At 36.6% G+C, this 118,583-nt stretch overlaps 10 protein-coding genes and 1 pseudogene across 15 annotated transcripts; 2 read left to right on the top strand and 9 right to left on the bottom strand.

The window, feature by feature from the left end:
• Positions 1-8,334: 8,334 nt before the first annotated feature.
• Positions 8,335-9,009, top strand: LOC121247826. The gene has a single exon (XM_041146276.1). It carries the CDS (start codon positions 8,471-8,473, stop codon positions 8,822-8,824), a length of 354 nt encoding a protein of 117 aa, XP_041002210.1. The 5' UTR covers positions 8,335-8,470; the 3' UTR covers positions 8,825-9,009.
• Positions 9,010-10,756: 1,747 nt separating this feature from the next.
• On the bottom strand, positions 10,757-19,461 carry LOC121247824 (casein kinase 1-like protein 1). 2 transcript variants are annotated; one of them, XM_041146274.1, is made up of 14 exons: positions 19,060-19,461; positions 18,934-18,974; positions 18,535-18,604; positions 18,277-18,425; positions 18,085-18,180; positions 17,923-17,993; positions 17,688-17,749; positions 17,485-17,548; positions 17,318-17,402; positions 17,095-17,221; positions 16,886-16,968; positions 16,732-16,795; positions 15,772-15,875; positions 10,757-11,389 (listed from the first exon to the last, which is right to left on the bottom strand). In XM_041146274.1, the coding sequence occupies exons 1-14, from the start codon at positions 19,133-19,135 to the stop codon at positions 11,096-11,098; spliced, it is 1,386 nt and encodes a 461-aa protein (XP_041002208.1). In that variant the 5' UTR covers positions 19,136-19,461; the 3' UTR covers positions 10,757-11,095. The 2 variants fall into 2 exon arrangements, with proteins under 2 accessions (XP_041002208.1, XP_041002209.1); XM_041146275.1 differs by lacking the exon at positions 10,757-11,389 and having other exon boundaries at positions 15,788-15,910.
• A 708-nt stretch (positions 19,462-20,169) lies between these two features.
• LOC121246180 (probable phospholipid-transporting ATPase 4) lies at positions 20,170-26,824 on the bottom strand. 2 transcript variants are annotated; one of them, XM_041144230.1, is made up of 12 exons: positions 26,536-26,824; positions 26,129-26,215; positions 24,122-26,035; positions 23,925-24,035; positions 23,302-23,578; positions 23,123-23,211; positions 22,904-22,991; positions 22,608-22,817; positions 22,390-22,515; positions 21,520-21,618; positions 21,199-21,390; positions 20,170-21,108 (listed from the first exon to the last, which is right to left on the bottom strand). In XM_041144230.1, the coding sequence occupies exons 3-12, from the start codon at positions 25,924-25,926 to the stop codon at positions 20,455-20,457; spliced, it is 3,651 nt and encodes a 1,216-aa protein (XP_041000164.1). In that variant the 5' UTR covers positions 25,927-26,035; positions 26,129-26,215; positions 26,536-26,824; the 3' UTR covers positions 20,170-20,454. The 2 variants fall into 2 exon arrangements, with proteins under 2 accessions (XP_041000164.1, XP_041000163.1); XM_041144229.1 differs by lacking the exon at positions 26,129-26,215 and having other exon boundaries at positions 26,536-26,823.
• A 5,452-nt stretch (positions 26,825-32,276) lies between these two features.
• On the bottom strand, positions 32,277-37,590 carry LOC121247684 (coatomer subunit zeta-3-like). Of its 2 annotated transcripts, none has more exons than XM_041146090.1 (6): positions 37,462-37,590; positions 36,089-36,248; positions 33,608-33,755; positions 33,431-33,508; positions 32,951-33,035; positions 32,277-32,589 (listed from the first exon to the last, which is right to left on the bottom strand). In XM_041146090.1, the coding sequence occupies exons 1-6, from the start codon at positions 37,468-37,470 to the stop codon at positions 32,530-32,532; spliced, it is 540 nt and encodes a 179-aa protein (XP_041002024.1). In that variant the 5' UTR covers positions 37,471-37,590; the 3' UTR covers positions 32,277-32,529. The 2 variants fall into 2 exon arrangements, with proteins under 2 accessions (XP_041002024.1, XP_041002025.1); XM_041146091.1 differs by lacking the exon at positions 37,462-37,590 and adding an exon at positions 36,545-36,859 and having other exon boundaries at positions 32,427-32,589.
• A 7,765-nt stretch (positions 37,591-45,355) lies between these two features.
• On the bottom strand, positions 45,356-55,377 carry LOC121246022 (annotated as a pseudogene).
• Positions 55,378-55,519: 142 nt separating this feature from the next.
• Positions 55,520-57,617, bottom strand: LOC121246021 (threonine synthase, chloroplastic-like). The gene has a single exon (XM_041143987.1). It carries the CDS (start codon positions 57,501-57,503, stop codon positions 55,914-55,916), a length of 1,590 nt encoding a protein of 529 aa, XP_040999921.1. The 5' UTR covers positions 57,504-57,617; the 3' UTR covers positions 55,520-55,913.
• Positions 57,618-61,812: 4,195 nt separating this feature from the next.
• LOC121246695 (solute carrier family 25 member 44) lies at positions 61,813-63,755 on the top strand. The gene has a single exon (XM_041144928.1). The coding sequence runs from the start codon at positions 62,362-62,364 to the stop codon at positions 63,430-63,432; it is 1,071 nt and encodes a 356-aa protein (XP_041000862.1). The 5' UTR covers positions 61,813-62,361; the 3' UTR covers positions 63,433-63,755.
• Positions 63,756-65,484: 1,729 nt separating this feature from the next.
• LOC121247450 (PHD finger protein ALFIN-LIKE 4-like) lies at positions 65,485-68,911 on the bottom strand. The gene is made up of 6 exons (XM_041145795.1): positions 68,848-68,911; positions 68,286-68,408; positions 67,587-67,619; positions 67,070-67,298; positions 66,734-66,869; positions 65,485-65,977 (listed from the first exon to the last, which is right to left on the bottom strand). The coding sequence occupies exons 1-6, from the start codon at positions 68,909-68,911 to the stop codon at positions 65,717-65,719; spliced, it is 846 nt and encodes a 281-aa protein (XP_041001729.1). The 3' UTR covers positions 65,485-65,716.
• Positions 68,912-70,306: 1,395 nt separating this feature from the next.
• Positions 70,307-84,308, bottom strand: LOC121247838 (nuclear transcription factor Y subunit A-3-like). 2 transcript variants are annotated; one of them, XM_041146298.1, is made up of 7 exons: positions 84,298-84,308; positions 74,771-74,972; positions 73,078-73,393; positions 72,512-72,624; positions 72,350-72,436; positions 70,980-71,150; positions 70,307-70,851 (listed from the first exon to the last, which is right to left on the bottom strand). In XM_041146298.1, exons 3-7 carry the CDS (start codon positions 73,379-73,381, stop codon positions 70,645-70,647), a joined length of 882 nt encoding a protein of 293 aa, XP_041002232.1. In that variant the 5' UTR covers positions 73,382-73,393; positions 74,771-74,972; positions 84,298-84,308; the 3' UTR covers positions 70,307-70,644. The 2 variants fall into 2 exon arrangements, with proteins under 2 accessions (XP_041002232.1, XP_041002233.1); XM_041146299.1 differs by having other exon boundaries at positions 72,362-72,436.
• A 3,253-nt stretch (positions 84,309-87,561) lies between these two features.
• On the bottom strand, positions 87,562-104,695 carry LOC121247837 (polyadenylate-binding protein-interacting protein 3-like). Its single transcript, XM_041146297.1, is given in 16 exon segments — positions 87,562-87,893; positions 88,120-88,182; positions 88,297-88,395; positions 88,607-88,753; positions 88,950-89,275; positions 90,179-90,212; positions 90,327-90,399; positions 96,058-96,185; positions 100,202-100,242; positions 100,245-100,434; positions 100,531-100,708; positions 102,412-102,602; positions 102,845-102,981; positions 103,117-103,278; positions 103,347-103,505; positions 104,362-104,695. Coding segments are annotated over 15 exon segments (1,938 nt in total). The 5' UTR covers positions 103,486-103,505; positions 104,362-104,695; the 3' UTR covers positions 87,562-87,863.
• Positions 104,696-105,493: 798 nt separating this feature from the next.
• LOC121246292 (phospholipid:diacylglycerol acyltransferase 1-like) lies at positions 105,494-111,715 on the bottom strand. 2 transcript variants are annotated; one of them, XM_041144398.1, is made up of 6 exons: positions 110,889-111,715; positions 109,541-109,763; positions 109,128-109,411; positions 108,499-108,826; positions 106,862-107,121; positions 105,494-106,086 (listed from the first exon to the last, which is right to left on the bottom strand). In XM_041144398.1, the coding sequence occupies exons 1-6, from the start codon at positions 111,368-111,370 to the stop codon at positions 105,600-105,602; spliced, it is 2,064 nt and encodes a 687-aa protein (XP_041000332.1). In that variant the 5' UTR covers positions 111,371-111,715; the 3' UTR covers positions 105,494-105,599. The 2 variants fall into 2 exon arrangements, with proteins under 2 accessions (XP_041000332.1, XP_041000330.1); XM_041144396.1 differs by having other exon boundaries at positions 106,862-107,139; positions 110,889-111,647.
• Between the last annotated feature and the right edge of the window lie 6,868 nt (positions 111,716-118,583).

The raw sequence follows: 118,583 nt of genomic DNA, 5'->3' as shown, positions 1-118,583 counted from the left end.
GAGTTGAGTGTTTGAATGTTAGACTCAGCTTAAAATTAGACTGAACTGAATTCAGTTCAACTTCCAAACGGGACCGTTAAATAAGTATTTTTTAATAAATTTATGAAATATTTTTAAATGTTTAAAATATTTAAGAAAATGTTTGAAAAAAAAATTATAAAAAAAATTACAACATTCGGTGAAAATCGGTGAGTATAAGTTATAATAGCTCCCTTCTGTTAATATTTGATAATAACATGTTAAAATGACATGTCAGCACCCAAGGTTGATACGTTGAAAAAGAAAACATTGTTTTGGTTAGAAAAAATCTATTCAACTACCGACCTATTATCACACACCACAGACATCCGCGTGGCGAACCGGTCTATAGCCTCAAGTCATGGTTCTTCCCTCTCACCCAACACTCTACCAAGCTTCCCTCAGGCATCCTCTTCTCCTTTAAACTCAGCCTTCTTTGTTCCTCAATCCTCACCCACGTTCCCCTTCCCAACTGCTGGAGTCCAGACCCATTTCTCACAAAACTCTCTCTTAAGGCCCCATCTTCCAGATCTCTCTCTTTTTCTCTCTATTTTTCTCTTTGTTACTGAACGAGGCTACCTCCTCTCTTTTCGCGTCGCTGTCTCGCCAAGCTTCCATGAAGAACAACCACGACGCTCTTCCTCTACCGGTCTAAACCTCTGTTTCGTCAAGTTTAGACGACAACCAACCGCAATCGTCCAGAAAACTCAAGACACACTGAAAACAGCTACCGTCGCATTTGTTTCTAACCATTTTTGGGATATGCTAAGTGTTTCTTTATAGAGTGTAAGCATTTGTGAGATCTGTTGAGTGTTTATCTACTGATTGTGTTTGGATCTTCTTTTTTTCTAATTTCTTATCTTTTCAATTTTACAGATTGTATTTTCAGTTTTACAGATTATTTTTAATTTTATACAGATCACAATCTATTATTTGTTTATAGATTCTATTTTCAATAAGAGATACTGGGGTTATATATATATATATATATATATATATATATATTTGTATGAAATTGTTCAAATCGGATCTCATTTGTCAACCTCCACGGCTTAGGCAGCTTTAGCTTTTGACGAGGCTATCAATTTGGTCTTCACTTTTCTCTTTCCCACTTGAAACCCACTTCCACTTTTTTTATCTTGTCGCCACTATGGACTTTCATCTTATTCTTCTTTGCTTTAAGCTTCTTCATCATCGTTTCCTTATCTTTTTTCTTCCCTTTGGAGATAGAATTCATGCTGCCTTTTTTGACAGGCAAGATTATTCTTCTTTGACAATAATCTCTCTCGCACAACTTATCAACCCACAACATCGTTGAATGGGGCGGGAGGAGAAGGATGCAGCAACGTACGCCTGGAGGGGGAGGCAGGACAACATATGCTGGAAGGGGGGAGGGAATGACACAAGGAGGAAAAATAAAATCAAATGGGTCCTTATATCAAAATGCATGTTTTTTAGGTTTAAAAAAAATAAAAAATAAAAAAGAGAAGAAGAAGCCAGTAGGCGATGTGTGAAAGTTGTGTGAATAATAGGAACCTGTATAGCTTTACTCTTATTGGTTATTAGTTTTTTGGATATTTTCTCTTACTGAAACACAAGGCTTTGAAGCCCATTTATATTTTCTCTTGATGAAACACAGAGGCTTTGAAACCCATTTATCAAAAATGGTAGTATTAGTCCGTCGTCCAGTAGTATAAATTTTATTTTTTTATTTTTTTTACTTTACATTTTTATAACATATTTAAATATTTTTAAAAAATAAAAAATATATACAAGTACACTAATAATTACTTCTTTAATTAGTAAGTAAAGGAAAAAAATTAAAAAAAAAAAAGTAAATTTATGAACAAAATGCGGAAGCAAAATAAGGCTGATTACTCTTATCAAAATATCTGCGCCGAGTCCAAAATACTTTCCATAAACAATCTTTTAATTTTTGATTGAATTTTATTGGGTGGCAGAGATGGATGTTGTTATGACTTTTGAGTTGCATTGGGAATTGTTCAGTACGATGATGACGTGCCCACCATGATCTGGCATACGGACGAATCTGAATATGAATGTATATGTTCTGCTACTTCTATTTACTTTTGGATTCTTTATACAATTGAAGATTATACAATTGAGCAAAATAATTATTTTATATTAAAAAAAAAAAAAGTAAAAAAGTGATGTAACTAATTATATTAGTAAAGTGTGTAAAAAATATGTAAAAATAACTGCATATAAAATTTATATATATATATAAGATAATGATAAACTTAACACTTCCTATCACTCATTTACTATTATATAGTGTATTTGAAATTTTTATTTTTTTATTAGTTTTAGATATTTTTTTAACATCTTAATTATTAAAAAAAATTAACAATATACAACTTCACTAATAATCATTTCCTTAACGTAAACGTAAAACTTTCCTGTGAAAGCAAATAATAATAGAAAAGAAAAACAAAGCAATTAGAACTGCATATCTTGGAAATTGGGAATATAACAAGTTGTCTCCTACAACAATAATAGATAGGAGTTTTGCTACTCATTATCCTCACATACCACACATTATACATTATTTTATTTTATTTTTTTTAGTTTTATTCTTCTTAAACTAATCGAATTTTTTTACTCATCATCCATATATTACACATTTGACAAGAAAAAAAATAATAATAAAAAAGAATGATGTGTGTGGTGTGTATGGATGATAAATAAAATTTTTCAATAGATTGTGGCACCCAAAGACATGGAACGTGGTCGAAAGCCTGACATACAACCTTCACTACTAAATCAACATCTTCTTTGTCTCCTTCTGCAATATTCACAATCACCTCTTCTATTCTTAGATCAATTTTCTCAAACATTTTTCCTATTTCAATGGTGACAAAGTTAAAAAAGTGACTATCTAACATTGCCTCGACCACTGTAAAACGAGAAAATAGTAAATTGTCAAGTATTAATTGTAAAAAGAAACAAAAATTACTGCACATGGAAATAATATATATGACTTGGCTTTTTCGTAATCTATGTATCTCCACTATAGTACAATGTATTTTACTAAGACTTTTGAATTGCTCTGTTTTGCTGAGCACAAAATATATGCTTTATTGGATGTTTTGTTTCTTCTTATGAGGTAATTAAGATTAGATAAATTACCCAAAAAAATGAAAGGAGAGGGAGAAATGATATCTGGAAACATAATAAAACATGTAGTACTAGTACTAAGCTAATGAGACATTACAAACAGTTGAAATTATACCTAAAATGGAATCAACAAATTCTCCATTGATGAACTTAAACGTCGAGTTCTTCACCAAAAAGCTGGCCGAGCTATCATCGGAATTATAAATTCAAAATTGATTCCATGAGGATAAATAGAGAATATAAACAAACCAGTTCAAGTATATCCCAATCCAAGTCGAGGGAGGAAATTATCAAAAAAACATATCTCATAAATCAATCGCGTAAAATTATGATTCCCAAAAAGAGTTTGTACAAGGTATCAGAACATGCAGGTTATTCCTCATTGATGAAGATGGAGAGTAATCAAGTCCAAGACCACTATAAATTGCTGCATTATTCTATCCAAAGTTATCAGAATCCACTTTTATTCGAACTTTAAGTATTTTTTGATCGATTGGATTGCATGGTCCATTGAATGCATCATCTTTTGAGGGACTCTTCTCGGCAACTCAACTTTGTTTGATGGAGACATCTGAAGAAGGACCCTTGAATTATGTAATTGATGGGCACTATGGGAAGCAGTCCCAAGCCTAAAATATGGGGCTATATTTTAGGGAGCTTTCAAATTCTGAAAGACTTTGTAAGGTAACATAACCCACATTGCTCAAGTAAAATAGAATTTTCCTAGCTAGCTAGATGTCAGCCATATACATCTCTTTCCTACCAAATGATTCAAAAGTTAAAAGTAAAAAATCGATATACCTTGATGGGTAGATCGTTGATCAAAATTTATCAAATTTGTAAAAGTTAAAAAGTATAAATTTTGTCCCTATCAAATTTATCAAAATTTCCATATTATTATTTTCAAATGCACAAAGAATGCACTTCTCTCTATGAGATACAACTCTTATAACAGGTCACTTACCCAAATTCTCAACGGAAACCCCACCTTCAAAATTTTTTAGAAAATGCCCGAGAACATGTTGAATCTTCTCATCCTTTATGAAAAAGAACTAAACTCTTACAAATGTCATTTATACATAAACTAAGATATATAAGTTTATCTATAACATGTCTAGAATGATAAAAAAGGCCAAGTTGTTGGCATTTGAGGTAAACTTTGTCAATGTCACAATATCAGCATACAATTCCATATATTAATTATACAAAGTAGTTTTGTCTTAAAGTTGCCCACACTTTAACAAACATTTTCATCGCTATTCAATATTGAGTTTCCAAAATACTTTCACACCTTTAAAGGAAGGAAGAATGTAAAAAAATTTCTATTACTCATCCTTCCAACACAAGAGATCATCTAATCAACTAAAGTAAGTCTTGAAACCTTATTGCGGGATTTATGTTTTTTATAAAAAAAGGTCAAAGTTCTCTCAAATGTCTCTCCAAATAAGAATGGATTAACAATCTGGAGAAGGATTTGCCTTGTTCAAACAAAATTCTTAGAATAAAACCTAATATCAAGAGCTTCTCCACAGTTGCATAACAATTTACTGCATACTCAAATACGTATTGGGCATAAATATGCAATCTTTATATCTATGAAAAAAGAACCTACAAAGTTTCTATAGCTGGAAGAATCAAATTTAAATGGTTATAGGCAGTTTCCAGTTCCATTTTACTCCACGAGGTCAATGAGGAAATGTACCATGTGACAATCCCTCTTTTTTTGTACCACTTCGAGCAAAGGCTAAAGATTCAAATATTCAACCTCTTCAGCATACAATTTCCCGTGGACCAAACAAATTGTTACTTTCCATTATACTATTCAACACACAAACGTACAAAAAAACTTGAACCTCGAACCAACAGATAAATAAAAGAAGTAGAATTTCTTCAAAACCAAGATTAACTACTCCAAAGGAAAATAATTAAGTGATTATCCAATGGAACATAGAAGAAGCCGTTACAATGTAAGAGAGAGCGATGCAAATCACCTGAGTCATGTGAAATTCGATGTTTTGCCTAACCAGTCTCAAATTAAGCTAAGTTTACATATTTTTAACACTTGTTGAAAATACTAAACTCCAAGACCTGAACTTCTCCTTATTGGCTTCACTACCCGTAACTGCTACCTTACATTTTTCGTTATGTTGCAGTCTAGGCCAATCTCCCTCCTGAGAAGGGTCGTTGACTCCAACTCAAGAAGCCAAAACTTTGTTACTCACCTTTGAACATAACATGCTCCACCATTCCAATCCCTTGAGTTCACATAATTGGGGGGGGGGGGAGGAGAGAGAGAGAGAGAGAGAGAGAAATAATTACCAACAAAAGGCTTGTCGGGGCAAGTGCAAATCGTCGAAGATCATAAACGGGGTGTAGTAAGGGATCTAAGACCACGCTTTTTTTGGGATTCTATCCTCAACCCAGAAATTGCTCTTGAAACGAATGACTGGCTCCACTATCCCTCGAAAAGGTCGAGAATCTCCAAATCCAGAGCACGCTGAACAGAAAACAAAGACTTGCTTTCTAAACGGATGGCCAATCTCAAATCTGCAGAAAAATACTATGGTGGCGAAAGAAAGTTGCATCGAGGGACAAAACCGTAAAATGAGAAACATAGAGGGTAAGATTAGAAAGCAAAATGTTAGACCAAAAAATACTGTGTGTGTGACTGTAGAAATGGCTGAATAGAGTGATCTCTGGGACTGTGAGGGCAGGCAGCAAGAACATGGAGTGTAGAGCAAAGGGGTAGCAACACATGTGGTTCTTCACTATTTTCAATGCCAAATGATTTCCACTCCAAACTCACTCTCAATATGCGATTCTTCATCAACATGAAGTACTCGTAATTTTCTACTTGTTGATTTTACATCTAAGCTTTTAGACTCAATTTTTTTCTTATTTTCATCAATACAACAATTGATTGGATGCATGGCTCGTTACCGGGTTGTTATATTTTTATTTGAGTGAATAAGATCTTCTCTATTTCACTTGAGATACTGCGGGATTCTGTCTAATATAACTAACTGATATATAAAACAGATGATATGGATCTTTACTCAGTCTTTATAGCAAAAGAAGCCACCCATTTTATGGATCCTTATCCTAATTTTATCATTGATATTCTCAAAGGATAGAAAGATTTAGGAGTCGTTTGGGTTGAGAAAAACTATTAATTCATCTTATCTCATTATTATATATTTTTTTAAATTCTCAAACAAAATATAATAAATAATTCAAAATTTTCAAATCTCAAAATAATTATAATATTAAAAAATAATATTTTAATAATATTTTATTCACTTTTAATTTTTATTTAAAATCATCTCATCTTATCGTCCAAACAGCTCCAATCTTAGTTTGAATTATAAACAAAAAAAAAAAAATAGATGAAATTCTGATTGAAAAAAGATAATAAACTTCATGCAAGGAACTTAAATCCTGTCTTGCGTTTACCAAATGGATGCCTAGGGAGGGGTGGAGGCTAGGAGCGTTGCCCTTCATCTCTGTGTTCTAACTTATGCTTAAAACACGCTACTTCATTTATGATTACACCTTAATAAATATTTATAGCCCCTAAAATCTCAACTACCATTGTATCTTTGGGAGCTTCAACTACCACTTATTAAATCAACAAAAATGCTATTTCACACCATCGTCTATATGAAGGAATCTTATAATAAACATCCCAATAATAGAGAAAAACAAATATTTTAGCTATTAAAAATTTTATAAAAAAATAAATTTATAAACTGATGTAAATTAGTACGATATGTTAAATTAGAAATGATTGATTTTATTAGATCCAAAACTTGAAGATACAATCTATACAATGATCTAGAGATGAGATAATGATAGAGAGTACCTGCATTTCACTTTCTAATAGTATTGACATTGGCTTCATCAAAGTCATCTCTAAAATTTGATAAAAAGTATATATTTTCCATAAATTCAAAACCTCTTTAACCATAACCCCATATTAGATTAGTCATTAGATTAGTCAAAATAATAATATAATATTAATTTTTTAATAATAGTATTTTTAATTTTTTTTTCATATTTTACAATTACACTAACTATATGTTAATTTATAATTTAATTTAATACTTAAATTATTGTTTCTCAACTAATTTTTTCCTCAATCTAACTAATTCTGATTAATACTTAAACCGTGGTGTTATTAATTAAAAAGTTAGAGGAAGTGATTTTGTAATAAAATAATGAGAACATGAACAGTATGTCTTCAAATATGAAGATGAAAGTAAATACACTATAGCTCAAAGTTGGAGTTTTGATTATTTACCAAATCTAATGCAACGTTTTTAATCACAAACCATTCCAATTTGAAAGATTCATCCATTTTAAAGAGAACGATGTGAGTGCTAATGGGGAACTAAATAATACCTGATTTCATTTTCAAGTCCCATCTGATTTTGGGATTCCTTTGATGTCGACAATGTGCCAACCTTTCGTTAATCTACCTTTAACTAACGATTACTTACGCTTTTTCTTTCTATTAACACATCCATTATAATTTAATTTGAACATTTTTTTTATTATTTGTTCTGAAACAAAAGAGGCCCAACGACTCCATCTATCCAATTATTTTCATTAATTAGGAGTGAATCATATTCCTTATCAAGATTAAAGATTTAGCACCGTCACACTCTACTCACTATTTTTTTTTTTAAAAAAATATTTTATTCACAAAATAATTTTATAAAATTAAATTAAAAGTTAAATATTATATATTAAATTATAAAATTATTTTTACTATAAAATATATTTAACATATCATATGAAATTATATTAATTTATATATTTATTTTTATAAAATATAGATAGTATTTATTTTTTCATTCGTTTTGAATAGTCAAAGTTATCCATTTCACTCGTGTAAGCCTGCCCAATCAGTCAAACTTTGCTAGCAGCAGCCGCATGCAATTACCCCACCGTGTGAAGCCAAAACCAAAAAGTCCATTCAAGAAAAAGTAGAAAGCTACGTCAGATAATTTAACGTTGATCATTTTATAATTTTTTATAACTAAAATTAAATTAATTTTATATTAAAATGTTTATAATAAAATGACGTAATTATAATTGTAACAGTGTATCATTAAAAACGAATCTTAAACTATTCCGAGTTACTAAATAGAAAATAAATAAAGAATTAAATAATAATTATTAAAACACCGCAAAGAAAACCAAATCCTCCAAGGAGTTTCTCTTTGTTATTCTCTCCTCTCCTCCTCCTCCATTGTCTATCAAGTCTCAGTATTGCTCCTTGAACCTTTCAACATCTGTTTGCCTGTTCCCTATGGAGGACTTCAGATCCAAGTCATGCAGGGATGGGAGGATGCAGCTGGAGAGCTACTACGGTGGCCGGGCTGCCCCAACTAGCATGCAAGATCTAAGGTCTTTCAGTGTTAGTTATGCTGGTTCATCTGCACAGCCGAACGAGATAGCAAAGGAAGTGAAGATCAAGAAAGAGAAAAGCAGTCTTGGGTCTATTTCTAAAAGCTGGAGCTTCGGTGACCCCGAATTGCAGAGGAAGAAGAGGGTTGCTGGATACAAGGTCTATTCTGTGGAGGGCAAGATGAAAGGGTCTCTGAGGAAGAGCTTTAGGTGGATCAAGAAATCATACACCCAAGTGGTGGATGGATGGTGGTGACAGATGGGTATATGTTTCTTCATTATTTTTTTTTTTGGGAAATTTTAAGGTTTTATTTTGGTTTGTGGTCAACAAATTCTGTTACGGATTTGAAGTTGTATTATGTGTCTGAAAAATCTTAAATCTCATAGGACTATAGTCCTCTATAACTATTTATAGCAGTACCATAAAACTACATGTGTGTGTGAGTCTTGTCTTGTTTTTCTTTGGGTTCTAAGAGGCTAACTCTAAAAATTCTTTGCTTTTCTTGAAATTCTCAAGTCAATATCATAAAGACGAACAAAAAGATTTGATTTTTAGGCATCACAGTTTCCATACTATGATCTGACTTCAATCTGGATGTGGGCAATCGTCGATTGTTACTTTCGAACTGAACTCTGTTTGGCCATGGATTTCTGCATAATTTATCTGGGGAAACCTGTAAATTCTTCTTCAATCGGTTCTGGGCTGCATGTTTTGGTAACTTGAGCACTGGGCACTGAATTGGATTGAATTTTGCTCTACGTATAAGATAATCAACCCTTTTGTTGTACTTCATCAAAGATCAAAAGAATTGAGAAGATTTTCTTTCTGGATCCTTTTAGGATGTTCTCTCTCCCTGTTTATTGAACTGCTACAAATGTCAACATCTTCCCCAGACTGATTCTGATTCACAAAATTGGATTGGTATTGAAGCCAAGTACTTCAAAATTTGATTATCTTTCATTATGAATGAAGTAAAATCAGGAGGTACTTCACTATGGTTTTCCCCGCTGGATCATTTATGATATATAGCAATAACAAAAGGTTCAGATAAAGGTTCGTACGAACTCTGCAACTTCATTCAGAAGCACAACGACCAACATCTCTTATAAAAAAGCTCATGATTTCTAGATTCGAGGAAGGATACAGAGGGAAGAAAGGGAAATGGTTTAGAAATCTTTGAAAGATGAAGGATAAAAAAAGACAGGAGACGGCGGAACAAAGGAATTTTTCTTGGAGGTTCCACTGCTTCTTTTGACTAAACGTTTTCAGTTGTCAGGATCGAATTTGACATCATGGGAATGTTTTCCCACTGGGGAAAAAGAAATCGGGTGTTAAAAGCTGTTTATCGGTACTATTCCAACATAAGACATAAGGTTCTGTCAAAGTTCAACGTGAAATGATCATTAACGTTAATGGAGCCTCAATAAACAACAACAATTTAAAAAAAAAAATTGATGCGAAGAAAACCTCTCCTACTTCCTTTGATAGCATCACAATCACAACACTCGCGTAACGTTATCGATACGATAAATATTGCTATATCTATCATATTAACCATAAAAAAAAAAGAGTTATGTTACATACAGTTATTTTTGTATATTTTTTGTACACTTCACTGATGTGATTGACAAAAACAATTATTTTATATTAAAAAAAAAGTGATGCAACTAATCACATTAGTGAAATGTGTAAAGAATATACAAAAATGACTGCAGATAAAAAAATTATCTTGATTGTTGCAACATTATAAATACTGACAGACGACGAAAAATGGTATCATCCCTTATAAATTATTAACATATTCCCTACTTCAACTTGATTGAAAAACAAAAAACATATCATGTGACCTCAAAGCATCAGGTCGGAACTACCAACTACTTTAAAATTCGAGGTCGGGTGTTCTCAGATTCAGATGCGCGTGTGACTGTGTATAGTTTTGTGTATGCATATGATGCTCAAGAAACTCAAAATAGCTTGGTTTTATTGGTATGCAATGCTGCATAGAGTTGGATGCTGCATACTTAATGTTCCTGAAAAGTGAAAATTGATTTGAAGTGGCATTATATCTCGGAGCAGCAGAGGCAATATTCGGAACTTCTTATCATGATGGCAAGTTTTGTGTTTCCATTTTAATACGTCCATTTTTCAGGTGAAATGGGCACTAAATCTGGAAGATGCTACAAAAGATGGAACAACACCAAAGCGTTGCCTGTGATTCATAATCTTAAACGTTACTGTCTACAATTATTTACACACAAAAAGACATCAGCTTTTTTGCATTTAGAGGTTCGTATTTGGCTTGAGGAGAACTACAGCCAAATAAAAGAAAAAACGATGGAAAACCAAAAAAAAAAAAAAAAAAAAAAAAACAGAGACAACAACAGAAAGTTAAGAAAGAATAATGCAGAAAGTTCTCTTTTGTCTCCCTTTTTTTTTCCCTCCCTCGCATGAGAGCAAGGGTGATCGTCCGAGACCGTCCCCTCAACCTGGTTCATTCTATGGGAAAGGAATTGAGAACTGGCACTGCTAAAACTGGGCCCTCTCGTCATTGTTAAAATGCAGGCTCTCGATACCCCTGAGAGTGGTCTCGAGGTTCTTTATGGTTGAGGCATTTCTAACAGAAGGTGTACGGTGCTCTGATGATACAACAGGAGAACTTCTTTGCCCACTAGAAATTTTACGAAGAGCTCCTGGGCTTACATTTTTGGTGTTGGGGTGAGAAAGATCAGCTTCACTGCTAATAATTGCTGCATCGCGATTGCTAGAGGCAGCAGCTCGCCGTGACGATCCACTTGACCGTAAAAAATTAGAACTTGGTAACTGCATGAACCCAAGTACCAAGTGCAAGGACAAAAGTAAAAAAGCAGAACCAAACTGCAACTTAATTAATGCAAAAGAAAACACAATTCATTATGATGATCCAAAGAGGCTTGCAGTCATTAGTACTAATGGTATGCCATGACACAGTAAACATATTAAGCATACTCAAGGGTTCAAAAAAATCAATTATTCTTGATGAACTGCAGACTGAAACGTCCTAGGTTCAATTCTACATTAGGACACTTCAAACATCCTAATACACGGTTCTGGCAGTTCTGAAGGGCCTTGTCTTTGTGAGGTTCCAAATCATCAAAAACAAATTCTTGATGAACGAGAGAGGATACACATTTACAAGCGTGAAGGGTGAAAACTTCATAAAGTATTCCATTAGACACCAATTTTAAAAGATTGATTTTTTTTTTTTTACTGGTTTAGATCGCAACTGAGTGAAATACGAAAACACAAACTCTCACCAAATGTTGGTCCCACCAAAGTAGGAACCAGAAAAGCAAATCTTGTAGTGGTGCCAACCTTGAGCATTTTTGCAGGAAATGACTGCTCTCAAGATACATACTCTTGGCACATGATTACTCGAGAAAATGAACCTTTCATCAGATGTTTTAATAAAACATATAGAAGCTTACGTTAGAATACCTCCCCTTAATCCTTCCCAAAAATTTTAAAAATAATTGGTTGCAGATCTCATCTTCCAGTAGCTTACTTGATGTGAAGGTTAAAAAATCTCATTATTTGAGGTTTAGTGGGTTGTTCGTAATCAGTCCTCAAGACTCTTCTCAAATTTCATGGAGTTTGGCAGGAGGGGCAACTCTGCAGCCAATAAACAGAGATTGTTTGTGTTGGTAGTGGTGCACTTTGTTGGAATGCAATAGCCAAAACAAAGAAGAGGGTGAAGTATTATGGTGCCTGAAGGAACTTTTTTGATAAGTAGGTTCCTGAAGGAACTTTTTTGATAAGTAGGTGCCTGAAGGAACTTTTCAGCAAGCTTTGTTCAAATGGTAGGTAGAGCCGTAGAGGCAGGGTGGAAACTACTTTTTCTTATACTTCTTTAAGATGTCGTCCTCTTTGATTTTCTATAACTGTTGATTGAAGTCTTTTGCATCCCTCAGATGTACTTGGTAGCAGCCACCAACCACTGTCTATAATTTTCTTTTAGAAGGAGTCTACTCCGCATTAAAAGAATCAATTTATCACAAAAAAAGTTTACCCACTTAACCAGCCTAAATAACCTTTGTCTTAAACATCATCGTTTATCCTAGATAATCAGTCACAAAATTACACCAGTCAAAATCCTAGAAAAACCCATCCATCTCACGGGCTAGAGGCATCTGAAATGGTTTTGTAACACCCCGACCCCAAAAGTGTGATTTTATTATTATTATTGTTATTATTATTATTATTATTATTATTATTATCTTTATTGTTATTATTTTATTAGATATGGTGGGGATAGTAATTTGTTTTGAATAGAATTTCTCTACTATACGCCTCTTTTATCTTTCTGTTTGGTCTGGGAGTTTCCTGATTTGAAATTATCCCTAACTCAAACACTTCAAAACTCTAATATCCTCTCAAGTGTTCCTTTACTTGTGGGAGTAGTTTTCCAAAGTTTAGTCAAACTCAAACCCCTCCTCGATCACTCACGATAGCTTCCTACCCCTCATCTATAAAACCCACGAGACCCTTAGCAAAAACCATGAAAATTTCACACACTAGCCACCATAGCAGCCTCGGCAGACAGAGAAAACCACTTCCCAACAGCCACCCTAGCACTACTCTTCATACCAAGTCAGCCACCTCGCCGGAAACTACCACAGAGCACGCCGACGGTAAGCTCTCCTTCCTCCACGACGTGCGTAACCCATAAGCCCTCTTGGTCTTTTTTTTCTCCCCACCAAGAATAAAAAACAGCCCCTGCATTTGTTCCCAGCCACCGTCAACCAACAGCCACCTTGTCGGACCACCTCCCACACCACCACAGAAATCGCCGACCAGCCCAACCCCATCGAGCCCACTCCCTTCCGATAAGCCCATTGCCGTCGGCTACCATTTTCCTCCCTAGTGCCTATCGGCTGGACAGAACCTCTCTCTAACTCTCTCACCCCTTTTTTTCTCTTGTGTCGCACCGCTGCCTAGAGACACCAGCCGCGTCGCCGGTCACTCCCAGCCACCCAGAGCCATCGTCGCAGCTGATCCTTCTCTCAGTGAGTCCCTTGCTATCGCACGGCCATCCCGTGTGCTTTGTTTTCTGAAGAATCCTTTGATTCATTACGGGCCCTTGGGCCTAAGCCCATACGGCCAGTGTATTCCTAAGACAAATAGAGTGCTGAGACTTACTTTAATTGGTCTTGTATTTAAATTGGGCTTAATCTTATTATACTGCTTTAGTGATTTTATTGGGCTGATTATATTTTCATAAAAACATTACTTTTACATGGGCTTTATCTACTTGAATAATTATGAACCCAAAGATACAATTTTTATAAAAGTATTAAGGGGTTTTAAAGTATATTCTTAAAGTATACTATGGTGCCTATTATTTTAGTTAAATTCTATTATACGTAGAGTATTACGATACACTTTTCTAGGAAACTAGTAACATCTAGTACCTCATATAGGTAACGCGCTACAAGTTGGAAATCAGGAAGAAACGCTAAGAGGTAAATAGTATGATCATATAAATGCATGCATACTGTGAATATTATTATTATGTATGAAAATATGATGTGCTTATAATGGTTAACTATGCTACGCTAAGAGGCAAGTCAATGTTAGATTTCTTTCACGATCTTTGATGAAATATGAGATTATGCTTGAATGAATGAATTTGTTATTCGATTGATTGAATGTTACTAAAATCATATGAAAGCCATGAGATGCTCATGTGGTAATTCAAGTCAAGTATGCCATGTAATGGAATAGCCATGTTCATGTAATACTTAGATTATGAATGCCATGTTCATGTAGTACTTAGATCATGTATGTCATGTTCATGTAGTACTTAGATCATGAATGCCATGTTCATGTAAGTTTTGATTGATTGAATGTTACTAGAATTATATGAAAGCCATGAGATGTTCATGTAGTAATCCAAGTCAAATATGCCATGAAATAGAATAGCTAGATTATGCAAGCCATGTTCATGTAATACTTAGATTATATATGCGATGTTCATGTAATACTTAGATTATGAATGCCATGTTCATGTAGTACTTAGATCATGTATGTCATGTTCATGTAGTACTTAGATCATGAATGCCATGTTCATGTAGTACTTAGATCATGTATGCTATGGAATGTCATATAATGTTCAGATCATGTTATGCTATGTCATGTACAAGAAAATGCCATGTTATGCTATGCCATGTTAAGAAAGTTCATGAAGCCTAATGAATTCTCATGCATTAAGAAAGATAAGAAGTTTTAATACAGTGCCACGGGCTCAAGCGTGATTAACCACAAATTAAGTGAAACACGGACCCAAGCGTGTTTCACTCCATGATTCAGTTAAGTGAAACACAGACCCAAGCGTGTTTCACTCCATGTTATTTTCAGTTAAGTGAAACACAGACCCAAGCGTGTTTCACTCCATGTTAAAACAAGATAAACAAGTTATTATGCATTCACGTTATATATTTGTCATGATTATGTATGTTTCCGTTCATGTTAATGATGAAAATATATATATATATATATATATAACATGCGAATTTGTGACGATATGTGTATATATGCAAAGTTTTCAGAAAGTTATGTTACTTGTATGATTGTGAATTTGTGATGCTGTAAATATGTTGTTGTAAAGAGTCTTCAGAACTTAAGTCCATGCTAGGCCAAATTATATTTCACGGTATGATGTGCTACTTACTGAGTATTCGACTCATTTTTGTTTGTCTTCTTGTTTTCTTCCATGTTCAATTCTCACAGATGGTGTCTATGATGACGCAGAGCTAGATGGCCAGGAATAAATCTAGTATAAAGACTTAGGAAGGAATAAGTGATATTCACACAAGAATTAGATTTCTTTTATGTCATTCATAGGATTAGTTTAAGTATGTTCTTTTACATTACGTTCAGTGTTCGAAACAATCATGTTCAATTCAGTTTTAATAGTTTTGATTCATTTCAATAAATGAGGTATTTTAGGATATGAATCTCTTTACCGGGCATTATGTTATGAATGTTAGTAACATCTCTATCCTACGGGAACAGGATGTTACAGGTTTACAAGGCCTTAATGAGTAATGGGATGAAATGTAAGTTTCTGCAATAGTGAACCTAAACCCTCATACCGGCCAACTGTAAGCACATGCACGGAGGCAGAAAAACTCCTCCAAATCTAGCTTCAGTCAGAGAGTACATACCAGAGCATCTTTAGCTGCAGTTGGATCATTTGCAATTGGACTTTTCTGTTTAGAGAGGCTTCCGGCATTTACAACTGGTCCAGAGTGTCTCCTACGGGTGGGATCTACAGAAGACCAACCAGTCAGCCTACCTTCTTCCCTACTTACAACAGCGTTAATTTAGCATATGAAATATCTCAACTCAAGTAGATAGCATGAAAAGATACTTAAAATACAGAAATAAAATTTGAAGGTATATATAGGCCACCAAAAAAGGTTCACTTAAGAAAAATTTAAGTGCATCTGTTTGAACTCACTCAAAGGACTGAAGTGATGTAGAACAAGCTGCACAAGCTTTTATGGACTAGTTTAAGAGAAACAAGGCTCAGATTGGGGCCTGTAAGAGGACCAATTGAGCGGTATTTGATCTGATCAGTTGTAAAATAGAATGCATCAAGGGAAACACCGTTAGGACAATAGACAGCCAGATTGTGCCACTGGAAGCACTGTTTGAATGCCAATTCAAACACAGTTGTAGATTTATGGAAGCTAAGGTTCTTTTGCTTATTTTTGAACATTTAGTTACCTTTCAAGGGTTCTTTGTAATCTTACCTTACTACTATTGGGGTTTTCAGTGCTTAACTAAATAAATAAAAACATGTTATGCACTCATAAGATCATTCAGCCATCTTGAATGATATTTCTCGAGGAGTTTTTTTACCATTATTCCTCACATTCCTTGAGGATTCATGAGAGAGGGGGGGGGGGGGGGGGGGGGGGGGGGGGGGGGGGGGGGGAGATTGAAGAAATAATTGTTTCAATGAATAACCAATGTGAGAAGCTATAATATCCATGGAATAGCCAGTATATTGCAACTAAAGGAAGCATATGCGAAACCAATAAGATTGAGAAATACAGTGGATTGCTAAATGAGCACAATCCATCAGAAAGGGAGGTGGGAGGAAGAAACACAAGATTTACCTGATTGTTTATCAGTAATTGTGGCAGTAGGTGGCATGCCAGAGCTGGGTCCAGCACCAGGACCCTGTGAGATGACAAATGAAAAAGAGATAAAAACATACTACTTCTTTGTGTATGTGCAAAAAACCAAAGGCCATTGAGGAGGGTCACTCACAAGAGCACGGGTAGGTGGAGTGGCCATTTGCGATTGTTGATATTTCAAAATAGTCCAATCAAACACATAATCAAACTGGAAGCCTTCAGCCATAGAAAAATTTTATTTGAGACAATTTGTAGAGTCAACAGCAAAATTGGGAGTATTATTGTCATATAATTTGAACAGGTGAAATATCTAAGACACCATAGAAGACAGAAAGTCCAAACCTTCACGTATGAAAAGGTCACGGAATAGTCTTTTGAGATAAGCATAATCTGGCTTATCATCAAACCGTAGGGACCGGCAGTAATGGAAGTATGAAGCAAATTCTGTGGGATAACTGCGACACAAGGCCTAAAAAAGAAACAACAACCTTTCCAGTCAATTACACATAAATTACATACACAAAAACATCATAAATTCTAAAAATATCCTATGGCGTGACTATACCTCAGTAGAAGTAGATACTTTCTTCTCGCTGATCTTCTCATACTTTTGCTTCTTAGTTCCTGCTTTCAGTCCCTGCCAAGGAAGACTATAAAGAAGACGGTCATAACAAAACAGCCAACAAAATGAAACAAGAATATAAGATAACATTGGCACTCAGAAATCTTTACCTTCCCCTTAAGAAGTATATAAGAACATATCCAAGTGATTCTAAATCATCCCTGCGGCTCTGTTCTATGAAACACAAAAGCAAACAGAGTCAATGGTCAGAACCATAAGGCTCAGAAAAAGCAGGGGGGTAGAAGCTAGCTATAAAGATCAACACATATTTATCAGGAACAAAACTGCAAGAAAATGCAATTAAAATGTATACCGATGCCAAGGTGAGTATTCATGCTTGCATATCTTGCAGTTCCTGTCAAATTCTTATTTTCTCTGCAGAGTTTATGAGCACGTCAATTGATATAAAGATGGTGAATATACTACAAGGCATTTTTGGATGAGAGTTGGAAATCATACAAAAGAAACGCAGAAAAAGGACAACCGGAAAAATAAAATAAACAACATTACAGGTGAAGCAACTAAGGTCGTAGTGCAAACCAACTAACCTATAAGGGATATGTTGATGAGTTGAAGTGTCTCTGTACTTCTTAGCAAGACCAAAGTCAATGATGTAGACCTATATGATAGTAGATATCAGGTAATGCATCATTATTTAACATGAAAGCATAAATTGATAATTGAAGAAAGGAGAGGGCTCAGCAGTAAACCTGATTTGCGCGCCTCCCTAAACCCATAAGAAAGTTGTCAGGCTTAATATCCCGATGCAGAAATGATTTGGAATGAACAAACTCCACTCGATTTATCTGACAGGAATATCAAGATTAGGTTGCCATGGATAACCAAAACTGTAATGCAGGTGAAATTCTAGAAGAACATGCATGCGATAGGAAAAACTCTACCATCTGATCTGCTAGCATAAGAACACTCTTAAGGGACAATTTCCTACTGCAAAAGTTGAATAAATCTTCAAGACTTGGTCCCAGTAAATCCAGAACGAGAACATTATAGTCTCCTTCAACGCCAAACCATCTCACATTTGGAATTCCAGCTGCCAAAATAGGAAAGAATTTCCAACCGATGTACAATTCAGATGGATGAGTACCATCATAATTTCAGATTTTTCAAGGGGAAAAAAGGACAGCGATAAAGGTTATTACTTCCTCCCTGTAGTATTTTATACAACTTCGATTCATAAAGCAACTGGGGATGCTTTGTCTTGATATTTTCCTGAGTTAAAAATAAAAGGAGTTTCAGTAACCACTCATATAGGAATATAAAATGTTTAGGTGTTAAACTAACTAAACCCACAGAAACATTGGCTCGAAATAACCAATAAGATTCAACAGCATGAAAACCCACGAAACGAGACTCAAAAAATAGTTAAGTTATCAGCATTAACCTTCAGAAATCTACAAGCAAACAAAGAAACCTAAAAAAAAATTAATTCTATGAATTAGAAACAAATTGATCGAGAGGAGTACAGAATTATAAAACTCCACGAACAGAATCAAACGTAGTCCAAGGCTAAAAAGTAAAAAAGAAAACAAAATACTCACAAGCTTAATCGCAACCTCCTCATTCGTCTGAATATTAGTACCTGAAACCAGTTTTACAAAATTAAGAAATTACACAAAAAAAAATTAATGGTACCCAAAAAAAAAACAGAAATTAAATTTACAGACCGAGATAGATCTCTCCGAACGATCCGCTACCGATCTTCCGGCCGAGCCGAAACTTGTTCCCAACGCGAGGTTCCATAATTCCCAAAATACACGATCAGACCGAGCCCCAGCTCCAACTCAAAGCCCTTCCAAGAAAATTGGAGAGATAGGGACCTCCAGAGCCTTGACCAAGTCCAAGTCTCGGCAAACAATAAAAATCAACGACGAAGAAGCTGTCAGGATGGCATGGGACAGGGAAGCAAATAACGGAAAAGAGTGGGGGCAAAAACATCAATCGAAATTGGGATTAGAGTGAAGAAGAAGAAGAAAGTGAAGGCATTGTGATAGTTTGATATCGCTCACTCTCTCACAACGCTTTGATTGAATCGAAGCGAAATTTCCCAAGGCCTTTTATAAATGAAAAATGCTCTCTTTCCTTCTCTTTTGGTTATGTAACGTGTCTGAAAACGACGTTGTTTTACTTCCTTAAGGTGGTTAATTCCCAAACGACGTAGTTTGGTAATATCCCTTACCATTTATAAATATCAGACTTTTGGGGAGTGGGTAACAAAGCTAAAACTTACTGCATCAACAACAGCAGTTACACCAACAACAACAATACCAATTATTATAATATTAAAATTTACAAAAAAATCAGAAAAAAATATAAAAAATCATAAGATCTACTTGCTTGATCAAACATCAGTTGCAAGAGGAGAGAGAGAGAGAGAGAGAGAGAGAGAGAGAGAGAGAGAGAGAGAGAGAGAGAGAGAGAGCTTCATATGATTTTTGAATTCTAGCTTTTGGGGTTAGGTTTTTCCATGACTGCCAGTTTAGGCGGGCTGAGTTCAGGGTCATTTTTAGAGTTGGATCCAAGAGTTTGTCTCTCAACACTGCAACGATGTGCAAAGACTGTTTGTTTTTACAGATGAGATGAGTTGAAATAAAAATTAAAAATTAAATAAAATATTGTTAAAATATATTTTTTAATATTATTTTTGTTTTAGAAATTTAAAAAATTGAATTATTTATTTTATTTTTGAAAATTTAAAAAAACTATTAATTATTAGATGAAACTATACTTAAAACAAGCGAGGCCTTAAAAGAAACTATAAACAGCCACAGTTGATATGTATGACAGCTCTCATTAGTCAATGCTACCCAGAGCAACTTTTTATATAAAAATCAACAATTTTCACAAGCTATTCATTCTTCACCTCAATAAATATTGTACATACAACAGGCTCTAACACGTTTCTGTAATGAATGGACAAACTCCAACCAACTTCAATAAAACAGATAAAAAGAAAGCAAATAAATGAATTAGAAAAGGGGGGGCCACAACATAAAACTACAATCGGCCAAAAACCCCAAGGAAAAAAAATATATATCAAAAATGAAAAGTCATGGATATGGTCATGATGCAACCGAGCTCGAGTGTTTCTTCTGCAGCCTCCCTCTCAACTGCCTGATCTTTGCCTCCACCCTTGCTGTGAACCCAATCTTGGTATCATGCCTTGCTTTGGAACTCTCCCTAGTCCACATATGTTGATCCTCGACATCTCTTTTGTAGTACTTGATTTCTTGGATGACATGATGATCCATTGGATTAAAACATCTTTGGAAAGATATGTGCGCAAAGTAAGGAAGATTACAGGCGATTGTCACTAGCAGGGTGGCTGCCCAATATATAGGAGCAGGACCAAGAGCTTCAACTAGAAGTTTGTAGGCGTTCCCAGAAATAAGCGGTGATATCATGCCATATAGCAAGAGAAACAGATACCAAGTGACAATGCTGCCCCAGACCAGGAGGTGTTGGATCCATGTGAAGTGGCTCATTGTGAGTGCAATCTGGCAATTGACAGCCCAGATGATGCAAGTGAACATTGTTGTACCTACGGTGGCCATATCAGCTGTCTGGCCTCCATCACGAAATGCCTGATCATAGAAGATGATAATGTTGAGGAAGAAAATAATGAGGGAGGAATATAGACCGTTGCCCATCCAACCCAGTATCCTGTACCAGTCGAAGAACAAATTTCTTGGCCCTTGCTGATATAGTGCAGGGAACTGAAAAGGCATGGTAGATGTGTGAGTATATCGACAGGGCTGAGAGGAACATAGATGAAAAATGCTGTGGGCATTATCAACAGAACTAACCTGTAGGCAGACTTCTGAAGAGACATCTTGTTCAAAAACTCCAAGTGAAATGACAGGCAATGAGGTAAGCAAAACATTAAACAACAGCATGTACCAATCATCGTAAACTGACTGCCCAGAAAAGGCCGCAAATGCCTCAAAGTAGAAGAGGGTAAGACCAAATGCTATATTTTTGTAGAAGAAATAGCAAACCTGAATGCAAAAGATTCCAGGTTAACCGAGGATGAATTAGTGATGAAACAAGCATATGCAAATACACACAGTTGTCAATAAATCAAAGAGAAATGATAAGCAAACATTGACATGAGCGCTAACTGTTACCATCTGAGCAATCCTCTTATAACACCAGTGTCCATGGACTACCAGAAGTCTCTCCAGAAATCGAAACTGGGCAATGGAGAAGTCACTAGCCATTACAGCCTGTAAAAAAGTTGCCCGTTATGATCATCCATGAAATAAGCAGGAAAATACATGCTTCTAAAGGAAAAACCTCATGCACATTTTCTTGACTTATCCATACAAGAACAAACACTAATAATTACAAAATAACTAGATAAATAGTCCTATATGCAACGAAAGCAATTCAGATTTGGTGATCAACATCCATGGAGATGGATTGAATAGAACCTGCCCGACAACATCTCTTTGCCTCCACATAAAAGATCATGTATACAATTTTTTTTTTTTTTTTTTGTAAGTAAAAAGATCATGTATACATCAATAATAATCAGCTAGCAGATAATGTGCAACTGAAATATAATCTTGAAACAGCTCCCTCCCCACCTTCGATTAAGAGAAATAATCAAGTAGTAGTCATATGGCAAATAAGGCAAATCCCTGGAAAATTCTGTGGGAGTGGATTTTTTCCCTTCAATCAGAAAGTGTAAGACTAGACAGAAACTAGTCCCCCAATTTCCTTCACATTATTCCTTTCTGCTCAACGTTCCTGTTCCTGTCTGGCTAGAGTCAAATATGAGACCAGATATAGGAAACAAGAATGCCGAATGCCCCTACCCCTCTTTTGGTAACCTAGACCAAATTTGGGAATCACAGGCAGTAAGAGCTTTAAGAAATTTTGCTAAAAGGTCTGAAACATCTGATATCTGTAAGAATTCCAGAACTTAAAAAACGAATGTACATACTCATTTTGAGAGACATTGTGCAGAAAAGCCACTCAGACTTGTTACCAACCTGCATACCTTCGACCCCACTAATGCCAACACCAATGTCAGCTTCTTGAATCATTCCCACATCATTTGCACCATCACCAATCGCTAGGGTGGTTTTCCCAGTTCCTTCTTTTACTAACCTTGTTACCTGGTGCCAAAATTAAACAAATGAATACAAAAGAAATAAGGAAAATACTTGAAGACAGTTGCATATTAACAAACAAGAGAAGACGATCCTACCATTGCTTTCTGCTTAGGGGAGACACGACAACATATGACAGATGCACAATCAACTGCTAACCCTAAGAACTGATGCTTCATATCATCCTCTAAAGCATGAGTCAGAGTTTTTCCATCGATAATTAATGCAAATGCAGCATGGGGATCCTTCTCCAGCTTGATCATTTGTGAGGCATTGGTGAGTTGATTCAAAATGTTCTCTTTCACAGCCTGATCAATGACAAAGATTGATTTCTAAAATCTAATAATGACAAATTTCTGAAAGTGAATCCTGCAATCATTGTCAAGAGATATACCTCTTTGCCATCTTTGGCCAATGTGTCTGAATTTGTTGTTGTTATACAGATCTGCTTCATCCCCTGTCGGAGCAAACTGCATGCAAATCTGCATCATGCAAACAAGATTACCTTAGTTTCACAAGGTATCTCTAAGTAAGAAGTCCTGTTTCTGTAAACCCATTAAGAAAATAAGTGTGTATAATGGATGGTGCTTTCATCAATTCGAAAGAGACAGACCCTATGTTGATTGCCGTTTCCATCTTATCCCCCGTCAATACCCAGATCTTGAGACCAGCTTGTGCAAGTTTATCAATGCACTGGGGAACCTAAAAAGGAGACAATAGGAACACTAAGTCAAAGCAAACCAAAAAACAAGCATTAGTATTAATGTGGATATAAAGAATGGGTATTTCTACCCCTTTTTGCAATTTGTCCTCCACAGCAGTTGCACCGACAAGTATTAACTCTCTTTCCATCATTTCTGCTACACGCTCAAGCATTGCTTCTCTATCAGCCCCAATACATGTTTTGGCTTTCTGAAACTCATTGTTCCAAGTGGCATACTCAGACTCCTCAAGCTTTCTATAAGCAAGTGCCAATGTACGCAACCCAGCTTCTCCATATTCAGTCAAGTGCTTAGTAGTAGCTTCCTCATACATTCTTCCATTCTTTGAAAGGCGATCAAAAATGATGCTGCATAGTACAAGAAGCAATGGATGGGTGTCAGTGTGTCAAAAAGCAACATGCTTCGGTCTCCCAATCAATTAAAGATTTTAAAGAAGTTTAGATGAAAGACTAGAAGAGGCAAACAACTAAATATAAACCTAAAGGATCAAAAGGTAGATGTTGTACTAAATAGTTTTATAAGTAGTTTAGCCTTAATAATACTTCACAAGAAAAAAAAGAAAAGAAAAAAAAACTATCTTTCAGCACCCTACAAAGGCAGATTGAAGATTCTACACAGGTCATTTACACCTTTAAATGGTTATCATACTTCTTAAGGAAATTCAACAATCTGAAGTATATTTGTGAGCCTTACCTGTCAGCACCTTTGCACAGAAGCAGAATCTGCCCCTCCTCGTCCTGCACAATTACAGACATTCGCTTTCTTTTGCTGGTGAACTCCAGTATGTTCAGAAGTTTGTACTCTCTGTAAAGATAAATCACCCTAAGACAACAAAACTCTGAAAAAGCTTAACAAAAAGCCTCTATTATCTAACTCGGTCATATTCTTACCTTTCAGCTGGTTGTTTTGAATTAGGATATCGTTCGCGGATAAACACACTTGATTGTGTTCTTTTACAAAACTCAAAACCAAATTCTCTCGCTGCAACAAGAAAAGCCCCTTCATCGGGTGACTCTGCTTCATAAGTAAAACTTCCAGTCTCTTGATTCGGCTCAGGAATTGCAGTCTGACATATTGCTAATATCCGGAAAAAAAGTAAATGAACATCAGTATTGGGTTCTTTCAACCAATTTCCATTCATGAGGCGGCCATCGTCAAAGCTAAACCCTTTTATTACAGGTTTCTGACCAGTTCCATTACTATAAGAAATGACAGTTTCCAGTTCAATTTCCGAAGCTCTTCCGACATTCTTCCTGGAACTTTGTTGATTATCTCTACGCATGGGAAAACTGGAAATGTCTACTTCCTCCTCAATAGCCATCTGTTTTGCAGCAGCAAGTTCAACTTCACTAGAACGCACACCATATGCGGTACCAGCAATGGAGCACTTCAGAAAATCCATCTGATTGCAGGTCAAAGTGCCTGTTTTGTCAGAGAGGATTGTGTCAACCTGGCCCAATTCCTCGTTTAAGTTTGATGTTCGTGCTTGAGCAGGATTTCCAGTCTCTTCATCATACATATGTATGTCTTGGTTAATGAAGGTTGCTTGCAAAACCTTTACAACCTCAATTGATACATAGAGCGAGATGGGTATTAAATATCCATAAAGGATGAGAGCAGTAATCAGATGGTAAAATCCCGACAAGGCTGGCTTGCCAGGATTAAATAAATTGTCAGTATTCTGGGGTTCTAAGTACCACCAATCTGGCACTTGGTACTTGGTCTTTACGGCAAAGCCAATTGAGCTGATCAATGAGATCACCACGAGGAGAGTGAAAAGGACATATATGATGTAGTCCATCTTTTTTTCTATTGTGCTCCTTTTTGAAGGGGACTCCGTTGCATTCTGCATGACTTTGCTATCATGGCCAGTGAAGATCACCACACCATATACATAAGCTGTATTCCTCAGCTTTGAATCTCTAAGGAGAATCTGGCCAGGATCAAGAGAAAAAACCTGCCGATCATACTCCAAATTACCCACAAAGGTGTAAAGACTGGGGTTTGGGTCTTCACATCGGATTATCCCAGTAAAATCCTTGAAAGCCTCATCATCGTCCAATGGCAAGGTCGCCTCCAGACATCTCTTTACTTTCAAGTTTGTCTCACCATCTAAATTCATAGTTTCCACATAGCAAATCCCATCCTCATAGTTCGATGACAAGAGAAGCAAGTCTGCTGGAAAAAATTGATCCTTTTCCACTTTCAACACATCTCCCACCCGAATCTTATGCCATGGTCTATCACCAAAAAGACCATTCCCTTTATGAACACTAGTTTTCCGGCGATTAACCTTCATGTCCTGAACGAACCTACGCGAATCTTCCAGGGCTTCCTTTGCCATACTGAGCCCAACAACAAATGCAAGAGGAGCAATCATGCTCACAGCACTAAATGGCGAAATTGCTGTGAGGGAAAGAGCCGCAGCCAAAAGAAAGTACAAATTAGCAACCCTCCTGAATTGCTCAAAGATTGCCTTGGGCAAGAATGTAACAACATTATACTTGGTAGTTGATATATAATTTGAGCAGTACTTCAGAGGTTTCTTCTGATGGAGATGTGGTTGGTTGCAGTGTATAATTCGCGAGCCCTGAACTGAATTGGGTCTCTCGGCCTCCGTGTTACTTGGATGGAGGCATGAGAATGTGTAAAGATGGCTCTGCTGGAGTTTTGCCCTTATCCTTCCCCTTGTCATTTCTCCAAATTTCAGCTCAAAACAAGTATAATTGGCACATATCAATTAAAGGAAACTTGAATCTCCTGCAAATGATTTTTCCCTTATGTCCAATTTCTTCTTCTAACGCCTGATTACAAAGCAGAAGGGAATTAGTTGAGAAGCACATAAATTTGACTATAGGCAGCAAACAATATTCTTAGAACAACACAAAGAAACGAACTTCAAGGATCAAGAGCACCACATTCCATAAGGAGCTTCTATTCAAATTTGCATACAAATGCTTCGCACATCCATGTTTGCAAATTATCTGAAACGTCACATTTGAGTAATAAAGCAGCCGCGCGGTGAGCACAGATCGAATTAATCTTTCGCCTTTTGAAATTTAAGGAACAGAAAAGGTTTATAAACGAATTTGGCAACAAATCCATATCTGACAGTGCCCAGCTAAAAATTCATGAAACAATCACTAATAAAAGTGCAGATTCCTCGTACCAGATGCTATAAATTCACAAAGAACCCAAAAACATCCCAAGAATTCTTAAGGGAAAAAAAAAAAGGACCAGAAAAAGCTTTATATGTATACATATGCATACAAGATGTTATATACAAGAAAACAGGAAAGCGCACCTGGAAACGTGAGCCTCAATGATGTTGAAGACAAATTAGCAAAAACACATCTAGCAAAAGAGCTTCACAGTTGTAGATCAAAGAAGAAGACAACAAAAGTCAAGAATCAAGATAGAGCTTGAGAGAAAGAGAGAGAGAGGGGACAGGGTTTTAGACCAAAGTGAAGGTTCTCTTCTCGTCCAAGAAAGCAAGTCCGAACTAATGCCGGGAATCTCTCGTCCCTCCTCTCCTCTGTTTATATTTTTCCAGTCTCCCCGATTCATTTTTAACATTATTTTCCACGCAACTCTCTACATTATTGTAAATATTCATTTTTAATAATAATAATTTAATCACATAATAATACTTGCTTGCCTAAAATTGTCTCGCAGCCTAGAACCCTAAAACAACAGCTGATTCGAGAAGCAGTCCATGAAACCCACATCATGGGTCCCATCTCTTTCCACGTGGCATCCCACCTCTTGTTTTCCCCACTAATCACACAGAAAAAAAAATGTTGATACTTGCACGTTCACGTTGCGAAGACTTTTGTAAAACAAAGTCTTTTTTGTGTATTTTTTATATACTTTATTAATATGATTAGTTGCATATTTTTTTAATATAAAATAATTTATTTTAATTGATCATATTAATAAAATGTATAAAAAGTACATAAAAATAATTATATATAATAGAATTCTTTGTAAAACAATTGATTTCATAAGGAAAAAATGATCTTTATAATGTCGAATACACAAAAGTGAGTAAATAAGGAATTTATATGAAAAAAATTAATTTTTTAATAATAGACTGCACTTTAAAATTATGTGTTAGGGAAAATTTAAAATTTGTGTATCTTGATGTGTCACTTAATTTCTTGCGGTATAATACCCACAAAAAAATGTTTACATTAATGTAGAATTACATCTCCGCTTTATAAAAATGTTATTCATCATATTCTGAACAACCATCGTTTCTTAATATGAGACATTGAATAAACAGTAGAAAAATAAAAGCTTATAAATACTTTTTAATTAGATTATTTAATGTCTCGACAGATGATGAAAGAATAATTATTAAAACAATGATGAATATTGCTTCTATTTTTTTTTTTCCAAATAGAAGATCAATGTCACTTTTTAAATATGAGTAATATTAAGTACAGTCGTGGAGTATGTAAACGCCGCACAATCTTTTTAAAAAGAATAAAATTTATTATTAAAAATTTTATTTTTTATCACGTGAGTCACATATTTACTAACCTTTTTTTAAAAGAATTAAGCGGTACTTGTACATTCTACGATTGTAAATATCATTTCTCTTTAAATATTATATCAATAGCATGTAGGGATAAATATTAAGTGTACAGAGATATCTGGGTGTACAGAAAAAATAAAACTACAATGAAATTATTATACACGGTAGCTTTGAACATGTTTTGTTTGGATAATTTGAATATCTTAAATCATCTGTAAATAGTAATAAAATAATATAAAAATATAATAGAACAATTATATCTCCAAACAATCATTATCCACACACTAGCACTAATTTTGAAAATTACATATTTGTTAGTTGATTTAAATAACAACCTGATCCACACCATTGATATTACGTAATTTGATTTGTACACAGATTTAATTTTAATTTTTTTGAAGTCAAAATATATTATGTCAATAATTTTAAGAGTCTCCTCCAAAACCTACGCTTAAATGTTGAACTGAATTGAGTTGAGATGATAAAATATTGTTAGAATATTATTTTTTAATATTATTATTATTTTGAGATTTGAAAAGTTGAATTGTTTATTATATTTTATATTATAATTTAAAAAAATTATAATGATGAGTTGAGATGAATTTAAAAACCAAACGAAATCTTAATCTAATTAATCTTATTTAGTTGAAGTAGACAACAAGTATGGGCATCAAATTATATATAATACAATGTGTGATTAAAAAAATATATGATAATGCGGCTTGGTTGACGCGTCATGAGCCCTTGACCACCTCTGTTTCCATAATGTATGTATGACGTGTTCTGGTGGTCAATTCGGAATGGGAAGCGTATGGAACAATATAAATATAAAAAGTGTAACGATATATTCATAATATTTTATATAATATATTATATAATAATGTGTTAGATGAGAGATATTTTTATAAAATATTTTATAAAATAAATATAATTTTATAAAAATATTTTTCATTTGTACAATGTGTTATACAAAATATTGTGAGTAAATTATTTTTCATATAAAAAACACATATTGTAAAACATATTTTTAATGAACGCCGTCACTTTCACGACTATATACGATTGTAATTTTCATGTATTTATTTTTAAAATAATTAATTAAATTTAAAATTTATACGAAAAATTTAAATTTTTAATAATAAATCTCATATTTAAAAAAAAAATGAATCAATGAAATTTACACACATTAAAATTATATTAAACATTACTCAATAACAATTATCAATTGATTCATAGTTCAATCGGTATATTCTCTTTTATAATAAAAAATTAGAGGGTTGATTATAATCCCATAAAGGATTTTTTTTTTTTTATAAAAATAAAAAATAGAGATATAAATCTTAAATATAATCACCTAGGTGTTTACTATGTTACCATAAGATTATGAGTACGGCTAGGGTCACAAAAGTGGTCCCGAGGATTTCGAAGTGCAAAATGTTTTTTTTTTTATAATTTTTTTCAAGCATTTTTTAAAGTCCCTTTAAGCATTTACAAAAAAAAAAAAAAAGACAAAATTCCTTAACAAAACTTATTTAAAAACAATTCCTTAACAATTAAGCAAGTAAAAAAAAAAAAAAAAGAATCGGTAGCTTTTGTCGGGATGCATTATCAGTAGATGCATTATTTTCCGTCCGGTTTGTATTCGCAATCCATCTCAATTCATCTCAATTTATCTCATTACTATTCATTATTATTCATCAACTTTAATTTATAAATCTCATTATTATTTATAACTCATCTCATTATTATTCACAATCTATCTCAACTCATTTTAATTTATTTTAGAATCTAAACGACACCGATTACAAGTGACACGAGGCAAAATAAAAAATAAAAAAACTGACGACAGAATTTCAAGGAAAATGTTTGGAAAATGTTAACATTGGTATCTGAAAATTGTTTTCTGGGGGACATCATCGGTGTTGGGAATATTATTAGGATTTGATTGACTTGTAAATTACCTGTTACATAATATTGGGTTATTTTTTCTAATAATAATCGTTATTTTTTCAACCAATGAAAATGCGATTTGCCCAATAAACGTGTTTCAAACTCGTCTGATATTTCTTATTACGTGACAAGATTTTCATTTTATTTTTTTCCTTTTCTTCTGGCTCTGAAACGCGGTTTGATTTTTCATATTTTTTTGGCATAATTAAAGGATCCTAATTGGACATTATATGGTATTGCATGATTTAGATACCTGCACTAAGATTCCACAATTTTTTTTTTTTTTAAAGAAAACTGTTATTATTAATTCATCAAAATAATTTACATCCATGTGCGGATACGTGCAGAAATATCTTAATAGTAATCATTATCTCATAAACCAGTTAATGAATTTGGAGCTCTATCAATATACTATTTATTTTTGTAATTGGTATAATCTTCACTACTATTAATATTCTCTAGAAATAAACGTTCAAGAGACTGCACTATACCTGAACAAAGAGTCAACCTCACCTTTTATAGAAAAATATAACTTAACTTTTACATACAAACATAAAAAAAAATGAATTTTTTTATTTTTATTTTTACTAAACAATAAGAAAGACACTAGATTTCGCATTTGATTTAACATTTGTGGCCGTTTTATTTATTTAATTTATTATTTTGCCGATATATGCCATGTCAATCAACGCAGAGTACAAGATTTTATAAAAGTCTTTCTAAATTTATTGCCTTCCAATTTAATTATTCAACAACCCCCCCCCCCCCCCCCCCCCCCCCCCCCCCCCCCCCAAACCAAAAATGAATTTTCAAAATTAACGGCACGTATTAAAAATATTAAAAGACCTGGACCATGTTTACTCTTTAGTTTAATATTATTTTAAAAAATCCAATAAATTGAATTGCAAATTCTGTCTTCACAATAAAATCACCAATTTTTTTTTAAATGTCATTTATTTATTTCTTTCTTAATTTAAAAAAATATAGGAAATACCCAAAAATGATATTCTATAGCATAATAATATCCTTATTCCTTAGAAAAACTTTTAGAGTAGAGTTTTCTTAATTTTTTGAGTTTCGAGATGGTAAATAATGATAGTATGCCTCCTCAATTTGCTCTCTCAGTTTGACTGCTCATATATTTAATTATTTTTTCTTAATGATTAAGGAAATGACTATTAGTTTATTAATATTTTTTTATTTTTTAAAAATTTTTAAATTTGTTTAAAGAATATTTGAAATAAAAAGCAAAAAAAAAAAAAAAAAAACAATTTGCACTAGACAATATATAAAGTGGGCACATAGAGACGACAGAGTAGCGCCACTCTTATTAAAACATTATTGATCAAGATATGCTGTTTAAACCTAACTTGTTAGTCCATTAGTGGTAGGGTTTCACATTGGTCAAAATAATAATAATAATAATGACTTGCTACCACCGTCAACATTTATTTTGTTCATTTAGAACACCATTGAAAAATTATATTAAATAAGAAATTGTTCTTCCTTTTCCTTGCTTCTTCATTATAGTCTTATATTTGAATCTCTCCCTGAATCATACGTCTTTGAAAATACATGCAAATAGATTGAATAAGTTTGAGGACTTTCCAAATGATATTTTTCTATTTTACAGTGGGAAATCCTGTAAATTCATTCAAAACTGTCCACTCTCATTATTATATTTTTATTCTTTGACCAGAAATTGATAAAAAAAAAATATCTAAAACGTTCTGTTCTAGATAACACGTTAAGGTAACATGCATGTAGCTTCTGCCTACCGATACTCGTAAATAATAAAATATGCTGCAGTCTTTTTCCCCTAAATTACACTTTATTCTTTTAAATTATTAATTTTTTTTTTTATCTTCAAACATTTTATAATTCATTTATTTTTAAGATTATATAACTTCATTTACTTTTTATCCGTCTAATGATCAGTTAAAACGAATAAATAATAATGTATTTTAATTTGATAATTTAGCGAAAATATGAATGGATAATGTGTGATTCTATTTATTTATTTCATTTTATTTTTTACGTGGAATCTTCTTTCTTTCTAAAATTCCAAAATCTTCAAAAGACGCGGACGGCAGACGAAATACGCAAACGCAAACATGTCGGCTTCCACGACTCGCTTCCACGGTTTGACTCGGACCCTGGGTTTTCAAATTTTCCACACGTGCGAACCGCTTCTGACATTCCAGAAGGGGACCCAAAAATGCGGCAAAGGTGCGAGTATACGCGTGACACGACGCGCCCACAATTAGAACCTGTTTTGATATTGAAATCGTTTCGTCCATCTCATCATTATAATTTTTTTAAATTTTCACATAAAATATAATAAATAATTAAATTTTTTTTAATCTTAAAACAATAATAATATTAAAAAATAATATTTTAATAATATTTTATTTAACTTTTAATTTTTATTTAAAATCATCCCATCTTATCTTAATTATTCAAAACGGAGCCTTAACGTGAACGCTGCATAAAGTAGAAAGTAGAAAACATCTCAAACACTTTCTTGACAAAGAAAGGAATTAAAGGTGTTTGGCTGGCAGGAAATGGAATCATTATTTATTTTGTTAGATCACGACACATTCTACAAGAAACAACTGATATTATTGAAGGAAAAGAGAAGATAGTGGGACAAAAAGAGAGGCCCCCCCAATTGCACCCATTCTTGTCGCCCCTATCAGCTAAACAAAGGAAAAAGAAGGAAATTTCGCAGCTGCAGAAGCTGAAATTTCAACAACCAAAAGAATCCAACTCAATCTGACAAATCCTCTGTGGTGTCGGCGGCATAAATCATTTGAGAAGGGATCTTGTCAAATGCTCACGTGCCGTGGCCCATGCTTGAGTTATAGTCTGCCATATTAACATTAAGAAGAAGAAAATATTAGGAAAGATACGAATTAGATTCTAGAAACCTAAAAGGACAAAGGCAACTTCTTCTAGCAGTTGGCTGTTGTTCCATCCTTTGTTTGTCCCCCCAAAAGACAAAGTGAAAAAATGGAGTTGGTGTCAGAGTGGGATGACATTGATTAGGCATCTGATATAAGTAAGAATTTAAAATCTGGAACTTCGGTAATATAATTTAAAATGGAGTTGGTGTCAGAGTGGGATGACATTGATCTCTCCTATTTCGTATAATTGAATAGGTTTAAGATCAACTAATTTTTTTACAAGTGGGGGGAACAACCAACAGAAAGATAGATAATTGCATTACTTGCTCAGACAATGGTGCGTCAGCTTCCATGCTCTGGGTCGCAACTTTTCCTGCAATGACACTGGCATCTGTTTCAAGTATCATCCTGCCAAATAGATAAAAGTTACCTTAATAAATAACACCTTCACTGATCGGAAGAATATGGTGGTGATTAGTTCTGTAATAAACCTATCATCAAGCTAGGGAAACAAACTTGCAGCTACAATCCTCCATAGAGAAGGGAGAATGGTGATGGATGCTATGGGTTCCATGGACAGTATTTTAACTCAAAAGAGAATAATGGTCCAATTTGGAAGTATACAGTCTATTCCTATCTGTTACTCATATCCATTTGATCGATCAGACTGATCTTACATTCATTATTTTATTTTTGCAGTACTGGTCTGAAATAAATTTTGGATGGTCAGAACAATGAACATGCAGAGAAGGATTAAGTGTGTATATACTGACTATGTGCAATACAAGAAGTGTGTTAAATACCCTCCATCAACAATCTCATCAAGGCATAAGAGAATGAGATCCAAGTTCTCAAGTGCCTCCATTTTGTCAACATTGTTCCTAAAACAAGAACATGCAAGAAATCATGAAACAGAAGCAAGTCAATAAAGTGCTTTACCATAATCAAGAAACAAATGCAAAATATATAACAAACAGTACCTCAAGAGAAGGGCAACTGCATCAAAGAATCCCTGAAGAACTGTGGCTAAGATGAGTTCATTTTCATCATCACCTCCAGTCACAAAGAAGTGCAGGTCCTGCACAAACTTGTAAATAACAATGTTGTTCTCGAACATAGCTATCTCCGCTGCAGATAATAATGTAGCAGTATAATCAGGTCTCAAGACATAACATCCCCTGGAATTATAATATTTTGTTTCTGTGTAGTGCCAGCTCGAGGAAACATTTCTGGTCAAGCAAAATTGATGAAAGCCATGATAGAATATCCCTATTATAACCAAAAGGCACATGTTTTTGGCCTTACTAACCTCTTGATGCTGATGAAAAAGATGATAATCTAATTAATCTCAAAACTTGGTGCAATTAGAAGTAAGATGCCAAAACCGGTACACATTTCTAAGTGCCAGTCGTATAAGGGTAACTGTTGTTAGCACAAAAAATCATAGAGAAAGTAAAGCAAGCAATGGAATAGAATGCCCTTGAAAGTTAGGGATGTTTTCATGTTCAACGGGAAAAATGCTAATCAGCACTCAGCCAAGTTTACTAAATAGAAAAAGTTATTAACTTACAACCTTTGCCTCCAGACTGTTCAAAGGAAAAATATATGTATGAGATCAATGATGGTGCTCAATTTTACAGTTCTAAGGATATAGTAAGCAATTGACCAAATGGCCGTGTACTATGTAGAGCAGACAAACTCGACTAATTGGGTATTCAATTCAATGAGGATGATTTTTGAGATGCATGACAACAAACAAAATCTTGGGAATAAAACGTGACGTGGGTCTTCTAGAAAAGAAGTATATATTGCAGCTGTGTGACGACTGAACTTGTTCAAGGTCTCAACATAGCATGGCAAGCATGGATTTACAAGTATGCACTGATGTTCTGGTTCTAAATTGATGTGAGGCACTCTTTTTTTTTTCTCTCAAATCTATAAAAGGAAGCTATTTAGTTAAAAGATTAAAGCTGCTTGCTAATTATGCTTAAGAACATAGTTCCCAGTTCGACAAAATATCAAGCAGTTTTTATCTCATATACATATATATATTTTATAAGTTTATCTCATATATATATATATGAGATATATATATATATATTGGCTTTATATCCCATTAACAAGGAGAGGTTTGCTGTGTGACTTGAGAACTTTTAATAAAACTTTGTTAGGAAAATGGCTTTGGAGATATCATTTGGAGGGGAGATCATTGTGGAAAGATATTATTGACGCTAGATATGGTATTGGGTTGGGTGGTTGGTGCTCTAATGAAGTGAGAGGGGGGTACGGTGTGGGATTATAGAAGTATATCAGGAAGGGGTGGCCATGCTTTGCAAATCAAATTCGTTTTGTAGTTAGGGAGGGCAATCGAATCAGATTTTGGCAGGACGTGTGGTGTGGAGATTAGGCATTGGAAAGAGTTTTTTTGGCTCTATACCGTATTGCAGCTAATAGGGAGGCCTCAGTGGCGGATGTGCGGTTATTTTCTCATGGTACGCACCAGTGGAATATTCTATTTAATAGGGATTTCCATGATTGAGAATTACCTAGTGTTTCAGTTTTTTTCAGCTTATTATATTCCACGGAGACTCCTATGGCACAACGAGATAGCTTGAAGTAGAGGTCTAATAATCATAGGATATGTACAGTTAAGGCATATTATAGCATCTTGACAACACAGCTTGACAATACTCCGTTCCCATGGAAGAATATTTGGAGATCTCGTGTGTCTTCTAAAGTAGTTTTTTTTGTTTGGAATGCTACTTTTGGGAAGATATTCACGGACAATTTGAGGAAGAGAGGTTGTGTATTGGTGGATTGGTGCTACATGTGTAAGAATAATGGAGAATCTGTGGACCATCTCTTATTACATTGTGAGGTAACAAGGACATTGTGGGATGAGATCTTTCAAAGGGTTTATGTTACTTGGGTTATGCCTATGAGGGTGGTGGATTTGTTGGGTTGTTGGACAAAGTTGCGAGGTTGTCAACAAGTGGCAGCAGCGTGGAAGATGATTCCGTTGTGCATTATGTGATGTATTTGAACGGAAAGGAATGCGCGTTGTTCTGAAGATAAGGAACGCATAATGACCGAGTTGAAGAATTTTTTTCTCCACACTCTAATGTGTTGGTTTTCCACTATTGTATTGCATCGGGACAATATTCAGAATTTCTTGTCTTTAATTTATCGTTTTTAGAGTGTATTTAGGAGCTCTTATGTATACTTCATGTGTACAAGAGTTATACCTTTTTCATTCGTATATATAATATCTATATTTTATTGATCAAAAAAAAAAAAAAAGGTTTGTTGTGTGACATCAAGAGATTTGTTGATGAATGTATATCACCAAGGATATGGCACCACACATCCTCGACAAAACTCGCCACCCTTCAGACCCTTATAAGAGTATAAACCATGTTGCAATCTGAAAAATTAGATAAAAGACATATATTGCAGCATACCTTCTGCCCGAGCATTAGACTTAAAAGTCTTAGTAAAAACAGATTTTTCAAAAGCTAACTTTGAACTATTTGTTGGCCAATCATCTGAGTAATACTTGACTGCTACACGCTTCCCTTCTGAGTCTAGAAGAAGAATGTTTTTTACTGAAGGAAATGATTCCTATAAAACACAAAACAACTAGATGAATAGAATAATATATCCCTTCATATTGCAGAGGCAGGCAGGCAGGCCTAAAACTTGACAAACAAAATATAGGGGAATAACAACAAAATTACTCAAAATCCCCTCCCCCTTCCCCTGAAACAAAAAAGCAGAACCAGAACTAGAACCAGCAACCCTGATGGATCAACTCACAATCCATTGGAGTAAGAGATTATGGCAGTAACTCTTTTTTCTAATATGCTTAATTTATATCAAAAGGCTGTAAGGCTAAGGGGTGGCAATGGAGAACCCACCATCAACTTCCCCCGCACCAGCAAGGCAAACCAAACTAGTGGAGTAACCCTCCACAATTCCCTGCAACTCTAGTGGCTCTAGACAGCGCATCAAACAGATCACCGTGCATTTGTTGCTGCAAGCGTGTGCATTTTTCCACCTAGTACACTTATTCCCATCATCCAATTACTCCTACCCCTATTAAGACAAAATTACACAAACTGACCTCAATCAACCACAACTTCCAAAATCAGACACAAAAACGTCCTAGCAAGGGTCATAAGGCCCTACGTTAACCAAAAATCCCCAAATGGCTAGCATTTCCAGGTCTACGCAGTAAGCCAAGAGTACCTCAAATACTACTATTCTTTACTTTATTATTATTTTTCACCTACTTTTACTACTATTAATTAGTTTTCACATATTTTTTACTACTATTCAATATTCTATTATTACTTTTTCACTATTATTCACAAACATTCTCAACACTTCTCAGCTATTTTCACTACCCAAACGGTATACGAACAATTCGTAAAACTTGAACGACATCAAACAGATCCATACATTAGATAGATCTGAACAAAATAAAATTTAAATACCACGAATTTTAGATCTACAGGCAATAACAAAGCAACACAACGAAATAAAAGAGTAGCATTAATGCTTACAACCTGTTTGGTTGCCAAGAAAACTATCGCTAATCTAATTTCTAGGCCACCTAAAACAATCCAAACTAGCTGTGCATACTGGTAAAACCTATGTACCGTATATAATTCCCGCCAATTAACGGATCTATCATAATGAAGTACACGGGGACTCTGTTTTGAGGTGCTCCGCCTTTTTTCTCTTTCATCCCATTTTCTCAGAACCAGATGAAGACTAAAAATCCAAAATGTATTGCTCTGAGATTCATAACATATGAGAAAGAGAGACTTACGAGAGCCATTGATGAAGGAAGATGTGATAATATTTTCAAATTTCAATACGTTTTTGGCGAACGCAACGAGCACGCTGACAGACCAGAAATACGCAGAAAAATGCTTAGAAAATTTAATTTATGTACTTACAGTCGTGCCTTCATACCATCGGCAAAAACTATTTTTTAAGTCAACAAAATTAAAAATATTCGGTCACAAAAAAATATTTATAAAAATAAATTCTTAAATTGATATATTGTATTATAAATATGATATATTATATTAAATTATATAATTTTGTAAATTTATTTTCAAAAAAATTGTTAGATTTACAAAATAATTCACAAACTTACCAAGATAGGACAAGTTGTAAATATTCTTTGGTAGACATAACAGTTCTCTAACAAATATATCCATCTACAAAGGAATTTTATAAAAAAAGACTTACAAACTTATAACTTGATATGATACATTAATTTGTAAAATATTATTTAATATAAAATAGATCTTAATTATTATATTAAGTCATATTTATTTATAATTGACATTTTTATAAGGCCATTTTGCATATCTAACCTTATCTTTTATCAAACAGAGAAATCTTCATTTTACTCTAAATAAATAAATAAACTAATATTCATCTTTTTTAATTTATAAGTGAAGTTAAAAGGATCTTATGCAATTTAGTCCATTAACGTAGTATGACATTTTTCTCGCGCTAATAGATCATTAGCTGAAGTTTCTTTCTTTATTTTATTTTTCCCTTCTACGCATTTTTCGCTATCATACTAGAATCTGGATCTGACCATACTATTGTCCATTTTGAAAAGAGATGATATTTGTTGTATTAGGATATGTAAGTTCAACATGCTTATTTTTAAAAATAAATATATCATTCACATAACTTATAACATATTTTAAAATTATTGTAAGAGGATTTTTCCCTCACTCATTAGTCTATTAGGTGCTTGGTTGAGAGTAATGAACTTCGTCCCGATACCCAACCCTAGTGTCCAAACTTGCCCACGAAGTAATTTGCCTACAAGAGAAAGTAAATAATGATGGCTGATGTGACGGTCATGCCTAACGCTGCTCGGCCGCATCCCACTCATGGGGACTCATATAGGGCAGAACAGGAAAGACAGATAACCTCTGATCTTCTGACAAGGGAACATCGACGGACGGCCAACAGAGCCTGCAGAATAAAGCGATCAGGAAGCCACGTTGCATTAATGATACCGTCGTAGAGGCACACCACATTTAAATGAATCTGACAAAATGAATAATAAAAAAGATATGGCCTCCACAGGAGGTAGGCATGATCTGTCCCCCTAGACTCTCGATATAAATAGCAATCCAAGTACGAAAAAACTCTCTAGACTTTCTCATTATTTCAAAACTTCCAAATACTCTATTGATTTTACCTTCGGAGACTCCCCAGCCTCAAGGCCGGTCTCTCCCAACTTCTTTCTTTTTCGTTTTTGTATGTCCAGTTTTGAAGTTTCGAGTTGTTAGAATTGGTACAAAGACATACGAAACATGAAGTTAACAACTATATCTAACATTAGTCGGATGAAAATTATGTGAAAGCTATTATTTATTGATTGTGACTTCAAACACCATGCAAACCTTGTTTGATATCGCACGCATCGGCAAAGATGTCAAACTGTAAGTATCAGAGAAACTAAAAACTTCACAAGAGATGACAATTGAACCCTCTTTCCTGCGACTCCATCCTTGCTTTGCCTGCAGAATTGGATGGTTTTCGTAGCTCTTCTCCTCCCCATCCGCTCTAGTGGCTTGTGTGTCCGATGGATGAGCTTTCCTCTTGCAGTCTTCTGTTGGGATGCTTTATTTGTTTCATTATTTGTGGCGATAATCTCTTGTTTTCTAGTATTTTTCTGTCAGTCTGGTTTAGGAAGGAGATAGAGATAAAAGATGGGAGAGAGATCAGAGAGAGCTCGGGAGTAATTCACAGAAGGGAAAGTAAGGAAGTCTGCCTCGTTTGTTTGTTTTTGTAGATAAGACGAGATTGAATGAGATGAGATAAGTTGAGATGAAAATTGAAAATTGAATAAAATATTATTAGAATATATTTTATTATTTTTATTTTTATTTTAAAATTTAAAAAAATTGAATTATTTATTTTATTTTATGTAAAAATTTAAAAAAATTATAATAATAAGATGAGATAAATTTAAAAATTTTATAAAAATAAACGACACCTCATCAGTCAACGAGTCAAGGGTGCTTAGTAGATCAGTTGGGTTCCAGGGGCTAAATTATCTTATTTAGTATTATTGTATTTTCATTTTCATAGCAGATGGTAGTTTACTATCTTAATGTTCTTTTTATTTATAATTCCTAGTATGTCCTTTTAGCTGTCAAAATTTCATTTGCCTGAACCACGCTGGTCAGGTTTTGGTTAATTGTCATCGCTATGGTGAACATTAATATAACATGAATGAGTAATAAATATTGTGGGAGTTTTTATGCAAAAAGTAATAGACAGTTATTTCTTCATTCTCTATCGTCTTCTGCTTCTTCCGTGAACTTCTGGAGGTTCTCACTCTCTAAGTGAGAAAATTCACTATCAATATTATTTTGGGTAATAGAAGTGTTACATTTTCCTTTTCATCCTGCAAAAACAAAAACATTCTCTCATGCGCTCAAAGAACCTTTTTTTGGGAATAAAAGCAAATTTTCAACAACCAATACAGCGTTGAAATCCTCACGGTTTCTCTTAAAATCTCCTGCTAACACCCATCCACCCACACGGACGCACAATGTACTGCTATTGCTAGCTACTGCTCAAATAACTATGGAAATGGTCCGTTTCTTCTTTGTAAAATCGTGACATGCGATCATGTGTTGTCCTTGAAAGTTGCTGCACGGATCTCAAGAGGGTGGGAAGCAGTTTTTGGATTCTCTTTGTATCCTGGTTGAGGATGAATGTTGGGGTCTCCCACTTTGTTTATTATTGTATTCTGTAACTGTTAAATATATCTATAATATGTTTGTTTATGATAAAAAAAAGCTTAACATCTCAAGAAAAAGTTGGTAACCACTTTGTGGTGCATGCTTTAATTTAGACCGAGATGTTATGGCTAGATGCCTTGCTAGGATTAAAACATGATAAATACTGAAAATAAAAAGATTATACAAAAATAATCTCACGTGCAAACTTGTGTGATTTGACGTGATTCGTTAGATTATAAAATTATTCTTATTATAAAGTAGATTTGACGAATCACATAAAATTATAAATTTATATTATTATTTTTATATAATTCCTTTATAGCTATAATACTCGTTATCTTAAAATATTAGCCTAAAAAATAGTAGATTTTATCATTTTGGAGCTAAAAATGGAAACGAGTTGGCAGACCAACCCCTGCTCGAAAGCGATTACAGCTGTGGGAATTCAATAACCACTGAAAATATTTAATTTGGTAAGAAATATTAGATACAAGCTTAGAATATAAAAGTCATGCGTATTTTTTTAAAAAAAAGTATAATCTATCAATAAAAAATAGATTTTTTCCACGTGAGATGAGATTTTTTTTTTTTTTTTTTTTGGGTTCTTTAGTTTTGATGCATCTCCTCTTTGGAACTTAGAGATCTCTATCTTTCTGTAATGGATGTCAACAGGCAAAATTCCCCCTGAAAAAAGCCAACAAGAAATTGAATGTAAAGGGAATAAAAGAGTGTGGCTAATCATTGGCGTCGAAGTCTGAATGCTTGCTGCAAAAGTATTGAGCATTCCAGACATTAAAAAACGTCGTTTCATATAGTTTTTATTCTTCAGTTGCAATTAGATGGGACCCACTCAACCTAACACGTTGTGTTTGGAAGATGAACTTAACTCAACTCATCTCAAATTAATCATTATGAGATCTACTACTTTTTTAATTTTCAATAAAAAAATTAAACATATCTCAGTATATTTCATACATTTAAACCTAAAAAATTAAATACATATTAACTTAAAAAAGTTAAATTCATTTTAATGAGATTCACAAAATATTATTATTTATAATTTAATTCAATTTATCTCAACGTCTAAATGCAGCTGAAAGTTTTCAAACAGCATATAGCGTTGAAAAACAGTTTGAAGCTGATTCTTCTGGTGGATGAAAAACAGTATAATTGACAAACAAAATAGCTTGGTTTTCTTGATAGGCTGAATGCATGACATTGCAGGGCACAAACTTAGGTCACTCGAGAAAAATAATAAAACAATAAAAAGTTACAATATTCAGCTCGAACATGCATGGGTGCCAATCATTCATCTGTTCAACTAAAACGTAAAAACTCATGGTTTGCTTGTATAAGAACATCCCGCAATAGTGTAGCATGTCTTAGCTAATAAATTTTAAGGCGTAGTTTGAAGAAATTCATTATTATTTATTATTTTATTATTAATTTTTACTCATTATTTATTATTATTATTTCCACTATTAATTACAGAATGCTTAAAAATATCTTATTACCCAAATGTAACCTGACAAGACGAGGAAATATGAAGAATAATGCTAAATATAAGTCTTGCTATTTAACGTAGACATTATATATCTTTATTTTCGTGGTGGATCTCTTTTTTTTTTTTTTTGGCTTGATTGCTTATCAAATTATTTTCCAAACCATGAAAGCTTGCTTGATTTTTATTTTCCTTGCGCATGAATCATGTGGTTTTACCCCCATAAAAAGAGAAAAAGACACCACCTTCATAAATACAGTACTCCATCATTGATCATACACACAATAAAACATATTTGATTGATCAAACTAACCACCAAGCATGAGCAAAACGAGCAAAGAGAGCAAAACAAAGCAAACAAAGCCATAAAAAAGCAAAAAAGTGTCTGAAAAAGCTCGATCATCGCTTAGTCCACAATCCTTTCCCAAAAAGCACACACAATTCAACCTTAAATATATATTAATGGAAGAAGATGAAGACATGCATCCACCATTTTGGATACAAACCACCGACACGCCCCGCAGTCGCCACCGCACATCGTCTCGCTTCCTGAACTCCGGCCTTCTCCTCCTACTTTTGTTAGTCATTGCCCTTTTCTTTTTCTTCGTAGTAATCCCTTCGTTTCTTTCTTTCACCTCGCAAATATTCAGACCACATTTAGGGTTCGTTTGATTATCAAACTCATCTTAACTCATCATTACAATTTTTTCAAATCTCAACATAAAATATAATAAACAATTCAACTTTTTCAAATTTTAAAATAATAATAATATTAAAAAATAATATTCTAACAATATTTTATCATCACAACTCAACTCAACTCAACTCACTTCAACATCCAAACACACCCTAAGTGAAGAAAAGCTGGGACTCCCTGATCAATCTAGTTCTCGTTCTTTTCGCCATTGCTTGCGGATTCCTCAGCAGAAACACAAACAACAACAGCAACAACGAAACGAGCTCCTACGAAGATCCAAGCATTCTAAACGCATCGCTAGAGGCTAACAAGTCGAATCCATCAACCCCACATCGATGGTACGAATTATATGCATATCGGAGTACGGCTGGCCATAACAATAATAACCCGATGATCAATAGGTTAAGGAGCAGCAGTTCGTACCCTGATCTGGGTCAAGAGTCTGCATGGGTAACCGTAGATGAACGGGGGCGATTCTACGATGATGCCCAAGTTAGTGGTCATCGGTTTCCGGGCTCGGATCAAGTGCATTACCGCCATTCTCGGCGAGAGCCTCAAGCAGAAGGAGAAGAAGAAGAAGAAAACTCGGAGACGAAGACTATAGAGGTGGACACTTTTGTAGTCTATACAGAGGAATTTTCGTCAAATTCACCTCCGCCACCGCTACCTCGGGCTCCTAGGCCTCCGTCCCCACCTCAAAAGCCACCCAAGTTGGTTAAGCGCAGAGCAAAGAGAACATCATATCAAGCTCTTGGTGATCAATACCACCGTGAAAAGATTGAAAACCTGGGAAAAAATTATTCAGCGGAAGCCAAGAATCTTCAACCCCTACAGTCACCACCACCACCGCCATTGTTTCAACATACGGAAGAAACGAGCACTGGCGGCAAGAATGAGAAGAAGAGGTCTTCAGGAGGCTCTTCTGGAGCCAAAGATTTCTTGAGCTCGCTGAGGAGGAGGAAGAAGAAACAAAGACAGGAGTGTCGAAAATTTCGACATTATACTAGAACCCCAACCTACTTCCTATCTTCCTTTATACCCACCATCATCGCCCCCTCCGCCTCCTTCGTCAGTGTTTCAACAACCAAGACTGGAAGAGGGCCAAGGCAGTGCGAGCAGCATCAACAACCAAGTCTGGAAGAGGGCCTATTACGGCCTGTAAACCTCCGCTGCCAGTTAAGACAAACAGTTTCAATTGTGGCAACGGAAACCTGAGATCCGGTAATGAGTCTCCACTGGTTCCGATACCTCCGTCACTGCCGCCGTTCAAAATGCGGGGCTGGAAGTTTGTGGTGCATGGTGACTTTGTTAGGACTAAAAGCAATACTAGCTCACGAAGCGTTTCTCAGGACTTAGATGATGCTGGGGAGGGTAATTCTTCGAGTGGCGCAGCTGGGAAGGACGGTCGAGTTCCAACGACGATGCCGATGCTCTGTCCGAGCCCGGATGTTAACACCAAAACTGATACCTTCATTGCAAAGTTTAGAGCTGGTTTGAAGTTGGAGAAGATGAATTCCATCAATGAGAGGCAAGGCAGGGGTAGATTCAATACAGAACCACGACAAAGCCCAGATGCAGAAACCGTACAAGTAACAGGCCCAAGTTAGAGTTTGAAGTTGAAATGGCTGGACTGTTTTTGCTTTCGATTGTCCTTTTCGTTTTGTTTTTCTTTATTTTCAGCTAGAGCTATTCTATTCTTGAGCTGTTGTATAGAGTATACCATTCACGTCATCTAAATAATAAAATTTAATTTATAAAATCTAAATTTAAAAATATATCTAACAAATTAAATTATACCAGATAAAACACTTTTTTAAATATGTTCTACACACCGACTTAAAAATATATTAATTATTTTTTTTGTCTGGAGCTTTTATTCGAGTTAGCTGTTCTGACAACACACGTGAATCTGATAATACATAGGTAGACAGGAATTCCTTTGCCACAGGAATCTTTTCTTCTCCTTCAAAGTTCAATCACTTGTTTTTTTTTTTTGTTTCCTGCTGTTCTCGAATGTATTTGTTACTGCGTGTTGCAGGGATGGATTGCATATACTATGATCGTGTCAGGATTTGTTTTTAATTCTAAGCTGTGGTCTTTGGTATGTTTGTGTTTGTTCTTTAGCTGTCTTTCTTCGTGTGCTTGTTCGAGATCAAGCAGTCACCAGAAAATGGAATGGTTCCCGGCACGTTACAGCTAAGTAGTAGTAATGGGAGAAGTAACTTTGCTTCATACATAACCAACTTTAGGGTAAGGGAGATTAGGCAACGAAACGGCTCTTTATTGAGGATCAAGATCTCTACAAGTGCGAGAGACGCCTACACATAATGTTATTTGCAAAAATCCACATGGACAGTAAATTGTATTTGAAGCGCTCAAGTTGATCTTGAAGAGGTGTTTTCCCTGACGGGCATCAATGAGAATCGCTATAAGTAATGGACAGGCACGTCTCTTTATAGCTAATCATAAATTCTAGGTGTTAAGCAGATAATGAGTAATGATATACATACAACACATTTTCATAACACATTTCATAATAATGTTGTAGGAGCTGGGGAATATATAATCTGGTTAACTTGCTTCCAAATTAGTTGATTTATGGTATCGGGTTGACTAAGTTGACCTGCTCATGGTCAGCCTAGTTTGGATAAGTATTCTCAGGTATTATGAGAATATCTCACTACTATTTATTATTTTATTATTAATTTTTACCTACTTTTTTTTTACTACTATTTAGTATTATTCAATATTCTATCATTATTTTTTTATTATTTTTTCACTATTATTTAATAGAATATCTGAGAATACATCACTATCAAAACACAACCAGTTAAGACTTACTTATTTACAACACATGCATATGGCACCCGATTTTCGAGCATGTAGTGTCAATAGCTCGTCAGTCTAACATAATCATGTTCACAGCGTATAGCTTTGAATCAAATTGAAAGCTATTACTTCTTATAAAGAAGATTTCCTGAAGTTCTGACCGAATTTGAGAGCCTCAAGTGGAAGAGAGAAAAACACATGAAGTAGGTCCTACAACATTTATTGTTGTCCAAATGAATATTTCGAACAACATTAAATGAGCAAGAAATGTTATACGACCCACTTCATGTGTCTATTTTTATTCTACTTGAGACTCAAATTCGAACAAGATCACTTAAGAGAACCTTGATCCTTACTTCTTGCGAGCCAAGTGTTTGATTTGGTCTCGTAGAGATTGTTCACGCCTTATGTTCTCAACCCACCTCGCTTTGATTCGGACTTGCTCAATGCCTTGCCTCAAGTTCATATCAAAAGAAGGACGCTTGCGGCTTTCAAAAAATGCTTCTATCTCATCTGCCTTTTCATTGCTGCAGAACTGCCAGATGACAAAATTCGAGTCAGTCTATTTGTTTTGAGAGACACTTATGATGGGTATACCAAAACATAACTACACGACATATCATAGATGCTTTTAAATGAGTAGATATATATGCACCAACACAGGTTACTCAATTCCATCATTCAATTCAGCACTAATGTCCAGACCCTACAGTTTCAAGTCCAAGTGATTGTAAAAGTGAGGGGTGGGAACGATGAGGCCCATGAGTAACTCCAAACTCATCCCAAAAGCAGTACTTTGACTAGCAGATAGCTCAAACATTAATAAACACAACTATGCATCATAATGTTTTCTTGGACATAATTAAGTAATTTGAGAGTGATTCTTTGGCAGTGAAGAAGTTCATCGTAAGATTAACCAGCAAACTTATAAAGGTGGTTTTTTAAATGAGGAACACACCCTTCAGAAGTGATATATTCTCAAATAATAAATGAATCTGAATCTTTGTTGTAGCACATTTGGTCCATGCCTCACTGATCAAGCATATAGGCGGACGGAAGGCAACAAGACTGCAACCCCACTAAGCTTAACAAGTTCAACTGTAATGTATCCAAGTACTATTTGATCAGAACAAATTGCACATATATCAATGTATAATAGTTGACCAAATCAATCTGCACAGAATTTCTACTGACCTAATCAGCAAATGGATCATAGAAAACTGCATTTATGAAATGAGAACTAAAGATGCAGCTGCTATTCAATGAGGCCAAATTGCTTACCAAAGTGATAACGTGCCGAATTAAATGGTGGATTAGCATTCCGTCACCACCATATTTGGTGGAGATCAACTCCCAATTCTCCTGCATCATCACCGAATAAACAAGACTCGCCAAATTGTAAAATTCAGAGGGAAACCTTCAATAACATTCGATATTACTAGTTGCTTCCTAACTCTCATTTGTAATATTTTTCCCAAGAATGTCACCAATTGGACACACTCCCAATTATTTCATGAATCCCAATATGATAATAATTGTCAAAAAGTAAGAACCAACATGGCGATGTTGCCCGGAGATGCATACCTTCAACCATCTCCATGCTACTTCACCGCCTTTTGAGCTTATTCCGGCAAGCACATAAATGGCATCTTGATCTCGAACCTGAAAGGATAGTGAGATAAAGTAGAGAAATGCTAAATACACTCTTAAGGTGTGCAAGCCACGGTCAGTCCCTTTGAAAAAAAGTGAGGCCCACTATGAAAAAGTCAATTTTTTCACGTGGATCTCAGGCATGCCCCACTTTTTTTCTGAAGTAATGCTACATACAATCGTGGAATGCGTAAGCGTCATGCAGTTACTTTGAAAAAGAGTGGAATTTTTTTTATGTAGGTCCCATATTTATTCACTTTTTTCAAAGTGATTGCAAAGCTTGCACACTCACGACTACAACAATCATTTCTCTTTTTTCTAAGGGATTGTGCAGGGTTGCACACCCTAAGACTGCACAAATCATAAGACAGTAAGACCAGCAAGGAAGATGAAGCTATTTAAGAACCATAATTGAGTAGGCATGGTGTAATACCTCATCAGACAACATGAAGTTCAGAACCTCAAGGACTATATCTGGGTCTGGACAAGATGCAATAGAACCTGTATAAGGCCCAAAGGATCAAATTTAATCTATGCGACTTTCACCCACAAAAGAGACAGGATAGTGGATTTTCAGACTTCACGTTCAGTTCAAATGTTACTAAATCTTACATAAGACCCGTTCTTTCTCCTGCACCGTATTCGCTTCTTTATAAACATTCAATAGGGACTGAAACCCATTCCTGTTTGTGGTGCTAGTGTTCATCATTACAGCAATGTAAGCAGCCTGCAGAGCATACAATACAGCATCTCAACTTCAGATGGATTCCTTGGAATGAGAAAGTGATTTAGAGGGCAAACTATTACCCTTTTAGTGTCAGCTGAAAGGAGTGGCATATTTCTATCATCCACAAATGCCTGAAAGCGCCGTATTGCTTCTTTGTGAGTGTTATCATGGCCAAAAGTAGACAAGGCCAAAAGGACTTCTCCTCTTAGTAGTGCACTTAAATGACTCTCTCCAGAAATTGATTCCCAGCCAGATTTTCTATATAAAGAACATAGAAAAATATGACAATAAATAGAATGTGATGCTAAGGAAACTGCAAAAATCAGACGAAGTCATGAAGATATTCATTTTTGATAGCTTGATATTTGAAAAACTCAGTTGAATGGCAATGAAAAATTGCAAGGTACCGCAAGGATATTTCTTTCCAGTTTTTCCATGTTGGCAGTAATAATGCATACACCTTACCCTAACATTTCATTAAAATGAGGTTTCAATCGTTGTCCTGCGACCAATAGGTTGGAATGAAGATGACTATAAGCATACTTAATACATAGGGTGATTTTTCTTACTCTGAAGAAAACAGGAGGAGATTCATGAAAAATTGTTTCAACTCGTTCACTAGATCTGGGATGGCATCACCTGAGATCTGCACAACTTTATAACAGACCTGTAGCATATATCACTTAATAAGTTATGGTAAATAATTGGTGTACATGGTAACATCATCAAGGTACAGAAGTTACCATACGTCAATGAGTTTCGACAGCACAACAAAATCCAGCTCTTTCCTGTATGCATCCATCAAGGAAAGTAACAATGAGAGTGATTGTTTGCAAGCCATACATAGAGCAAATGCATCATCCAAAATTCCTGAAAATGAGATTTAAACAGAGTTATAAGCTATTTTGACTGTTTGCGTATAGTCAAAAATAGAGATGAACCACCCAGTAAAGGAATTGAATATAAAAAGAGGTAACATGTATAACATGCTATTTGGTTCATTCGTGTGTATTTAAAAGTGGACGAGAGAGAGAGAGAGAGAAAGAGAAAGAGAGAGAGAGAGAGAGAGAGAGAGAGAGAGAGAGAGCATGTAGCGTTAAGTTGGTCAAACTCTAGTCATACAGATGCTGCCTTGGTGTGACACCCATCCAATGAATCAGGCACCAAACTCTCAAATTCATCATGGTTCACCCTTGGTGATCAGTTGTCAATAAATACAGCATGCCTGGTACAACACTAGATCAGTTATTAATTAATCGTTGGATGTGGTACACACCGAATTTATCTATTTCTGACAAGTAATTTCCCTCCACGGCTTTCCTAAGCCGGGCTGCCAGCTTGTCTTCATATTCAACCCTGTAGAAACCACTCTGATCAATGTTAACCTTGACCCATAAATGTTCATCACAATTTTCTTCATTCCTTGAATGAGCTTGAATTTTCATCAGAAGAACCAACGAGCTCAGATATATCCAATTCCCCAAACCTCGTTTCCAGAGGAAGAGTCTTGTGCCTGTCATATGACCCAATGGACAAGGTTATTGGAACAGTCCATAGTCTGTCATCATGCGAACCAGATGACAAGAATTGCGACTGCAGATCCTAAAACTGTGTCAGAGTTCCCAAGATAATAAATATGGTCAAAGATAAAGATGAATGTTTGGTTGCTAATCAATGATTAGACCTGTTCAAATTCCAAAATGTTTATCTCTGGATTTTACAGAGATAACTGGATATCCCTTTTGCTTTGTCCAAGCTTCCATCATTGAGTTGACTTGCACACCAGATTCCTCCGAAAGAATGCTCCATAAATCTTCAGTCTTTGCATTTTTTCCAGCATATCTTTTTATGTACGAACTTAAAGATTTCTGGTTTCAATAAGAAGTCACGGCATTAAGGATGTAATTTAGCCAACCTAGATTTCAATCCACTTGTTGCACAGTAAAATGATCACATTCAAGAAGAAGAAACTAAAATGAGTGAGTGCATACTATAAAACATGCTCCATAACTTTAGCCATTTTTGTTAATAAATTTAAGCAGGCAGTTTTTTAATTATCTAAAAAACCTACCGGCCGATATCAACTCCTCGGATGACTAATATTCTCATTTTCCTCGAAAATGTGATATTAAGGTCTCCAGCACCAAGAAAATGAGAGAATTGGAGACATTGTCGACAATAACCAGAGAATAAGGATCAGAGCAAGCTCCAACATGACTAATATAATAGATACAATGCGCGGGTTGATTTTCAAAGAGAAACAAGTCTGGCTTCTAACACATTCGTGGATACCTACCTACAATATGGAGTTTCAACCCAGAAAAAGACCTAAGAAGAATATACATGGCAATAGCATCCTGAGTAAAACCCTAAGGACCAACAAATTTTTTAGGCACCCACTGATCAGAGAGACAGTAGCATTATTAGCATAAAATATGATCAGACATGAACATGAAAATCTTGAGGTTTATAAAGTGGCAGACATTTTCAATAAAAGTTTTCCAAACAAATGGTGTTAAGCCATAAATTCCAAATGGTAACTATGAAAATATTTTCCACCAATGCTCGTGAAATGTAACTATGAAAATATGGAGTCAATCTTTGGCCCTCCATCCAAACAGAACCCGACACTACAAGTTAAGAATAGGAATTCTCACCTGGAACATACGATCGCCAAGATAACCCTGCAACATTCGAATGACAGCAGATCCCTTATTGTAGCTGATATCATCGGCTACTTCTAGTATGGAACGAGCATGATGTACCTCCACCTGAACATATGAAAATCAGCATGTGAAGGACATATCTGGGTTATTAGCATAATTTAAGAAGATATAATAGATTTGATGCTCAATTCTTCAGAGTTGGATTACAAGAGATTTCCATAACTATCATCCCCCTTCTTCTGGGTAGTGCTCAACACACGTCCATATGTATGCCTGCACATACATACAATGAGCTGACAATTTGTCACTAACTTTACTTTGGTGACACTCAGTGCATTGTGAAAATTGAGTCCAGAGGCAAATTCCAGAAGCAGTTTTCCTTTTAGAAAATGTTATTTTTATCACTGAATTCACTAATAATTTTTTAACTTAATATGCACAAGTGATGCGTTAGCAGGAAGTTTTAGCTGGAGGATTTACTATGCTTTACCTCAATTGGATGTGATTGTTCCAGTGCATCCACACGTAGGCCATAAGTTGTTAGTTTAAGAAACTGAGTCCATATTTTCCACTCTGGAAATATGATGTCAGTGGCCATATAACTTACCTGGAAATTTAAGATTGAATACAGATACAAACATTTCAAAATTGAATCCAGTGTAATGTTCAGCAAGTGGAAGATTAATATAAGACAACTACGATGTACCCATGTTGCAAATCCCTCATTAAGCAATAAATGAGTCCACCACTCCATTGTTACCAGATTGCCAAACCAATGATGGGCCACTTCATGTGACACAACAATTATGAGCTGACAAAACAAGATGATGATTTAAAGAACATATACAAGTATTAAAGAGATAAATATAGAATTATTCTTCGTGCTTTTTACAGTTTTATTGAAATAGATCCCTTGGTTTCCAGATTTTTTTCTTATTGCCTTTGCTCCCTAAACCCTTTATTGTTTGGCCGAGTCAAGCAATCATCAATATGTTCTGATCTAGGAAAGGGGAAATGGATATAAAGTCACATAATTAAAAAGAAAAGATAGGTTTGAACTTTCATTTCTTGACAAACAGGAGCTTCTAGGACTCATAGTTGATTAACTATTTTTAGGCAGCTTCAAACTGCAAAAGAGAAAAATGAGCCGAAAGTTTGTTTAGAAATGTAACTTACACGTTGTTTCCTAGCTGTTGAAGAAAGCAACTCATCGTAAAGTAGCTCATTTTCACGGTATGTGATCAACCCATGATTCTCCATAGCCCCACCAGCAAATTCAGGGACGGCAACCATATCCAGTTTTGGAAGTGGGAAAGGAGTTGAGAAGTACCTAAATGAGGCCCAAAAGCTGGTTTGAGTAGCATTATCACTGCAGAGAACATAAACTCTCTTCTCCCAACCCAAAAAGAGAACGCTTAGCAGTCTTTTCATTCCTTGTCACCTACACCATGGTATAGACACAGGTTCTCCAGAGCAGTCTTTGTGGATTAGGAATTTTTTGAAAAGAATCCATGAGGGAAGATCCAAGTGTATCAGGTCTTTGATTTGGGTACATTCATATAATTCAGAGAAGATAAATTGTTCCTTCATGTTTACCAATGAATTGAGAGAAAAACGGGGGAAAATAAATCCATTCTGTTTTGGCATGCAAGAAGTACTGAAAAGTTCACCAACCCTTTAACGCAAGCATAGGCCAAACACTATCATTTCTTACTGGGGTGTAACACTATGTGTACTGTTGAATTAATTATAATAAGTCTATCTCTGTAATAACAACATTGAAAAACATAGAATGTACAAGAAGAAAACAGTGAAATTACTTTGCAAATATATCGAGTGACTTTACAGCAACATCTAAAGCAAACTTCCCTTTATCACTCTTTCCAACAGGACAATATGCACGAACCTTAATCCCTGCATGCACAGAGCAATAGCTCATAACAACATTGTTATTTCTATTTTGGGAGTAAGACTATAACATATATGCCTACCATCAGCTGCGTTTCTTCAATATAATCGAAGGCACCAACAACAACAGCCACCAAATAGGTTGACATGATTGGAGATTCCTCAAAGTAAACAGTCCTGATATTTCCTTCAAGATTTTCATCAGCAATTGGCATATTAGACAAAGCTGTCAAGTCTGATGGCACATCTAGTGTTATCTTGAATGTGGCCTGTAAAGAATGACAGAGCAGCAAAGAGAAATTTTTAGTTTTTCAAGGTAAATTAAACGACAAAAAACATAATCGCTTACTTGCGAACAAACATGAGTACCCAATTCATAAAAAAAAAAAACATAATCACCATAAAAAAAACACACCTGATGCCTGTTTCTTTCATAACAAATCAACAGGAATATTTTTTTCTCCTTAAAACAGATCATAAGAGTGTCATTTATAATTCTTGATATTCTACCTGTGTTCCAAAAAGCATGCAAATACTAATTACAAAAGAAGCATGAAAATAAGACAGTAAAACAGCCATATTTGCCTTTTTCTCACCTCTCTGTGCGACACCCATGTGCCCCATGCCAAACCATTTCGTGCAGTCCACCGGAGAGAGGGAGAAGTGTTCCTCCTCTTTCTCTCCACCACCCTCTCAAACTAGCTCTCCCTTTTCTCTTTTTTCTCTTCTCACTTCTCCCCATTTTTTGTCCAGACAAAAATCACCAGATCTGCCACTGTGCAACCAACTGACACCACTACAGTTCCATCGATCCAATCCAATGCACCTTGCCCTACTGCGGCCTCCATGTCTCATGGAGATTGCTGTAGAGGTTCTTGGAGGTCCTCTCACTGGACTGCTAACTCAAACCACTTATAGGTGACCCTTTTCTTGGCCAATATCACAATCCATTGGCCAAGAATACATGAGATCGGAATCACTCTGCTGGTCCTAATTTCTTGTTTTGCATGCCTGTTTTACCTTATTTTAGTTCTTTAGCACTGTGGTTTGAATCTTCAGGGACGATTGTAGGGATCCTAGGCCCCACTGTTTTACCTAGGAATGTATACATAATATACTAACTTGTCCAGAAAAGAAAAGGTGTAAGACAGTAAATTATTTCAAGGTAAAAAGAAATTTTTAATTACGCATACCTTAAGAGCAGGCTCATCCCAGCAAGGAAAGCACCGCCTTGCCTCCACAGCTTCAAACTGAGTGGCTGCCATATTCTTCTTCACCCCACCATCCATATAGGTACTGTTGAGAAAAGGTTAATTCATAGCATGAATATTTTACTTCAGGTTTGGTTCATCCCAATCCGTGCATCTCCATGATTCATTAACGTAGCTGTTTCAGGTCGTGCTTAATTCGTGGAATTGTTGTGCATTTGATCATTATTGATAGCGATTTAGAATTCAATATTTCCACTTTCTTTTCTTTTCTTTTCTCTGATATTCTTAGGAACCAAACAGAGGAAGGGCTCCAAATATTACAAAAAGGTCGCTCAAAATTAACCATGTCATCTCAGAGCCCTAACAAGAAAAGAAAAGAAAAATATTTTGCATCAAATTTGGAAAAGAAAAAAGAAAAAGAGCATATCATTTATAGAAACCAATCAAGTGCTGGTTAAGGGCCGCAGAAAACTCAATCCACAAAACTCCTTCACCAACATCAAGCAACTCATTAAAAACCAGCACCAGTATCTCATCATCGCCCTCCAAAACAACATCACACGGCCTATATGTCTGCGAAAATTAAGAAACAAACATCTATTAAAAACCCAAAAAAAAAATCCATGCGACCATCATCATAGAGAGCAAGAGTTAGATCAGTTGTTACTTGGTTATTGGAGTCAGTGAACCGGACTTCCTGGATAACAATTTCGAGAGCATTTAGGTCGAGGAACTTTGTATCTTCGATGATGTCAAGACTAACTTGGACGGTACCAGAAAAAGTACAAGCCGAGAGGTCGGGTTTGAGAAAAAGATCATAGCGTTTTGGGATAGCGAATTTCGGCAGCCTTGTTTGGCCTTTGAATTGCTCCCAGCTCAGTTTCGTCTCCATTTTACACCTCCAAATTCACTCTTCTCAGTTCTCAATTTGTTACGGTATCCTTACCAAAGTGCAAAGAGGAGCTTTTAGCAGTGATAAGTTGATAACCTTTTTGAATCCACACTTCAATCATATGCAACAATAACATCTCTATCCATGAATGAGAGCTGTCTGGAGTTATTTCCCGAGTTTCCAAACACGAGAGCTGTCCGTTGACCGTTGTCACGACACATGGTTACTGTCGCTAGCCGTTTTGTTTTTAGTGGGAAAGGCATTTATTTTTAAATAAAAAAATAACAGATTGACGTACGGAAATTCAATCCCCATATTCTTCGTGAAAGAGGAAATAAATAAATATTATTTTTATTGGGAAGAAGGAAAAGAACAAAAAAAGTAAGCACATGGGCACGGAAATATATACAAGAAATATTTTATATTTTAATACTTGATTTATTTGTTAATTGAGTGAGTGAGTGAGTTGGCCTGAACCCCATGGGGCCTTTCGCTAATGGGCTAGGGTTTTAATTTAAAAATCTGTTGCAGTGACAAAGGGGCTGCATGCAAGAAGTCCAGCATAAGGACAGAGCTACCTGAACCCCAAAAGGTCGGTCCCCCACAAAACAATGCCGTTGCTCACAAGGCAGCTTGAAGCTTGTATTTCAACACTAGTGAATAATAATAATAAGCCGAAGATATCGCAAGACACTTCTCTCAGTTTCATTTCTCTTGGCAGGATGTTAACATCTTAAGCAAGGTTGCATAGGTGGATGGATCCCTTGAAAACTCAGCAAGCAAAGCTAATCACTTTTGTGCCAAACCGCAGCCATTTTTTGGTCTGCTAGAGATAATTCTTTGATGGTTGCATTGATACCGGGATTGTGATCAAGATTAAAGTATCTCTCCCACCACCATTTTAATGCAGTCTGTAATAACTGCTAGTTGTAGAAATTCGCTTGGATAAAGGCCCAAAATAGACATATTTCATCCAAGGACCGTAAAAATCCCAGATCCCAACCAGTTAAACAAAAGCTAGAGAACAACTAGAAACGCTTATTGAAGTACATAAATGCTGAAAAAGTGAGAAATCATTTGTCCTGCTGAGCAATGAAGTCAACAGCAAAAGCATACTACAATACAATGCAGAGTATGCTCCGACATACAGCAAGGAAACTAAACACACGAAGAAGCTAAAAAAAGTTCACCAACAGAAATGTCGTCGCATAATTAAAATGGCAGTTCGGAGTTATCCAAAATTGACTATGAAATGCTGGCCTTTAAAACGAGCCCTTCTCTGAATGCTTGTCCAGCAAACAACATATTCTCTGTTCTAAGCATTTTCTTGTCCTACAGCGAAGCATCCAACAACAAGAAGAAGAGCACAGGTAAAATGACATGAGCAAAACTTACAATGCTCACAATCAGGCCTAATGCTTGGGTGCCTTGCTCATCAAAGTCTTCTTCAAAACATCCATAACTGACCCAAAATCCGCCTTAACCTGCACTGGCGGGTTTGCCAACCGGCAAGCCATATCCTTGATATTCATGGAGTGGTAATCAATCTTCGACTGCGTGAACTTCAACCCGTGTGCCGTGCTAACCACCACTGTCCGATCTGTCGGCCCTATCGCTCCACTCTTCCTTAGCTTAATCAAGGCCGTCAACGCCACCCCAGTATGAGGACAGATAAACATCCCGGTCGAATCCGCCTGCGCCATTGCGTCCATCAGTTCCTCCTCTGTCGCCTCCTCGACGATCCCATTAGAATTCCTGAGCGCATACACCGCTCTATCAATCGAAACTGGATCCCCGATTTGAATGGCGGACGCAAACGTGGAGTTCGCCTTTATGGGCTTGAAGTCTTTCCACCCCGATTGGTAATGCAAGTAAAGAGGGTTCGCATTCGCCGCCTGAGCACAAACAAGCCTGGGAATCCTATCAACAAGCCCTAACTCCTTACACATATGGAACCCTTTGTAAAATGCATATATATTTCCGAGGTTTCCACCCGGAACTATAACCCAATCGGGTACGTTCCAATCAAACTGTTGCAAGATCTCAATCGCAGCGGTTTTTTGACCCTCTAATCGCAAACTATTCAACGAATTCGCTAAATAAATCGGCAATTCAGCAGTTACCTCCCGAATTAACTGCATACAGCCGTCGAAATCTGTGTCGAGGCTCAAGACGAATGCACCGTTTGCAATTGGTTGAACCAGCTGAGCGATTGAGATTCGATTAGCGGGCAAGAAGACAATGGACGGGATTCCAGCAGCGGCGCAATATGCTGAGAGAGCGGCGGAGGTATCTCCGGTAGAGGCACATCCGACGCCGACGACCGGGCGTTTCATTTTGCGGAGACGATTGACTTGGCTAACCAGCACGGTCATGCCCAGATCTTTAAAACTCCCAGTGTGGCTGATCCCGCAGTGTTTGACCCAAAGTTCGTTCATTCCCAGAAACTGTTTACCGAAACGCTCGGCCCAGAATAAGTTGGAGTTGCCCTCGAATGCGCTGATGATGTCGTCGCTGTCGATCTCGGGGAGGACCCACTCCTTCTTGGACCAGACGCCGGAGCCGTAGGGCCACGTGGTCTTGCCGACTCGGGAGTCGAAGAGGTCACGCCAGTATTTTCCGTCGTAGTTTTTCAGTGCGTCCATGTCGTGCTGGACGTCGAGGAGGCCGCCGGACTGGGAGCGGTAGACGATCTCATCGAGGGAGTAGGATTCGGTGGAGTGGGAACTGGAAGAGTCTGCGTTGAATGGGACGTACTTGGCGGAGAAGCGGTGGGAGTGGGTGGGGTTGTTCCGGCGGGCTTCATCGCGGATGTTTTCGTCGGCAGGGCGGCGGGGTTTGGACACTACTGGCTTCGGCGGGGTTGATGGAGAGGGGGTAGAGTGAGCGGACGCTTTGATTTGAACGAAATGGGACTTGACGAAGTGGGATTTGGGAGGAGAGGTTTTGGGTTTGAGGGAGATATGAGAGGATTGGGAGAGAGAGATGGAGAAGGGAGCCATCGGAGTGGGGGCGGCTCTTTGATACTATACGAGCGAGCGAGGTGAACGGAGAATTGGTTGCAGGTTTATAAGGAGGGTTTGAGGAGACGTGGCGAGTCGTCGTTGTTTAAAGGCTTTGTGTTATTATTAACAGTACGGTGTCGACTACATATAGATTGGTTTGGGAATTGGAAAACAAGATTTTTATCTCATTTTTTTTAATTTTATTATTATAATTTTTTTAAATTTTACATAAAATATAATAAATAATTTAATTTTTTTAAATTTTAAAATAATAATAATATTAAAAAATAATATTTAAAACTTTCATCTAAAATAAAAAAATTTCATATTACTATCCAAATCAATCCAGAATCTAAAAAAAAAAAAATTGCATTTGTTGATTTAAACCACATAATATATGTGCCAAGAGGAATTTTACGGCGATTACGTAAAAATAATCTTATAAATTAAAGTAATTTTAGATAATTTTTTAATTTATTTTATAATAAAGTCATCAAATCTATTTTATAATAAAAATAATTTTATAATTTGACAAATCATATCAAGTCACATTAATTTATGAAAATATTTTTATGTAATTTTTATGTAATTAGAGTATTTCTCTTTATTTTAATTTTTTTAAAATTATTTTAAAATATATGAATTGTATACTTTTATTATAAACTATACAAGTCCTGCATACTCCCTTAAAAAAAAAAATTAACATAAAAAAAATCCACTTAACCTCACTACTTTCTAAAAATAATAAGCAATATTTGGACACTTTAAAACTACTTCAAACATCAACGCAGCAACTCAAAAGGTGGCCAAAAAGATCTAAGCCAGCAAGGGATGGCAAACTTGGCTGGATTCAGCCCCCAATAATGCGGAGAGGGTATCTGACCAGAGTTTCTAAAAATGTATATTTAAAGAAAAAAAAATTATATATCATAATACCATTCTACTAAATAAGATATGACATATTTATTACTATTAAATGATCATTTATTACATATTTATTTTTTGATGTCGGAGACCTCTCCAAGGCAGGGCTCTTCACACCCACTCTTGTAGAGTAAACTTCGGTTCCATTATTACATATTTCTTTATCATTTAATAATGATAAATGTGTCACATACTGCTTAGTATGATCAAAATAGGATGAGAATGTGGTGTATAATATTACTCTTAAAAAAATGAACAATAAGCTAATCTTAATCTGAATAAAATATACGGATTATTGACCAAATTTTCTTAAAGATAAATTATATTTATAATTATAGAGTGTGCAAGTCTTATATATTATCTTTGAAAAAAATTATAAATCTATGGCTCATATGAGAAATTATTTTTGTAATGGTGATAATATCTTAACATGAACATTAAGAATTATATCTTCGATTTTCTATAATCCATGATAATAAATAATAATAATTAGAAAACATACCTCCATTCATTCAAGTTTTGTAAGGAATCTGACCTAATTATGAGGGAATGATCGCCCTAACAACTTTACCTCCGAATGTCTTTTGATGGCTAAAGGCACAATGATGTTGTACGTGAGAACACTTTAATCCCTCAGTACTATTTATAGACTTCTAGTCATCAAAAAATTTAAGATTTTGTATTTGATTATGATTAGAGATATAGAGTTAATCTTATATATGAACAATTACATAAAAATGAGAATTGTAAAATCATATTCCAACAAATAATATAAGAATCGTCATTACATGTAATAAGATTTAATTCGTTAATGTAACTCAAAATTATATATGTTACATGGATTGATAGCTAGTTAAATAGGTTGATATGTAATCAATTTGTTTATCACATAATTTATACGTGTCTAATTGAGTCGATCCGATTTGACTCTAACTATACTGTATTAAAAAATGACCTTTTAACCTCGTCGATCTCACGTGTCATATAAAAAATTGTTAACCCTATATGTAACACATTCTTGAAAATTATAAAAAGTAATTAGCTTTATCATAAAAAAATAGACCAACCTTGAGTAAAAAGAGAAAAAACAACATGTAATTGAGGATGATAAAAGTATAATGAGGATTTGAGTTGGGTTTGTTTGGTGTTGGGACTGGATCCTTTGAACATGGGCCAAATCCAACAATGGACTCACATTATTTGTACAATATATTAAATTTCAAGAGTTTTGTTATATATCAATTACTATTTATTCTTACACTCCATATCTGACAATTTTTTTTAACAAGTATACGTATGATTTTTTCATAAGATGTAGAGTGTGGGGTAGAAAATAATAATCGATGAGAATAATTATTCTCAACTTCAATTAGAACTAAGTCAAGTTCGTATGACAGAAAGTGATTAGATTGCGTTTGAATGTTAAATTGAATTGAGTTGAAATGATAAAATATTGTTATAATATTATTTTTTAATATTATTATTATTTTAAAATTTGAAAAAGTTGAATTGTTTATTATATTTTATGTTAAAATTTAAAAAAATTATAATAATAAGTTGAAATGAATTAAAATGGATTTGAGATCCAAACTAACACTAACTTGTTACAAAAAGCTCGGACCAAAGGATGAAAACTTGCCATTGTTTGTGTAAATATAAATTACATAACAAATTAATATTTATTATTTACTGATGATTATCGATTTGTTGTCTCTTTGGTATTGGTTTTTCCTGATTATTTGTTTCTAAACGGCAATCGTATATTATTTATAAAAAAGCTGTACAGCTTTTTATTAATAAAATATCTCCACCGTTCTCACTATATAATAGATTTCCCAGTGATAGTAGCATTTCATCTCATGTCACGTGAAAAATAAATAAAATAAGTAAAGTGATTTTAAAAAATAATTATTTAAAAGATTTTTTTAAAAAATTATTTAAAATAAATACTTAGATTGTCGTAAGGGCCACCTCCAAACAGCACTGCCTTAAAATACTCCAATCGCACAACTCAAGCAAACCTTGGACTGCAATCCAGCGTTGCTTACTGCTCAGGGTGAGATAAGTTTTTCTCTGTTGCCTTTCTAACGACATTCAATCATTAGTTATAACATATTATTGTAAGAAATTAAATGATTTAAATTAGTCTTACTGTCTGTCCCTAGCAGGCGGCGAGCAGGCGGCGGGCAGCCGGTCACCCCGCCCCCCACACCCACATGGGCAGGGTCACATATGAATACCGGCTCCATCTCATATGGACGGATGACTCTGCCTAATTGTTGGACAGATAGATGAGCTTGCAATCTGTTCAAAATCTACTAAATAATCCAAATCCATTTCTACTGACAAATTCTTACAATTAGAAATTGTTTGCAGTTAAGGTTATAAATGAATCAGTCTGTTTGATAGCCTGCTCAGTATTCACCCGATTAAACTCAAATCGAACTCGACTCGTAAATAAAAAAGCTCGTCCATAAAAGTAAAAACCCGCTCGATTAGTAAATGATACGTACTCGATAAAATTCAACTTGACTCGACAAATACTGGTTAAAGTCTACTCGTTTATACTTGAGTTGACTCATTAGCTCGACTCGATTCATATATTGATAAATATATACATACACCTATGTATATAGATACATATATATATATATGTATATGTATTAGCTAATAATATATGTATAATAGTTTTATAATTAAATATAAAATATATAACATAATTACTAATGTCCATATATTAAATATATTTTATAATTTATACGATAATTAATCGGTAATATTTAATAATCGATTACAGCCCTATTTGCTGTAGCGCTTAATCTTCCTTTGTAGGTAACAATCGTGCGGCCAAAGAGTTCGGTCTCACCCTTAAATATTCACCATTTCAACCCAAAAGTCACGGTAAATGAATTTACTCTATTGCATGCAGAAAATCAAAGGAAAAAACAAAACAAAAATGTTTAAAAGTAAAATGCGACATAATGTTTTTTTTTTTTAATGGTCTGACACGGCCACGCCCAATCTAATATGGTGGTGGGTCCCACGTTGTCGATAAGGTTCACACGTCATTCACCGGCTCAAAAAATAAATAAAATAATGGAGGAATCCACCTCCTATCCATCACCGACACGTGTCCGCTTCCCCACTCCCTGCAGCCCATCCCTTGGGACCCCTCCATGCTTGCGCCATCACTCCATCCTTACCTATAAAAAAATAATAATAATAATTGCTACGTACAGTCTTCAAATTATAAATTTAGTTAATTTTCTCTTTAAATATTTTTTAAAATTATAATAATATCTTTATTAACATAATATTTTTTTTATTTAATAAAAAATTTGCACATATAATCTCAAATGAAAACTATAAATAAAATTTATCTAAAAAAAATAAAAACCTATTTTCCCGGTCGCCCACTCCCCCCTGTGTCTCTCTCTCAAACTGTACGGACGCCAAGGTTTCCCTCAGGAATTGCATCTATAATAATCCCCTTTGTGTGCGTATATATACACAGACTGATTACATATGCGTCTTTGATCTAAATCATAACCCTAGCTTTTCTCCGGTGAGATCCAAACTTTCCGGGGAGATCCTCCGGCAACCGATGCTCGACTCTCCGGTAAGTGATAAATATAATTCCTTTACCGAGAAATGTTAGCTCAATTCGTTTGTTTTCACCTCCAATCCAAGACCTGGTTCCACAAGAGGAAAAAGAACACCTAAATCGCTACTTTGAATCCCTTTCGACCCTGAGATCTTATCAAATTTGTATCATCTCATGGTTTTGCACTTGTACAGTCCTTGCAGTTAGGTTGGGATACTTTTCATTGTATTAGTTTGTAGTTTGTACAGCTCGTACGGTTAGAATATAATTGAAGCTGAATTGAAAAGATTCGTGGAGTTTTCTGGGGGGAATTTTAAAGTGGCGAAGATGAATTTGAGCGCGGCCGAAGAAAAATCGTCGGGGCAAGAGATTCACATCCCGGCCGATATCGACTGGGAAATGCTTGACAAGTCGAAGTTTTTCTTCCTCGGTGCCGCGCTCTTTTCGGGCGTATCGGGCATACTTTATCCGGTTGTGGTGTTGAAAACTAGGCAACAAGTAGCTCAATCCCAAGTTCCTGGCATCAAGACCGCTTTTTGGATGGTGAGGAATGAAGGTTTCCGGGCATTGTATAGAGGGTTTGGGACTTCTCTCACGGGCACGATCCCTGCCCGGGCTCTTTATATGGGGGCGCTAGAGGTTACGAAGAGTAACGTGGGAACAGCCACTATTGGTTTAGGGTTTTCGGAGCCGATGGCCGCAACAATCGCAAATGCTGCCGCTGGTTTGAGCGCGGCAATGGCTGCGCAACTTGTATGGACCCCGATTGATGTGGTGAGCCAAAGGCTGATGGTTCAAGGTGCTGTTAGTTTCGGCCATGGTGGTGGTAACATGAATTCAGGTGTTGCTAAGGCATCGGCGTGTAAATATCTTAATGGGATCGATGCATTTAGGAAGATTTTGAATACGGATGGACCGAAGGGATTGTATCGGGGGTTCGGGATATCAATTTTGACGTATGCACCATCAAATGCAGTGTGGTGGGCGTCTTACTCTGTGGCGCAAAGGATGGTTTGGGGTGGAATTGGGTGGTACTCTTGCAAGAAAGATGAGGATAGCAATGAGAATAGGCTGAGAGCGTTTAGGCCAGATTCAAAAACAATAATGGCGGTTCAGGGAGTCAGTGCAGCCATGGCGGGTGGCATGTCAGCTTTAATCACAATGCCACTCGATACAATTAAAACCAGGCTGCAAGTTTTGGATGGGGAAGAGAACGGACGTCGAGGACCAACTGTTGCACAGACAATCAGGAATTTGGTCAAGGAAGGCGGTTGGACGGCTTGTTACAGAGGATTGGGGCCTCGGTGGGCTTCAATGTCAATGTCTGCAACAACAATGATCACTACCTATGAGCTTCTGAAACGGATGTCGACAAAGAGTCAAGAGGCCTTGACATGATTAACTATAGAGGGACAATGAATTAGATAAAAGAGAAGGAGAAATAGAAGGGGTACTTTTCTTTGATCTTTGTCTAAATCTTCTTTATTTTCTCTCACTTTGTTTCTGAGTTTCCCTCTTTTGCCTGTTTTCCTTCCCTTGTGTTAGCCAGCCTGACGGATAAATCAGTGTAAAATCATGTCAGGACTTACGTATATAATATATATATATATATGAAATAATTTTTAGCTTCCACTACACCTTATCTGTGTTATCTCAATATGATGTTATCCGGAACATCTGGTTTGTATATATTGCAAAACTCAAGACCATAATTTTGTGTTTCTGGTGTTCCAAAACATGTGGTTTATACTTTATCTTCATAAGCTTATATCTGGGAGCACTTCAAGAATTAATCATGGAAGTAAATGAAACTCTGGACTTTTACTAAAGTCCCTTCTGCAAGCAATTATATGCTCATTGGATGGGAATTTTACCATTCACAAGGGTTCCCAATCCCATCAATCTTTTCCCCTTCGTGGTGATATTGACAAAGTGGGTATTTCTTTTTGTTTGTGGTTTATTGCGGATAACTTTAATTAATTGGTGGGGAATACCTGTTTCTTGTAAGGATGTAGGACTTGGGAGAATCTGTAAGACTTAAAATTACTATCTGACCCTACCATATCAATTTTTAGATTTAAAAAAAAAAAAATCAGGAATTGATGTTTCATAATGTTTGTTTCATTTCTTTCTTTCTTTTTTATTTTAGATAAGTAAATGTTTGCATTCTTTCCATACCACCATCTCTTACAGGGGAATCCTTGAGAGTGAGTGATTTATTAAAAAAGAAAAAGAAAAAAAAGAGAAGAGAACATGTTTGATTCAATGCTTCCCTAATCGACGTTTGGCTTGTCTACTTCCATCACGTTATGGACCCATTAACCACTTGTTGTTTATGTTACGCATAATATATTTTAGTTCAAGTATCACATATCTTTCTCCATACAATGGGGATTGCAAATCTGACGGCAAAAGGGGACTGAGTCTCTAGTTTCATGTCATATCAATGTAGAAGGGAGCTGAGTTTTACCTTTCACAAACTCATATTTATTGGTTTTTTTCTTATCCTATTTACTGAATCGTTGACCCACAGGACCTAATTGTTCTCTACACGTCTGTATATATGTATGTATCGCTACAGAAGATATGCCCGTGCTTGCTAGTGTATTTAATGACACAGTTTAGTGGAAAATAACATAAGCTTGTAATAACAATACAATTTAGTGGAGACATAGAATGAAAACTTTTTTCTGTGTGTTACCCGTTTTTGTGAGGTAGGTCTCGTCTTCTTTTCTAATTCTTAGATTTACATAATTTTGCTAAAAAACAAACTAGTAGGAGACCTACAACATGGTTGGAGCCTTTGGTGAAACATCAACTTCATCCGCATGGTCCTTCCTGTAAACAAGACAGGAATACAACATCTTTATCTTCGGGATCTTCTGGTTCAAGTTGTTTGATGGTTTCCTATCTTTTACCTGCTTTTCCAACTAATTCAAAACTTAAAACGTTAACTCCTCCAGGGAGGAGAGACAAAGCACCTGAACCATTTTCTCAAAGCATTTTAACCCTAGGTGCAAACAATCTTTTGGGGCCACTTCCTGGTAAAAAGTCCGGGATTTAACCAGTTTCGTGTAGAAAAATTTTCGAGAGTGCAGTACACGGGATCGGGGTTTACTCTGCAGGGGTGGATCCGAAGGGTCCTGCCTTGGGAGAAGTTCTCTACATAAAAAAAAAAATCTTGAAGAGTTTTGTGGGAAAAAAAAAAAAATCATCCATACCCTAGTTCGTACTAGATGAAGTCACAGCAGCATACGTCGACCCTCACCTGTATGCTTGTCAAAAGTGCACTCTTGTGGCGCACAATATAATAATATATTGCTTTCCTTTTCATGCCATGAAAGTTGACTATTGCAGACGAATTACAATGTATGCAAATGAGCAAACTTGACATGGAGATTCATCACTGCTGAGAATGCATCAAATGTTACGTACGTGTAACCGTTAGAAGAACAGAATGGGGACAAGTCTTCTTGCCCCACTACAAATAGATTGATTTCTTAAATTAGAAATATAACAAGGTGTGTCAAGATAAACAGGGGAGAACGTTCAAACTACAACTGAATAATAAGATATCGAAAATTAAGACGCATTCGCAAGTTGCACTAATTTTTAACACTAAAACTAAACAGAGAGACAGATCATTGACCCTGACCAAGCAGCTAGCACTTGGCAGTGTCCATCATGCAGCGTTCTTGTTGCTGCATGATGGACACTTGTACCGCTTAATATGCTCAGCCTTAGCTGGGGTAACCTTTACACACTTGCCATGGAACCACTTCTCGCAGATGTCACAGCAAATCCAAAATTCATCTGATGCATAATTCTCCGCACATGATCCACACAAGGTCAATCCATGCTCTTCATCCTCTTCAATGACTTGATGTTCGTCCTTTGCCTGCGTGTCCTTCAGATATTTTTCCTGAGATTCTGATGTCCGCCGCTTTGCCAGCCAAACAAATTTAAGAACAAACACAAATGATCTAATTGAGAAATAAGGATGCTAGTTTCATCGTAGCCAACAGATAAACATATTCTTCCAAGCCGAAGTATGAAGTTAAACTAGGTGCACAAAAATATCAGTGAATGAAACTAAAAACAATGCTCGAGCATGACTATAAGGCAAATGTAAAAGAACAATCCAGAAATGCAGGAAGGTTAGAAATAGCTCCCCAAGGGTGCAATTCAGAACACGAGACATGCATAACGGCCCGCGTATTCTCGTTCAATACAACACTAACAACAGGGAGTCCCTGTAGACTACAACACAGTATTTCACTACTGAATCATTTGGCCAAACATCCCCCTAGATGTGATCTTGTGTTGGTAACAAGCCCAACTCATGTTTTATTGTAATGAATATTCACAAAAAGAAAACAGGGAGTCCCCCAGTACTGAGGAGGTGTACATAGATTTTTTCTATAGTCAAATACAACGAATTGCAGTTTCATTTAGACCGAAATTTCAACTTTAAACAGACACACTACAAGTCTACAACTCAGTATTTCACTAATGAATCATTAGACCAAACATTCCCCTCGATATTATGTTTTACCAATGATTATAACTGTTGGACAAAAAACAGAAACATCATCACATATAAGGCCTGCCAGTGAAGAATACAGCTACCAAAGCCACATATCTGGTAGTAATTCCTCAACTAAGTAAAAGGAGGATTGTATTAAGGAAATCTTTCTACTAGTTTGGAGTTCGACTTGGATTTGTTGCTACCACGATTTGAGACAGACGGCTCTTCCTTTACTTGTTTTTGTGCAGTATCGGTCACCACTTCAAAGACTGTTGGAAGTTCGTTTATCATGTCAAAGAGCTGCTTCCTGCACCACAAGTAATAAATTAAAAATGAATTACGAGATGCTGAGAAAGCACCAATTGCATATCTAGGGTAGACATCTAATGATTCATTCCATGCTTTCACCACGATGAGGATACAGCTAGGTCTATTCAGTTTTAATACTCACGACATCACTGGGTTAACAAGCTGAAGAGGAAACTTAGACAAGCATGTAAAAGTTACCTGTCAGCCTTATCAAATCCAAATCTAGCACCAAAATAGAAGGCAACACCAAGCAGCCATGCATCGCTATGGACAGCAACTAAAGATAACCAGTCCTTTTCTTGCATGCCATTTCTCGCAAAGTTTATTCCCAGTGCAGGCTCTGGGAGCTCCGGAGGGACTTCCTCAGCAGGTAAATTGACTTCCCATTGCTCACCAGGAAAGCCATACAGGCATAAATTCTCCTTCTCTGCAAGCACAAAATAATACGTATAGACTAGTTGAACCAGAACTCATAGATCGAATAGATGCTAATAGAAAATAACAAGCATACTGGAAGCAAATGGTACTTATTAGACAGTCATACAAACACCTCCCAATCCAATAACCATTTGAATTTCCGAAGCCCCAATCACAGGCCACCATATACTCTTAGGCCACATACCATTTTCACAAAAGCAATATCAAGTTCAAATAACCATTAAAAAAGGACCAGGCATAGATGTACCAACTAAATGAAGAATGAAGTAACCCTAACCTGGATCACACTGCCGATAGAATTCTTCAGCATCTGCAACGACAAAATGAAAACACAAAAATATTGAAAAAAAAAAAAGGAATCCAATATTCTTATCTCAAAGAATAAATTATTCTATTGATTTTCGAAACAGAACAACAAGTATAAATGACAACTCCCTCACTTGTTTGCAGAAAATGCGAGTGAAGAAAAGGAGACAAAACCTTAAAAGCTTAGACTAGAAGAATCATTAGGGAATTGCTTGCCTTTCTAAAGCTTTCTCATTCGTAATTTAATTAAATTCTCACCGAAATTCTTAAATATAGGCTGTTTTTCTCTAGGCAACGGGGAGGTTATATTTGAGTCTTTGACCTCCGGATCTCACCCCCGTTATATGGGGGGCAGTGCCATTGATCAGCCGAAGGCCACTTCCATAATACAGGCTAATTGATTGTGGAAAGAGATTCATACATATATAACCTTCTAAGTTCTATATACACGAACTGTACGTATGGTTGCCTGAAAATGGAGGATAATGAAAGGAACTCAACGTGTCTTGCAAAAACAAACAAAACCGAGGCGCTTGTTCTTAGAAAACGAAACAAGAATCAGAAACGCCCGAAATGACATAAAACAAAGTCCAAAAGGTTTGATTTTTTCTTTTTCTAAATTATGCTCGGGAAGCAAACCCGAGGAAACCGAGAGAGAGAGAGAGAGAACCAGTAGTGAGGGCTTTGAGTATGCCAGTTCGGCGGCCCCTGAAATCCCAAAAGACCTCCTCAACTGTTCTCGGGTAGTTCAGAACTCCTCCTCCTCCTCCTTCCACTCTCTCTCTCTCTCTCTCTCACGTGAACCCAAAAATACAAAAATCCAAAGAAGTCAACCTTTTTAATTGAACCTCAAAATGAATGAATGATGATTAGTACGGTGCGTGTCGTGCGGAGGTAGGACATGACCGGTATTTTTAGGACGATTTTGGACATGACCGGTATTTTTAGGACGATTTTGGACATGACCGGTATTTTTAGTTGCCTTTTTTTAGGGAGAGGATAGGATAGTGAGGAATTTTAAATTACTTATTTATTTATTTATAGGGGTATTCTTTTGTCATTTCACGAAATTTGTCGGGTTGGATAATCTGGCCCACTGGTTGACTTGAATTTGAAATTTGAATTTGGATAATGACTCCGATTTGACCCGAACGAACAAAAAGGCCCATAATGAGTACAATGTTGCGTTGGTGACGTGGAAGGCCATGGGACCAACACGTCAAACTTGTTACTGTAGAGATGCAAATGGTCCGGTCCGGTCAGGCCGTCCATCATTTTTCCGGACTGAACATCCATAGGGACTGGACCGGACTGATAGCTATCGGTCCATTCGGTCCAGTTTAATTTTTTTAAATAATTAATAAAAAAATTTTATTTAAAATACTAAATTAAATTAAATAACTTATTAATATGGATTATATAACAAACTCAATAAAAAATATTTTATATGGTCAATGATAATAAATTAGATGAAAATTATATTATTAATTTATATAATTACTATATAATTAATTTATTGATATTATATATTAGTTAATTCATAGAATATTAACAAGTGTTAATAACATATTTAAAATTTTATATTGTTAATAGTGATAGGTTAGATGAAGATATATAAAAAATATTGTTAATTTATAGAATATTAACAAGTATTAATAACATATTTAAAATTTTATATTGTTAATTGTACAATTATTATATAATATATATTTTTTTCATTTGGTTCGGTCCGGAAAAATCCTGGACCGTGGACCGGACAGAAACTTTTCAATCCTCTAAAATGTGGACCGAGACCGACCAGTCTCAGTCTCGGTCCAATCCTGTCGGTCCAACCGGACCGTTTATCACCCCTACTTGTTAGGGAGTGAATTTTTCGTTAAGAAAAAATAAAAAATGCTACATTTTATATAGTGATTTTGGAGTATGATATCTGGCATTACTCTATATTGCATATTTTTCTTTTATTTGTGAGTAATGTTAAATACAATCTTATAGTATGCAAGTCTCGTATATTCATTTTGAGAAAAACGGATTAATATGAGATTCGTATTAAAAAAAAAATTAATAGTGTATTCTACTATTTTTAAAAAATAATAAGCATAGGTTACAAATCCTAAGATTGTATTTAGCATTATTTCTTTTTTAATACACCCATCACACTATTGAAATGAATCTAAAAATAATAAATATATATATATTTATATATATGGGTATTGCATCGATGTTTTAACCTTTTTTTTTTTTTTTTGAATCAGAGTCTTGTCTTAAACAAGTGATGGGTAGAAAACAAGTAATATGTTAACAGTGACACACCACTTGTTAATATATTACTAATCTAGTAAATACCAATAGCAAACCTAGGTTGATCAATATACTAACATGCTATAAAACAATCAACCGTGGTATCTCCAGCTTAAATGCCACACAAGTTGATTTATATCTTTTGGTCTTAGAAACAGGCAGAGCAAAGTTGCACCAGATCAGGTCTGGTCGGTAAGAAGGTTCCGGAAGAGTTACAACAATTTAGAATTTCCAAGTAGCTTGTTTGTGAGGGAATGATGTGAATCTGAACAACTAGCATTCCCAACTATAATGAAAAAGTAGGCTTCCATAGTTAGTTCATTTTTCTCCCAAAGTAATGGGCAACCAAATTGACCTCATCTAGCAAACACCATGAAGTAGATGAAGACATTATGTCATGCTCAAAGGAGCAAATATGTTACTATCAAGTATCAACAATCACCAACTTAACATCATAACATTAGTCTTAAGGTGCTTGTAAGCCCGATGCGAAAATGATACATAACCAATAACGGTTTTTGTTTTGTTTTTTGACAGGCTTAATTGACAAGCAGTAAAACAGCAAAAAGTAAAATAGCCAAGGATGACTTCCCTTCCAGCAGCCACCTCCAAAAATGGAACACAGACTGCTGGATGTGCGTGGTTTGCCACATCTCTCATTGGAGGGTGGGAGGAAGGTGTAGGTGTTGCTTACCACCACCACCACCGCGCATATCAACTGAATGACCTCACATGGTCCCACCAACAGGAGAAGGATAACAATTGAACCTAAATTCTGGTGGCTGCAAGATGTTGTCACTGTTGGAGGCACTTATCACATCAGAGCAGGAGGCGATGGATGCATCTTCTTGGAGCTTCTTTGTGTTGAGAAAACGTCCACCAGATCCTCTAGCCCTCTTTAATGCATGAAGATGCCGAGATTCATGAAGATACGGCTGTGCATGTTTTCATGATGGCATTACATAGAAAACAATTGTTTGCCAGTTTTAGATAGATGTCCATACGAAGTTTTATGCACTGCAACTAATATTTAAAGGAGTGGGAAAACAAAAAACACACATACCTTCCGATCTTTGATGAGTTTGTTCTGAGCTTCAAGCTTAGCTCGATACTGTCTCCGTCTGAGAATCGCATGGTACTGTTTTGAATTGACATAAATGGGTTCATCCTCTGTAAGATCGAGAGGTAGGGGCACTCGAGTTGGGGTCATCCCTATGATTTGGGGATGATGAATCTGCGGGCATTTTAGCAAAAAATATCTCATGGAGTCGCAAAGAAAACACATCTTCATGCAGTGACAGACCAGAAATGATGCAATTTTACAGGTCATCGACGAATCAGCAATCAGTCTGTAATCAATCATACCGCGTGGTATAATCCACAACTTGAAACAGCTCATGACACCAACCGCATATCAGGAACAGTAGGTTTGAAACCGCAGAAGATATATAATATAATATCCAGCAATTCTTTTTTACTTAAAAAAAAATATAATATCCAGCAAATGTCACAATTTCTTCCCATCTTGTTGGAAAAATGAATGATGTTGAAAATGAAATATCCTTGCTTCGTTAGGCGTCATCCATGCCTTCAAACTTTCAAAGTACAGACATCATTAAGAAATAGCATTTGATATACAGGAGAGGAGAAACTTTCCTACTAAAAAGTAATCATTAAGATGAGGAAAGTAGAAAATAATAAAAGCAAAGGCGATATGAAAATTAAAAATAAAAATAAAAAGGGTAAGAAAGCATATAAAATGGAAAAGTCCTTCATAGACCCACTTTTCAAACATTCAATCATGTGGAAGACTGCAGAAGGCCAGCAATATGTTTGTTGCACTTCAACGAATTTCTGCAGAGATAATAAGGACCACCCCCCCCCCCCCCCCCTCCCCCCCCCCCCAAAACAAAAAATAAAATAAAGGAATGGGAAAAGGAGAATATCATATAGTTTAAAAACATGAATATTTTAATGTGTGCAATAAAAGTAAATTTCTGTGTAAGATTCAGGATTTTTTTTGCACCACACAACATCTGCAAATTCCCCCAGGATGTCGTGTTCTGGGATTATCAGAGATGAAGAAAACTAGCATCAACTACTTACATATTTGTTATGCTTTTAAGTAAATAGGTTGGCCCTTGGGATTGATTTATATAGCATAACCTAATGATTTTAATCTTACATGCTAACCACAAAGTAGCGTTTACAGTCAATATATATGTATAAATACCGGAAATACTAAAGCCAAAAAAACTGATTCAAAATGTTTGGGAAATTGAGGGCCAATAATCATTTTTAGTTTAAACTAACTATGCTATTCGGCAGGTTCTATCTCCATGACCGACCCAAATAAAGTGGAAACGAGCTTCTTGAAAGATGGAGAGAGTGAGAAGGGGGGGAGAGAGGGGGGGGGGGGGGAGTTACACTTACTGAGGTACTTACGATAGATTGTGAACCATAAGCAGCAGCCAATAAACCACCAAAATATGGATCAGCATGGAGGAATGGAATGTGAGCCTGAAACAGGAAACATAGAACATGTAGAGATCCACATCTCCCCTCACAACTATCTAAACAGAGGCATCAACTTACAACTGATTGATTGTAATCATTCTGTGAAGGCAAGAAGACAAAATCCTGAGCACCAATTGGTGAGGAAGATTTGATGATACCTCCAACAAGCTTCCCCTTAGTTTCAATATATCCTGCGGAAGCATGAGAACCACTAAATGAGATTCAACCATAACGTAGTAAGACAGGTGCAGTAAACCCATTATTGTTGAGGGTGAACCCATATATGTTGTCAAGGGAGGTCTTGTAATATATAGGGTGGTAAGACAACTTAGACCACCTTTAAAACATTTGACAGATGGAGTAGAAGAAATGGTAGAATAATAGTGTGGTGGTATGAATGTTTTATATCTAATGAAAATTGACAATACACTGCATGATCTGCAAGTCTCTTTTATATATCCAGTTCAACTACATCCCTTTCCTGTTCGTTTCAGAATGTCAAAATGGTAAGGTAACTCACATGAACACAGAAGATACACATTGAAGGATTAAAGCATTCCCAGGAAGATTGGGTACTTGCATAGAACAAAGATGTATAACTTAAAATAAAATAAAAACAGAAACAAAAGGAATCAATATTCTACCTGATTGTGGTGAAACTATTCCTTGTCCACAAGCATAGCTTTCCTGCATACTAACCACTGCAGGATAAGATTCACCAGTTGAGTGAGTTGAGGACGAATCCTGGTCTTGGAATTGAAAATTCAATTGCTTGGTGTTATGGCAGTGTTGTGGTGGAACTCCCATCTTCAAGCTTAAACTTCTGGGTCTAGATGATTGCTCAACATATGATTCAGCAGAAATCCCCCATGATGGACAACCAACAAAGTACAGGGATGCTGAATGTGAAACACTTATACTAGATTCTTTCTTACACAAGTTCTGCATTGGGTCAAACTACTGCTCAGAGCATTTAAGAACTATGATGAGAAATTTACTAGATTTTTTTAAACTGTAAAAGAGGAAAACATGAACTTGTTTTTAGCTTCTCTACTCACCGAAAACCACATGTTTAAATACAAGCTGCAACGAGGTTACTATTATTTGAGTTGTAGACAATAGCACCCAAAAGTTGCTACCCTTTGTGTGTGGATGTGTGCATGTGTCTGTCTACGTATGTGTTTTAGTACACACATATACAAATTAGATTTTCCTATGGATATACTGAAAATTGGGACATTCAAACTAAGGAATTGAAATTCAAATAGAATATAGAAACTAGAGAAAGAAACTTGACTTCGTTAAAGAAATAAACATAATTTCTTAGATCAACTTGCTCTCATCGTAACAGTTTGGCAATTAAACTAACTAGAAGAACCCAACTCAAATACCTAAAAAAATGTGCCATGAACTTCTAAACTATAATACCAATTCGCACGTTCATAAAACATTCAGAAGCAACATATATATCACTTCCAAGCTGCCCTGCTTTCCATCAGTCTTACAACATTTTTTAAACATTCACATTGAAATCTTATAAAAAAAAAAAAAAAAAAGACATTTACATCGAAATCAATAAAAAAACCAAATATGTCCACATGATCTATTGCACGAACTAATATCTTATGGACCCAGATTCTGCATGACTGACAAGTGAACATAGAGACGGAGAATCTATTTAATGATAACGATTAGTCAATGTACAAATTTAAGCATGCCAACTGAAGAAAACAAAAACTAGACTTATAGAAGTAGAATTCAGAATTAGAGAAATCAAAGCGTAGTGCCAATTGACCAAGCAGATCTTGCTTACGGAACAGAAAACCTTGAATCAACTTTATTGGAGTGCAAAAACATGCGTATAAAAATATCTAGTTAGGAAACTGAAAACAAAGAAAAACAACCAATTCGTATAAAATTTGAATAACTTCCTTTAAATTAGCAGTCCACATTTATAACCAGAAAACCTCCACCTTATATTGGAAACTGTGGGATGTATTCAACACTCAAGAGTACATTTGAAAACTTCAGAACAAAAAGAGAGACAACGAAATTTCACACCCCAAAACAACACTAACCCATAAACTAACATCACGTGTAAGTGTAAGTTTGTAACTTTTACCCAAAAGAAGAAATCCATCATTTCAACCCAAACAAGAAAACTAAAATCCACTCCGAACCTCCACATGCAAGCATATCAAAGATTCGCTACCACTGTGTGCCAGATAAACTGAAAAGAAAATTGATATAAGATAAAATAAACTAACCAATAGAAAGAAAAAAAGAAAAGCCAAGACCATAGCACAGAGAGAGAGAGAGAGAGAGAGAGAGAGAGACCTTGGGTACTTGCAAAGTGCAGAAAAAAGTTAAGCTTGGAATTGGGTACGTCTTTCTCGATCCTTCAAACCCCACAAAACACACAGACGTACCGTCCTCTCAGGTTTTGGCTTAGGAAGTTGGCTTTGGAACCAAATCCAAGGCTACATCACCACTAAAACGACGGACTCTAGCATTCACTCGCTCAAAAAAATCTCACCACCTTCCCACTTAAAAGTTCTCTTCTACGTCTCATTCATATTTAATCTAATCAAACTTTTTCCATTGCTTTTTAATTATATTTAACTTTAGAGTTTAAACCACTCTTCTTTGTTTTTATTTGGTTAAACGTATATATCTTATTTGTATAAGGGTAGTGATAGGTTTACTACTTTATTACTACCGATTTATTACTCATAATTTATTTTAATTTTTTAATTTTTTATTATTTTCTTTTAAATATTTTTTTAACATCATTAGGAAAAAATTTAAAAAAATAGAATTTTACTAATAGTCACTTTCTTAACCATTAAGTAAAATAAAAAATTAAAAAAATTAAAAATAAAATGAGAAGTAAATGAGTAGTAACCCTATCATTTTCCTTTGCACATAAAAATACACATTATATAATTTACATTTAAATGGTTAAGAGCCCATAATTAACAATTTTCATCCAATTCCAATAATTAAAAGAGAAATTCTATTTGCAGTCTCCATTTGGGGACGGTATATACAAGCCCTTTATTAAATGAGAAAAAACATCATTTTAGGAGTGATATTTTTGTAATTTAAAAAAATTTTAAAGATAAAATTACCTAGACTTGTCAGTCTTCAAATGTGAACTATATGTAGCATTGCTCTAATTAAAGTAATAAAAAAATCAGACAACTTAACACAATCGGAATCACAGAATCTTAATAATAGCTAGAAAGGTCAAAATATACCCGTTTGGATAAATTGTGATGGAAAATGTAAAACATTGAAGATTGGAGTTGGCCCTTGTTTTCTCTTTTGTTTGTCGTGTTCTTAAATATCTTCAACAGCCCCTTTAATTTTCGCATTAATTTCAGAGACCAGGGCTCGATATGTACCCTTAGATTAAAAGGATAATTTTTCATATTGATATGTCTGTCCAATTGAAGTAGCTGAGCCTTGTTATTCACGCAGTTAATTCGCGACATGAATTGGCCTTCAAATTAGGAAGAATTATTTGTTCACCATGAAGGGAAACCGACCCATTAGGTTGGGCCTGTGCAAGATATTGAAGCCCATCTTGGCCCAAATCGCTCCTCTCTTATAGTCCAGGAATTATCAATCGAACTCAAAACGTAAGTTGTATTAAAAGAAAGGGGATACACTGCGCAAGAAACAAGTCGGAGGGATAGATGGGATATGCCGACCCTGACACTCTCCTATGATACCTAACATTAAAAGATCTACACCAACAAGTAAATGGAAAACAAGAACAACAATCCATTCTCTAATGATGGGGAGACTAGACTAATTGCCTACTGTCACGACACCATCCAGAGAGCCACGTCACGTTAAAGGTCATGACTATATCAACTGTAGGCATAACGTTGACCCCTGATACAGAGTATAGTGTAACACCCCGTATTTTAGTGTATTTTTAATGAAGGAATTATTTTTATATAATTAAAATAATTTCTCTTATTTTAAAATTGGTTGGATTTTAGTGAGTTTATTTCTATGATTTTTATTTGGTGAAAATTATTTTTATGTGCTTTCCAAATATTTATTTGTCATTATGCATTTAAATTGCTTTTAATATTTAAATTAATTACCGTGGGATTTAATTATTTCAATTTGACTTTACCATTACGTTTAAATTATTTTATTTAACTTGTGGTTTTAAAATCGTTTCCGTTGGATCATTTTTGTGACCCAAGTTATGAGGATTGGACCTCATTTCTTTTTCCCTCTTTTTCTTTCCTCTCCTTTTCTTTTCCTCTTTTTTCTTTTTCTCCTTATTCTTTTTCCTCTCCCGCGCGATCTCTCTCTCTCCTCTCCTCTCCTCTCCTCCGCCCGTTTCCCTCGTCCACTCCCAGCGCCGCCGTCCGCCGGCGGTGGTCGTCACCGCCCAGCCCATTAGACTCCCCAGCCGCCGGCCGTCCTACCCCACCAGTATCACCGCCGTTCGTGCCGCCGTTAGTCTCCACGAAACCCACGAAACCCACGACGCCGCGGCACATTTTCCTCCATTGCGCCACCGTCGCGCCACCTCCGGCCACCATCTTCCTACCACTTCATCCCCGGCCTCTTGGCAACCCATTGGACCCAACCCCAGCTCCGATCCGTCACCGGTGAAGCCCCACCAAGTCCATCTCCGATTTACACTTTTTTGGCCTAAAACCACCTCTTGCGCCGCCACCCACGGCAAACCACCACCACCACTAGCTTCACCGACCTCCCTAGGCCCTACCCTATCAATCTTGGGTCTTCGTTTGTCCTCGTTGAAAAGTTGGTAATTGTGACCCACGGCCACAGTGTATTTTACACTGTGGTGTTGCTCAAACGTCGCCTTTTTCAACTTCGCGATCCTCGGAAAATTATTATATTGCACTGTAAGTATTTCTCCAAAGAATTTTCGTAATTTAAATGTATTTTTGCACTAACCCATTTCACTGTGTTTTTTGGCATGCCGGACTGAGTCCGAGGAGTTCGGGGGTCGGATGGATTTGTGATTGGAGTTGTTTGGTTGGATTTGATTGGATTGGTATTTGTTGGTTTGGATGTTGTGTTGGTACATGTGCATTTCATCATTTCATGCATGATCATGTTTGTAAAAGAAAACTGGGTTTTCGTGTATTGCATTCATGTTCATGTGCTTTGAAAAGCTATGATTTTATGTGTTAATATTTTTGGTGCGTGTGTATCACGACCCCAAGCCGAGATGGGGCATTAACTCGGTGGAGCTTCTCTGGTTACTCGGGAGCGGAATATACTGAGTAACGTCCCCTGGATTGTCGCCGGGCGACAATGGAATCGGACGAGATGGTCTCGTGCCGACTCCGTGGTCCTTCTGCTGGCGGGGACTAGAGGATGTCTGGCCACGTACGCGCTGGGCGCGGAACTGGACATCGCTCGTTGCGTAGTGTGGGTGCTTGGCCATGTACGCGCTGGGCGCGGAACTGAGCACCGCTGCGAAGCCAGGACGTGCGGATGGTCCATAGGGGAGACCATGGTGCATATGGAAATAATGCATGGTGCATTTGGGATTAATGCACTATTTTCTGGGAAAATAGTGCGAGTTGATTTTTGGGTAAATCATTTTCTGGGAAAATGTTTTACGGATAATTCGGACCAAAATGAGATTTTGGTGTGTGTTGGAAAATTTATCATTTTCGGAAAAATGATGTTTTGTGGAAAAATGCATGTTTTCATGTGCATGCATGTTAGTTGCATTTAATGCATTTTGTATTACGTCGTTGTTTGGGTTATACTTACCTGCGAGACCATTTTGTGGTGTCGCAGATTTTGATGCTGATGAGGAGGAGGAGGGCGAGCCTGAGGAGACGGCTCCGCCTGAGGAGTGATCTGGGATCACTCGTTTGTAGCTTTTAAACTATTGTAAATTATTTTATGGATGACTGTATAACTGCTATTTAAACCTTTACTGATGTTTGATTGTAATTAAATTCTGGTACTTAGTTGACTATCCGCTGCGTTATTTTATTTGAACACTGTTGCATTTACACACACTGGCACTTCGTTGGGATGTGTGACCGTGTTGTCACCATCCTGGCGTCTCGATCCCTGTGTATTTTTATAAGGGGGATTGGGGGCGCCACAGGTGGTATCAGAGCAGTTCGGCTCTGGGTAAAACCACATGTCATTTAGGATAGTACCAGAAAATTATTTTTATTATTTTTATTATTAAAAAAAAAAAAATTTAAAAGTGATGTAAGTTAAGTTATTTATTTTATATTATGAGTTTGTTGCTATGTCATTTTATGTTAATTGTTGTTATTTAAATTATTTTATTTATCGCTTTAATTATTGTTTATTTTTGGTTGAGTATAAATTATATGGATTTAAGCGGGGTTGGAGAATGTTCTATGACAGGATTATGGTGAGGCCAAGAAGGCAAGCTGAGGTGCCTGAAGATGAGTTACCTAGAGGTGATGGAAATTATGCTATGGCAAGAGCATTAAATAGAATGACAGAATTTCTTCAACAGAATTTCCGACCGCTGCAGGGAGATTCAAGTAGAGGAGCCCAAGTGGGGTGTCCCTATGAGCGCTTCCTAACGCATAGGACCCCTGCCTTCATTGGGGAGGAGGACCCAATGCGAGCTAGGAGGTGGATTCAAGATTTGGAAAGAACATTTGAAGTTTGTGGATGCACGGAGACTCAGATGGTATTATATGGAAGTTATATGCTACAAGGTGAAGCGGCAAATTGGTGGGAGACCAAGCGGACATTATTAGAAATGGAGTTGGGTTCCTTGGCTGCTGTGTCTTGGCAGCGTTTCAAGAAAGAGTTCGATGACCGGTTCTTTCCTGCTTCAGTGAGAAGGCAAAAGGCTCGGGAGTTCAATAATTTGGTCCAAGATGGCATGACTGTGGAGCAATATGCAAGAAAGTTTATGGAGCTTGGACGGTTCGCTCCTCACCTCATTACTACGGAGGAGTTGCGGGTCGAGCGCTTCCTGGAGGGTTTGCGCCATGAGGTACGTAAACAAGTGGCTTGCCTTCGGATTAAGGACTTTCAAGAGTTAGTGGATTTAGCCAGCATTGCAGAGCGGGAAAACAGTTTTGGAGCAGGTTCCCCTCCGGGTCAGAAAAGGCGGAGTTACCTTGGCGAAGGGAGTAGTTCTGGGTCGCCTCATAAGTTCGTGCAAAGGACTAGTGCCCGTCCGCAGACGACCACCTGTGCTCGTGCTGGAGGTCGAGCCCCAGTTTGTAACAGGTGCAATAGAGCCCATGAGGGTGAGTGTGGCCAGAGAGGAATTCAGTGTTTTAGATGTGGCCAGCCGGGTCACTTTGCTCGGGAGTGTCCTGGTCAAGTTCAAGGAGGGCAAGAAGCGCGAGGAGCGCGAGGAGGTCGACGAGGTGGAAGGGGCAACCAGAGACAGTTGGTACAAGCTCGGGTTTATGCAGTGACCCCTGGTGATGTGGATTACGGAGCTCCAGAGACCCACGATGCTGGGGTTATTACTGGTATGCATTTAATCATTTTAATTTGATTTAATATTTGTTATGGTTGGATTATTTGGGATTGTCTGGTGGATGTGTTTGCTTCAGGTAGAGTTCGCCTATATGATTTCTATGCATGTACTTTGTTTGATTCTGGGGCGTCTCGATCTTTTGTGTCTGCCACTTTTGCACGGATGTGTAATCTGATCACGGAGCCTTTATCGCAAACTCTAGTAGTGGCACTTCCAAATGGTGAGATGGTGTGGTGCTCTAAAGTTGCTTTGGGCTGTCCTTTGGATTTTGGAGGGAGGACACTGGATGCAGATTTGATTGTATTCAAGTTGCTGGGATTTGATATAATTCTGGGAATGGACTGGCTATATCGATATTCAGCAAATATTGATTGTAGAAGTCGGGTAATTGGTTTTCAACTCTCGGATGATGATTATGTGGAATTCACGGGAAATAAGTTGAAGGCAAAACCAACAATTATATCAGCAATTCAAGCTAGGAGAGATATAGCTCGTGGAGCAGATGCTTTTTTGGTCCAAGTTGAGTCTACGTCATCTGAGAAGAAGTCGTTAGTAGATATTCCAGTTGTGGGCGAGTTTCCTGATGTGTTTGTAGATGATTTGCCCGGATTGCCTCCCGTTCGCGATATGGAATTTGTTATTGATTTGGAACCTGGTGCGGCTCCTGTGCATAAAGCACCTTATCGCATGGCACCGGCTGAATTAAAAGAGTTGAAGACTCAATTGCAAGAACTGGTCGACAAGGGATTTATTCGGCCTAGTACTTCACCGTGGGGAGCGCCCGTGTTGTTTGTCAAGAAGAAAGATGGTACTCTCTGAATGTGTATAGATTATCGGGAGCTTAACAAAGTGACTATTAAGAACAAGTATCCTCTACCAAGAATTGATGATTTGTTTGACCAACTTCAGGGAGCGGCTATCTTTTCGAAGATTGATTTGAGGTCAGGGTACTATCAGTTGAGAATAAGAGATAAGGACGTGCCCAAGACTGCTTTCAGGACGAGGTATGGGCATTATGAATTTAAGGTGATGTCTTTTGGGTTAGCTAATGCCCCTGCTGCTTTTATGGATTTAATGAATAGGGTGTTTCGGCCTTTCTTGGATTCTTTTGTGGTGGTGTTTCTCGACGACATTTTGATTTATTCTCAAGATTTGGAAGAGCGTGCTTGTCACCTTCGCCTGGCACTTGGGAAATTAAGAGAACATCAATTGTACGCTAAGTTGAGCAAGTGTGAATTCTGGTTATAAGAAGTTAAGTTTCTTGGACATGTGATTTCTCAAGAAGGGGTGGCTGTAGATCCTAGTAAAGTAGAAGCTGTTTTGTCGTGGCCTCGCCCTTCAACAGTTCGTGAGATACGAAGTTTCTTGGGACTTGCCGGTTACTATCGAAGATTTGTGGAAGGTTTTTCTCGGCTATCAGGACCTCTCACTGCCTTGACTAGGAAGAATACTGAGTTTGTATGGTCTGACAAATGTGAGAGAAGTTTTCAAGAGTTGAAGAGAAGATTGACAACGACACCTATTTTGGCACTTCCGGAGCCACACAAGCCATTTGTGATTTTCAGTGATGCATCCAAATTCGGGTTGGGATGCGTTCTTATGCAAGAGGGACGGGTTGTTGCTTATGCATCTCGTCAGCTGAAGATTCATGAAAGGAATTATCCCACGCATGATTTGGAGTTGGCGGCAATAGTTTTTGCGCTTAAGATCTGGCGGCATTATCTGTATGGCGAAGCCTGTGAAGTTTATACTGATCACAAGAGTTTGAAGCATCTGTTTACTCAGAAGAATCTAAACATGAGGCAGAGACGGTGGTTAGAGCTAATTAGCGACTATCAGTGTGAAATCAAGTATCATCCAGGAAAAGCAAATTTAGTCGCTGATGCCTTGAGTAGGAAGTCACAACAAGTGGATGAAGCGGAATCTTCAGATGTGGACTCTCTCCTTTGTGGAATGAGGAGACTTCTTATCGAGAGTTCACAGCAAGAAGAATTATTATCTTCAGTCTTGGATGTCCGAGTAGTGGATTTTGATGAATTAAAGACTCTCCAAAGAAAGGACCCTAATCTGTTGGCTATCAGGAAAAGAGTCAGAAAGTCTAGAGGACCCTTGCATTACAGCTTGGATAAGGATGGCATTCTTAGGTTTCGGGATCGTAGAGTGATTCCCCGAGACTCTGAATTTAAAGAGCGAATTTTAGCAGAAGCTCATGCAGCTCCTTATTCGGTTCATCCAGGAAGCACAAAGATGTATAGGGATTTAAAGAAGAATTTCTGGTGGGAAGGAATGAAGTCGGACATCGCCCTGTTTATTGAGAAATGTGACACATGCCGACAGGTGAAGGCTGAACATCAGAGACCTGCTGGCAGACTCCAACCTCTCCCTATTCCGGAATGGAAGTGGGATGATATTTCTATGGATTTTGTGGTAGGGTTGCCGAGGACTCCTAGTGGGAAGAACTCCATTTGGGTGATTGTGGATCGGTTGACCAAGAGTGCCCATTTCTTGCCTGTTAATAATACTGACTCGTTGGGTAAGTTGACTCGGTTATATGTCAAGGAGATAGTGCGTTTGCATGGAATACCCAAGAGTATTGTGTCAGATCGGGACCCGCGATTCACGTCCCATTTCTGGAAGAGTTTGCAGGCGGCATTAGGCACTAAATTGAAGTTTAGTTCGGCATATCACCCCCAAACAGACTGCCAATCAGAGCGTACTATTCAGACTCTGGAGGATATGTTGCGGTCTTGTGTCATGGAATTCCAGGGAAGTTGGGAGAATCACTTACCACTTATTGAGTTCTCTTATAATAACAGTTTTCATTCCTCCATCCAGATGGCCCCGTATGAAGCCTTATATGGACGGAAGTGCAGATCGCCTTTATGTTGGGATGAAGTTGGCGAGAACAAATTGCTTGGGCCTGAGTTAATTCAAGAAATGAAGGATCAAGTTCAGTTTATCAGGAAGAAGATGACTGAAGCGCAAAGTCGCCAGAAAAGTTATGCAGATACAAGAAGAAGAGACTTATCCTTTGAAGAATGAGATTGGGTTTATCTTAAAGTCTCTCCTATGAAAGGGGTTAAGCGCTTTGGTAAGAAAGGAAAGCTTAGTCCAAGATATATTGGCCCTTTTCAGATCGTAGAGAAGGTTGGGCTTGTTGCTTATAGAGTTGCCTTGCCAGATTATTTTGGAGATGTTCATGATGTGTTTCATGTGTCCTCATTGAAGAAGAGTTTTGGACAGCAAGAGCCACGTTTTGTGGATCCCGAACGCATTCAACTGCGGCCCAATCTTACTTATGAAGTTGCCCCGACCCAGATCGTAGATTGGAAAGAGCAAGAGTTAAGGTCCAAGGTAATACCTATGGTGAAAGTGGCGTGGGGTGATCCGTTGGCTCAAGATTTCTCTTGGGAGAGAGAGGCCGACATGAGGGAGCAATATCCATACTTGTTTGATTGATTTTGACGGTATGTTCTAAGTATTCTCTTGGTTGAATCTTGATCTTGTCTTGGTGCAATATTTGACCTTGCCAATTTCGTGGACGAAATTTTTTTTAAGGGGGGAGGATGTAACACCCCGTATTTTAGTGTATTTTTACTAAAGGAATTATTTTTATGTAATTAAAATAATTTCTCTTATTTTAAAATTGGTTGGATTTTAGTGAGTTTATTTCTATGATTTTTATTTGGTGAAAATTATTTTTATGTGCTTTCCAAATATTTATTTGTCATTATGCATTTAAATTGCTTTTAATATTTAAATTAATTACCGTGGGATTTAATTATTTCAATTTGACTTTACCATTACGTTTAAATTATTTTATTTAACTTGTGGTTTTAAAATCGTTTCCGTTGGATCATTTTTGTGACCCAAGTTATGAGAATTGGACCTCATTTCTTTTTCCCTCTTTTTCTTTCCTCTCCTTTTCTTTTCCTCTTTTTTCTTTTTCTCCTTATTCTTTTTCCTCTCCCGCGCGATCTCTCTCTCTCCTCTCCTCCGCCCGTTTCCCTCGTCCACTCCCAGCGCCGCCGTTCGCCGGCGGTGGTCGTCACCGCCCAGCCCATTAGACTCCCCAGCCGCCGGCCGTCCTACCCCACCAGTATCACCGCCGTTCGTGCCGCCGTTAGTCTCCACGAAGCCCACGAAACCCACGACGCCGCGGCACATTTTCCTCCATTGCGCCGCCGTCACGCCACCTCCGGCCACCATCTTCCTACCACTTCATCCCCGGCCTCTTGGCAACCCATTGGACCCAACCCCAGCTCCGATCCGTCACCGGTGAAGCCCCACCAAGTCCATCTTCGATTTGCACTTTTTTGGCCTAAAACCACCTCTTGCGCCGCCACCCACGGCAAACCACCACCACCACTAGCTTCACCGACCTCCCTAGGCCCTATCCTATCAATCTTGGGTCTTCGTTTGTCCTCGTTGAAAAGTTGGTAATTGTGACCCACGGCCACAGTGTATTTTACACTGTGGTGTTGCTCAAACGTCGCCTTTTTCAACTTCGCGATCCTCGGAAAATTATTATATTGCACTGTAAGTATTTCTCCAAAGAATTTTCGTAATTTAAATGTATTTTTGCACTAACCCATTTCACTGTGTTTTTTGGCATGCCGGACTGAGTCCGAGGAGTTCGGGGGTCGGATGGATTTGTGATTGGAGTTGTTTGGTTGGATTTGATTGGATTGGTATTTGTTGGTTTGGATGTTGTGTTGGTACATGTGCATTTCATCATTTCATGCATGATCATGTTTGTAAAAGAAAACTGAGTTTTCGTGTATTGCATTCATGTTCATGTGCTTTGAAAAACTATGATTTTATGTGTTAATATTTTTGGTGCGTGTGTATCACGACCCCAAGCCGAGATGGGGCATTAACTCGGTGGAGCTCCTCTGGTTACTCGGGAGCGAAATATACTGAGTAACGTCCCCTGGATTGTCGCCGGGCGACAATGGAATCGGACGAGATGGTCTCGTGCCGACTCCGTGGTCCTTCTGCTGGCGGGGACTAGAGGATGTCTGGCCACGTACGCGCTGGGCGCGGAACTGGACATCGCTCGTTGCGTAGTGTGGGTGCTTGGCCATGTACGCGCTGGGCGCGGAACTGAGCACCGCTGCGAAGCCAGGACGTGCGGATGGTCCATAGGGGAGACCATGGTGCATATGGAAATAATGCATGGTGCATTTGGGATTAATGCACTATTTTCTGGGAAAATAGTGCGAGTTGATTTTTGGGTAAATCATTTTCTGGGAAAATGTTTTACGGATAATTCGGACCAAAATGAGATTTTGGTGTGTGTTGGAAAATTTATCATTTTCGGAAAAATGATGTTTTGTGGAAAAATGCATGTTTTCATGTGCATGCATGTTAGTTGCATTTAATGCATTTTGTATTACGTCGTTGTTTGGGTTATACTTACCTGCGAGACCATTTTGTGGTGTCGCAGATTTTGATGCTGATGAGGAGGAGGAGGGCGAGCCTGAGGAGACGGCTCCGCCTGAGGAGTGATCTGGGATCACTCGTTTGTAGCTTTTAAACTATTGTAAATTATTTTATGGATGACTGTATAACTGCTATTTAAACCTTTACTGATGTTTGATTGTAATTAAATTCTGGTACTTAGTTGACTATCCGCTGCGTTATTTTATTTGAACACTGTTGCATTTACACACACTGGCACTTCGTTGGGATGTGTGACCGTGTTGTCACCATCCTGGCGTCTCGATCTCTGTGTATTTTTATAAGGAGGATTGGGGGCGCCACATATAGGATGTTCCCTTGATACCTCATATAAAAGCCAACTCCATGTACAAATAACCATCTCTAAACTCTCTAAATCTCTTAATTAGAAGAAGTAGTACTATTTTAACATCAGAGACTTCTCAAACCACCATCAAGCCCACTTTCATCTCTTTAATTGTAGGTAGAAAAATTCTGACCCGAGTTATTAGAATTTAGTCCAAGTGTATGAAATACGTTATTAACACACTATATAGCCATTAAATTAAATAAATGACAACATAGTCTTATCTTTGTCAGACAACATTACAATAGCCACTACAAAGATATTCATCAGTCGTAAAACATTATTTAAATTGGAATAAGTCAAAGGGATTATTAATCTTGCACGACCTTTTCCCAATGCATTCCACTTCAAAGAGAGAGAGGGGCAGCGGGCAAAAATTTCTGTACGTCTAATTACGAGGATATTGCTGTAGTACAAGATCCAAGAGATTAGGCTATGGCAAACAACTGCTCAGCATGTCCTATTATGATTTTTCGTTTGCATAATGTGAAATGTGAATTAAATTAGACGATAAATATTAAAAGAAATTTATGAAAACTCAGAAATGATTAATTATATGATATTTACTCATCTGAATTCTAATCTTAACCTTTATTTAATCAAAGAAAATACCTACAATTTTTTACTTCTTAATTTATGGTCGATTATAATAAATTTTTAAAAATAATAGAGACAAAAAAGGATCACACAAACTGACGTGTCAATTATGTTTTTTCTTTTTTAAAAAATTATTTTATTCTTTCACTTTCCTACGCCCAGTCCCCCTCACCATTTTCTTTCTCGGAGCCCCTCCAAACAAATTGTCATTCGCTAATCACCGATAGCACAAACGATGTCGTCAACTGCACAGACAACGTTATCGACAACCCTCTACCCTCAGCTCTCTCTCTCTCTCTCTCTCTCTCTATATATATATATATATATAATTGTTGAGAAAATGAAAGAAATTGCAAAATAAAAAACAACATTGAAAAGGGAGGGAAAAGGGAGAAACTGTGGAAAAAACCGATGCTTACCTGTCGACGAGGAATGGGAACGGCAGCGGCAGCGTTGGCTGTTTGCTAAGGCTGGTTCCAACAAACAACATTGGTTATTTGATGGGGACGAGGATGCTAGTTTGCGATGAGCGGAAGGGAGGGAGGGAGGGGGAGTGAGGCGCAGGGGAGGGAGAAAAAAAAAAAACTTCAATTGACGTGAGAGTGCCACTTCAATGGTTGTCTGTACTCAGAGATTTTAATGGCATGCATATTCATGACTACCTTGTATTTTTAGACAATCATGCAAGTGTTGTTCTTTTGTATCTCCCATGCACTTCGGCTAAGCCTTTTCTCATTAATAAAGTTCTTTTTTGCTGATAAATAAAAAATTATCTTAATGTATGTTGATAATGTTAGGCCATCTTAATGTAGTGAATGTAATTTTAGTATTGATTTGGTTACACAAAACCAAACTATTTTATCTCATATAATTATTATAATTTTCTCAAACTCACACAAAATATAATAAATAATTCAATTTTTTTAAAATCTCAAAACAAAAATAATATTAAAAAATAATATCATAATAATGTTTTATTTAACTTTCAATAAAATATCTTATCTCATCTCATCTGAATTATGTAACTAATCGAGGCCAGATAGATAGAAAACACACGAGAGATTTCACAAAACAAAGGATAAACTGATCAGAATCGAGTCAAAATAGATCTGATGCACTACATCTAACACCGCCAATAGATATACGTGGCAACGACATAAGATGAAAGGAGCAAATCTGAACCGGCACTTCCAAAACATCAGACGGAACAACATAAAACAATAATCATTTTTTGCATAGAAACGTAATTGAAAAAAATGTCAACAGACAACCATTGTTCACAGACTAAAATCATGAATTAGAGGACATCTTTTTTTTTTTTTTTTTAAATATTGAGTGCCATTAAAACATAGGTGAGCCTAAGCCATCATTTATTACCATAATGATGTATGAAGAAATACAAAAGATTTGGAGATTCACATCTTGACCAAAATTTAAGCACCGTTGAGATATGATACCATAGAGGAATCAACTTCTCTCAAACTCCAAACCGGCTCTGTCCATGTTCAGCCAACGTCCTAAAAATCTCGCCCTTTGTAAGGCATTTCCTGTAAGAGAACAGCAAGCAATTCAATTAGTAACCTAGATCAATCCTATTCCGAAAGAGAAGTGCACCAGATGTTTTGTAGTACACAAAATACTCCAAAAACCATCCCGAAACAAAATAAAAATAAAAAATTGAGCTGCTTCAAAATTTTAAAATCTCAAGAGAGAAAATATGAATTTTTGAACCAAGACAAAAACAACTAAAAAAATGATATCAAAGTAGCTTACAGGTTGGTAGCCTTGCATGTATAAAACTTGCCTATGGTGGCCAAGAAGCATCTGTGGCCCATACTGCCAATAGAGAGAAATAAGTAATTAATGCCAAAGTATTAACTTATACTAAGATAACACCTTTACAAGAATTCTTATGTAGCCTCCAACATAAAGTTTTGAATCATGTTGCACCTGAGGGCCATTAGCAGGAAAATATGATGGTGGCGATTGCATCGGTGCAACCTGTGGGTTATACATGACAGGCTGGTGCCCGTGAAATGAGTGTCCAATCTGTTACACACCAAGAAAGTTAAATACACACAATCGTGCAGAACCAAATGCAAATAACAAATGTGCCATCTTACCTATCCTGGCATATTTTTTAAAATATGTGCTCCAATTTTTTAATCAAACCAGACGGGGAAGCTTAGATGCTTAATGTGATCAAATATGAAAAGTTGCAAACGGGCAGGGGGGAGTAATTTTGAGTTAGTATACTTACTCCAACGCCCATAGGCATGCCAGGCATATGAGGTACAGCAGACACATTTGGTGGGAAATATAATGAACCATCAGAAACAGGGGAATGAGGCCTAACAGGCATCTGAGATGGGATGAAACTCTTTGCATGAGGATTGAGTTTGAATTCCTGGTCATAAATACGAGAAGAAAGTGAGAAACACACCCGGAACAAAACATTCCCTTTTTTTTTTCTAAGAACATAATGCTTACTACACACTCATGAAATGATATGTATTACCAATAGTACAATGCCCATATTTGCCCTACTAAGTGCCCTGATGTCTACTAAGCAAGAGAAACATGCAAGATCCAATCAGTCAAACCTTAGCATGGGGATTTAGGGTTGACTTTTCAGAAGATAACGAGCCCACTGATGAACTTGGTGATAAATCAAGTCCACTTATAGCTGGGGCCCCGCCTACACTATCTGAACTGGACGACGTAGAAGTACCAGATTGTCCACGAGAGATTAGGGATTGTGTTTCTCCATGCACTTTTCCAGATCGCACAACCTCAGACTGCTCACCAGGAAAATTTGTCTTTTCATGATCCTTCGCTGGACCACCAGATGATGAAGCATAAGTGACAGAATGGGATAATCCCCCTATATCAGAGCCTTCTTTCTTCACAAACAGCTGTGGCTGTGAATCTGCATAAAAATACATGTACCATAGTTTACTACTAAGTTTGCAATTTCAAAAACAACCATTATGCAGTATTCAGAAGATGATATAACTGATAGTGGAAACAGCTAAGCAAGCAGAGTAGCTTATCAGGGTAAACCCCCTTCTTATAAAAGCAATGCCGTAAGGTAAATCCAGACAGCAAGCATTACTCATTTTAAATAGTAGTTATTAATATGTCATGGGTCATGAATCCATGTTAAACAATGTGCCATAGTCACAGATTATGTTTAGTTCTGCATTAGCAATAGCATTCAGATGATATAGAGGAAAGCAGTTCAATAAGAGTAAAGACTGATGTTAAAGTAAGCTCTCTTGTGAAGGAAAAAATTCAAAGAAGGTAAATCCAAACAGCAAGTCATTCAAATCATAAATACTATATCAGAATGCAAGCTTACTCCTTAAGTTATGTATCAGATTTCAGTTTCATCCATGAAGCAGTGATTATACAATTTAGTTCTTACCTTATTCTTACCCTCACTAGCACTTTTTTCTTTGCACATCCTTCTAATACAGGTATGACACGTTAAGCTATATATAAATCTCGGAAAAAATATATAGAGAGAGACAAGTAGTACTCGTGCTAGGTGTCACAAAGCTTAAATTCACGTCTCCAAATATTTAATTATCTGAAACCAGCAAATAGGCATGCCACATTTATTAGTAATTGTTAAGAAGGTAACATTTAGGTGTTTGTGAAACTGCAAGACTAAACTGAAACAATCAATAGGAATGGAGTTAAAAGCTAACACCATTCACAGACCAAAATCATATTTTGACCAAAACATTAACATCCTATGAAAATTCGTTTCATGCTTAAATGTAAGTAGCCATATTTAGCATAAAAATGGGCAAGAAGCTTCACTCACCCTCAGCTTTTGACAATTGAGCATCCTCAGCTAGCTGCATTAGTGCAAATAAAAATGCAAAACATGTATGTTAAAAGCAACTAAGTGATCATGAGGCATCCCCAAGTTACCATAAGGAAAATCATATTAGTTAAGGAATCTAACTCACTATCATCTTCTCTGTCAACTCATGGGCATTATTATTGCCTCCACGCTGTTCACCGTCTGCATTTTCCTGGTTCCTACAAATTTGAAATGCTAAATTTAATAAATCAGAAAAAGGGCAAAACTTCATGTTTAAATAATTACATTAGGGAAACCCATTCTCATGAACCCATGAGCAGTTAATCTCTCAATGAAACCTGTAATTAAGGGTTTTTTTTCTTTAATTATTATTATTATTATTTTTTATCGGTAAAAAAATTTTTATTGATCAAAAGAGAGACAAAAATGCCAAAGTATATGAGACATATACAAGAGCAATGTCTTGACGTCCTAGTTTAGAGATACAAGGAAATTATGAAAAGACTGCCATGAAAATCAATTACAATCGACCAATAGAGTAAAGTATTGAAAAACAAAATTCTAAGCTCTTCCATTGATCTCTCTTGATCTTCAAAGCATATTGCATTCCACTCCCTCCAAATGCACCACCATAGACAAATAGGTAACATCTTCCACATGGATGCAATTTGAGAGTTGCCCCTAATACCTCTCCAAGAGGCTAAAAAATCACATACCCTTTCCGGCATCACCCACGCTAACCCCGATCGTGCAAAGACTTCAGTCCACAAGGTCATGGCAATCTCACAATGTAGTAATAGATGGTCAGTAGACTCTCCGCTCTTCTTAGGCATATAACACCAGTCCATAGCTAATGCCAAGTTTCCTCAGGTTATCTATCGTAAGAATCTTCCCCAAAGAGGTTGTCCATACAAAAAAAGCTGCCTTTAGAGGTGCCTTTGTCTTCCAAATGCTCTTCCATGGGAACGGGTCTGAGTTGTGCATGATTAAGGAATGGTAGAAAGAGCGGGCTGTAAAAACTCCCTTCTTAAAGGGGCACCAATAAATCTTGTCTTCACCTTCCCCCGAAACACGAGTGGAGTACACAAGGTCAAAAAAGGCCGAAAAATCATCAATCTCCCAATCTTGTGCATCTCTAAGGAAAGTAAAGTTCCATTGGGGAAGGCCATTGGAAATTATAACTAAATCTGCTACTGATGCTTCTTTCCTTCTTGCTAAGCCATAGACTTGTGGAAAAACTTCCTTGAGTGCCCGATCACCGCACCATAAGTCATGCCAAAATTTTACCCTCACTCTGTTGCCGACTTTGAAGCAAGTATGTTCTGCATAAGTGTCCCACCCTCTTCTAATATGTTTCCAAAGCCCAACTCCATGAGGCCCACTCACCTCATTGGAACACCACAAGGCCTCCCATTCTGGGTAATATCTCCATAACCATTTGCCAAGCAAGGCTTTGTTGAAAGATTTCAAATTCCGAATACCCAAGCCTCCTTCTTTGATGAGGGAGCAAATTGTAGCCCATTTCACCAAGCGAAATTTAAACTCATCCTTTATCCCTCCCCAAAGAAAATCACGTTGGAGTTTCTCCATGCGATGAGTCACCTTGGCGGGGAGCGGAAATAATGAGAGGAAATATGTTGGTAAATTAGAAAGAGTGCTTTTGATTAGAGTTACCTCGCTCCCTTTGGAGAAGTACATCCGCTTCCAACCAGCTAATTTCCTCTCCATTTTTTCTAACACATCGTCCCACATGGATTTTGATTTGAACGCCATGCCCAATGGAAGGCCAGGATATTTTATGGGCAATTGAGATATCTTACAGTCCAAGATGGACGCCAAACTCTCCATATTGGGTACATACCCCACTGACACTATCTCAGATTTAGCCAAATTTACCTTCAACCCTGACATGGCTTCAAAGCATAATAAGAGAGCCCTCAATGCTCGAATTTGCTCATGTCTGGCCTCACACAAGATTAGAGTATCATTAGCAAACAGTAAATGAGAAATGCTAAGCGAACCTGAAATTGCCTCTCCCACTGAAAATCTTGATAGGAACCAGCCCGCCACAACCCCTGAAATCATCTTGCTGAAAGCTTCCATCACAGACAAAGAGAAGCGGAGAAAGAGGGTCCCCTAGTCGCAAACCTCAGGAGCTTTTGAAAAATTCTTTTAACATACCGTTCACCAATACGGAGAAGCAGGCCGTAGAGATACAATGATGGATACAAGAACACCATTTAGTGCCAAAGCAGCATCTCTCAAGCATATAAAGTAGAAGCTCCAATTGACGTGATCATAAGCTTTCTTCATGTCTAACTTACATAGGAGTCCTGACTCTCCTGATCTAATACGACTCTCCAGACATTCATTGGCTATAAGTATCGAGTCAAGGATAGTCTACCTTGAACAAATGCATTTTGAGGCTTTGAAATCAAGCTTTCCATCACCTTGCTCAATCTGTTCACCAATACTTTGGATAAAATTTTGTATAGCCCACCCACCAGACTAATGGGATGAAAATCTTTCACCTCTACTGCACCGGCTTTTTAGGAATGAGTGCTAAAAATGTTGTATTAAGACTTTTCTCGAACCACCCGCATCCATGAAATTCATGGAAAACCTCCATGATATCATCTTTAAGCACATCCCAACAAGTCTGAAAAAAGACCATGGAAAAGCCATCAGGGCCTGGTGCTTTATCGCCCGCCATACCCTTAACCACCAGCCTGACCTCTACCTCCTTAAAAGGCCTTTCAAGTTGTTCCAAAGCCTACAGGTCAAGAACATCAAAAACCAGCCCATCGAGTCTCGGCCTCCACTCAAACTGTTCCGAAAACAACTTATCATAGAAATTGACAATGTGGTCTAAGATCTCGGTTTGGTTGGCTGAGGCCGCCCCATCTATCATCAGAGTATCTATAGCATTGTTCCATCTATGTGAGTTGGCCACTTGGTGGAAAAACTTGGTGTATCTATCCCCTTCCTTCAATCATAATGCTCATGATTTTTGTCGTCAATATATTTCTTCCAAAAGAGAAAACCGTTCAATGTCCGCAATCACTTGGGATTTACGGGCCCACTGAGTTTCAAAAAGAACCCTCTCCTCTTCCACGCCCTCCAAGCCCTTAAGCTCCCCCAATAGAACAATTTTCTAGCTCTCCACATTACCAAACTCTTGCGCATTCCACTCCTTCAAGTCCTTTTTCAAAGACTTTAATTTGCAGGGCAAAATATAACTAGAATTACCTTGGAAATGGTAAGAAGACCACCATTGTCTTATTCTATCCAGAAAACCCTCTAACTTCAACCACATGTTCTCAAATTTGAAGGACCTTGGACCTCTTCAAATGCCCCCACAATTCAATAGAATGGGAAAGTGATCCGAACACAACCTAGGTAGTCTCTTCTGAATGAGATCCGGATAGTTTGCCTCCCAATCTGGTGAGATTATAAATCTGTCTATCCTTGACCATGATGGAAGATCTCGGTTGCTAGACCAAGTGAAGGAGTCGCCTGCAAGAGGAATATCCTGTAAATTCTGTTCAGAGATGAAGTTAGAAAAATCTACCATGTGTGGGTTGAAACCCAAACCATCCGATCTCTCACTCGAAAAATGAGTGACATAGAAATCACCTCCAATACACCAAGGTAGGTCCCATACACTGCAAATACCGGCCAACTCATCCCAAAGTAAACTTCGAGACTGGTCAACATTAGGCCCATAGACACCTGCAAAAGCCCACTGATAGCCATCGATGACATTCTTAAACGAGCATGTCACCACTTAATCCCCCAGAAAATCTTCCTTTTTTTTTCCACCACTCTTTTATCCCACATTACTAGTATGCCTCCGGATGCTCTATTGGACGGTAAATAATGCCATCCCACTTGACTACAACCCCACAAACTCCTAATGATACTAAGGGAAATAACTATCAGTTTCGTTTCTTGTAAGCATACAATATCTACCTTCCATTTACGGAGCTGATTTCTAACTATAAGACGTTTATTCTTTTCATTCAGCCCCATTACATTCCAAGAAACAATATTTGGTTTCATAAAACCACTTCCTTTGCCCTTCCCCTCACTCTTCCCCGGTTAGAGCTCTTTCCACTTGCACCATCATTCACTGTCCGTTCAAGCCTTTGGAGTTCTCGAGCTTCCTTCTTAGCTGAAGCAAGCTCCCTGGGTGATCCCGAATTGTGCATGCCAGCTTCTATGGCTGCAAAAAGGGCAATGAGCTGGTCCTCAAAACCATCACATAAAATTCCCAAACTTTCTTGCATCTCCTTTACCTTATTCAAAACCCAATTTGAGGCCTGGAAATTACTGTTCTTATACGGGTGTAGGGATATCAATGGAAATGGGTCTTCCCAACAGACATCTTCACACTCCAAAGGAGCTGTGTGTGTCGTCCCCACAATGTCACTTTTCTTCAGTCCCAAAGAAATCTAGAGGGACTATTGCTTGCTGAGAAAAGCTTCTCGTTGCCTCTATGTCAGCCTCGCCACTCCTCACCTCTGTAGGATCCTTCTCCCAACTCGAGATGGCCGCCATTTCCACCGACGACACAATCTGGGGAGAGTCCATGACCTTATGAGCTGGAAAGCCGGCTTTTTCTGCCTCAGAAAACACCCCCGCTTCTCTTGAGTCTGACGGCGGCTCCGCCGTCACCCCCCCCCCCTTCGTCCAGGAGACCAGCCACCAGCTCACTGTCCCCCGTCGACCAAGTTTGTGGTGACCTCGTCTGGTATCTGGCTTTTTCTGCCTCAGAAAACACCCCATCTTCTCGAGTCTGACGACAGCTCTGCCATCAACCCCCCCCAACCCAAACGTCCGGGAGACCAGCCACCAGCGCGCCTTCCCCCGTAGACCAAGTCTGTGTTAACCCCATCCGATGGGTGTCGGCCGGCGGTGGATGAACTCCTGATGAGGATCTGACCTCAAACCTGCTTGCAGATGGGCCTGAGGGTTTGGCCCTCAAGCACCAAGCCTACTTGCGGGTGGGCCTTTCTAAATCTCCTCCCGTGGCCTTCTTTGGGCCCAAAGGCTTAGACCCAACCTTTTTCTGCCCCAAGCCCATTACCTTAGGCCACTCCACTTCTTTTCCTAGATCCAGGTCCAAATCCGAATCAATTCTATTTATTAAACACATAAGCCTCTCCCTCTCAGCTATAAGTTCCTCCTATATGCTAAGTAAGGAAATCTTCTCAGCTACTCTCCCCTTGAACAAAGAGCCTCCATCCATTCTCGTGTAAGCTCCTCTGACTGACCTTTCTTATCTGCCCCTCTCCTTCGAAATACCATCCCTGCCCTTCAATTCAAAATCTGATTCACCAGCAACTCCTCCCATGGCTGGAGCAACTCCAACTACAGCCTCAGCATATGACTTAGCAGTGGTTGTAGTATGTACAGGACTAAGGTTGAGGGCCTCACCCTTCCCATACTTCTCCCCTGCAACGTTCGCCCCACCACCACACATCTCACGAAGCTCCAAAACCAACTTTTTCCAGCCTTGGCCTCCAACATCTTCTGGAACAATAATGATGCTTCTCCTGCCACCACCATTGTATTCCACAAAGGCTAAATGTCTACCCAAATCATTAGAGGACCTCTAAGCAATATAGGCACTACTACCATAACAGAAAGTTTAGATGAAGTCCTTCTTCGCATCCGCTAGAACACCTCCTTCAAGGGACTGTGCAACCCATTTCGCAGCAGTGAAACTGATAAAAAAATCCTCAGTCACCTTCCTTCCCCTCTCAATGATGCGTAGAGGGCTGCTTCTTGCATACTCAATCTCAAACAACTTTGTTTCTATGAAACCTGTAATTAAGTATACAATATACAACTGGAAAACATCAAACAAAAACCTGTTTTCGCCATCTGACACGGGAAAGTTCTTAAAAGGTTGTTCAGATGCCAGTTGTTTAGCATGATCATTGGAACTAGAGCGACATAAATCCAAGCCAGTACTTGATTGTGAAAACTGTGCTTGATCCTGCATGCCCAAAACACATTTTTAAAAAGATTATGAATAGCTAAGCACTACAAATATCTTTGGTAATTCTTTATGAAACAACAAAACAGGATAAAAAAAGGGAAGCAAGCTATTGTTGTATTAGATTAATATTTCAGAGCCCAAAACAAACTTCTATTGAGAAGATAGGGTAGCCTCAGAACACGGGATGATAGGAATACATTTTAGGAAAAACCTTTTTTCATAAGTTAAGTTTGACTAATGATCAAGAAAAGAAGCAAGGTAAATGTGAAGGAAAATATTATTTCTTTGATATTCTTAAGGATGGAAACAGAAAGTAGAGGGTTTATAGTTCAAATCTAGCTACGAAAGATGTACTGTTGATGGATTTTAGTGGGCTGGAATATATAGCAAAATTTCAGGATATTCTTCCCTATAATGTATATGAGGAAAATAGGTTGTCTTGGTTTTGCGGTGAAAAAGGCTAGAAAATCATGATTGTAAATGTCTAACTATGGGATAACAAGATGGGTTCAAGATAAAAACAAAGGCAGAAATCAGATCTGGTTCAAGGCCATGATCAGTAAGAGGGGACTATAGAAGATCTGGCTTTCTACGTTTGGGGGCTAACAAAGATGGGTTATGTTAGGGTCTTTATCCTATTAATTTTAGGTTTCGAAGGATGAGAAATCAAGCTCTAAGGGCGGTTTTGTGGAAAAGGCTTATGACTGGGACTTCCTATTCTATATGTTGAGAAGATGTGATTTTGGAAACAGGTGGTGCGAATGGATTAAACACTATGTTTCGACCACTCGGTTCTCGGTTTTAGTCAACGGAAAATCTTGTGGTTTTTTTCTGCCTTCGAGGGGTTTGCGACAAGGGGATCCACTATCACCATTCCTCTTTGTTTTAGTAATGGAGGCTTTGAGCCGCATGGTGGAGGCTGCCGTTAGGGGGGGATTTATCACTGGTTTTTCGGTGGGCAACAACAGTAATGGTGTCAGTTCCATTTCTCACTTATTATTTGCGGATGATACGCTTATCTTCTTTGATGCTGTTAGCAATCAGATTCAAGCTCTAAAGGCAGTTTTGTTGTATTTTGAAGCTATTTCGAGACTTAAGGTGAACTTGGGAAAGTCGGAATTGGTACCAGTGGGGGATGTGAGTAATATTGCTTCTCTAGTAGAGTTGTTAGGCTGTAAAATTGATTCACTTCCTATGAAATATCTTGGACTCCCCTTAGGGGCGTCATTCAAAGCAAAGAGCATTTGGGATGGGGTAGTAGAGAAGATTGAGAAAAGATTATCGAGGTGGAAACGGCTATATCTATCAAAAGGGGGGAGGTTAAAACTTATTAAAAGTACCATTTCCAACCTTCTCACTTACTATCTTTCCCTCTTTCCATTACCGGTGGGTATGGCAAACCGAATTGAAAAGTTGTTTAGAGCTTTCTTGTGGGGTGGCATGGGGGAGAAAATCAAATTTCACCTTATAATTTGGCAAAGGATGTGCTGTCCGATTGTGAATGGGGGATTAGGAGTGCGAAATTTGAGCATTTTCAACAAGGCACTTCTTGGTAAGTGGTTGTGGGGGTATCAAATGAAAGGGAACTCGTTGTGGAGAGAGGTAATTGAACACAAGTACGGTAGTGAGTGAGGAGGATGGTGTTCTAAGGAGGGTAGGGGGTCATATGGAGTAAGCCTATGGAAATTCATTAGAGAAAGGGGAGGAACACCTTTGAAAAACATATTAGGTTTGAGGTGGGTGATGGAGCAAGAATCCGCTTTTGGTTCGATGCTTGGAGTGGGGAGAGCCCTCTTCACATTGTTTTTCCAGTCGCATTTCACATGGCTGGAAATCAGCAAGTGGCAGTTTCAGATTTGCTGTCTTGTGTCAATGGGACGGTAACTTGGAATGTCACTTTTACTAGAAATGCTCAGGATTGGGAACTTGATGAGATGGGCAGCCTTTTATAGTTACTTGTATTCAGCAAAGGTAGGAGGAAATCGGGGTGAACGTATGTTGTGGATTCACACGGGGAGAAAAAAGATTACTGTTAAATCCTTTTACAAGGCTTTGACAGTACAACAGCCCACTTTCTTCTCGTGGAAGAGTATTTGGAAGGCACTAGTACCGTCTAAAGTTGCGTTTTTTACTTGGACAGCTGCACTTGGAAAGATTTTGACGGTTCATAATTTAAGGAAACAGGGTATGGTGGTCATGGAGTGGTGCTACATGTGCAAAAGGAATGGAGAATCGATAGATCACTTGCTTTTACATTGCAAGGTGGCGGGAGAATTATGGGCTGGTATCCTTGATAGAGCCAGACTGAGTTAGGTAATGCCTAAGAGTGTGGTGGAATTACTAGCGTGCTGGAACAGGAGGCATATCAGTGCACAATTGGCAGCAGCATGGCGTATGATACCTTTGTGCTTAATGTGGTGTCTATGGTCGGAAAGGAATGATAGGTGTTTTAACAACAAGGAGCGTGCAATGGGGAAATTTGGGATTTTTTTATATTCTCTCTTTTACAGTGGTTTTCTGCTATTGTATTAAAGGGTAGGAATGTCCATGAGTTTTTATCTTCTTTTCAGTTCACTAGAATGTAATTAGGTGTCTCACTTTGTATACTTCATGTGTACTTGGGCATTGCCTAGATTCATTCTATTCAATAACGCTACTTATTTACTTATCAAAAAAAAGAAATCAAGAACAAATTGTAGGGTATAAGGGTGAACATTTTCTAGAAATTACAACCCAGTGTCTTCACCATGTTAACATTGCTCTTGAACAAATTTGAATTCTTAAAGAAAAGAAATAAAAATAAAATTTTTGCAACAAAAATAGATGGGAGAGGATTATGAACATAAGCAGAAATCTAAGACGAGATATATTAAAAAGCAACACAGCAGAATATATCTAAACAAAATAGAGCAATAATCAAGCTAAAGTAAATTAGAGGGATCATAATTAGAGCCCCATTATGCAATAACCCTGAATGAATTTTAAATATTCAGTAAACATGAAAAATTCCTGAAAACCGAGGAAAAAACTACAAACATAATCAGAATTCCATGGTGATAAATACAAATGCAAGTCAGCAACATAGCAAAATATAACCAAGCAATGATGAAAGGAGACTGCTTCAATAAATTAGACCTATGTTCAGCACAATGATCGAGAAAACATGAAAGGATCAGTATCCAAGTTGGAACCAATTGAAGACTAACCTACCCATAAGTAATTACTTGTTAGATAAATAAAAACTGAACTTATAAATAGATAAAAATTAAAATCTTCCCATGCTACCAATCATCCTATGGCCTCCCAAGCTCCCTTCCAAATTCCTTCCTGAATATATGACTATGCCACCCCATTAAAGCTTCAAATTTCACAAAGCACACTTGTTCTGCTTGATGCTAACCAAGGGTCTAAGATGATAATCAACTTGAACGTAGGAGCATAGCCAGTTTGAAGAGAGGACTGGCGATTAGGTACATAATTGTATTCTTTTAAAAATTAAATATTGCTCCCAAAAGTTAGATTTATTTTACTTATAAAGAAAAGAGTTAGATTCAAAAAAGAGCTAGATTCATTTTGATAAGCACTCTATCTATAATTTAATAGTCCCAGAAACATCAATACTTCCATGACTTAGAAAATAATAGTGGCCCATGGGTTCTAGGCAACCCAAGATAATTAAGGATTCATACTTAGTCTTTAGTAGATCTAAGATTGGGTTTGGGAGTCAAAATTTTTTAGATATGGAGTTCAAATCATATTACAGAATTTCTTAGGTAGGCTTGTCTAATAGAGGCTGAACTATCATGCAAATGGAATATCAAAACCATTCCCAGAAAAGAAACACTGTGCTAAAGGATAAGCAGGTTGATTGTAACATCCCAATAAAATCACCAATCTGCTGATGGGTCCAAAGATAATCGAATGAGATTACAACATCTATCATAAATTATCACAATCTAGTCATATTACAACAGCTAATCAAGAAAGCTTCAGTTGACAGAAGGTAGTACTACCTTAGAGGACGAGCTTGAAGATGTCTGAGCTCCATCGCCGCTTCCCCAATAGTCAAATCGGTGGACCCCGTAATGAAAGAATCAGAACCGCCAAAGGTTTCGTTATGTAAATCCAACAATGTATCCCCATGTCCTTCATACCCACTATCATCAACCCCCTTACCCCTATAGACGGAAGAGAATCTAGTCTCCTCATCTACATCGAAATCTTCAGGAAAGCAAATGCCTCTCTCCTGTTGGGACAAATCAACAAATGCAAGGAGTTTAGAGACCCCAATTGGCAAAGAGGAAAGTTTCTAGAGGCGGTAAATGATGCTAGAATAACTCACCTCAGCTGAATGAAGATCTTGGGTTTCCTCACCCTCAATTTCTCTAGCCAATCTTGAAGCTTTCTTTTCCAGCTCTTCCATCTTAGGACCTCTCTCAAGTTTTGTTGTATAAAGTTCCTCATCAAAGGTGCTTCTTACTCCAAATAATTGTTCATTGGTTTCAAACTGGTCCCAGCCCCTAGAAAGTAAACCATACAAAAATCATCAGTCACCACAGAATAAAACTGTTAAAAAGGCCACACAAAAAATCACAGAAGAAAAAATACCATGAATGCTCTAAAATTTGAATATCACCTTGCAAAAATATTCGAGTATTCAACACGATAACCAGTGCTCAAGTATGCCTAAAAGTATCTTGGAAAGCAATGTTACTTTTCATCATTTTACTTTCTGAATCAGATGCCTATAGTTTATCGTAACTCCTCAAGCAAGATTTCGTAACCTTCACAATAACCATTGCTCAAGTATGCCTAATTAAAAGTATTTTGAAAAGCAATGTTACTTTTCATCATTTTACTTGCTGAATCAGATGCGTATACTTCATTGTAACTCCTCATGCAAGATTTCTTAACCTTCATTGGTCCTTTAAGTGCCCAGAGGCAACAAATCAAACCATATCTAGCAAGGGCATCGCCTAGCCACTGAGTTTTGCTCTCTTATTAAACAACGATTTTAGACAAATAAAGTATGATAACATACAAAAAGAGAAAGATAAGTTTTTTTATTTAGTAAAGGAAAAAGATGCGTGAACACATGCATGGATTTTTTTTTTTTTATAAGTAAAACTTTTATTCATCAAATGCAATAGGCAAGCCCATTTACACAAGAAGTATACAAAAGAAATACCTAAATACATTCTAATACTAGGAAAACGAGGACAAAAACTCATTGACAGCCCCTCCATTGAGTACAATAGCTGAAAACCAACTAACAAGGAACATAAAATTCCCAGAGTTCTTCTAGATTGCGTTCCCTATTATTAAAACACCTCTCATTCATTTCCAACCAAATGCACCACATAATGCACAAATGAATCATCTTCCACGCAGCTGCCACTTGAGAGCAAGTATGAAGTCTAGTCCAACATACGAGTAAATCTACCATTGATTTTGGCATAACCCAGGTTAGTCCGGATCTTCTAAACACATCATCTCATAACACTTTAGCCACATCACAATGTAGAAATAAATGATTCATTGATTCCGCAGCTTTCTTGCACATGAAGCACCACTCCATAACAAGCATGCATGTATTTAACTGTGAGAAATGTTTTAGCCACAAAGAAATTCTACAAAAATAAACTCACAAACTTATGTGACTTTATACGGTACATCGGATTTTTTTTTTTTTTATAAGTAATCAAATGGTACATCGGATTATACTTTTATTATAAAGTAAATCTAACGTATCACATGAAAGCATGTCAGTTTGTGAGTTTACTTTTGTGGAATCTCTTTGTGGTTGTAGCAGTTCTCTTTAACTATATGCGTGCAAGCATACAAGTGTATTTGTATTATTTGAACCAGTGCACTCTTTATTGATCATAAGAAAACCATCTTACTTGTAAAAAAATGAAATAGTAATAAAACAGTGCACTAAATAGAAATGAATCCCCAAAGGAAGATTTATGGGGTAATATCATGTTAAATAGTTCCTAATGGCAATCTACTTGGGGTACTCATAAATGGGGAAAAACAGCGCAACAGGTTTGACGCCAACAACATAAGTAAATGAGAAAAGGCTGCTAATTGGGGAAGGAACAATAACATAGCAAGTTTTTTATTTTTTTTATTTTTTTAATAAGTAATAAGATAGAGAAGTTATTAGAACTGTAGAAAAATTACCAAGATATTCGGGGAAAGAAATATTTATTATAACAACCTATTCCAAGGGCCATCAAATATATTTTCCAGTTCAGGACATTGAGGGGCATCTTCATCAGGGACCCAGGGTTCAAGTTCTCTCCCCACCTCCACATATCGAGATTGTGATATGGAGGAATCCAGCAAAATCTCCTGCTGTTTTTCATGTTGTACTTCATGCAATGACTCATCACTGGTTATAGACACCCCCTGGAAACATGGAAACATCGTGATTCAAAGCAATTAGATAGAAAATTACTAATTAGCCACTTCATCGAGCACAAGTAGTTCTCTACTATTGCAAAAATCTTGACCATCTCCTTGCTACATTTCTAACATAATACTTAGAATTTTGACATAACAACTGCATATCAACCAGTTGTTTCAATAGCAGAAACAACATTTGAAATTGCAGAGCTTCAAATATAACCATAAAATAAATACAACAGAACCTTCGCAGAAACTTGTACAAGCTCTTTGGCAGGTATAATAAAAGTCTTTGAAGGAGCCTTGCTAACAGATTCTGTGGTTGCCTTCTGCCCTTGTAAAGAACCATCCTTTTTCACGCGTGCCATTTTCAAGATGATGCCTGAGAGTTACAAGCATGTAGATGTTAGAGGAATTTGGTAAATAAAATTGCATGTGTAAGAAAGATTCCACCTGAATGGGGAACTGCAACCATATAAAACAAAAAATAAAAATAAAAAATTCAACAGCATCATACCAAAATCCTTTTCAGAGTCTGTAGCATGAAATATTCCAGTGTATATAGATCCATCTTTAACTTGTACTTCCACATGATGCCCAATAAGACATGTTATTACATATACTATCCGGTCACGCGAAGGACTGACATAACCGCCAAATTTACTTCCAGTCATTGTGCCTATATAATCGACTGAGTAAGGAAACTGTTATGTAACACTGAACGCAATCCAGGTCTCAGATGTTCACCTGTATTAGTGAATCGGCTGGGATTTGATTTCCCAGACTGCAACTTATTCTCCAGCCTAGTGCCTACTTCTCTATCACCTCTTCGGCGGCCAAAACCATTAGCAGATAATTTTGGTTGTACAGATTGTTGCACATTCATCCTCAGCGATAGCCTTTCACCTATGACAAAAAAATCCGAAACCAGTTCATGTCATTCTACTGCAATAAAAGACTTGGATAAAAAGCACGTCTTTCATATATCAATTAAAAAATTCGCACACAAAAAATAAAATAATAATGAAACATGAAGTATGCGATTGCAACGAAAAGAAAGAGGAAAACCAGACCAGACCAAATTGATCTGACTAGAATACAGGGCAACAAATGGAAGTAAATCCTCCAACTGTAGACTCCGAGTCCTAAGTAACAATCTGAAAAAATATCTTGGTATTTGGAGAAGGTAACTGATAAGTTTTTTTAACCAACACACACATGAGGCAAAAGGAACGTGTAAAATGATTGTAAACACATATATAATCAATGTACAGCAAAAGGAACACCATAACACAACAAATACAGCTTCCCAACTGCATGAAATAAATCATGATTACAGTATTCTGTACATGACAATACATCTAAGTACAAATGCCCCACCTCCCTCTTCATATATACATATTTTTTCCACTTTTACACTTTTCTTCCACAAACCCACATATACATATATGTATATACACACGTACGAGTGCGCGCGCAATATAACATGTTATGTAAATGGTCACATTATACACTCTTATCGGCTGAATGGACAAAATGGCATCTAAAACATATAGTTAAGCAAGCGCACTATAACTGTTTCACTTAATTGCCTTAATTAAAAAATATATATTAATATACATACATATATATATATATCTCCAGCAATCAAACAGAGGAAAATTTAAAGATTAAATATACTAAAAATATCAAGGAATTAAAAATAAAAATAAATAAAAATAAAAATAAAAATAAAAAAGTTCAAAGCACGATCCTTTCTTACCTAAAATAGCAACAAAAAACCAATCTCCTATGAACCGGCTTTGATTCCGCCGCCCCGAGTTAGACGAAGCGAATTAGGGTTAGGAGCGAGGGTGGGGTTTTGGTGGGTAGGGGGTCGAAGAGGAAGAGAATTTGAGGACCAGAGCATCGAGGTTATACGAAATTGAGTGTGGGGTAGAGACTAAAGAGGGAGAGTGCCGGTTGAGAGAGTGGGTCTTGGTCTGGGTCTGGTTCTGGTTCTGGTGCTGGTTCAGGGTCTCGGCGTGATCGGGAGAGAGAGAAAGAAGAGCGAGGAAGGGAAGAGCGCCGTTAAAATGTTGAAAGAAAGGGTGGAGCTATTTGGTGCGGCCGTGTACAGGATAAATTTAAAAGTTCGATTTTATTTTCTGATTGGATTTTTTTTTTTTCCTTTTAATTTTTGTTGTCTATGACTCTATAGACATTACAAATCATTTCTCATTCAATTTTCTGTTTATCTACGTGTCATTGGCACATGATTTCTACATTCACACCTATATTGAATTGGTATTTATTTGTAATCTTGTGTTTTCAATTTAATGCTAAAGCTATCCAAAATTTAAATCATTCAAATTTCTCTATTTTCTAATAGATTTTGATTACCTTATATGAGCCTTACCTATTAAATTCGGTAACTTAATATTTAATCCGATATTTAAAATCTTATCTTTGCAATATGCTTGACACTTTTTTTTTTTTTTATTTGATTCATACATAACTTCAAATATATAAATCTAGCACGTTGTTTATTAAAATATAAATCCTATCATAAACTCCATTTTTTTATAAAGAGTGCGTGCGAAATTTGCACACTTAATAGTTGTATTATTGAACATCATTACTTCTTTTTTATGCACATAGGCCAAAATCCCTTAATGGAGAACCCCTAGGAGTTGGCCTTGAATTTGGAGGGAATGATATGCACAGGTATAAGATTCAAATTTTCTTGGTCATCGAATTGGAAGATTTTTCTTTTTAAATTATTTGAAGTACACTAGTAAAAAACTCTTTGTCAAGAGCATGTGCACCCCGAGATTAGTGGGGATGTTGTTGGACTCCTGATGGCAATAATAATAAAAAAAATCCCTTAATAGATGATAAATACCATTGGACACTTTTTGAAAACTACAAATTATTCTCATAAAATAGAGTTATAAGATACAGAACTTTGAATATTTTTCTACTGCACCATTCAAATAACTGAATACATATGACTTGAAATTACAGATGTAAGTTGATCTTCTCAGACCATTTAAAGATGTCCGAGTAAACCTGATCACCTCCCAAGTCTTCTCCGGAAGCTCCAGTTGCCACCCTCAGAATATCCTCAATTAAGGCAAAATTTCCCATTATATCAACATGGGCACCACTTTGGGTACCCCGGCCCTCTAGCAGATTGGCTGGAGGAGAATGATCGTATTCCCTAATGTAGGTTCGAATTCCCGAAGGATTAAATCTGGTTTTCCCACGCCAACCTTTGGCACACATGAAGCCTGCACTTAAAGCAGGCACGGTCTCGTCACCTTCAACAGTGTAGACTCCGTCTTTTAGACAGCTCTCTTCATCTTCTCTACTGTCAGCTGATGTGTCGATCTGAAATGGAATGTAGCATTCTGCAGAAGAAGATAACTCATAAACATATGCTCTTTCGGTTGGGATGCCAACTCCATACATTGAAAAGATTTCCATGCCAGGAGCATTTGGTAATCTGCATAATCAAAGTGGGATTAACATTCAGATAAACTAACTTCAGTGTCAATGAACATTGACCAACCCCGGGAAATCATTTCCCTTTTGAGTAGCCACAGTTGGCTAAATTGAGCAAGCAAACAGAAAGAGATCAGCCAGGAAGCAAAAACTGTATACTCTTGGCAAAAGCAAAAGGAATACAACGAAAATGCAGGTAGAGTGAACTACTGATAATGTTCAGCTGAGGTATCTGTTGTTAGGACTACAGTGTGCCATATTGGTTTAATGGGGTAAACAAGAGTTGTATATCAAGACTAAAAGGAAAAAGACAAACCTTACTGAACCACTTCCTTTGCAAATCATAATAGGATATTTGTAATCAGCAACCCACAAAGATTCAATCTTGTACAGTGACCATGATAGTAATTTAGAATTATTAAATCCCACTTAAGATTTATTTCTTTCTAAAAGCAAATGCTCCCACATCCCTGAAACAAAAAATATATCACTAAAAAACTTATTGAAAAAAAAAAGATCCAACAAAAAATGAACCGGTGTTAGTGAAGGATTATATAATCCATTCAAGCTACTTTTTAAATGCACTAACAAAGTTTTTTTTTTTTTTTTGAAAAAACTAACAAAGTTTTAGTTGTTAAATAAGCATGCCATGCAAAAGGGGATGCCCCATATAATTGAGTATTATAATTGACAAATATATTCTGAAATTGTTACCAAGGTCCCACAAATAAGAGGTGGCATAAAAACTCAAAACAACAGGAAACGGAGATTCTTACCTAGTCTCCAGGGGATTTGACCAGTATTTATAGTGTTTGTACTTTGGGTCGTCCAAATTGTCAGCAATTCCATAAGAGAAATGAGCACTGCCGCGTGCCATCATTTTCGGTGCGACAAACTGAAGCAGATCTAAAACTGATCCGGCAGTGTAAACTTTATGTTCTGCAACAGCTCTGATACCCTCAATTCCCATGTCATGGTATTCGGTCCACACATCACGACAGGTATTATTTGCAAAATTACGACCCTTAATAGCATCCTGCATGTCAACCAATAGCTAAAAAACATAAATGTATTGGTCTTGAACAAAATAATTAAAAAAGACAATTGTTTCTTAAGCAGTGGGTCAGCATTAAGCAAACCACATAGCAGAATTAATTAGTACAAACTGGGGATAAGAATCCATCTAGTTTACCTTTGAGAAGAGAAAACAATATATAAAACATTTATGCTTATCCAGAAGGGAACCAAGGGCAAAGCACAATTTGTCCTTCTCTCTTTGGTTTGACTTTCTGTACTAGCTTTTATAAATTTCTAGGTGTAAACTTCGGGAGTTTTGCTACTCATCATCCCCACACACCACACTTTTTTTTATTTTTTTTGGTTTTATTCTTCCTAAATTAATTGAATTCTTCTACTCATCATCAATATAACACACATTTGGTAACAGAAAAAAATTAAAAATTAAAAAATTATGTGTGGTGTCAGGTGTGTGGGGATGATGAGTAGAATTTTTCAAACTTTGGTAGGCCCCAGTTAAACTTCAAAGATAATAATTTTTCCCTGCTTGCTATCCTTCCTCTCATCATCCCCAAATCACGAGAAAGGAATAGAAAACCTTCCCTTCTTTTTCACATCCCTAGTAAATAATCTAACAAGCCAGAGACTTCAAGTTGTAGTTGAAGTTTGCCCCGGACTATTGTTTTCACCTATAAAAAAGATTGTAGTTGAAGTGCATTCTGCTTCCCATAAGATAACTTGGAATTGGAATATTCAATACTAATGTACATGTTGACATCTGATGAAAATAGATGATGCTTCTATCGCCGTGACACAAAATGACAGACAGCTAGAGACATACTTGAAGCATCTAGAGCAATAATCTTCCTTGAAATTATATTGAATAATTGACTTGGAATGATTCACAAAATTACTGGTATGTGAGGACAGGGAGACTACACATGATTTGGATTAGAAACTCACAAACATTAAAAAAATTTCGTTTAAATTAGAATTAACAATTTATTCTTAAATTATAACTAGTATAAACATAAAAGGTGTGTGTGCGTGTGTATTTGTGCTTACACATGCACATACATGCAAGGACCAACTCCAAAAGACACGTGATGAGTTATTTCACTGTCTTTTTGAAGCTATCTTATACACTATTTGTTCTTTGAACTTCTATAAACACATAAATCCATGTACATGCAACCAACACAATCCATAAAAACATCATACTTCTCCACCCTAATTTTGTGGTAACTTTTAGCTCAAAATCTCATCCCTTATTATCAATTTTAGGCCCCTAGCAAGATTTTCAACCTCCGAATTTCTAAATCTGCAGTATCTTTAAATCACAGAAAATGAATTTGGGAGAAATGGTTGATTCATATAAAATAATATATAGCCTTACCCGAAAGTCAGTCCTCCCAATCTCAGATGATTTTGCCTCTGCCACATCTTTACCAAATGAGATAATCCTTCCATAATAAGCACTTTTTAGTTGGGAACCCAGACTTCCAGTCTCATCTTGTCTTGCCAACTTGGTATCATTGTTTATTTGTCTTCTCTTGCTAGGAACGTGGCCTTCCTCTGGTGACCAGTCAAGATCACCCCATATGGTTTCCCCACCTTTTGGAATCATTGACATGGTTGAATCCCATGTGCGGGACATCTTCATCACATGTTGCAATGTTTGACGCCGGAACATATCATTATCCAAGAAACCTGGTGCTATGGCCCTGCAGTTTTTAAGCATGAAGAGAAATTTTACTTTTCTAAGAAAGATAATAAGAAAAGAAGGACAAGAAACCAAACAATTAATATCAATTGGGAAATTAATCCAAGGAGATCCACTGTCATTTATATACAGTCAATGTTAGGAAATTAATAAAAAAAATTATTTACATCAGCCATTCTTATTTCCTACCACTATCCAAAAAACATAGTATTTCAAACTAAACTCACATCAACAAGCAATTAAAAAGTCACATCCAATGTACTATTCACTACAACATAGAGAAAGTAACGAGAAAAAAAAACCTGGCAGCTGCAACATCCTTGGCTTCAGCAGAGAAAAGCCCTGCCACAGCTTTTGGAACACCCAAAAATGGTCCACCAATGTTCATCACTGCCTTTATATGCTTAGAACACCAGTCTGGTCCTCCCCCTCCACCCATTGGAGCTGGTGCCTCAACCCACTTCATAAAATGCAGAAAATACAATACACCCATTGAATGGGGAACTATAACTGCCTTTTTCCCACCACTGGTAGCAACCATCAGCTCTATCTTACTTTTTATCTGACTTAGTGTTTGGTCCCGCACCTGATTAATTGAGTTCAACAACAATGCCAAAATCAGTGCAAGTAATAAATAGAATATTGAAATGAAAACATAGGTTCATAATCAATAAAATAACACGGTCAAACAGCAGAAACATGGTTACAATAATACCTCAGTGTTCTGAAATGAGATTCTCCAATCATATGCAGCCATATACATGTTCTTCTCCTCATAACCAATGCGCGCCAAATTAGCAATTAAAACCGCCCACACAAAATAGCCAGGAGCAAAATAATCAGCAGCCACAAGTCCAGTGACGGGCCTAACCCTTATACCAGGAGGATCCAGCCCCGTTTCATTGTCCAATGACATGTGCTCTACCCAGCATAAAGGCCTGCAATTGCAAAAGGTCCAACAGAACAGCAGGAATTATTTTCACCAAATCTTAGAAGAACTCATAGAAGTTCAGAAGTAAACTGGACAACAAATTCTCGAGGAAGTTGGCGATGATATCCAGTGGGAACTAGAAATAGCCATACCTAGATACCCCAATTTTCACTCTAAAAGCAACTAAAGCTTAAAATGTTCTAATCCAAATCTGCAAACCCCAAATAGTGCAGCCCCAAAATGAACAATTTTGGCTCTGGAACTACTAAAACAGCTGAGATTTTCTAGTACTTTTACTTTAAGAGCTATCTTTTATGACATCGTGAATTCGATTAAAATAATTCGTGTTTACATGGGAAGTGATATTAATCCTCTTGATGATTTAGTTTTGACCATCACCTACCAAAAAAATTTTAGTTTTAAAGATCATCCAGTACACACGTGAGGCAGTTTTTCCAATATAATTTACTCAAGAAACAAGTTCTCAACTAAAGTCAATGGGAAAAAATCTTCTTTTTGCCCTATTAGTGTTTAATTGAATAAATTAATAACAATATAATTTACCTCGGCTGGCAAGTCTTCTAGTGTCTAATTGCATCAAATAGATGATTCGCAAAGACGTATTTTTATGCATGCCAACACCATTTGAACATTTCCACCTATCCTCGTCATCAACCATCCATCTTAGAGTCTTAGACGCTATTACCAAACAAGACAGGTTGTTGTTAATCAACTACTTGTCTGGACTTAACTAATTGCCATAAAGAGGGAACAAATAGAACTGACAATGTACTATAAAAAGGAGAAAGAAAAACGAAGCGAACAAAAAAAAAAAGAAAAAAAACATTACCAAGGCTTTACTACCACTAGCCATATCAAACCAGTTCTTCACGCACTACCCAGAAGGGAAACTTGCTTGACGTTCAACCACTTATAACAATGAGTCCCTCACTCACTACCGAAAATGGAAACCAGTCGACTCCTAACAGACCAACTATAAAATTGGGAAGAAAGTGTTGCTCCGGAATACTGAATAGTTTTTCACCTTCAAAATTTATACTACGAAATAAAAATCCACTGCATCAAGCACGACGGCAAACTTCAGAATCACAAAACCTATCAATGGAATTACCTTTTATACACTTCGCCGAAGGTACCGCCCCAGAGGCGCTTCCGGAACAGCCCGTCGGCACAGGGGTGTCCCTCCCACAATTCGAGCCCACCGGTCACGATCCCGGGCACGAACACCACTGGGTGCTTTGCCGTCAGCCCCTCTTTCCTCAACTTCACGCCGGGCGGGTCCGGCAGCGGCCCCGTGATCGCCTCCGTCACATACTGGGGGAAAGAGGCAGGCATGGCGTTGTACAGAAACAACAAGAGCCACCAAATTGTGCAAATGCAGCCGATCAACCAACAGCAGCTGTCCACGCACGACCACTTGCCCTTCTCCTTAGCCTTCTTGGCCTTCGATTTTTCATTCTTCTTATGAAGTCTCCTCTTCTTGCCGTTCTCTTCTTCTTCTTCTCCTTCTTCGGATTTTTCGTTTCGGTTACCGGAATCGGAACCAGAATTCTTCTCAGCTTCGGCGGGTTTTTTTCGCCGAACCAGAGGCATTGCAGCGATTAACTAAAGCTTTATTGAATCTGACCTTTAATGAAGTACTTGGTTACACTCCGTTCGTCTCACTGGGAAATCACAGATTCTCCCATAGGCGTATGTATTACGGTGTAAAAAGAGGAAGATACTTTTCCAGAGTTAAAAGGAAAAAAAAAAAAAAAAAAACAGTTTATTGATTATTTATGTCAAAATAAACGGAGCAATAGCCTATATGCAAGCCGAAGAGACCAGAAAGTTTGATGCCAAGTGTTCAAGCAGAAGGAAAGACGCTCTCTTGCTTGGTGGCAGAGATATGTTTAACAAGGGAAACAAACGGGGTTAGGCCGCTGAATTTGAGACCATTTGGTAGCCGTTGATTGGTGGGTGACGCGACTTGCAAGGGGTTTTGGGTGGGTCCGAATTTCAGATTCGAGATAACGCGTTTAATAGGATTGGTTCTGGATAGATCCAGTTTGGGATTGGGTGGACCGTGGGTAGTTACATCACATGTTTTCTAAGGAGAAGTATTTTACATAATTATTTATTTTAATTTAGTTAAAAATAAAATATTGAAATTATTAAATTTAATAAAATATTGGTGGGAAAGAGAAATAAAAAATGATGAATTTTGTACTAGACGTACTTCATGACAAAATAAAACGGAATCTCCTGAATTTAAATTACATTAAATGCTATATAGTATTAGTAATTTTTAGTTTCTCATTCAATTCTGCACAAGCATTTCATACTTAATAATTATTTTTTTAATAATAAATAAATTGTTCAAATTTTGTATAAATAAATCACATACAAATTCTTGTAAAACAATGAATTCTACCTAAAACGAGTGTACAAAAATTATTTTTTATTAATGAGATCCACCTTTTTTACTAAAAGGTTACGAGTTTATATAAAACTTATTTATACGAGACTTGTACTTGATATTATTCTTTTTTAAAACTCTGTTATTCTTTAAATCTAAAAAATAGTAGTTGATTTTGTAAAAAAAAAAGAAAAAAAATCTATTTACAAGTCTTATTTTTTATACACCCAACACATCTCTCAAATATTATATTAAGAATTATTGTTGTTTCAATATCTTTAAAATTATAATGAATATCACAAAAAGTGGCATGTTAACATGCTGACTTAAACGTAGCAAAATTTAAAAAGAAATATTTACAATTTTAGAATGTAATTAAATATGAAATTTATATTAAAAATCTATTTTTTTTAATATTAGACCGAACCTTTTTTATAAGATAATATACGAGATTTGAGACTCTTATCTAACGTTCCTCAATTCAAAATAAAAGAAAGGGTGTCATGGGCCTTATGCTAAATGCCCGACCCGCTAGTAAATGTTAGGCTTAGTCTAGGCTGCTGCAACACTGGGCCAGGCCCAATAAACCACAGATCAGCTCATATATCATCTATGCATGCATTCCCTTACCGCCTTCAGGTGTTCAACGGAATATCAAATTAAAGTGAAAATGAAGTATTAGCTCAGAGTTTTAAATATGGTGATGCCCCAAAATTTGAGGAATGATATTTACAGTTCTATAGTTTTATGGTATATAAATCTCACATATTTTTTGTTTTTAAATGTGTAAATCTATGAACCACATAAAAACAAATATTTTATTTTTATAGTGAATCTCGCTTTTTTTTTTTAAATTTAATCATTTAATTTGTATTCTAATATAATAATTACCATATTGATTCTTCATTGTTACCATATCTTGTTGAACAATGTAGATACTTCTCATTGCCTGCAAGCGAGTAAAAAAAAAAAAAGAGAAGAATAATTTTTATTTATAAATCGGTGGGGATAACACACATAATAAAGTATTTACATGACACAATTTAATTTAAAAGAAAAATTTTAATATTTAAATTTTATAAATTAAATAATATTATTTAAAAAATATGAATGATGTGTTATGCACACTGATTTAAAAATAAAATAATTAAAAAGAGAGAGAAGAAAGAAAGATAGGTTGTGGGTTGGTTTTGAATGCTTCTTGACCATGCATACTAGGGGTTTAAGCACGCTATTATATAGCATCATTTTGGTGTTGCCTTCGTTTTAAAAAAAAGGAGAGAACTCACAAGAGCGTGGAATTTGCCATTGCCAATTTTTGAGGTTGGATTTTGGCAGCTTTGTATCTGTATAAGATGGTTAATGGTACCTTCTCTTTTGATGGCTCTATTGCAAAGGTAACCCCAGAGAAAGTACCGAAGTTGACCCAGCTTCGGTCACCATTTAGGAGAAAATCGATGGTGTATTGGCCATTAAGATATTGTAACTCAAAAGGGTTTTATCTTCTTATTCTTTAAAATATATTGTATTGGCCATTAAGATATTGTAACTCAAAGGGTTTTATCTTCTTATTCTTTAAAATATATTATTAAAATTTATTTTATATATTTTATATATTAACTTTTATAATATATCATACATCAATTTATATATTTTTTTTCTAAATTATTTAAATATTTTTTTATTCATTTTAAATATTTTCTTTAACTATCAAAATATATTTATATCTTTAATATTTATAATATCTCCTCGTATCTCAAATCTTCCCTCATGTTAGGGGTGGGCGGTAGTGTCCCGCCCCCATGTGGCGGGCGGATTACCCCGTCCGCCAAATACTGGAGGCGGGTGGCCCCACCTGCATCTGACACCTAAAGCAGGGGCGAGGGCAGGATAGGAGTGACCCCTGCCCTGCAAATCTCCCGCCCTGCTTATATATAATATATATAAAAATAAAATTATATATATAAACTAAGGCATGCCTGGATTTTTTTTACTTAATAACAAATGACGAAATAACGTCGTTTAATCATTTGTTAAGATTCTGCCCCTCCTTATTAGCCTTCATTCTCAGTTCTCTCACTTTGATTCTCTCTCTCTCTGCATCTCCGATTCTCCATCGCCGTCGAAGACGCCACTACACTGTCGCCATCGTTCCCACTACGTCATCGCCGTAGCCTTCCATCTACATCTCCATCGCCGAAGCCGAAGATAAGAATCTTGGTTAAAGTTGTACTTTTTGTTGATTTATGGGATGGAGATTGGAGGAAGTATGATGTTTAATCAGAGATAGAGGATGAGATTGTGTTTGTGAATTGTGTGTTGTGTGTTGTGGAGACTTGATTGTACATGTAGTTTAATGATTGATGAACTGATGTGTGTGAATTTGTATTTGTGATTTTGATTTTTTTGGGTTTGTATTATGCAATGTGTTTTGAATTTTGATGATTGAATACATGATAGTGAATCATGATAGTGATTTTGTGGTTAATTAATTTGGATCTTATTGTCCTAAAGATATTTGGATTAAATTTAAAAACTTTGCTTAAAAAAAATAAGATTACCCATACAAGCCCTTTTATATATATATTGTCTACTCGATATCCGTTGCATTCAAAACTCTAAAATTATCATCCTTAGTTATAGGACACTAAAACTTTTCATGTTTTTTTTTTTTTTTTTTATCACAAAGCTTATATATATATAATATATATATATATAATATGGTTCAAATGCTAGTTAATATAGGTAATATTTCGTATAAGATACACAATGTCACAATATATATTTTGTTCAAAAAGTTTAAAGTTTTTTGAGTTCAACTGGAACAATAATCTTTGAAAACAACAGTATTTTTTTCTTTATGTTTCTGGATGGTAAATTTTGCAATATGCTTGAATAAGAATCATAAGGGGTAGTGGCTGTGATATAAACTTCTGTGAATATAATGGCTATGAATTAATTTGAAATTTTGGAATAAATTATTGAAACTTTAAAGCATCAATAGAAGATTCTAACTATTTTTTGTTTGTTGATTTTTTTTTCTTTTTGGTCAATTTCATTTTGCAACTCAAAATGATCACTTTTTCCTTTTTATCAAATTGTTAATACTTGGATGTTAATTGTTTGGCATGTTGCTATAATTTCAAATTTGTTGCTTGCTTGAGTCCATAGATATTCTGGCAGATTCTAGTGCGAGCTCCCATTTCTAGGCCCAGGGTACCCCTACCCCTACCACTACTCCTACTCTTACTCCTACTCTTACTTCTGGCCAACCACCTACCTCTACAAAACCTTGCCCCGCTCCTAAGTTCAGCAAAAAACCTACTTTTATAGTTTAGTCTTATTTCACCAAACTAGAGGGTGGTAGCTCCAATAACCCCTAAGTCAAGTATAACCATTGTGAAAAAATTTATAGATGTCACTATAGGAAACATGGTACCTCACAATTAAATGTGCACTTAGAAGAGCAATATAAAAAAAAGTCTAATATTAAGATCATTACAAGAGAAGAGTCAATCTAGGCTAGAAATTGAACTTAAAAAATGGCGGATGTGAGTAGTGGAGGTGCAATGTTGAGAAGGTATACTAAGTATGATCCAGATGAGTGTATGAGACACCTAACTCATATGGTCATTATGGATGAGCTACATTTTTAAGTTGTTGATGAGAAATGGTTCCAAGTGTATTCTCATTACTTGGAACCAAGGTTTAATCTTCATTCTCGCTACACGGTGGCAAATGATGTAAAAAAATATTATTTGTATGAGAAAGATAAGTTAAGGGATCAATTGGCAGGTCAATTTGTTTGCCTCACCACCGATACTTGGACATCAGTCCAAAATTTTAATTATATGTTTTTAACTGTGCATTTTGTTGATGGCGATTGGACATTACACAAGAAAATCATAAAATTTTATCAAATCACCAATCACAAGGGTGAGATGATTGAGAGGATCTTGGAGGCCGCAATAAAGGAATGGAGGTTGACACGAGTTGTTATAGTTACAATTGATAATACATCGTCTAACGATGTCGCTTTAGGATATCTTAAGACCTATCTTAGAGATGCAAATAAGACAATCATGGGTGGTGAGTGTCTGCATGTGAGACGTACAACACATATTTTGGATTTTATTGTCACTGATGGTTTGAAATAACTTCATGACTCGATTGCTCAGGTTAGGACTGTTGTGAGAATGATGAGATCTTCTCCTTCGAGATTAGAGAAATTCAAAATTGATGTGAGGTCTGCAGGCCTAACATCCAAGAAGGGCCTTTGTACTGATATATGCCTATATGCTAGAACTCAATATTTTTTATGTTGAAGGCAGCCCAATAATATAAGTTGGCATTTGCATTATTGAATCATGAAAACATCAAATATCTAAAATATTTTGATGATCATGGGGGATTGGGGGAAACCCGTGGATGATGATTGAGAAGTTCTATTTATTTTCATAGATTTTTTTAGACTTTTCTACAAGGTTACCACGACACTATCTGACACTTTGTACCCTACATCTCATCAATTCTGTCAGCAAATATGTAGGGTAAAAGAAGAATTAGATGACATGGTTGTGGGTGATCACACTAGGCTGCGAAAGATGGCATTGATTATGAGGTCGAAATACACAAGTATTGGAGAGATTTCACTAGAGCTAATATTTTGTTATGTGTAATTGTTGTCTTTGACCCTCGGTTTAAGGTGGATGGTATGATATTTGGATTGAGAATTGCGTATGAGCAAGCATGGGCGGATCATATTACAGCAAGGGTCAGGAAAATCCTTGGTAGATTATTTAATGAGTTTATCGTCTTGCGGCACCTACACCTACCCCCTCACCAGTTCCAGAAGTCGAGGTTGAGAAAAGACGTAGATTGGACTAGGGTGAGAGGTTGGAGAAGATCCTCTTCGTCCGGAGTTCTGCAAAGGCCCAGTCAGAGATAAACAGATACTTGACAGTTGAGCTTCAACCATTTTCATGAGAGTTTGATATATTAAGTTGGTGGAAGGTGAATGTTGTGAAGTATCCCATCTTTGGAGAGATAACCCGCACTCTTTTGGTCATCCCTATTAGCACCGTAGTTTCAGAGTCGGCCTTTAGTACCGGAGGACGCATATTGGATTTATTCTAAAGTTCATTAGCTCCTACCACTGTGAATGCTTTGATTTGCACGCAGAATTGGATCACGGAGACTCCAATTCATATTCAGGATGTTCTTGACTATGAGGAGATCGATGTCGAGGAGGAGGGTAGTGATCAGCCTGGATCTGGTAATCGTAGGACTTGAATTTTATTTTCTTATTTTAATTTATTTATTTTCATTTAATCAGTATTAATTTCAAATTTAATTGTTATAGTGATATATGAGACGGCGTCTACAGCTACCTCCGATGCAGTATGACTTTGTGTGTATTGGACCCACCATTGCCATGGTTTGCACAATTTGTCCCTTAATTATTTTTTACATTTATAATTTTATATAATATTTTAGTATCTAATTATTTTGCTTGTATATTTTTTAGCTTTTATATTCTCAATATACATATGTCGAATCATAATCCTAAGGACCCAATGATCTATGCTCATTTTCATACCAATCTCATATTGGTTAGTACTTTTAATATTTTGTATTTTAAATTTTTGTTTCATGTTTATAACTTTATAATTCTAATTAGTTTTATTTTTAACTTATTAATATTATAGGTTTTATAACTTTTATGATCTCGATTCTCAATCTCACAGCAGTCAACACAATTCAGTCTCAGTGAACTCACTGCCACCCAAATTGATTAAATTTGAAATGTTATAATTTTGTTAATTTAAAATTAATTGTAATGTTGTTACAATAGTTAATAGTACAATTTGTAATATTTACTATTTTTAGATGAATTTGTAATATTGTAATAGTTTCTTAATTCTCTTAACTTGTATAAGTGTAAATTTGTAATAGCTTAGTGTCTTGATGATGATTATTAGTTAATACTTAATAGCATTAGTTGAAACTTAGTATATAGTTAATAGTTTTATCTCTATAATTTATTTTTTGTTTTCATTTTTTAAATATGTTGATTTTTTTAGTTAAATTATGGGTTCAAAATGGTCCAAAAACATAGGGTCATTTTAGGCCTAAATAATTGAGCTGGGTCGAAGGCCCAGTAGGGGGGCAGACGGATGGACGTCCACCCCTATACCCGGGCAGCAAACGGGGTACCCCGCCCCCGCATGGACAGAGGCGGGGTATGGAGAAAAATGTGGCCTAACCCCGTAAGGGGCGAGTAGCATCTCTACCTCATATCTCACAAAACTCTAAACTGAAGCAATTTGTTCCGTTTCAAATAGCTTCGCTTGCTACCATTTTAACCCAAAGCTCATAAACAAAACCTCCATTGATTCAAGTGAAGAA

Source organism: Juglans microcarpa x Juglans regia, chromosome 1S, assembly GCF_004785595.1.
Source record: "Juglans microcarpa x Juglans regia isolate MS1-56 chromosome 1S, Jm3101_v1.0, whole genome shotgun sequence".
Taxonomy (NCBI): Eukaryota; Viridiplantae; Streptophyta; class Magnoliopsida; order Fagales; family Juglandaceae; genus Juglans; species Juglans microcarpa x Juglans regia.
This window is presented reverse-complemented; position numbering and strand designations above follow the sequence as displayed.

Coding starts and splice junctions, on each gene's coding strand:
- LOC121246292 (XM_041144396.1), bottom strand. CDS start 111,370: ATGCCTCTGGTTCGGCGAAAAAAACCCGCCGAAGCTGAGAAGAATTCT. Junction 108,827..109,127: donor AAGGATGTTGCAGCTGCCAG/GTTTTTTTTTCT, acceptor TAAAAACTGCAG/GGCCATAGCACCAGGTTTCT. Junction 106,087..106,861: donor TCAAATCCCCTGGAGACTAG/GTAAGAATCTCC, acceptor TTGATTATGCAG/ATTACCAAATGCTCCTGGCA.
- LOC121247826 (XM_041146276.1), top strand. CDS start 8,471: ATGGAGGACTTCAGATCCAAGTCATGCAGGGATGGGAGGATGCAGCTG.
- LOC121247824 (XM_041146274.1), bottom strand. CDS start 19,135: ATGGAACCTCGCGTTGGGAACAAGTTTCGGCTCGGCCGGAAGATCGGT. Junction 18,426..18,534: donor TAAAATACTACAGGGAGGAA/GTAATAACCTTT, acceptor CTATTTTGGCAG/CTGGAATTCCAAATGTGAGA. Junction 17,222..17,317: donor AAGTATCTACTTCTACTGAG/GTATAGTCACGC, acceptor TTTCTTTTTTAG/GCCTTGTGTCGCAGTTATCC.
- LOC121246695 (XM_041144928.1), top strand. CDS start 62,362: ATGAATTTGAGCGCGGCCGAAGAAAAATCGTCGGGGCAAGAGATTCAC.
- LOC121246180 (XM_041144230.1), bottom strand. CDS start 25,926: ATGACAAGGGGAAGGATAAGGGCAAAACTCCAGCAGAGCCATCTTTAC. Junction 23,579..23,924: donor CTGTGCAAAGGTGCTGACAG/GTAAGGCTCACA, acceptor TGTACTATGCAG/CATCATTTTTGATCGCCTTT. Junction 22,516..22,607: donor CCCCTAAGCAGAAAGCAATG/GTAGGATCGTCT, acceptor TTTTGGCACCAG/GTAACAAGGTTAGTAAAAGA.
- LOC121247838 (XM_041146298.1), bottom strand. CDS start 73,381: ATGCAGAACTTGTGTAAGAAAGAATCTAGTATAAGTGTTTCACATTCA. Junction 72,437..72,511: donor ATGATTACAATCAATCAGTT/GTAAGTTGATGC, acceptor TTCCTGTTTCAG/GCTCACATTCCATTCCTCCA. Junction 71,151..72,349: donor AATCTATCGTAAGTACCTCA/GTAAGTGTAACT, acceptor AAATGCCCGCAG/ATTCATCATCCCCAAATCAT.
- LOC121246021 (XM_041143987.1), bottom strand. CDS start 57,503: ATGGCTCCCTTCTCCATCTCTCTCTCCCAATCCTCTCATATCTCCCTC.
- LOC121247450 (XM_041145795.1), bottom strand. CDS start 68,911: ATGGATGTTCAGTCCGGAAAAATGATGGACGGCCTGACCGGACCGGAC. Junction 67,620..68,285: donor ACTCAAAGCCCTCACTACTG/GTTCTCTCTCTC, acceptor TTGTCGTTGCAG/ATGCTGAAGAATTCTATCGG. Junction 65,978..66,733: donor CCAAGTCGAACTCCAAACTA/GTAGAAAGATTT, acceptor TGGCTGGCAAAG/CGGCGGACATCAGAATCTCA.
- LOC121247684 (XM_041146090.1), bottom strand. Junction 33,036..33,430: donor GATGAGATTGTTGATGGAGG/GTATTTAACACA, acceptor TCTATTTGGCAG/GATGATACTTGAAACAGATG. Junction 32,590..32,950: donor ACGCACCATTGTCTGAGCAA/GTAATGCAATTA, acceptor TTAATATGGCAG/ACTATAACTCAAGCATGGGC.